The sequence below is a fragment of the Brachionichthys hirsutus genome, unplaced genomic scaffold (assembly GCF_040956055.1).
Source record: "Brachionichthys hirsutus isolate HB-005 unplaced genomic scaffold, CSIRO-AGI_Bhir_v1 contig_468, whole genome shotgun sequence".
Lineage (NCBI taxonomy): Eukaryota > Metazoa > Chordata > Actinopteri > Lophiiformes > Brachionichthyidae > Brachionichthys > Brachionichthys hirsutus.
The window spans coordinates 518,039-662,217 of record NW_027180322.1 but is presented as its reverse complement, the minus strand read 5'-3'; the positions used below and the strand labels follow the sequence as shown (position 1 = coordinate 662,217).

Below are 144,179 nucleotides of genomic sequence, written 5' to 3'. Positions count from 1 at the left end.
AGTGACTGATGTTGGAAACAGCAGTCGGAGTATTCCTTTGTTGTTGGTGTCTCGTGGCCCACCAAGGTTGCTTACAACTCTTATACATGCTAAATGTAGACAAGTGTTTGTTTGAGACTGTGATGCACACACAACAGACAACACCAAAAATAAAGAAGGAGATGAAACAGTGACAAGTATTTGCTTGAACTACAGGGAGAAACGTTTGAAGCAAAGCCAGCCTTTCATCAACACCCATGACCCACAAGGCAGATAAAACAGCCAAGAAAATGAATGAATGAATGAGGAAACATGGAAAGTAGAGTTATCTTTGTTTAGGGTAGATTAAACAGTTGATAACAATTGTGCATTATCTATATATATATATATTTATCTGATGACAGAGGTGATGCCACAAGGGGAGGACAATTAAGATTTGTGGGCAAATTAGTCATTAAATATTATGTCAGGTGACATTACTGGAGACTCAAACAGAATCCAATACAGCAGTCCCCTGATTTGGATTTCATCCAAAACTGGCATCCAGCAGCAATAGTCAAACAAAGAGGTGACTTCAACAGTGTCAGAAAAACAGCCAGATATGTCCATGCAATATGATGGACAGAGCAATCAGTTCAACACAAAACACCTGGAATAATTAGCTCTCTTTTACTGGTCCCATTTCCTGAACTCTCTCTTTAAGGCCAAGCAGACCAAACCTCACTGCGACCACGCCCCATAGAGCAGAGTCACAAGCTGATTGGTCACCATGTTGAGAATCTATTAAAACTTGACTTGTATCTTGTTTAACTTATAGTGTTGCAAACTAACACACCAAAACTAGCCACTGGCGTCTCTGGAACAAATTGATTGCCTGGCAATGGGCGGGTCATATTGGATTTTGAGAACCAACTAAATCTCAGATATAGCGCAATAAATTTGCCTTTCCCAAATCTTGTGGATGCAACACACGGTGCCATCTAGTCACTGTCAATCAGAGACTTAACTGAATTAAACTGAATACATTTGAAGAGCTGTCTCATGGATAACAGACACAATACTGAGAGGCTTTTTGGGGAACGTGTCAATTCAAATGCCACAAACTGGAAATTAGTTAGTAGGAGGATTCAGTTGAGGCCAAATGTTCGGGGGATATGTTTATTTTTGTTTCTGTCTGCATGGAAAAGTTGTTAAAAATGCTATCACTGCAATTAAAATCAGCTTTTTGAGTGTACACAGGATTTCTCAGTGTTCTTAGGTGAGACATAAGATCTCTGTGTAAATCCTACTCTGAGATTTCCCCATTAATGGCTCTTGACAGATCATTTATTTTTTTCATATTGCACAGTAGCTGCTCAGAACAGATCAATAATTAAATAACTCAGTGTCTGAAGTGATGAAGCGATGTGGTTGACTCTTGACACCCTTTTCTGTGCTTCATGACCAAAATTTTCTTTTTACAAAGCCTGTCGTGATGGCATATAAGACTGATGTCCCAAAACGGCAGCACCACAGATTCGGTCACTATGAAAGGTTTTGTTTCAATATCCTACTGGTCTTTGGGCACTCCTTTACTTTGTCCTAAAATAGAGCTGGTGATTAAACGTACTCACCTCTTAAAATAATTCAAAAATATGCACTGGAACAAGTGTTGGCAGGTTAGAAATAAATCTAGATGACACAAATAGGTGACAGATGCAGGTTCTCTTAATACTGATTTATGATGAATGAGACAGACTCAAATACTGAAGAGACATCCAAAGCTCCCCTGCCTCTATTTAAAGTGAAAACTCAAGTTCAATCAAATTCTTATTTCATTTTTGAGATTACATGCTGCATCCTTCAAAGGCATGCTCTTAAACTGATCTCAGTTTTCTTAAATGTGTGCGACTGAACAAGTGCAAATTTGAAATGATCATCAATAATTGTTTTTGACATGCAGATAAGCTGTTGTTCGAGGGATGCCTGAATGTGTTTGATATGGCAGATTGATGCACAGTATACGATGTCTCCTTTTTTACAACCGAGCACCTCCCATTTTAATGAAGTGAGACGCCTGGAGAAACCTAGAGGGCTCTCAGACGTCTGCCAAGCAAATTCACTGATTTTACTATGGCGAGGCCATGACCTGTCTGATTGGCCTTGAGCAATGATGACATTACTCATGCAGCTCCTCAGTAAAAGAACTTGATTATGTGAGAAATGTCATCATCACATCACGGGCATAGGATGGCAGGTCATGATGTTGCCATGGAAGGATTTGTTAAAAAGAAAGAAAGTCTTGGATCCATACCATTCTCAGGATAATCCTCAAAATCGAATAAATCCTTCCCCTGCTCACCGCCCAACGTTCTGAATCACCATACATGAAATCACACACAGACAAGCTAAACAAAGAGCACACATCACATAACTTTCTCCAACTCTTACTTGCAGTGGTAATCATAGTATCATGTGATCTAGTACAATTTCCTCAATTATTATTATTATTTTTATAATAAAGTCAATTAATTATTTTCCATGTCATTTGCAGCAGGAAATATGTTATAAGTTGAGGGCGGCAGTGGCTCCATCGAAAAGGGCAGAGGGTTGTGGCCGGCCCAAGACCAGATCAATACCAGCGTGGTCCAAAAAGTGTGGGTTGGTGGTTGGAGAGGTGCCGGTTTGCTTCCTGAGCACTGCATAGTTGCCCTTGAGCAAGGCAACAAATCCAACAAGTTCCTCCCTGGGGGGCTGCTACGTGGCTTGCCCTTGACTCCACCATGTTTCTCTCTTGTGATTGCATGTTTCCAGGTCCTTTGTTGTGTGGGTGTGTGCGTGTGCTCCAGGCTTGTATGTGTGTAAAAAGTCTGAGTCTGGACTCGAAGCCTGTCTTCTGGAGTCATGCAATCTACCCCAACACGCCCTTGCACATCTATGATGTGATAAATGTAGTGTTTCATTTTGTATCTGAACAAAACACATGCACGACTTCTGAATTTTATTCTACATTTACTTGCTGTTCTAAATAACAAGATGGAGCAGCGTATCAATTCACAATAAAGTATTTATTCCAACACATGTAGGTCACAGTAAGAAGCTGATTAAAAAGAAAAAACTTTTATAGAGCTTTTAACTATTCGGGGATTAGAACATCTTAAAGGGGAAGCAGCTCATCAGCTCACTGATGAGCGCCCTTGATAGCACGAGCACATGTCTACTGCACAAATTGAAAAACTGCCCCATGCACAGGCATTGGCTTTATCAAAGATCTGTTGATCATTTTGTGTAAGCATTTTTCAGCCATGAATGGCAATCTGCCAGCATTTCACCTTTTCCTGCTGACAAAACAACTTTAGCGTCACCACCTCTTTATAAATTGATTTAAATGTGTCTTTTTTTTTTGTTAACCAGGTTTTCTGCATGTATTTATTCAGAGGCCAACCCGTAGCAGCGAAAGCAGGGGCACAGCATCAGGTGCTTGTTCACCAGATGGAGCTGCACAGTCATGCTGAAGTTCAAGAAGGTAAATGATGAAGACATCAATCCAGATAAGACCATGCCATAAATGTTAGACCTTAAGTATACACAACCAACCAAAAGTTGAGACACCTTCTCATTTAATGGTTTTCTTTATTTTCATGACTATTTACACTGTAGATTCCTACTGAAGGCATCAAAACTACAAGTGAACACATATGGAATTATGTAGTAATAAAAAGAAAAGTGCAATAACTCAAAATGTGTTTTATATCTTAGATTCTTCAAAACAGCCACCCTTTGCTTTGGTTGCTGCTTTACACACTCTTGCCATATTCTCGATGAGCCTTATGAATTTGTCACCTGAAATGGTTTCTGATCAGTCTTCAAGGATTACCAGAGATTATGAGACTTTGTCCCTTTTTACCTTCACTGTGTTCCAGCTCATCCCAAACCATGTCTATTGGATTTAGGTCAGGTGGCTGGAGACCAAGTCATGTGACACAGCACTCCATCACTCTCCTTCTTGGTCAAACAGCCCTTACACAGCCTGGGAGTGTGTTTGGAGTCAACGTCCTGTTAAAATAAATGATAATCCAATTATATGTAAACCGGATGTGATGGCATGTTGCTACTAGATGCTGTAGTGGCCATGCTGGTTGAGTGTACATACAATATTTGGACGGTTGTTTCTCTTTACGCAGTCGATTGGTTCTTGCCATAGTGTCTTAAGAAGAAAAAGTAAATTGAAGTCAGTCAAACATTTATCTGACTAAATGTAGGCAGGAGGACCGAGGCCGAAGTCAGGGAGAAATATTAGATTTGTTCTGCGAGGGAGTATAAGGTGTTTCACAACGCAAGTTGTGATCTTTTTCAGTCATGACTTTAATCATCTGATCTGCACACAAATTGGAATTAAAATAAAAAACCCAAAAGCTTCCCAATCTCATACCATGAAATCTTATAGGAAACAGCGAAGCTGCACAATTAGCAATTAGCCGTCGTTCCAGGACTAGAATGTCATTTACCAAGGATTTTAAAGCAAGTTAACAGTTGATAATCAGAGGTGATGATCTAATTTCAGGCACTCACTGATGGATATCTATAAAGATAGAGAAAAGAAAACACGACTCTTCATCACTATGAAACTTTTGGCAGAAGTTGAAAGTCTGAGTAAAAACTGCGGGCTCTGCTTAATCACCGTGTGGTTTGCTTTGGGATGCCAGTGTTTACAGAGAGGAGTCTGATGAAAAACCTTTGATTGCAGAATGAACATTCACATACTCTGTTGATGTTTTGATGCTTCATACACTAACTCCATATCATCAGAATGATGGTCCAAAAATAAAGCCCACATCATGAGGGATTCGGTCCCAACTGTGATTAGCGGTTGACAAACCCAAGAGTTTAAACCAAACAGCATCTTCTGTGATAGAAAAATAAAGCTGAACTGAGTTGGCAACTTGTTTATCATGCATTTCCTGTTGCACCATGACACAAAAAAAAGAGAATAGATGTCTGTGTCAACCTCATGGGGTGGTTAAAGTGAGGGGGAAGAGAAGAAAACGAGGAAGAGGAGCCAACTGCATGGGAGGACAAGCCCCTACACGGCATGTACAAAAGTCAGATAGAGGAAGTGGCTGAAATGAAGAAGACCTACCGATGGCTGGAAAAACCCTGACTGACAGACAGCACAGATGCACTAATCAATGCAGCACAGGAACAGGTCCTGAGCACAAGGGCTACAGAGACTAGGGTCAACCAGACTACATCAGAACCAAGGTGCAGACTGAAGATGTCCCTGAGACTGTCCTGAACTTACATTAGCAGGGTGTTTGTTGAGAGGCACAAACTAGTGGCTGGAATAGTGTACAGGAACATCTGTACCCAGTGTGGACTAGAAGAACAGAAGTCCCAGTGGGACATACCACCGAAGGTGGTCAAGAACAGCAGGACCAAGCTGCTGTGGGATCTCAGCTTCCAGACTGACAGGGGTGGTGGATAAAGGGGGCAATGGTGATAGATGGATAACACCTGACAGCAACGGCAGGAAGAAGGAACACAAAAACATCGAGAAGTAGTATTGGTTTAAAGAATACCTGGAACAGATGTGTAAAGTCAAAACAGACCAGCTCTCATGTGAAGCCTCAGTGCAGAAGAGTGCAGTCACACACTGCATTTACAACCAAGATACTGATTCCTGTACTGTTTATTAGCAGTTCCATGCAAGGCCACATTAAAGACAAACAGTCAGTCAATATGCTTATGAGCAATTTGGAGTCATTAGTTTACATTACACAACACAATTGAAATTAGTCAATATAGATAATTATTTCAGCTAGTGTAATTAGATGTAATGTTGTTAAAACTGTTTTGCTTGACTACATACGAGCAACCACGCAGATGCAGTTTGCTTTTATTTATTATTCTCATCGTGTCACTGAGATGTTTTGTTCGGTAAATGAAGAAGCGAGTGGTTTTCAGCAGACAGGGAAACTTGAAATTTTGTTGTCAAGGGCCAGATAAGGCACAAATAAAATATCTAATTTAATGATCTGAGAAGAGAAGAATTAATGCAAAACTCTAGCGATATTATATATCGAGATTGGTTATCATGATGAACAAAAACTGTCAGTTAATTTTTATATATTAAATAAAAATAAACACAACATACAGTCTATACATTAACAAATGTGTTCCATATAACGCCACAATAATTGATTTACAGTATACTGTAAAGCCCGGTGGACCAATCTGCAGGGAGGAGCTTTGTGGTCAGTCAAGACTTTGACAGTACGTGTACCACTTTTCAAAATGTCTTTTGGGTAACTTTTGAAAAGAAAATGTGCACCTTTCATGCTTTTTTGAACCAAAAGGCATTTTAATTCCTGTTAGATATGCAAGACCCAAATCACGGGTCAATTGACGGCAGAACAGAGTGATTATTTTAATGCCACTGGATATGAGCCCAAGTATTTTGAATTAATTTCTCAAGGGAGATTATGAAATAAATTATCAAGGCCTTGACATAAGAGCTTTTTAAGAGGCCACACTATACGTTGAGCATTGCCCAATTTTCACTGCAACTGGATGTTAGACTGTTGGTCTATTATATCTTACACCTGCTGACATACAGACGTTTCTGGCAGCAGTTTTGGGTTTCAGTGTCACCTTTTACTGGGATTTAGCGGATTACCAAATCTGACAACTGTGAATTCCAATAAGTGTGATGTGCCATCGTTATTTGAATCCCATAAAATTTTGTATTTTTCCACAAGTGTTGCAATTTTAAAAATGTATCACTTTCAAGTACACTCATTTCTCCATCTGTTTGGGGCCGTTTAGTGGGACTGCCTAAGGGTTCTTGCATAATTATGGCCAGAACGTTCCCTTTCAGTCAGGAAAAGAGGGGTCAAATATGTTAATCATCGTCCCACTTTGCTGGATGAGGTGTGGAACTGGCCCCATTGCCCCCACACTCTCCTGTTTTTCAATATGCAGTCCGTCTGGCTCGGCAACCTTTCACCAGTAATGTGTCTTATAAGCATGTGAGAAAAAGGTAATCATTGTTCTGGTCTCTGCTTTGTCTCAGGTCCATGGAAATAATTTCCTCCCTGGAGAAAATGAAGGCCGCTAAAGATACGCCAATATACAGATATTCATTTTTGAATATTTGAACATAAATATCAACAATTGTGGGTTTATATTATTTTAGTGATTTTTCTCACGTACAGTGACAAATGAAGCTCACCATTTGTACGCCTAATAAATCACAAGAAATTCAAGACAATTCAAGCCTGAGTGAAGTCAAAATTTGAGGAATTCTGAAGCTGCACGAGCAGTCCTCCATTTGACGAGCAAATCACAGCTCGAGTTTGATATGAATTATAATCCCAACCACACTCCGTCCTTATTTCGAGGCAGATACACCAATATTCACACACTGATGGATCCTACATTGAACAAATGAGACAAGAACTGATGATTATGTTTTTCCCCATGACATGGAATTACATCTTTCATGCCTCCACTTCAGCTCTCAAAGACTCTCTCATTCAAGTTCCTCCTTGCCAAAGTCTTAGATCCATTGCTCTTCTCCTGTGTGATGGACAATGTTTACAATGGCTATGATAAACTATTTCCTCATAAACGTTTTTGTCACAGCCGTCTGCTGGCTGTCATGCGGGATACCGCCTGCAGACTAAAACAACTATAATTCACTGGGTGTATTTACCTCCTGAGAGGACAGAAGCCTGACAGATGATAAATGGCCACTGCTGACAATCATCAACACATACCGCTTTGTGTTTGCCTTGAGTGCAATGGCGCCAGGACTTGGAAATAAGTCTTTGACATATCACATACGGAGAGTGAGAAAGAAGCAAAAGACAAAAAGAAACTTAGAAGGGGAAGATCTGAGGAGTCACGGCATTATTAGTGCCTGCTTGAAATGTCTAATATGTTTATTGAACATGCCTGTTCTTCTGTTTCCATGTGTGTTGACTATGTACTATTTGTCCTACTGTGAATGCATTGATGCTGTGCATGCAGCCCCAGCAGGGGACACTGGCAGCTGTAAACTGTGGATATTTTTTTCCTGCCTTCTGCTTCTGTGTGGTAGAGTCTTACAGCATGAGTGCACGGGCTTAGAAGATAACACTGTCAGCGCGATGAATGTGTGTCACCCACAGCATATTTTAGTATAAAGACATTTTCCTCAAGGGCTAATGGACATGTAGAAAAGTCACCTGCTGCACAGCCTGTATGATATTTTGTGTTTTTCCTCTCGGTGTGTGTGCTGCGTGAGAATGTCCATAAAGTGTATGTATATCAGTGTGGACAGATGGTTCGAGAGACTCCCTTGTAACTCCCACAAAATCTTGACCCCGCTGAATTGCCAGTTTAATTTATTGAGGAAAAAGTAGTTGTAATCTTTATCAGTAAATTCAGTAAGTTCAGTAAATTTGTTTAGCTCAGAACAGCCTGTGTCTTGAATTTTGGCCATTGTGTGATCGAGTTTGACACCTCTGTATATTCTACACTACCAAGGCATGATAATAATGATAACTCATCAAGCCTTTCATCCAGGTAAAGTACACCCCTGAACACAATATTAATTAGCAGTAAGCCTTTGATCTTCTTCAAACAAAGAAGTCTACAATGAGTCCTAAAAAAAGTGTTAAAAACACCACTTTTTATGGATCGAGGTCTTTGCTATTTTTCTCAAGTATAACAATCTCACTGAAGCTGCTGTTTTCCTCAGCGTTTCTCGTTATGTCTGGACACGCTATGGTTGGTAAGCTGGTCCAAATAGAATTTTACTGCATTCTGAATACATCAGTGTGGCCTTGGATAGAATTTAGTAATGTATTACCGAAAAAAAGACAATTACAGGTTTTTTATACGCAGCACTAAAGCATGTGGAGTGTCTTTGTGTTGTCCTCCTTCCTCTATGTGCAAATGTTATTTGCCAGAGAATTAGGAGATTAGTCATGTCAGACCTTACTTCTTTTGTGGGCTATCTGTGAGTAAGTCTCTGTGAAGGACATTATCTGCCAGCCATCAGTGAGAGGATCCTTTGTGTTTGCTTATATTTCTCACACATACACTTCTCTTGCTAGTTGGACACACATGGGGAGACTAGAGCTGTTCCCTACGTTCAACCCTGCCAAATTTCATTACAATGGATCTGAAACCAAACACTTGGTTGCACTAGCCATAGGCAAGAAAATAGGCTTCATATTTATTTAAGTCTAATATCGAACCGTTAGCATGCTGTGATGTTAACTTTCAAACTTCAGAAGAAGATACAATTCACCTGCAGAATTGAACTTTTCCAGAAAATGAAATCTGTCCCTGAAGATACTTTTGACAGGGTCAAAGTCAACAGCATGACATGTGGAGGAACTTCTGCACAAAGTTAGTGATGCATCTCATATCCAAGTAGTTTTAAAAAGGGCTCAGAGGATTTAGATTGCCGTCTTAATATAGCACATTTGATTTGTTCAATTTCACCCCATTGATAATCCAAAGAACTTGCCGTTTTCAAAGTCATCATAATGCTTATATATCCTGCTTCAGGACTCTAAGGGCTCTTCAGAATCTAGTGAACATGGTGAAACAGATGATTCCTCGGTATATCCTGGGGATATTGTATTTCCCTGGCAATGCAAGTATTTGTGACATATAAGTTGATCTTATTCCAAGTTGTATGCAACGGTGGGTTTCTCAGCCTCAGCAAAAAAAGAAAAAAGTACAAATGTGCATTGTACAAAGAAGAATGTCCAAATGCTCTGCTGACCAGTCAGACTTTTGTGTCTCTAGAAGCACATACATAAACTCATGCACTCTCATCCCCCACAGGTGATAGGTCTGGCTAGGGATGAGCTTCACATTTGAAGCGAATTTTGCCATTAGATCCACAATTGCCAATTGTTATCCATATGCATGACGCACAATTTAAAAAGACTTGCTAATGAACTCAAATGCACTCCACTATCTCTGGTCACTTTACTAAAATTATATTCCGTAAGGCAAGATATTAAAGATATTCCTGATTTCATTAAGGTATTAGAATGATTTTAAATAATGGACAAAAATAGCCACCCTCCAGATAAATGACCCACACGATAACATTTCCAGACCGATCAGTGCCGTCAGAAGCTCACCATTCATTGAGCACATCTTTTCATAAGGCCTGCCTGCCCAGATTGATATATAGGAGACGGCAGGTCTCCAGGTGCAGCCATTCTTGACTCCTCTGTGCCATTTTCTATTCTTCAACCTGACTCGAGAAAAAACAGTTATTGGTTTTGTAAATTAAGTCATTTGCGTTAGAGCCTAATGCATTTACCAGAATCTGTTTACAGTGCCAAATTACACTGAATTCCCTGTAGGATACAACGTTACTTAAATCTGTTAAATGCTGAAAGGTTGCATACAGCTGTGACATCATCTATGCTGAGGCTGTTTGAAACATCATTCAAAATTAGTTCATGACCACGTCACTACTTGGCACTGTAGCAGAAACATGTCTCATTTAAATGACCAGGGATTAGAGCAAGTAGCCCTGGAAGGCCAGAAGGCAGAAACAAAGACTATCTGCAATTGTCAGATAAATGTGTCTCTTTTCCTGAATATTGGCAACCCATGGTTTACTAGAGGCACACTATTATGTTGTCAATAATAGCATCTGCCTGTGGCTTATTTATTTTCTTATCAGCTTTAATCAGTGTGTTGACAGTGACATCTGTGCTCAGCAATATCCAAATGCTACGAGTTAAGATCCATGTACATATTTGTGTTGTCTTGAGTCATATGAATGAGTCAAAAAATATATATATATATTTTGGAAGATTTGGAAGTCTGAGTTTGTCTGTCAGAGCCATTTGGTTTCTACCCTCTTTTATCTTTTATGCTTTGGTCGCAATTTTCAATCAGTCACATGATACAAAAACCGTCGGTCTATTCAAGTACAGTTATTTCCTGCAAACACTGAAGGATGAAAGGTTGTTCACTTCAGATTTTATGGTTGACGATTGACAGAGTTGAATAAGAAGCCCGGCCTTTTGCCCTTGATTCTCTGACTGAACAGATAGCTGCTGCTTTTGGACAGTTGCCTGACTGCATCTCCACTGAGGAGCACATTTTTCCACTTTTCTGCCCGGCTCAACTGCCGGTTATACTGAGGGGCATTTGCCTGTCTGGAGAAACAACGCTGGACCTGTGGGCAAATGCGTGCGTCTGCACACATGCGTCTGTGTAGTCGTATGGCTATCGTCCGTGTCTACTTCTCTCACTTGCTGAAACATATCCGTCCAAATTTGACAGCGCGGGGGCAGACAGCCATGTTTCTGAATTCTGATCATTTAAATGCTTCAGCCCCCTGAAAAGAAAGACGCATAGAAGAACAGCCCTCCACATGCCTCTGTATCACATAAGGGACGGCCTGCCACTTTCCTGTGGAAAATAATGCTCACTTGTCAATCTTCCGCTGAGGTAAATGCTTTGTTTCATCTGGGGCACGCCTCAAAGGACATCAGAAGTGTTGTATCTAGGAAATGCCTCCAAAATATAGGGTAAGAAAAATGGCATGTTTGATACAACTTAAGCTGATTCTTCAGAATGAAAAAAGAAACTATCAACTCATTTTCTGGAACAGAAAGACACACAAATATGACATCAACTACAGATGGAAGCCAAACCTTGAGCCCTGTGCATTTGCTGTTCTTGTGTAAAATTGCAGTTGAACTGCTATTCAATTGCACAAGTGCCTCTGAACCGTTTTCCAAGTTTAGATTTATCATTGCCCCAATTACTTAAATTATTGTCCAATGACGAATCAACTAGCACAATTATTTACACAAAAAGGTACGGCATTCCTCCAGAAAAGCAATTCTCTGTAGTCCATAGCACAAACTATAAAAGTGTCAAGTGATTGTCAAGTCTATGCAGCAATGCAAATAAAGAAAAGCACGCAAGAGCTTGAGGATGACGTCTGCATATCTGTCCGCACAAACATTTCTATGTCATGTTGAATTACGCTACCTACTACAGTTTCATGATGCATAGCATCTGAAGCAAGCTAAAAAAAAAAATACAAATAAAATCTTACTTGTGAAATGTAGCATAACGTTACCACCAGCAAGGTTTATTTCTTATAAATAATGATAATAATAATAATAATAACAAGCGCAGTCAACCGCGCCTTTAGCCTACAGCGACCATGCTGAAAGAGACTTCGTCCTAAACATCCCACGGGACGTCATAAATGAGGAGGTTTATATCAGTCCCTCGTACAGAGAGAGAGCGAGAGAGAGAGAGCTTGCAAGAGATTGACTGTTTTGCAAATTATTCACAGGGATTATAAATCACAGCGGTGCCACCGTTTCCAATAATGGGAGCGAATGCTTCCTCATTCCTTAATTCAAATGACATGAAAAACAACAGCTGCAGCAATAAAACACCAAGCCATAAAATAAAGGATAAATAAATGGAAAAAGCCAGGAAAACCCAGAGCTCATCATTAAACATGCTGGTGTGCATCTCAATGTCACCTCAATGACTTGATGCCAGTTTCATTGTTGGATTTTCTTGTTTTGTTCTTGTGTAGTCAATTATCTGATGCATTGATCTCATTCAATTTGTCTCTATGCTCTTCATATTGGATTTTAATTATTCTTCCTGTCTGCGATACTCTTCCCCAAATACTCAAGAGGTCATTTTACCTTCCCTTGTGGTGATCTACAACCAAAACTGACTGAAAAGATTTCATCTTAATATTGGTCAGTCAATAAGTGCATCGCATTCAGTGACAGCTTCATATTTCTCCATAATCCAGCTGTCATGAAGTGACACATTTTAATATTGATGGTATTTTCAGAAACAGTAAGAGTCAGGTAAGACGGTGGTTTGCTAGTTTACCATGAGCTGCTGCCAGAAGAAAGACCATTTTCAGAAAGGAGAAAGGAAAGAAATAGATGGTATAAGGTTGAAATAGGTCCGGCAACAAATGTGACCCACGAGGCGGATACAGCGGACATGAAATCGATTGATTGAATGAATACATCTTTATATTTGCGTACGCATAGGCCATTTATATTGTACATAGATGCATACTCACTCACAACTCCACAGCCAGCGAATTCCGCTCGCCCACACTTAATCTCAAGCGTTACATTTCCCAAAGCCCGTCGCAACTTTGAGTCATCGTTAAATGAGTACACTGTCAAGTGAGGACCAGCTGTACCACAAATTCAGTACTTTTGGCGTGGCAGAGGGACGTCGGTGAATTAGCCACACCTGGGTTCATCAGCAGGACTGGTATCACCTGAGCCTTGTGTTCCACTGCTCCTTTAAAAAAAAAACCACTTCAACTCAGTTTGAGTCTCCATCCTGGGACACCTGTCAATTTGGTGTTTGTGATTGAAGTAATTTTTACTAGACTAGATTAGATTAGATTAGGTTAGGTTGGATTTGCTTGCTCTGCTTTGTGTCGCTGCACCATAGAACATTACACAAATGCAGCAAAATGATATCATGCACTCACTTGCGAGACTGATTAACTAATAATGGCACATGGAATCAGTAAAGTATTTTTTTTAACTTGTATCAATTAATAAATAAATCATTTAGTCGACTTTATTGTGTGCATCTCCCTTTTTTTTCGTGACCGTGCGGTCTGGTTTGTGACACTGCCTTCATGAAAAGGACCTTTCAAAGACAGCGGTGTACATTCCACAGGAACAGCGACGCAGCTGTGGTGAAAGAAACAAAAAAACTTCAGTATATTTGGTCATTAAATGCAGCGTAACCATCAGGCCCCTGCGCCTATTGAATAAAAAGGAAGAGAAAATTGTTTTCCTGCTTGTGTCTTTTCAGGGTTTATTAAATTTCCATTCATCTTGATGTTGGACAAGGGCCAGCACCTAAACGCAAATATATTCAAAGTCATACCTGCTGTTAATTAATTTCGTTAGCCGCTTAATGTCTGGCGTATGCAGGAAGCTCACCGTCAGGCATGGAAATAATCAAACCCTGATGTTTTTCAAGCAACACCTTCGGATTTAGAATTATTTTTTATTTTGTAACTGGAGCGAGAACTCTGTCCTTAATCCTGGGACCTCAATCGGAACACAATAACACAAAGAACCAACGTTAGTGCAGATTTGAAATTGAAATAGACAATAAATTCCTGATGAAGGATGATAGGATGATACTCTTAAATACCCGCTTCCCGATAGGCGTCACCCTATTTCTCCATTTTATGGTCATTATGCTTTGTTGCCGTTGAGATGGTGACACTGAGTCCAAGTGAAAGCGCTGCTCATGGCTAATGAAGGTGAAACACAAAGGCACTTCATTTCAACATTAGCCTCCCCCTTCCCTGTGTGAGTTCTTTTTGACCTCCTTGCTCATCTGTGTCCTGTTACAGCTGCCACACGCACACACTCACACACATACACACTCAAAAATGTTCTCTATCCACCAATGTTCAGACCTTTTTTAGATGAAAATACTTCTGACAAGTCTTGTACCTTAATTGTCTTGACTTTTATAAACAGCACAACCTTTATTTGTGTGACACATCACCCAAACAACAATGTGTTTGTACATCTTTCATTCATTTCTGAGCGAGCCAGTGGCTCTCGGTTCAAAACAGGCTTGCAAATTGCCGCTTTAACCGCCTGTTCATTAATCTGAAGATTTCTTTTTAGTTTTAATTATGTATTCAAGGGTTCAGTGCACTCAAAGCTGCTAACCAATGAATGACTTGCATGCTGTGGGGCAGGTGATTCAAAATAATGAGTCAGAGCTCCACATGAATGGAACCAAAACAGAAAAGCAAATTATGAAAGGGGAAAATGTAAACATCTGGATGTTTTTATTAGATGTTTAGTCCAAACAAACAAAACCGGTAACATCCCTTCAACTCTTATCCCTGTTGCTGGTTTAAGACTCTGATTTAGACGGATTTGAGAAGTGCAAAGTGAAAAAGAACATTCTGGTTGGTCCCCACTTTCCAATTTTGAAAAAGTTTGTAAAATCAATTTCTTCCTGTTGGACACAGCCTCAAAATATATTTTTTTACACTGAACATGCTGCATATATTTGTTTATAAAATTTTCCACAGTGCCAGGTATTGACCATTCTCCAGTACCAGAAAACTGAGTTTCCAAAAATTTGAGTGCCAGGGCCAAAACATTGCTCCATTCTCTTGGAAGCTTTAATAATAATAATAATAATACATTTTATTTGTATAGCGCTTTTCTAGAAACTCAAAGTCGCTTTACATGTGTACATTAGATAAAAACAGAAAATCAATACTGACAAAAAAATAGGAACATGAAAACAAATTAGATAAAATATAAAAATCTAAAATTAAACATTAAAAGCATGTTCCTATTTCTGACGGTCACATGTAGAGCATTTTTTCAGTGCCCGACAGGACAAAAATATGTTTTTACTCAGTTTGATAATGACAGTGGGAGGAGCCTCCAATTTAATCAGTATTGTCAGGAATAAAATACATTTTATTTTGCTGCTCTTGTCCCCTTTGTCTACATAAAATTACATTTTGTTAGCCACAGAAAAGGGGATAGGAAAGACAAGAAGACAAGGTCATGCTCAGACTAATGTATTAAGAACATGTAGCCTAACTTTTCTTTTAATCCAATATGACCCTTTTAAATTTTAGGAATAAGCTGTGACAAGATTAATCTCCTAATTCCTGCTAATACGTTCGCATGCAAGTGTATTTAAGAGCACACTGCGTCGCTGCAGGAATATTAATTGACTGCTGTCAGCTTTTTTGAAGCGATGTAATGGATTGTCTAAATCGACTTGGCGCAGAGTCATGATACCATGTACATGATATTGTAAATGGTGGGGAATTAATCATGAAGCATATGACCCCAATTAGCATTTGACTCCATTACATAGAGCGCTTCAATCCTGTGAGATGGATTTCAAACGATCATTGTGAGTCAGTAGGAGACGTCAAAGAACTTTGAGAATGACACTGTCTCAGTTCGTCAACTTTATCTTTGGAGATTTGGCTTACTCAATGCAATATGCCATTTATGCATGCAGATATGAGGTCTCAGTATGAAAGGGTGATAAGTCAGCATTTTCTTTTACCTTACTGTCTTTTAATAACATGGGGTTGTCATGGAGGGTGTTAATTAGATGCAAAGGTGAAAATCTAAGATGCTTAAAAACTAACAAACCAATATATATTCATGAGGTTAATTACAGGATGTGATAAAATAATACTTTTTCATTATCATGCCAATTGTTAAATAGCAATTTGCACCGAAAGGTGTCAGTTTACAAATCAGCATCAATAATTTAATTTCAATTGAATGCTTCTTCTTCGGTTTACAGGAATGTGCTGTTGTGCAGCACACAAAAACTGTTGGCAACCTGCTGTCAGAGAGTGTTTCTAATTATTACCTGTTATCGCCACTGCAAAGCTTGCACTGGGTGTTAAAAGATTAAAAAAAAGAGGTGTGGGGGCAGCGGTCAGGTAAAGGGGAATAATTTATCTTCCTGACAGTCACATGTAGAGCATTCTTTCAGTGCCCGACATGACAAAAATATGTTTTTACTCAGTTTGATAATGACAGTGGGAGGAGCCTCCTATTTAATCAGTATTGTCAGGAATAAAATATTTTTTACAATGACTACTCCTATGATAGGCAATTAAAAGAATGTACTTAAAAATGTGTGTTATTTTAACGTAACAAACTACATGTCATGATTGCTGATCATGCTGTAATTGCAGATATTGCTCAATATGTATTTGTCTTGTCCTCATTACACATTGTCACAGCAAGATTTCAAGTCACTGTGAATTTAGAGCAACATTTTATTTATTTATCCATCCATCCATTCTGTTTAATTTTGTTGCATCACCGTGTGTAATGACAATAAAGTGCTATGCTATTCTATTCTATTCTATCAATCGCTTTTATCCGCAACTGGGTCGCGGGTCGTGCTGGAGCCTATCTCAGCAGTCTACAGGCAAGAGGCAGGGTACACCCTGGACAAGCCACCAGTTCATTACAGGACTTTATGTATTTCTTTATTTGAAAATTGGTTCAAATGAAAAGAAATCAGCTTAATTGAGTTTTTAACCCTAAATCTGATTTGTATGAGAAACAGCCTGTCAAACTTTCTGTCCAGGATTTTACTCTTTAAATTGCAGATGTACTAATTATATTCAGTGGATACCGCTAATTTCAACTACAACACATCTGTCATGTTTTCCTTAGTACCTTCATTTCTTAAGGTACTGCAAAGATAGGTGTAAATATTATAATTTTAGTAAGATATTATGTTTTATAGGCTAAGAAGGAATTGTGGAATGAGTTGTTTTGAATGCATTTTATTTAAGACATACCCCATAACAATCAGTTTATTGTTCTTTTTGCCTGTGAACCTTGTTCTATTTTTTTTCCACTTTTACTTCAGGGCCATGTTTTAGATTTATGGTATACACTTTGATCACTGATTCAAGACCTCTCTTATAGCCACCAGTGTGCCATGTTTCTTGCAGGTCTTCACTCAAGGTTATCAAATTGTTGCATTCTTGATAAAATGTGAAAAACCTTTAGTGGCATTGTGGCACCTGCAATCAGCCTTACACAGCAGCTCTATGCAGCACACAGGTCAGTCCCATACATCCTTTTCCAATTCCCATACCTTTTTTTTATGGCAGGTGTGATGAACAGGTTGAATGCCGAGGTTATGTCCTTGGTGTGAGAACGCATGTTTCTTGTAGGCCCTGAGGTGATTTTTCTGACTCGCGCCTCTGAGTGCAGACTTACTAGTAAGCAATGCTCTCAATAAATATTTACATTATGTGTGATATTATTTCATCTCCAGGCATGTTTGGAGTTGTGAAAGGGTGAAGCTGCACCTGCACAGAAATGATTTTCTTTTCGTGAGATAAAATCAATTACACATATAATCTCAATTGTGTTTGTGTGTGTGTGAACCCTATTAAATTACACGTTGAAAGAAGATCATTTAAGGAGATGTATCGACTGTCTGTCTACTGGTTTATTATTTTTAACCCAAAAAATACACAAAGTTTAACAAAGTTCTCTGTCTAAATCTTTACTCTCTCTCTCTCTCTCTCTCTATTTACAGTATTTTACCCATTGATTTACAGGCAATGGGAAATTATTTGACTCTTATAATAGGACAGGTTGTAAACAGGTAGGGCCCATTCTGACTTTTGGACCCTCTCCTCACTAAATTAAAACTTAACAGTGTTGTGCATGTCCTGCCACATTAACCATAGATTGATTGCAGGCCACACTGAAGCCGATACACATTCTGTCAAATTTGTATGTTTGATTTATCGTTATATCAAATTTAGCATCACTCAAAAAAAAAAAAAAAATTGTTAAAAAAACAACAGCAGCAATTTAAGACGTTACGGGCAATTTTTCAATGAAGTTAAAATTCAGCACACTTGGAATCAAATACTAACATTAAGGTCCTTTCTGTGCTATCTTTGAGCAATCTCTGGTTCCTCCAAAATGCCAAGTGAGCCACTAATCAAATCATGTTTTGGTGGATGGTGCAAAATGTAAAGTAAATACAACACACTGATTGCTCACTGATTTACTATTGTGTTTCACAATTATGGTGAATGGTGTTATATCATTTTCAATCGACAAGTGGCTTGTAAACCAGCTCATGCCAAGAATCATGAATAAGAGCAGCGTTTCAAAGCCTTACAATCACCTTGCTTAATATTCAGAGCTGTCTATCCACTACTGACGAATGCATCTGAGCAAATACATGCAGAGGGTCTAGTTAAACTGCAGTGGTGCTTTAATCAAGTGGACCTTTGTTTTTAATGGCTACCCAGTTTGTCCACCAGCCTTGCACTTTCACATGGTCCGTATCTATTCATAACAACACAGTGAAATATCTTGCAATGAAAATTTGGGGCTTTCTTCCTCCTCCCTCCCTCAGCTGTTACAACATCAGTCCGGCCTTAAAGCGTTGTCTTGCAGAGAGTTTTATCAAGCGGTGTTAACAGTGGGCACCACTGTCAGCTGCCCTGATCCCCCTGGACCTCAGCCGCTATCGGCCAAGAGACATGCAACAGTCCCTATGCAGCAAGAAAGAAACCTGACGTGACTGACATTGGGTAATAAATACTTTGAACAGACAACAGGAAGTTAATGCAAGGACTGCAGCCTTGGGCACAGGACATTTCAGACAATGTGATTAAATTGCCACTTCTGTCCAGACAACACATGTTGATCATTTGGATCTGGTAAAAGTTCAGATTGGGATTTTCTGCATTTGGTTGTCCTCCAATACTGCTGGCCACATTAAGACAAGTTCTGCAGATGCCCTGATAATGTAAAAAGGTTTGGCTTTTCCAGACCTGAACAAATCTTAACATGGTGTAAACAATCTTACTATGAAATTAGCCTTTTATGAATCATAGTTTGCAGTCAGCCAGTGAAGTCTCCACCCATCATTCTTTACATTTACACGACATCATCTTTCAGTGTGGGCAGTGACATCTGTTTTTTGGCCTTGGTGGCCCCAGGGATTCATTTGTCTAACCCTACATGCCTGCTGAGCTGAAAAGCTGACTGTTAGTCTTTGCTTTATGATTGATTTGCCACCATAAAATGACTGTTGATATGGATGCTTGATTTCACACTTAGCGCTTCCCATTGGACTATCAGTAATCGTAATGCGTCTCCTACACCTTCAAGCTCACAAACAGATGTGCTCTGGAAAAAAGAATAAAACATTCGACATCTGATTTAATGTTGAAAGGTTTCTGCAGGACGGAAACATTGTTAGGTCGCCACAAAACAGACAGCACAAAGACACTTTACCTTAAATGCTGCACTGCACTGTAGATTTCCACACTGAATTGCATAGCAGGCCAATAGCCCGTCATGAAATTGCTATCCTGGGAAGGGCATCCACAGTGGTGGGCTGACTGGTGTTGAACATAAAGGGCGAAACTAATCAATCAGGTGGCAATGCCACCGTAATCCATTACACTCAACGTTATTGAAATACGCTCAAATTAAAAGTCTATTTGCAGGTCGTCTGCTAGAACATGTAATAGGAACCATTCATAGCACTGTCAATATTGTAATTATCACAAATAACCTGAAAGCAATTTACCCCTCTGAGTTAACAGAGAAATGGCATGGAAGGCAGCGCATGGCAGACATTAGTCCATCTGATCATTTAAATCTATTTTTGATTGCCTGAGATATGAAACCCCAGCTCCGATATCATTAATTGCCTATCCTCCCTTTTCCAGTCAACATAATGCTTCCCTTTCAGTCTCTGCAATGCGATCCATTGAATCCGAGAGGTAATTTACATGATCGGCCAGACAAGTTATTGTCATTTGTAAGACATCAGATGTAAAAGGTTTAAAGAGGAAGCTATAAAGGTCATGCCAGTAATTTCATCAGCTAAGAAATTTGATGTAGAATGATTTCAGGACTTCCCTCTGGAATGAAACAATGGCACTGCACTGGCATACTGTCAAACCACTTCTTTGCAGTCATATTGTTTAGAAAATAATATTTTTTTTAAATATATCTGTAAATTAGATTAGAGGATATTTATAGCAATTAAATGATCACTTAAAGAGTCTCCAACTCCATTTTACGATTCAAAATCTGGATGCAAATCTATTTGTGTTTAGACCTTTACACATACACACGTTTTAACATGAAATAGACCAATCAGATGGTCTTATCCATTCCCTTTAAATGCCAGGTCATTGACGTTTAAACAGTCGGGCTTCTCATGCTGGTGGACACGTATGGCTCTGTGCCCTCTGCCAACCCTCTATCCCATCAACTACTACATTTACCTTCATATGAGCAGAAGCAGTAAGATGTAACTGAGCTGGAGAAGCTGCTGCACATTCCTTTTTGTAACAGACCTATCACAGATCGATCTGCTGCCTTTAAAAAGCAATGTACCAACAATTAACCAGACCACACCTTAACCTAACACCAACATCTCCATAATGATTTGAGTTCTAATTTATTTACTCCTTACATAATGAGGGTGTCGGGTGTGAAAATGACAGCTTTTTCCCCACCCACGGGAAATAATAATAAACAGAAACAACTGACCAAAGTCCCCTGAATGTGTCTGAGGTCAGCCTCACAATGAAGAGACATTCCTTGATGGATAATCCACAATCAGTTTGTATCTTTACCTGAGGTTCTTTTTAATTTATTCAGAATTGTTATTAAAATGAAATTTGCAGATCTCCAGTCAAATGTATATAAACTAATCAAAGCTTTGCTGTATGGAAGCCCATATTGCTGCGTACTGCACTGCTGGATGAAATAAACTCTTACAAATAAAAAAAGAAATGCAATTGATTGCTTTGAATGCCTTCACATTGTAATAAAATAAAATCAATTTAGATCTCACAACACTTCAGTCATTCTATATTGCAACTGACCTGCAGTTCAGTCGACATTAAATCATGCCCACTGTGTTTACTTGGCTTTGTTTTCCCAGAAGGATTCATCTACTCCTGTTTCATTACTTAAAGCAATGAACATGATTCCATATCAATTTGATTTCATAAATAAGATGAATGATTTCTAGTTTGAGTTGATTAACCTGTGGAAGGCTGTATAAAAAAAATAAACACACATATACTGTATACTTACATGCTAACTCTCTCTGCTTCTGTGTTCTGTTGACTGGTGAGAGAAATGGAGCAAAGTGTATTCTGGTGTCTTCATCAATTATATGACTAAGATAGCTACTTTCAATATGTGGCAGTTCAAAGCAATGAAAGTAATACAACAAAGATCACAGATAAAAAAAAATCCTTGAGATATCTGATGTGACGGTTGCTTGGACCCTGTGGGACCACTTGGCCAGAATTAGCATGAGACTCTGATGACTCCTAATGAGACACTACAATGCAATATAGATATTTATTATATTTTATATATCTTATCTTCATGGCCTAATGGGACCTTGAACACCTGCAAGGAAACCAACAATCAATATTCACTGGCAATGTACACATACTCAAGATTAAAGCAATGACCCTTTACATACCAATTATAAATGTGACACTGGTCCCAGCGGCTCATCTATGGATCCTACTGCGAATGATTGTACTTCTCAGATGAGGTGTTTTTATGACACATGACTGAAGGCACATCAAGAGGTTTGCAGGCCTTAAACATCTTAAGTAGAAGCTACAATGCAGATTTCTAAATACAGATGCAATGGATAGTTACACTGGAATGTAGTTACAAAGCTCTTGATGGGAATAAAAAAAATAATTTGTGTTTTGAATGTATTTTGTCTGTTCTAGAGCATGATGATTTACGTGTTATTTTTTTTTATTTTTGCCCTGTAGCGTGAAGGGACACTTGTATTTCCTCATCTTTTTCTTCCATCTCTGAGGATGGACCCCATTGTGAGGCAATGGTTGGAACAGACATTTATAATCTGGCTGCTTTGTTCACATAAAATTCTATTGATTGGCAGCAGTTAACATTATATTAAAAATATAATATCGGCATTCTCTACACATACGATCTGATATATATATTCACACTGCATATAATAGAGACTGCTGTTCCAATTTCAGAGTTAATGTGCTTCCTGATGTCTCTTAAACTGCATATTACAAGTAGAAGTAGTTACCCTTAAGAAGCAAATAGCCGAGGTGAATGGCCATTAAATTGTAACATGCTGAATGAGGAATATAGTTGTTGATTCTGCATGATACAGCAGCATAATGGTGTAATGCATGGGTCTCAGCATAAAATATGTCGTGCAAGTGGTAGTTATCTATTTTGGCCTTCATAAACTTGTGCAGGAAGAGATCATGCAGTCATTGCTTGAGGCATGCCTCTAGCAAATGCCAATAGGTTTATCGGACAAATGCTAACTGTATTGATGTGAGAGCCTATTATGCTGTAAAGGAACTGAACTTGAGAAATAAGGAATGCATTATCCTTGTTGACAGAGAAACAAGGTGAGAACTCTGTGACGTAACTGGATTGCACAACTATTTTTTTCAACCCTTCTGGGCCTTTTTAACGATTGTTAATTCCTTCCAAACATTAATCTGATATATGAATAACGTTAGGCCGAAGATGAGAATTAAATGATTAAAAAGAATGACTCATACAAGTCTATAAATATTTAGTATGTGTTTATATATAATTAGAATATATCCTCCTGAGACCCAGCCTGCTAGCATGTCCTCTGTAGTGGACATTTGTTCATTACAGAGGACGCATGACTGCGGCCTGGATCTCAGGAGGATATTCTAAAAATGCATATATCTTATATAGATAGATGCATCACCAAATATCTCCTAAATATTACCTTTCAGAAAGATGTAAATGAAAGATGTAAATTCTTACTGTTTTTTAGGTAAGTAGAACTTGTATTAATAGAGTAATAAATGATTATGGATCTATAACTTTTCAGGGAGCCTATGCCTCAAAACTCACTGAACAATTAAATTAGAGTTCCTACACAAATGGCAAGGCAAAACAGCTCTTTGAGGAATATTAAAATGTGAGGAGGAATGGCTGGTCTTGGTTGTTGTGAAGACCCCGCTGCTTGCATCACTGTGTCCATGTTGGTAAGACAGAAAGGGAGCCAGTCGGAGAGAGAGAACACTTTACTTTGTTTTTACAGCACATCTTTACTCATCCACTCCCGATGCTAACAACTTCTCAGACTGCTCCTATTCATTTGCATATTTGCTTTGACATATTTGTGTTATTTACTTCTATTTATTATTTAGTTTACTCGCATCTCATTTTTTAAATGGTATAAGGCCCAGCCTGTAACAATGTGCAAAAAGGCTGGTGAAACATTCCAAATGATGCTTAATCAGACAAAGCAAGTATTGCATCAATCTTCTTTATAACAGGCATGATACGAACCATTAATTCCTACTATGAGAGGCAGCCATTCTTGCCTGTCTGTAGGATATTAGGATATTTTTTAATTCTGATTAAAATATCGTTTGCAGGTCTCACCTTCAATCCCAGATATCAGAATAAGCAGCTCCTCTGTGAGGTAAATTTGAACACTGTATACTGTCAGAGAATGGTTTATTTCATTTTTTTCTGAGCCAAGTCCTCTCATACTCCTTTTTTTCATTTGAAATCCTGCATCTCAAAATTTTATAATTATGGGAGGGAATTATAACGGAGGCAGCTGGAGCTGCAGGTTAATTGGATTTTTCACCTCGACGGGACCGGATCTAAGTCGCCCATGGGCTGCAAATCTGCACATTTGAAGTTGGGGACAGGACAAAAGAGGCAAGGGAAAGAAAAGAGTGAGCGGTTAAAGGGTCCCCTTTGACTTCAAGAGTTTGGGAAGGTACTTTTCTGCTGCCAGATACTGTTTGTTGCTTGAGAGGTTTTCCTTTGCTTGTACACTATTGCTTTCATCACATTGATGGCATCTATAATTGGCACTGTGTTCCGCTTACAGTGGTTACTGCAGCCGTTGCTATTCCAGCCATTATTGATAACACTAAAATCCCCAAGGTTTTGAAATGGAACTTCATCAACTAAACTTTCAGCAACAAATTACTGATGCTTAATCGTTTATATTTGTGAATGACGTATTGAGCATTATGTTTAAGGGATATAAATACACAATACTAATCCATTGTTTGGTTGCCATTCAGATAATCATCTCCAATTTAAGATGATGCATGACACGGTTGATCTTGTACTGATGGCTTGTTCATTAAATGTTAATTAAATCAAATACAAAATGCTTTCAAGAAAGGTCTTGTTGTTTTCCCTGTGAGGACGGTGATACACGTGGAAGACATGCAGTCGACTCTGGGATTTGGAAAATTCTCTCTCTCTCTCACACACACACACACCAACCAACAGGACAATTCTCTTTCATGAAGTTGCATCATATCCTCCGGAAATGCTTGGATCCTGAAAAATACCTCTTGACTTGACAATCATAAATATCCATTTTCGGTCACACATTATTCTCATGCCTCAGTTTAGTCAATAACACATCCATCTTTAGGAGTTTCAGCCGGACTTTGCTGACAGTATTTTCTACCTTGGTGTCCAGGGGCTGACTCGCTCCTCTGTGGGCGCAATTGAGCTCTCAGCCCCTCAGCTCCTGGCCTACTTCTGAATCAATGTTTGACAAAGGCCAAAGCTCTCCCTGAGTTTAGACGATGAATTAGAGAGGCTCCTGCATGTTGAGAAGGCCACACGCACAGCCAGAGGGTTCCCAGTCTACTTTTTCTTATTCTTCTTACAACTAGCCAACACTAGATCATGTTTCTTTGCCCCTATAATGAAAATAGACTTACCGGCAGAGTTGATCAAAGTCGTGGGTCACTATGTATGGACAAACATGCATGCGGTTAGTAAGACGGAAACGGAAAGCAATTATTTTCTGTCAGTATTTGAAAAGAATGATAACGTTCCTGATTAATATTAATGTGAGCTGGATTGGTTCACAGTTCAGAGAGAAAAAAGTATTGCACTTAAAAGATGTATTTCTATTTCAGGTAAACAAACTGCTGGTGAAGTAAGACTTTTGCTCTCAAACTCTCTTACCAGAAAAGGTCTTCCTGTCACACGGAAATGTTGACGTTTAACATATAGAAATGTCAAAATCTGTTGTTACCTATGTAACTGTAGGGTGAGTCTTTTCAGGATTCATGATATGAATTTGTTTTTTACTGTTACTTCTAGTGCAATTTCTCACTGTCAAAGATAATATTTCTAACCTATTGTAGTTATAATTATCGAGAAGGAATTAAAACTACATGCACATTCAAACCTCGTCTTTAATGAACAGATAAGTTTGTGCTGCACGGTTTACATCGCAGGATGGAAATCAATAAAATCTCTATGCAGTTTTTATGCACATAATGTCCATGATTTCTAACAGTCAAAAATCCCCTCAACAACTGATTCCTCCGTAACATTTAAGGGATCTGAGCCAGAGATCACAAAAAAAGAAAATAATTCTTGCATGACAATTTGTAGCCTCAGATGATTGCACAAAATGTTACGTAATTGTCAAAACAACACACATCCCATACGTCATTATTTTTACCAGCTCTGACATGAAGTGGATTCTTGCTGAATCATTTCCTTCAATGTCAAATGGTAAACAGTGCAATTTCCACTGTCCCGCGAGAGCTGTCACTTTGCCTCAACTGATGTTGTATTAAAATGCTCTCTTAAATCAGCATTTCCTGAGGCATGATTGTAGAAGAAATAACCACAGGCTCCTGCAGCATCAGACATTAATTAGAGCAAATATGTGCCATACTCAGACATAGTATTTGTAGTGTATTTCTACAACTGCAACCAAGTATAACATTGACCTCTTGTTTGGTCCATGCACATGCTTCAACTCCCACACAGCATTACAGTCTTACAATATTCCTGGACTATCAAGCCTTTATTTTTATGTGTCAAAACTAGTTCCTACTCAATAATATACTAAGTGGCCAATGCTGTGAACCAGTGTCATTTTGAACCTTTATTCGAGTTACAACCACATAGAACATTTACAATGCAATTTTCCTACCTGAGTTTCTCATCTTTGAATCACATGGAACAATTTGGCTTCTCTAACACATAGGGTGAAATAAATTCTCTCCACTTTGCAGCGAGGAAGCTAAAGCAGAATAAAAAGTACCGTAAATAAAATCACCAATTTACCTTTCATGATACTCTGGTCTATCTTAAAACCTGAGTCAAAAGCTTATTTTGTTCATAACAAAATAATCAAACCTATTTTCTCAAATACCAAAAATACAGACCATTAAGAAAACAACTGTCATTTAACCAAAAAAAAAAGAAAAGAAAATATTACATTTATTTTATTTGTACAAGTGTTGAACTTTACATCAGTCTTAAGTGATTAACCCCTTGGTAACATGTTCACATAGAAAACACGAGCTACAGTGCAGCATGTATACCGGAGCTGGAAACTATTCACCCATTTCCCATTCATGTTTTGGAAAGATTTCAATAAATAAAATGTCCAAACCCAGGCAGAGAAACTACATTTATGATAAAACTTTATTGTCAAATGTTGCTTTTATTTGCACTTCTGCATCACTCTGGCATGACTGTTAAATAAATTGTTTACACTGGGTATATGCATTCCCTTCCTACTAAAGTAATGATACTTTGGCAAAATAAAAAGGACATATTTCAGTGGGAAATATCAATGGAACTCAATAAGCAAAAAAAACACTGTTGGAAAAAGTGATAATGCATTGATTTTTTCTTTTTTTCACAAGTCGTTACATTCGAACAAACTACCTTGAATTAAGTGTCGGAACCATAAACACACTGTATAACATATGTGCAACTTATACACAATAGTCTCTCAAATCTTGAATTTTGCAAGTAAAATCTTTCTTCTTATTTACGATTTTCCATGTTTTTTTAATTTTACACTAGCAATACAACAAAATATATATTTAAGCCATTTTTCTTGACAACAGTTCAATGTACAGTTGAGAAAATATAAGGCCAGGGGCTTGATTGCTAGTGGTTATACAATCCAAACTTCATGGTGACGGAGACTCTTGGAAACCACAACATTACGACATCATAGTCCTTTTCTACTAGTCTGATCAGGAACATTTTACAAACGGAGTCCAAGTCCTGGTCCAGGGATTGTGTTTTGTCTACAATAAAAAACAGGCTTCAACAAGGAGGTTGGGGAGTGTATGTACAACCTTTAAAGTGGGAAACGTCTGATTTCAAGGAACCAATCCATTTTTTTGGTCTTTTTTTTTTTTTGCATTTTCATATCTTAAATTTTTCTCAATAATTCAACAGCAGCAGCACATTTAAATACATAGTTGGCTTGTCTTTTTAATTTGAAATTCAACTCTGTATTTTATGTACAGTTTCACTGAAACCTTGCACTGCCATCGCTGTGCACCGAGTCCGTTGGTCGAAGGGGAAGGGGAAAAGAGAGGCATGTTTAGGGAGGTGGAGGTGCATCGAGAGAAGGGTTTGTAAATAGCTATAGCGTGAATGACCGGGGTTCTCGTCTCAATTAAAAAATAAAACAAACACTTCCCCTCACTAGTGGGTCCTCCAAAAAGTCAGGGCTGTAAAAGGGCATAGAGACGATTGGAGATGACTTAAATACATTTAAAGACTTGTCACTAACTGCATCTGTCCTTCTCGTACATCTCCTTCGGGGATGCAGCCCTCTGTGGCGATAGGAATAATGTAACCATCACTGCTCCCTCGGCCTATCTGGTAATAGGCTTGGAGCTGATGCCCAGACCCTAGATTGGGCATGCTTTTGTAGTAAACATCCTCATTCTCGCTCCTCTTCGAGGGGGACAAATCTTCCGCCACTTCAGGGCTGCTTTCAGGGAATGGCGAGTCTCTCAGATTAGGCATACTAGTGTACAAAGAGTCTCTGTTTGGGGACTGCGGACTATCGTCAGCGTTGGTGGGCGTCAGCTCACTGACAAAGGTCTCAACTCCCCCATCGGTCTTCACCTTCTTCTGGGGTGCATACAGAAGCGAGTGAGTCCGCTGGGGGATGAGCGGCGCCTCCAGCTCCTGCTGATGGTGCAGCTGAAGCCCCACTGTGCCACCCACGTGCACTAAAGACGATGCGTCAGCGACAATAGCGTCGTCTTCACTGCTGCTGCCGCCTACCACCGTCACCGTAGGCGGAGCCCGCTCCGCATGGTGGTGATGGTGGTACTGTGGGGGCTGCTGGTGGTGGGGTGGATGGTGTAAACTCGGGTGCTGCTGCTGCTGCTGTTGCTGTTGGTGGCTTTTGTTACAGGCACGCAGGTTGTTGTGTACTAGCTCGGAGATTATCATTTTCTCAAAGGCAGCATCATCCATACTGAGGCCGCAGTCTATTGCCTGCACACTGTCGCCAAAGTCCCCATTGCGAAGTGAATAGCTATTGTTAAAGTTACCATTTAGCGGTAGAGTATCCATTGCACTTGTATCCCTCATCGCATTGCTCAGTGAATGCCCTGGAAAGAGAGAAACACGTGAGGGGAATTTACATTAGTCAACACGTACGAACTATAGAGAATGAAAGTTTAATGCTGTTTAGGATGCAGTTTCACATAAAAGACGAGTCAAATTAAGCCATGCTAAATCGGTTTGTAATGCACAATCCTTGACATACGTTATATGAGCATGCACTACTTGCAATGAGAAATCATTTTACTTTCTCACGTATACATGTTGACCTTCCCATTTGAAAGTTGCCTTGCAATAAGCAGAGCACCGTGTAATTTAGTCTGCCACAGAAGTGACAAAGCAATGGAAGCGATCCCAAACAACATTAAAAATTTAATTCCAACAGTAATCACCATCACAACACACCGGGCAAGAGTGGATGTCCACAAATATGAAGCCACAAACTGGCAAGCTACGACACTTAACAGGTTTTCTAGCAACTAATAGTTTGAATGTGCCAGGGGGGAGTATAAGGACAGAGATGGGACAAGATGACAGAGACAGAAAGGGGAAGTAGTCATGTATTAATATGGGACAGCCATCTTTGTTCTCACTACAAGGGGAGCCCACAAGCAGCACTCCACCGTCACCACACATAGCAGGTGAAAAGACTCACTTTAGACAACTCGCATCATGTCTGTCTGCTCAGGCTATCTGGTCTAAGAGCAGCTGATGTACAAAAGAAAGTAAAATGATTTATTGTAACATGAAGAAGAATCACTCAACAGAGCAACAAAATGCAAAGGAAAAGTCGTCACTGCAAATTAGCAAGAGCAAGGGTTCAACAAATGCAATAAACAAGCAATAAATAGCTTTTAAGAATTAAAATGCCAACAGCTACTTTCATTTAAATAATTAGTTTTTTTGTTGGTACACTCTCTGCCTAGTCGTGGGTAGCTTGTGTACCCAACTCTGGCAAAGGTCAGAGCTTGCCCACGGCCTAGCGCTTGGCATCCGTCATCAATGACAGTTCCCAGTGAGACTCTGGCCACTAGCAGGACAGCTCAAGAAAACACAGCCATTGCAGAGGTCAGATGGAGTCATGTTAGGAATTTCTCAAAGCATGGAGGTCATGGAAAAGAGCAGCAAAATGGATTCATATTAATTTGTGTCTTGATTTAGCCAGGAGATAAAGGAAAGAAAATGTGCTCTGCTGTGACTAACAGATGTAAAAAAAAAAATGTGATGAAGACAAATGGGAAATTTCACAGCAAGGTTTGTCCAAAAAGGGGAGTTGTGATTGTTGGAGGCATGTTGAAAGTACCGTTTTTTTTTTTTTTTTTTAAAGTACATTAGAAATTAGATCAATGATGAAAGTCATGAAAGAGGTGAAATAGAAAATTAAAACAGCTACTGCCATGACATCCATGTATTTATGCTGGCATGGAAACAATTAAGTGTCCAAACAGGTGATGTTGGGAAAAGAATGAGGGGAATACTGCAGGTCAACAAGACTGCCGACCGCCACATATAATATAAATAAAGCAGCAATAAAAGTAACCTACTGAATAAATTCTGCCAGTTAGTGGGTGTAACCACAATTTAAGCAAGAGAGAGAAGCAGAGTAACGGGCATTCACATTTTAAAGCTGTCAGATCCTGATGTTTACTTCAAATTACTTGAGTAAAATTTGAGTGGACAGTTTTGTGAACCACTTGCTCACTGGGCGTGTTAATGGCCTGAAGTAAATCAGTGATTGTGCCAAGGTTTGGGTCGGTTTAAATAAGCATGCTGAAAAACATTTACATTTGATAGGCAAAGTTAAGTTTTACTCCCATACTTGTCTCTCTGTAGGTCACTAGAGGGAAGCACAAGGGAGAAGCACAAAACATGACAAAAGGTGCCATTTCAGTTTCAAAACAGGACAGCACACGTATTGCAGCACAGTCTTAACAGGGTGACTTTAATGTAATGTGGTGTATTATTATTCAAAACAAATACATCAGCACAAAGGAAATGTAATGCAAATGTTGCATTGACTAGACCTGAGGTAATTTTATTTTATGTATTTGAAAGAGAGGGCTTCTAACTGAATACACAAAAATACCAAATCACATTCAGGAGGAAAAAGAAAATTCTTCATCACACTGTCTCGTTTTCAGGTCCGCACCACTGTGCATTTTCTCAAGGCGGCTCTTGTGCGCTCTCTTCGCCTTAATCATTATGTCACGTTCAGACCACATGAAACATGACGACGCGGAGGAGGGTGGAATGAAAAGGGCTACAAAGGGTGTACTGCATGAAAGCATGTCCACATTCCACACACAGGCAGGCAAGTAATATATGCTGTGTGTGTGCGATACACACCCAGACACACACACACACACACACGCACACACAGTTAATGTATGTACTGTATGAAGTATTTGGGAGACAATGATTCAGATGGAAAGGCGATACTGCAGAACATCGTGCTTTTCACTTGGCCTGCTGTATACTGAACTGGAGAGACAAAGAGGGGCACAAAGACAGGAGAAAAGAAGAAAAGCTTGAATGTAGTTTGAAAGTATTAAGTAAGCACACCTGGCGAGTTAAACACTGGAGCTGCGGGGTTGTTACACACGACTGTCTCAGCCAGTAAGGTGTTATAAGGGTTGTTAGTGCCTTGTGGTCGAAGAAGAGGATTTGTTAGTAGATAATTCCCGGACATTCCTGGAGCCGCAACACAGAAGAGGATCAGATGAGCTTGGCACAGCCGACAGTGATTCAAAGTTTCATAAGGAAAAAAGAAAAAAAAAGTATTTATATTCAAAGTATACATATTTTTAAATGTGTCTCTGTCATTTTGATGTTGAGGATGCAGAAGAAACTTTGAAAGGCTCACGGAACGACACAATCAATCAGCTACGTCTGGATGTGTTGAAAATATGCAGCATAAGAAGGCCTTCCTCACATTTTTTAGATCATTAATAACCTGTTAGTTTATGAACCAATTTTCAACGAACTGAGCTCATTATTTCATACGGTCATCAGTGTTTATCATAAGTCATTGCCAATTTGTTTATTAATTACAGCCAATTCTTTTTTTTTTTTTTTACAACCAAACAGCACCCTGCCTTTCCCTGATTGGGAAATGTTTAATTGCAAGAATCAAGTGCATACATAATATCTCCCTGAGAAAAATACCAAAATCCTTCATTTTGGAAATTAAACTCTTTGTATACACTTAAATTTGGCCATTGCCTTCCAAACCTCATCTTTGATTTCAGGGATCCTTTTTTTCTCCCAGCTTGCAATGTGGTTTAAAGAACTGAGGTACTCCCACTGCCATTTATTAGCTGTGTTAAATGTCATCTGTCATGTTGGGAACTCTCCAGGGATGTTTTTAATGACAGGGAAGTGCTTCCAGGAGAAACAGCCCTGCTTTAGTGCACCGGCCCTACAGGGTAACTCGGCTACGACACCCCAGAGTGATCAATATTCAACCTTTACATTAACATCTCAGGAAATAGCACTGCAGGAAAAAAGTCCTGTTCTATGTTGGAACTGATTTATTAGCAGGTCAAAACGTGCTTCAAAGCCGTAGGTGCAATGTTGGTATTGACAGCAAAAGAGAATGTGAGGGCAAAGAGCGGCAGTGGCAGGAGACAGAGGAGGAGGAATCAGAGGCAGTGAAACTATCTTGTAAACTCACTTTTCTCTTGCTTTCTTGTAAAGCCATTTCACTCCAGGTCAACTAAAGTTGAACATCATCTCCTTATCATATGTGTGCACAAGTTAAATAATAAATGAGCTCTTCCCCCTCTCTTCCTCATAAATGCCCCTGTAAAGTAACAGAGGTCAGGGCCAGGGAACAAATGGTGTCCCTGTGTTGCAACCCTAAACTCCTATTTAAGTTTTGTCCATGATTCCTTCAAGCCCGAGTGTGAACTTTAGACAGCCAGCTCTTAAATAAAAATGTTCCCCAAGCTTTGACCCAATTTGAAAGTGACGTTACTGGCCAGAACAGCAGCGCACAGTATTTGAGGACGGATTGTTGTAATCCTTCGCTAGCAGAATAGAGTGACGAGACTATAGAGACCTAGATCTTTTTTCTCTCCCATTTCATACTGGACTGCTTTGTCTTTCATTACGATTACTGGAGTAGGATTGTCTGTGGCAGTGGAATTATTTGAACCTTAAGTAGTTATTTTTAGCTGGATGATGAAATGTGTGCATAGGTGTGCATTAGAGAGAAATGAGGTGCAAACTGACCTTGGTTAAGGGTGGAGGTGCTGTTGATGTCACCTGAGATAAAGGAGGACTCAGATTGCTTTCTTACGGTGTCATTCCACATTCTCCTGATACGACTCTGTCACGTGAACAAGGGACAATCATTGAAACGAACTCGCTCACCTTTCACTTTCATTCATTTTATGCACATTTCACTACCGGCTATATCACTCCTGCCACCCCAACCAATATTGCATGGGGCTGTTTCTCTGTAAGCCCAGTACATCTAAGGTATTGTTTAATAAGGTATACTATCCTTTAATAAGAAAGGGATCAAGCTAATGTTTTTAGTTATTTTGGTGCATATTCCAGTTTGCACATAGTAAATCACGCTTGCAATGCTCTTTGAACAGCGTCTTCCTATTTCTTGTGCATGTGATGTTAGTGAGAAAAAAGATAAAAGCGAGTTCTGGTGGGAGCAAAACAAAAGAAAGGTATTCATGCAGTACAGCAGAAGATGCTGGTAAAATGTGGCAAAATGTTTGTGTCGCTTCATCTGCCTCTGAAACTAAAATAATGTCTTCTGTTGCCATGCCAATAGGCTCATGATGAAAGTGGATTCTCATGAGCAATTGCTTACACTGTGGTGTAAATTAATGTAAATGAGCTGTAGATGAGCCCCTGTGTAGGAAGCAATGTGTCGCTCCGTATTTTACAGGTATTGTACGGCGCTGCTGGTCTACCTGTGTACCAGAGGAGTAACGAGCGCTGGTCCGTGTGGTGGAAGTCTTTGCAGAACCATGCGAGTTCTCTGTCGGCAGCCCGCCACAGCAGTACGTGTGCCGGAAACACTTGCTGTATTCTTTGCGTACCTGAATGAGTAAACAACCCAGCGTTTGCATATTTGTTGAATGGCCAGGATCTAGATGCAAGCAGTGTTTGCTCTTCATATCAGTGCATGGTGTGCTGTGAATTGTTCATGCTGCTACAGAGGTCCATTTATATTCAGGAGCATTTCACCTTGAATGAAAAATTGCTGTCTTTGAGCTCTGTGGTTGCCAACAAACTTACTTTTTTCTGGAGCAGGCAGTGAAAGATGAAGATAAACATCCCTTGGAAGGTGTTAAATATGGTGAAGAGGTACGCCATGACGATTGAGGCCTCATTGATGAAGAAGAGACCGAAGGACCAGGTGAGACCCAGCAGACAGAGCAAAGCGAAAGCGCCCATGACCCAGGATCTGAGTGACAGCAAAAATAAAAACAGAAGAAAAAGACAAATGCAGCATGAGAGGCATTCAGTGATCTGAGAGGATAACAAACGAGATCTAAAATCACCATAAAAAACAAAGAATAGCAAACAAAAACCTGTAAACCATGTCATCCTAACAAAGCTCCTATCCACGCGTATACACGAAACCCAAACATGAATGCCGTTCCTGGCATCAAACAATGAAGAGGGAAGCAAATCCTTGATTTAATATTAAATAACTTTTAATATTACGAAATACAGAAAACCACATTCACAGACCGCAGGATATCCAATAATAAGTTAATCCCAACGATATCATGTACGTTATATGTATCTATTGAGTGTGTTATCAGGACTGCTACATGTGGAAAGAGTACAAGGGAAAAAAGAGACTCCCCTGCCTCGTGTGTGAAGGTCCTGTGGAGCCTTCAGACACCAGCACTGGTCACAGTTCACCACTCAAACACACAACAATGCTGGATTTCAGGAGGGTCGACATGGTAGAAGTGAACAGTCACAAATATGGTGGGACGAGGAGAGTCAAATGAGACAAACAACCAAGAAAGTAAGACAGAAAAAGAACAAAACAAAGAAAGGAGGAGATAAAATAAACTACAGGCTGAAGAATGGGCTTCTGCGCAACATGTCCTTACTTGATAAACCGTTTATTATCTTCATAGCTAGTGAGCATGACAAGCAGGAAAAGAGAAACACAATTAGATCAGTGCGCATGAGAGGAGGAGTTAGTTGGCATTTGTGCTAGAAATCTTCATCTTTGATCAGAGGGAAATCACAAGCAGCAATGAAATGAAGCATCAAAACTGGGAGTTATTTTGCTGTAAATGTTTCCATTAAATAATTCTGCATAAATTTTTAAAAAAAAAACATATCTGCCATTGCAATGTGTGGGTAAAAATTGTCCGGTGTATGGTGAAAGCTTACCCAGGCAAATCTGTATTATAGTATCCATCGCAAACGTGATAATTACTGGTGTGGATCACAGAACAGTGAGAGAAGAAGAATGATAGGAGAGAAAGGAGAGGGTGTGTGTTAACTTTGCTTTTACATGCAATGACACAGGAGCTAAACTTAATTCCAGAACAAACTTTGGCACAACAAACACGTAAAAGGACTTCAAGGAATGAGTTACCGGCATACAATGTATTGCTGTAATGAGATAAATGTTAAGAGAAGCAATTTCCAAGTACCGGTACATATGCACAACACTCTCCTAATATGCCACCATACATGCATTCGGTTGTGGATGACACGCAGAACAAGTCTAAATTAGCCACTCCTTCCCGTTCCTGATTACAGTTTTACCACAGTATTCCCATGTTTCAAACATTCATTAAGAATAAATTAAAAATAACAAACTCTGAATGAAAATTGCAGCACTGCCTCTCCTCTGCAGACGTTGTTATGCAATGGAGCAAACTGACACGGGGCTACGTAAGCGACAAAACCAAATAACCGCGAATAGCAGCGGTCGAGAAATCCAGACTGCAGAAAACAGACATCAATATTGTTTTTGCAGGGGGGCAAAAAAACAAAACAATTAGTGCCTCAGAAAACATTGCTCTCGTTTGCCATGACGAACACGTCATAAATTCCGAGGCAACTCGAAAAGCCTGAAACGAATGAAGATGGCGGGGTGGGGTGGTGGTCGAGTGGTGGCGGTCGTGTCGAGAAGGAATTTTTTTCTTTTCTGGGATCTATAAAAATGGTTTGACTTATTCCAGCGGCAAACACACATGGTAGCTGTTACGGCACGCCCCGCCTTAGCCGAGCCAACGGTACGCAGTAAAGTCGCGGCCTTAGAGTGATCTGACTCATGCCAGAGTAACTCTGCGGCCAGTGGCTTGGAATGAAACAACCGTGGATGAAAAGATGATAAAGTCTGTCTCATCATCATGACAGGAAAGTCGTGCCAAGAGTTTCATTGAAAAAGTCACCATAATGAAGACGTCCTCTGTGATCTGAATAATTTCAAAAACTGGCAGGAAAAAGAAAATAAATCCTCATGTTAGAATTTCAGTTTCTTGTCCGGCACTGAAATCAGGCATGGAGGTGCAGGAGTTTAACATTTCCCATGAAAGATTAAGTTAAAAATAAAAACATGACCTCAAGATAAAACAGACATTTATTTTTCCTGGGGTAGTGGGAGAACCGCATCAGTGTTATATTGCTGATAAGCAGGAGAATGCAGCTTCAGCACATGCCCCTTTACTTACTTAATATTCTCCAGTCGGCTAGAGTCTGGTTTCAGGGTGGTGGAGTGCTTCACCATTTTGTACATTGTGATGACCAGGAAGATGAGATTGAGCTGTCAAAACAGAGTAATGGGAGTGTTAATACATGAAAATGAATGACTCAAGATACAGCAGACTGAAAAAAAAGAAAACAAAAACTGTTAATTTGTCTAGTATTAAAAGAGGAGCGCCTTCAGTTCCCTACATGTCCAAAGACTAATCCAATAAACATCTATCGTTCCACAGGCTCAGGCGGGGCCGACTGGCGCCAAATTTAGTGTCATTCTATATCAATAAGAGGATGGAAATACATTAATATCCATTACTGTGGAAAAAAAACATCCACACAGCAGCAGTCTGACAAAGTCAGAAGGGAATAAAAGGTAGAAAGAGAAATAAGAGACCTTCTTGACAAAACAACTGCATAGCATTTTATGCAGTTGTTGAAATATTATAAGGTACAACCAGCCTCAAATGCTTGAAGGAACGCAGTGTATTTCGTTTGATTTTTCTGTGCAGGCAGATGAAGGGAGGGATTGAGAGGGAGATGGTGTGTACTTGTATTACATTGAATGGGAGCCAGTGGTGTATATCACATTGAGACAAAACTGCTATGTGTCATGTTTCCAAGGTACCTTAAAAATCAATACATTGATTTAGAAACACAAAGGCTGGATGGGGCAGTGAGGCGATGCCCCAAATCATTTTGCTTCAAATACATTTATTCTGGGGCTAAAGCAGTCTTTGACACAGCATGAGCATGGACTCACATAACTGTGAACTGCGCTGCGAGTCAAGAAACATCAATGAAAAACAAACTGAAAAGTGGATGCATAGGATGTGTTACCGGCATATGAATAACAAAAAGACCTAAATATGCATCTACAGCAAACATTAAAACAAAGTGTTTCAGTATTTGCAGGTTGCCTTTAGAATGCCACAGCAAAGGACAAATAAAGTGATTTCCAGTACGAAGCGGATGAATGACCTTTTCGAGCTGGACTGTGGCCATTCAACTCTTGAATAGAAAATCTGTGTGTTCTATTGTACGCCGCTGTCAAAAGATTGCGTCTGATCAATAAATCACTCCTCCACATGCAATCAACCCACGGTGCCGCTCACAATAACCCACACAATAAAAGAGAAGGGTGACTGGAGGGGAAAAAAAATAACAACTGGATCGTGAACATTCTTTTATGTCAGTGATGGCACCGAAACTATATTTTGTTTCACAGCTACAAGCCATTATTTCTATTAGCTGCCTGCATGAGTCAGATGTAGGAGTTGGGGGTGGTGGGTGGCGGTGCAGGAGGTTTTTTATTTATTTATTATTCTTGAAAACCCCTTTCAGACAGCTTTCAGTGCGGACATGGATCCAATGAGACACAGAGGGAGACGGTCGCCCCTGCAACATGCTTTTGCAGTGCGTCCTGGGGGGATTCCCCCCCACCCCACCCCCCATCCTTTCCCGAGCTGAGCTGCCACATCTCTATACTTCATTCTGTCTCTCCGTCTCTGAATCATCACAGCAAGCCAAGCAGAAGCACCTTGCCGCACTGGGACCGAGGAGAAAGCTTTTTTTTTCTGAAGTGGGGTGTGTGTGTACACACTGAACTCTACATGAACTGCCGGGAATAAAATATTAAAGGTGCAGATGGAGCTGTCCAGATGATAAAAACTGCTTGCAATGTGTCATGATCCAAGAGGCCTCATGTTGAAGCTATCTCAAGCATACTAATGTTTCCCCACCACCACTCATTACTTCCATGTTCCCTTTTCATTGAGCTAATGCCCCCCTGTGCCCCGAGACATGGCAGCCTCTGCCTAAGAACAAGGATGCAAATGCCACTAGCTTTGTTTCCAGTGACAATTTAGGGCCTTAAAAAACTAATGCGAGAGGAGGTAAAGCAAACAACTGAGAGAGAGAAAAAAAAAGTATCACCCTGGGTCAAAACCAATGTTACTTGGCACAAGCATTGCTTGCACTGCGAGCGGAGATACATGAGCCAAAGGAGCACTGTTTTCTCTCGTTTTGTCTTGCTCGTGAGCCTTTTCTTCTCTTTTCTCTCTCATTCATTGACAAGGACAAAGCCAATTTGTAGAGAAACCAGGGTCACGGATGGTGTATACAAACCTTGCTCCAGCATGCTCCCCTGAGATGCCCCTTTCCACAGTACCCTGTCTTTCTGAGTCAATTGTTGCACAGAATCAGAGGAGCAGTTTTGCGGTGCCTGAACACAGCGTTGAGAAACTTCATTCCTGCCACATATAAGCTGTGCTACAATACATTAGCTCCTCACAGGGTCATGATTCTTCCTCTCCGGTCATCACCCATAGGGGATGATGATCTTCATTTTCACCACAGAACATTTTCCTTATGCAAATCATAGAAGAAGCTACGTACAATCGGAAACAATAAAGTCTCAGTTTAGGGAAAGGAAACCATCATCAGAGCCTGAGATACAGACATCCCTTTGTTTATTTGAATATAATGTAAACTTTAACTCAACTATAAGCTCACTCATCCTAAAAACAAGAGAAACAGATTTCACCTACTTCCGTTGTTTTGCATAAGAAAGACGATTACATCCAACACAGATGCTCATCAGGCCTCCCACACACTTCTGCTTCCATTTTTTAAAAGCTGCACTGCCCATTTGTCTTTAGGTCATTTGCTTGTTTGTTGGCAAAATAGTCTGAAATGTTTAACATATTTTGATGACATTTTATGTAAGTATGGATCTTGGAAGTTTTGCTAACATTTGTTTTCCATTCAGGATAACTTTTAATGATTTAAAAATATCTGAATCCATAAGTGTGGAAATTCTTGCCATAAATATCTCTTGGTAAAAGAGACCCCAGATGCTTGTCACGTTGAGGGAAATAGCAGGCATTTCTTAATTTTTGCATGACCTGATCTGAGTCCAGCAACATCAACGTGTGTGTGTTGCACTCAACAATTAGTAGTGACACTGGTGTGCGTGTGTGTGTGTGTGTGCGTGCGTGTGTGGGGCCCTCGCCAAGCATTGTCTAGTTTATTCCATTACGCAGACAAAGCTGTACAACATCTTCACTTTGAAAAGCTCCTCGCCGGCTGCCCATGGTGCGCAGAGACTCACTGGTATTTGACACGAGTGCCCCTTCTCTCCAATATGTTGTTTGTGTCGGTTGATGTTCAACAGAGGTCGCTGCATTTACAGATATAAAGCGCTGGATAATGAATCTATCGCTGAACAAATACCACTCGTCCTCCCTGTGCGGCAGTAAGAGAAGTTTGCATAGCTTCCCTATCCCTTGGTGTGCAGTAGGGCAAAGCAATATATGGTGTGGTGATCCGACAGGAAATATCTGAAGAATACCACCTGCTATTCTGTGTGTGTGTGTGTGTGTGTGTGTGTGTGCGTGCGTGCGTGGGGGAAGGGGCAAGACTCCCGGATGTCTCATTCGTCTGAGCCTCTCTGATGGAGCGGGAGATAATAATGTCATGACCAGTAAATAATTGCATGTCTCAAAGGGACATATGCCATCATCATATGCTATATGTCCTTCACCCTGACTAAACAGAGAGGTGCCTTTGCTTTTCTACTTCTCGCCTACATATGGTATTTACTTAAGGCACGCACTCACACACACACAAACAAGCGAAATGATGCTGATGCAGGAGAAGCAAAAAAGCAGGACACCTCAAGGCCATTTATTAATCCATGAGATTTCATGTTCGTTGTGTAAATGAGAGGTTACAGTAAACCATCAAATCCTAATCTCTGTCAGGTGGTGAGAGGCGGGGAGATTTGATGCCTGGAAAATCTGTCTTTGGCAAAAAATGTACCCGTCACCACCGGGGAAACTGAGGAGCAAAACTCTGTCTGATTTATTCTTCAGCTGAACCATCTGATTTCCTCTATCTCTGTCCTTCATCTCAACCCCTCGGTCCAATCCTTAATCTCTCATTCTGAGTATTCGAAGAAAAATAAGACCGCTTACCATAATGATAAAGGTGACAGGTCCTATAAAACTCCATATGAAATGATTGTCCACACTTAGCCAGCACCTAGGGAGAAGAAACACTGCTTTCAGCTCTGGGGGAGAACACGTTACAGATTATTTTACCAAAGCTTTTTTTAATGCTCCTGCAGCTAGATTTTTGTTGCTTGGTGAAATTTGCAATTAGTAATTACATTGAAAGATGTTAGCTTTATGCTTTATTCACAGGTTGAACATCATCATACTTGAGGAAAACTGAGCGACGACCCTGAGAAGCCCATCTTGATAGCTGAGACTAAGTTGAGATATGGCAATTAATCTATGTGAAAGGCTTTTTGTGCACAGTGCTATCCTCTTTAAGAGAGCATTTACAAACAAGAGGTCACAGGAGGGTCTTTAAGCAGAAAGGTTTTAATGCAGCTGCAGCCCCCAGAAAACACAGAGCCCGTCAGCCAATTTCAAATGACATAAACAATTGAACGGCTGACCATCGCTAGCAAAGGTAGTTCAGTGTTTTCAGTGGAATCTCAAAATAAACATATAAGGTGATAACAGACACGCTAATTGGTATTCAAAAGATGACACGTTCAGAGATGGTAGGTAATCCCACACAGTATAGAATCCAGTGCGCCTGCTCAGCATTTCGAACAACATTGAAAAAGCTGCACTTACGCCTTCTCAGTCCCGTAGCTCTTACAGTCGATAGCTGCAGAGACGCCGACAACGATGGCTGGGAAAAGGTAACCAGACACGTAATAATACTTCTTCCGTGAGTATTCGCTCTCAAACACTTCCACGAGCATAAGGTACAGCTGGACCCCTTCGAGACACATCCAGGAGAACGAAGCCAGGAAAAAGAAGTGGAGGATCCCAGCGATGATGGCACATCCGATCTATGAAATGGATGAATAAAGATTGTTGAATTAAAAACAAGAATAAACAATGCAATCATTCGTCCTTAAATTAGGGAGCTTTGAGGTTAACTAGAGGTACAACATTATTTTAAAATGGCAAGTGGTGCCAGTGCTGTGAAAAGGTATACCATTTACTGCTGTTGCTCACTTAATCACACTTAAATTAATATTCACTAATAAGGATCTAACTCTGAACTGGTTTGCATTTTGGTTAAATATGAAATACACAAATAGTGATCATAGTTTTTAAGACTAGAGATTTAAGATTTCTAGGGCTCTGCTGGTTTGCTTCACAATTGTGTGTGGATAAAATAGTTTTGTGCTTCAGGAGATTTGAAGGAAAATGTAGATGAAAAAATGTATGGGTATCCCATGACAACCACCTTAAGAGATGGAGGGGGAAAAAAATACCTGTCAAGAGGAAGGCATGGCCCCTTAGTGATCTATATTAATGGTGCTGTCCAACTCGTGTCATGTCAGTGAAAGAGAGAAGGTTAGAAAGAAAAAATGCTTAAAGTCTCGTCTGTTTCACTCTGAAAGGGTCGTTTTGTTCTGGGATCGAGGAGCAATAAAGTGGACTGGAACGAATCAAAACCAAAATCAATAGCTTACAATCGCTCCAACTTACAGAGGGTTCCGTCATATCGATTCCAATTAGGAATATTAACTCGGCAATGAAGAGGTTGATGCACAAATTTTTGTGGATGGTATTGCGATCGCTCTGCAGGCCCCGGAAGAAGCAGAATGTGAAGATGCTGATGGCGAGGCAGACAAGGGACACCACGATCCCAACTCGAGTAATGACGGTCAGAAGCAGCTCGTGCCCTATGTCATTACCCTGGGGGGAGTGAGACGAGAGAAATGTGTCTTTGAAAAGGCAGAAGATGACATGTCCTTTTCATATAAAATGGACATACTGAGATTTCACGGTGCGCCATGAGGATGGCAAAGTTGGTGAGATGGTTGCACGAGCAAGTTGTGTGTGTTTTATTGGATTCCAGTAGTTTGCAGCCTTGCGTGGACCAGTAGCCCATCATGCTCCTCTCCGAGTAATTCCAGAAGGAGCAATTGGAGTTGAAGTAGTGCTCCATCTACAGATAACAAGAGATATGGTTAAGTGTCAAAATAATTGACTGCCTGAAATTGAAGCACATGTAGAACACAGAGGGCATTTACCCCAGTCCCCCCACACTCATACAAAGTATTTTTCCACACTGACGTGGATGAGGATTTTTCACTTTACAGCACTTATGAAGCAATTCATATGTTGTATCTCATTTGGCACATGCTCGCCAAATCAACTGAAGCATAGTTGGGTATACGAGGCATTAATAACAGAGAGGCATAATTGTTTGACGGCATGTCTTTGGAACTGCACAATTTTCTCCGATAAAGAATGGAGTCACCGCGGCCCTCTGGGAACTCTAGTGACAACTTTAAAAGACTAAAGATAATTGGTGCTCCAGTAATTTCATCCTAGATTGTATGCCTAATCTAGAAGTTAATTTCCCCCACTATAAAAGAAAATGGGTATCATTTATATCCCGATGTTGATTAAAGAATTAGTTTTCATTAAGAATTCACTTAGGTTCTAAAGACTCCTTTAATTTGATGTTCAATGACTTAAATAAACTGCAGACTGACCTAGCTAGACATTTACAATTCAAATTGCAGATCTCCGTCTACTCTGGATGTTCCCTCCTGGTGTTTTTAATATGACTTCTCAACTCACTCCAGCAGGGAGACTCACATTAATGTGCTTCAGGGTGAAAATCACTGGGTCATTAATGAATACACGGCTGGACTCCTTGTTGATTGAGGCGGCAATGATGTCGGAGTTGACAGCCACAGACGAGTTGCGGCCGTAAGCCTCGTTGGCCATCTTGATGGTGGCATTTTCTGCGCTGAGGAACTGGCTCAGGTTTTTGTAGAGAACAAAAACCAGCTTGGCGACTCCTGCAGAGCAAAAGGTATGAACAGGCATCAGGAAATGTGAAGAATTAAGCCTCTAGATGAATTCGGACAATGTGTGAAAAGCAAACGAGGACTAAAACAATTACATAAGACCGATATTACCGGTATAATGTAATTATTTTAATATAGAATTAAAAGGAACTGCAATAATGAGTTCAATGTTTAACTTGTGATTCTTCAACCAAAATCACAAGTTTGGGGTTTCTGAGACAAACGCTTTTGTCCAGCTCTGACACGAATGCAGACCTTTTCACAGAAACAAGACTGGGAGCAAATGTCAAACACATACTCACAATCCCCAGCTTCACACATCAGAATCAGCATCCCTTTGCTGCTAGAGCAAGAAGAACCGTCTTGACCTAGTTTCTGCCTTTGCTCTGAGTGTGTTTAAAACAAGCTCACCATTTCTGCTGTTGAGCTTGACGGTGTTGGCTGACAGCTGGATTGAGATGCCACCCTCGCTGGATTGTGGAAATTTAAAATCCTGGACCTGGCCATCCGTGCTGAGCACATACACATCCAGGACTGCCGGGAACAGGGGAAGCAGGGGACAGGTTAGAAGAGAAAGATTAAAGGAGCAGGGAAGACTATTTGTCAGGTCAGTGGCAAACACTCATGCTTTGTTCCTGATATTACTACAAAAACTGAAATGTTGGCACAGACACAGCAACTGAAACACAAATTCTCTGTTACAGAATAAAAATGTTGGTGACAACATTATCATTACAGCTGAGTGAGGTTCTCACTAATAGCAATAAACCAGCACTGCAAACAAAGGAGAAGCCTTCCTTATAAGGCCTAAACGCCGAAGAAAGCGAGGAGGCGGCTGTGGATAAACAATGGGCTTGTTCTGACTCAACAGCAGGCTAATGTTCGCATTAATGTATAGAGTTACAAGGTCTAGACAAGTACATTTATAAACTAAGTGTACGCAATCAAAGAATCCAGTCTACTTAATTGTCTGATATTCATCATTTTGTCAGTAAGCGACTCGTTAAACCTAATATGCACTATTTTTTCCTCTTCCCTCGAGGTTTAAACGCTTATTATGAAAACAGAGTCTTTTATTTTTATGTGGTGGTTTTGTTTTCCTGTCACTAGAGTTACTCTCTCAATGAGCTGGAAGTAATCAAATTAACTGAGCGCACATCAATCCAGAGCACTTGTCATGTCCTTACCACAAAATCTAGTTTTGCTTACTTATATTGTCTGCAGGAACTTTGACAATGGCTGGTTCCATGAGGTTGTCTGCGAGCACAAAGGCCCCCTCCTCCAAGGTATCTAGTAACATGGTGGCTGCGTGTGTCTGTTCCGTGCTGTTCATGTCCTGCCAGGACTTCAAGGCCTCTGGTCGCAGAAGGTTATCTACCGTATCCACAATAGCCTGCATTCAATCAGACAAACAAACAAATATATACACAAAACACGTGAGCAAGTTAAAACAAAATGGCTTTTCTAGTAAGAAAATAGGCGTGACATGCAGACATGGAAATGTAAGGGATGAATTGGAGCAACACATCCGTGGGTATTAGAATGAATGTATGACAATTTGATTTCCTCAGTTGCATTAATCTCTGCAGAGGAACTGCAGTGGGAGTAAAGATGGAGCAGATTCAGTTTCTTTTTCAAGGACATTCCAACAGGGTCACAGTGTATTGAGTCTATCAGGTCTGTCCAGTAGGAGGATGCTAAGAGACGGCCTGATGAAAGTCAAAGAACCAAGCTGTGTCCTTAATTTGAATTGGCTAATCACAAATGTCAGTGTTTGGCACGTAGAATCGTTGCTTTTCTTTCACTTTTGACCCTTCACCTTCAAAAAGCGCTAAAAAGGACAATCCGTGCATGTGCAAGGCAAAACATGACAAATTATGTTAACTTTCTGCCACTTGTAGAAGTCGCTACAGACAGTACAGATGGTGCGGGTTTTCTTCAGCAAACAATTGAATCAATGCGTCTAATCGGGTAATCAATGCTGGTGACGGCTGGCGGGAAAGGTAAGGGCGTGGCTACGGTGACGCCGCATCAAGTATGGCAGATCTCCGATACTGCCAATACTGCAATCTTTATCCAAGATCCTCTGATGCTGTCATTAGTGAAATAAATGCTCCCATTTACGTTGACAAATGTCTAACCCTGTCACTTCTTCTGACTTCAGATCAAAACGTTACAAAAATATATAAATAAAATGATGTGTATTCTTTACCTTTGCTCTTTTCTTTTTCATGAGATCATGGCCCATTGACTAGCCAATAAGCTTGATCCATTTTAATACCCTCCTAAGGGAGCTATCTGCAATACAGGGGGTGACTTTGGTGGCAAGTGGAGGACACCGATCTCCCTAATGGTCAACGGATATAGTACATGTCCAAAATACTTCGCGGTGCAAATCCAACCTGATCACATTTGAGGAGAAGGGGGAGAGAACCGGTTTGATCTGGCTAACCATATTTGCCAGATACAGCTAAGTCACCTTTAATTTATGAAACAAATTACTTTTATGTCCTTGTGCAACAAATTTTTTACATATCTTGGTGAAAGGTCAGGGATTGATCCTTGCAAACTAAAAGGATTTGAATAAATCATAAGTGAACATTGTTCTTTACAATATTCAGGAGCAATCCATGTGATAAGTGTCTCTCACATTACCAGTAAAGTGGAAATTGTAATAAAGTCATAAATCCTTCAGCAAATAGATGAGATTAGTGTAAAGAGCTGGATTTTTGTTTGAGTCGTGGTGTTTAGAGACGTGCAATCTTGAGCTGACAATTAAAAAACACATTTAAAAACAAATGTAAAAAAAACAGTAACAATCCAAATAGAAAATTGTTGCTAATGCACAGAGGAGAAAAATAACACAGGCACATCCACATAAAGCAGTCCAGCAAACCCAGCGGCTGCAGATGAGTTTTTGTCTCCGATGGGTCCGATGGTCTCTGTGTGTGAGGAAGTTACTCATGAAGGCAGGGATCACAGGGAGGAGGGAGAAAACAACAGGACATAGGGTGCATGCTGCTGAACTTGGGCAGGGCAAATACAGTAACACGGGAACAGAGGAGGGGATGAGAGCAAGCAGAGAGAGCAAAAGCATCACCCCAGTACCTTCATGTATGCTCTGCATGTCCTTTCTCGTTTTTGAAGCTTTTTTTTTTTTATTAAAAAAGAAAAAGAGCAGACAAGAAAATAGACATAATTTGCATACGTTGAGACAATAGACAAATTCTATATGTTATACAGCCATTTCCTTCACCTGATGCACCGCAAGTGCAGCTAGACTGCTCAATCGAGAGTAAATGGTCTTTAACATTTGGTCATGCAATGTCCTCTAAAACCTCCGGACACATTATATTAGTGTCACATTATAGCCAGTATTACGTTAATCTATGTCAGTCTAAAATATCCAAACTGCTTTTTTTTAATTTTGGTTTTGTCTGTTTCAGTCAAACAACTGTAGTTAATCCTGAATGTTATTTTTGGGAACCCTGTATACTCCTCTGCATTTGTCATGCCACAAATTCTCCAAGGAGAGCAATGCACAGAGAATTGGAGAGAAATTATCTCTGTTTTCAAGAGATGAAAGGTAGGCAGTTTTCTGGCGGATCTGCTTACCTTGTTGAAGCTCCTTCCAGCAGAATCCTTCTCGCTGGGTCTGAGCTCCTGCAGCTGAGCATCCAGAATGTCCACCAGCTGCTCCATTAGGCGCACAGAGGAGCTGACGTCTCCTGCAAAGATGGGGCCTTTGGTGTGCTTGGCTAACTCGTTGGCCAAGTTAGCTGCATTTTCACCGCTGCGAATCTGTTTGAGGAGGTGTGAATAAAGTTCATTAAAATGCGTAAAAACAGACTTGAAGGTGTCTTTACGGCCATGTTTCTAATATCAAATCACATCTAAAAATCTGTCTTTGAAATGCCAGTTGTGAAAATGACTTTTAATGTTACCATAGTGGCAGTTTCTGTTCACTGATTAAGTAAAAATCAAAGAGCTTGCAGTAACTGTCGATGCATATATAATACCATTTCATTTAAAGTGCTTTAAATTGGAGCCAAATGCAACATTTATCCTCTATGGATTTGGTGATCATCAATATTCCTAATTTTTCTTTACATAGATGCCTTTATAGTTTCCACCTTTTTACTTTAATTAAACACACATCTCATTCCCAAAACTCTTTTATATGTAATAATAAAATTTAAAAAATGTTTATTTAAAATGAATCACAGGCAGCTCTGTTCCAATCTATATAAATATGATGAAATTGTAGTGAACAAATGTAAGTAAAGGTGTAGAGATCCTTTCGAAAATATGTGTTAACATCATTCTGTCTATCCCGTTTAGTAAGGCAGTGGTTGTACAAACCTTTTGGGCCACTTGGTTGACCCAGTGGGAGGTACAGTTGCTGAGATCTGGGCCCTTTGGGTGCCAGGTCCCATTGGAAAGGACACATAGGTAAGAAGCCGTGCCTGGCAGGGAAAACAAGAACAGAGAAGTCTGTTTCACACAATTCAAATCAGATTCAGTTTGTCCTGAAGGCCTTTAACAGGTAAATAAAAAAAAATAAAAAATAAAAAGATACACACAGGGGATAAGAGGAACAACACATTTACAAACATGCAAATCTATGCCTTTGATACAAACACAAATACAGAGAAGTCTTTGTTGTGCGTGCAGAGAAATACAATCCCTGGTGTTTTTGTGTGACCCTGCTGGTCTTGTTAGGTCCTTTAGAAAAATATCAATGGAGAAATTACACTGCTATAATTAAATCCAGTAATTTCCAAAATGGTTCAATTCTGTTTTCTATGCAATAATATCCTGTCAATATTTTTAATAGCTTGCTCCTGTTTTTGCCACACAGTGGCAACATCCCCTCCCCCCCCCAATTAGCCCTGTGTCTGACAAACTCCAAGCGCTAACATAATCTCACACAATCAAATGAGGGACGCATGTCTTTGTGCAAGCTGCAGGAGAAACAGCTGAGCCCACTCCTGCAAGACGGCCATGCTAAATTACGTTTAGTCCTGGAATGACAATGCTAAACGGCATTCTAATCCGTCTGTTTTTGATGATTCCCTGAACATATTAATTTAGTTTTGTGTTAAAAAGAACAGATTAAAAAAAAAGGTATCTGTAAGCGTCAGGTGAATTTAACAAATTTAGGGATGCTATCTTGGGATGCCTCGGGTCATACTGAACACAGCGAGCAAACGGCCCTGAGGTGAGAAGAAGCCCTGTTTACCTCGTGTTCCCTTCGGACAAGGCCGCTCAACAACCATGCCCCTGGGGGTCTGTGGCCACGTTATGTCTCTTTCCTCTGTGGCCTTGCAGAAGCGCTCAGGTAATGGGAAGGACTCAAGGGACGGAGGGGAAGTAGTCTGTGGAACCACAGGAGGCGGCTTGGGCGCGCCCCTACTGCCCTCCTTGGGTCCTATTGTAGTGGTTGTGTTTGCCACACCCTTGCGGCTGGTTGTTGTTGTGGTGGTGGTGGCTGTAGTTTTCTGAGACTGAGGGGACACCGTAACTTCAAACAGGGGTGGTGCTGTAAAGAGACAGAGGTATTTTGTTCAGCTGGAGCAGTATTATATAATGGGACATAAATTTATCAGGTACAATGAAAACATGATTCAGTGCTAATAAAAAAACAAAAACAGAAATCATTAGACCATCGTGTCTGTAATAAAGATTTGATTAGAGATATTGGGCAAATAAAGTGAATTTATTGCAACTTGACTATTTTAAATGCAGTTGCAGTGAAAAGTCAACTCAGTGTGAAATCTCTGGTACATGTTTATGAAGTATTTCACTCAATATATTCCAGCATTGACCTTCTGATAGGCAGGTGACCCTCTGAACCAATAAATACTAACGACTGCTCAACTGTAAGCAATATTCAAATGTTTTTTTCAATATGTTCAACACTGTACTGCTTATACATCCAAGTATCCTGTTGTGTAAATTGCTTCAAAGTGCTTTGTGCACTAGGCGTATTTGCCTTCCCGTTGACTATGGCTTATCCACGGCACTCAGTCTGCAGTGAACAAGACAATAATTACAGCAACATCCTCATGCCTGGCAATCATTCTTGCCTTGGAGATTTTGTGGCATGGCTGATTAAGTTTCACAAGAACAACACTGAATGTGTACATGTGGCCATGGCGCCTGAACATTTGTTTTACAGTTGTTACTTGCTCCAAGTCATACTCAGATGAAGCAGGTGTGCAGTTACTCATGCAATGCCCCAGGCAAAAAAATATATATACTGTATATATTTCAGACTGGGGAAAGGAAAAAATAGTGCACTCTTTACATTTAACATGACACAAAGGAAAATACATGAAGACATTTTGCTATGATAGAGTCGTGCTATGATTACATTCAGAGAGTTTCACGAATAAAATGTTGATGAACATGATTTCATATAAATCTGATCCACATCACCAAGTACAAAAAGAAAGCATAGCCCCCCCCATCGAAAATAGTATTTGTTTGGCAAATTTAAAAGAACAAGCTACATCAGTGAAAGCCGCTCTGATTGGAATGCAATGCACATACTGAATCTAAGCACATTTGAGTACTTTGATTTCGTCCATTAGGCTGCCTGTAGAGCATGCAGAAAATGTGAAGAGGTGCTGTTACGCTGCATGAGCTGAGCACGGTCGCTCTCGGTCGTACAACCGGTGAAAACACTGATGAGACAGAATCAAAGCGAGGAGGGAGTCAGAGGCAGGAGACAGGGAAAAAAGAGAAAGATAAGAGGTTGGGAGGGGTTGAAAATAGAGACACAAATAGAGGATGAAGACGGTAACATTCAGAGACAACGGGGCTGAGTTGGACAATGAGAAGACAGTTAGAGGAGAGGTAGTCAGGCTCCAGACAGTAACACCTTCATATCTATCACCTCCTAATGGGTCTGGCTGATAGCAGCAACCCCAAATGCCCCCCCCCCCCTTTCCACATTTCGACTATCACCACAGGCCCCACAGTGTGGATTAGAGGCTTCAGCACAGGTGAGCCGAAGGGAAATCGCATTTGTGGCTGGTTGCTACCTGTGGCGAATTAGACTTTATTGACCAGAGGAGATGTGTGCTCTCTGCCCTCCCTTCTAGTGATTGAAGTATAAAACTACACACGAAGACACCAACAGGCAGGTGACATGAAGGCGCACACAGCTGACTGGCTGAAGGCAGATTTGATTGCCTGGATTCATCTCAGCCTCCCCTTCTCTTGTCCCTCCACCTGTATCCTTTTACCTCAACACTCAAATTGTTTGTCACACTAGTTGTGACACATCCTGGACACTCTTAAAGCATCAATTAAATGACATATTTACTAAAAATGCTAAATCTTTCATTTTCCTTTATATAAAAAAAAAGTCAGCTTACATACTGTATGGCAATGTTGTGGGGAAAAAAATAATACAAATAAAAAAGCGAAGTTGGTTAGTGGTGTAGATTTTTAAAATCAGCATAGAATAAGATCGGAGATGTGGTGCATTAATAAATAATTATTTAATTAATAAAGAACAACCTCAGCAGGTTTTGCATCATAAATAAAGATGGTGAGTCTGCCATCGTTTTCGCTGTTCTGTCCTAGAATGTCTCAGGATGTGAATGAAATCAACATGGGCAAACTGTGTTTGTGTTATTACATGTGTCAGAGGAACCACATTGTGCCAGATTATACGGTAATGGAAATGGTGGCTTTTTCAGATCCCACTATGCAACCTATTTTCAGGCAACTACAAAGTCATTTTCTTGTGAAGGAATGACAAAGAGCAAAGGTTTTGCATGTTATGCATGAACTCCTGTGAACTGCCACTGCGTAGCTAACAGGACAATGGATAAATGCTGTCTCTATTCTGCACAAATATGCTTTTATTGCTAGCACTGTTTCAAGACTCAATGAGAACAAGGTGAAAGCAAGGGTCAGAAATAAATGCTTTGAACGGGTCTGGTAAAATTGAATAGCAACCTCGTGCAATGTTACAGACAAATATGTATTGACATAGTTTAATTTGGCAAATGTCCAGAAGATTCCCAGGAAACTGGGGCCCTACGGAGGTTTCTCATTTCTAAGGGATTAAAGATCACAATGATAAGATCCTGTCTCCATGGGTGGGGTATTTACATCCCAGACCAAAATAAAATAAAAATGAATTACTATTCAGCAACATGATTTAAGATAAAGGCCTTGCAACCTCTGCCAATAAATCAAAGAGGCATCTGCATTCAACTAACAACTGTATCCTGTTTACACCCGTCACTCAAGATGCCTTGTTGTTAGCCCGCTGGAACGTGGGGCTCCAACATGTACAGACAAATAATTCTGAAGTTTTTAATTGTTAGTTAATTAATACTAGACTTGGTTATTGCCAAATAATGGGTCGTTCTCACCGTGCATTTCCATTTCGAGAAAGAGTTGCACAAGAGTGCGCAATCGTAGGAGACAGCTGTACATCAAACAACTTCATTAACATGAGGCACAATGGAAAGTACACACATAATGTTGACATCAATGTAAGCTTTCCAGAGAGATTTGTGCATATATAATGGTACCTCTTTGACCATTGCTGTTGCCGTGTACATAGCGTGCCGGCCCTCAATCCCGCCAGCAGCACACTAATCTTATTACTGTTCTGCAGTTGCTTGATTTAATTTGATTCAATGAAAGCTGAGAGGAATTAACCCATAGGTATGAAGATGGACACTCCTCACAGGCAGTCACTTCTTCACAGAGAAATCAAAGTGCAGTCATTGCTGGGGATGGGTATTGATTTGTTGGTAGTGCTGCATGTTATGTGATTCATAACATCTGCGTTCCGCTGTGACGACACGCCAGGCACCATTAAATACATTCACTGAGTGATATTACTTTGATTATGACAATAGTAGAAATCCCATGTTTGGGCTATATTGAAAGAAAAAAAGAAACAGGACGGAATCCCTGATTATAATGTCTCAGGTGGACTCGACCCAAGAGGAAGCTTCAATTAGCCATCAAGAACGTATCCATAAAGTCTGAGTAATTAGACACCCACACATTGTCATACTCATACAGTACCTATCTCAGTGGCACAGTTATTACCACTGGGTTTATAGGTCTGAAATTGATGACAGACAATAGAACAGGAATCCAGGAGAGGAGTAAAGCTTGTCACATAAGTCACTGAGGAACACACACAACACCCACCTTCTGCCACACACAAACACACACACACCTATACAAATACACAAACAAGACGAGCCTTTGGGCAGGACTCGGTAGTCACGGCATGGTGACGACTGAAAACTGACAAAGTGCGTGTCTTTTATATTATGCTTAATGGCGTAGGCACCGCATGGTTGTTCATCAGGGTAAGGCTTCATACACATTAGCAGGTGCTGTTTATCTGGTGAGGGAGATGGGAAGTAAACACATTTTTAGCTTTTGCTTCAATTTGCAACATAAAAGGTTAAAAATAATTATTCGATCTCAATCATCCCTTCCTCCACACTCCATTGTGGAGGAATCATGCAAAGTAAGGCTGCTGAGGGGGATTTCCATTTTTTGTTCTTGTTTTACGGGAGACTTATTCAAGTAAAGGAATCATGTCTTTTGAGCACTGTGAAATGTGCCTCCTGGGTGGTAATGACTTCCTAATAGGAGAGGAACGGCAAAATGTAACAAGTCAGTGGAACCTCAAACAACTCACAGTCTGTTCCTGCCGTCAGAAGGGGTCCACGCTCGGTCTTTGTGAAGGGACCAACAGAATGCAGAGGTTGGAAAACACTGTGTACATTTTGATTTTATTTGTTTCTGCTAATGCCGCCGCTGAAATATCCGTCTCAGACATGCATTTCACTCAGATCTCTCTTGATGCATCCTCGCATGAAAGTTCATATGGAAATGGAGCCTTTCTTGAGTATGAAAGAGGGTGATGATTTATAATACGCCAGCGATGCATTTTGATATCTACCAATAACAACAATAATACACAAAGGAAATTGGATTACACGTCTTTCAATCCGCACCGAATTTGTGGCTGTGAAGGGGAACACGGTGTATCATTGCCCGTGCTATGTGAAAATTTGTATAATTTCCCATGAGTCATGTCCTTGTGAGAGTGTGTACAGTATGTGTCCATGCCAGAGAACAAAACCTAATAGCTGGATTATGTTATTTACTGCTTTTTCCAATAGTTTTATTTCTGACAGCACAAACATTGATTCATACTGGCAGGCTGAGCGCATATACCCCCACACACAGAACGACACCAAAGTTTCGAGAACAGACAGAGCAGCTGCTTAACTACAACCTGCATGTTTTCCTCCTTGCAGCTTTCTCAGTTCTGTACGTGCCTCAAATTTCAAGCGTTAACTCAGAGTGTGCCAAGCACACTGATATTTAACGCCGTGTGCATGGGAAAGTGTCTATTTCAGAGGCACAGACAGAGACGCACTTTCGGACAGATATGCACATACATGAGCACATGAGCACGTAAGCACGAAAAACATGATTAGAGAAACACAGACGCAGATAGAAACAGCAATCAGACCTGTGTGAAATAAATCTCCTCAAAGGCGTGTATCGGGAAGTGATGGGGGAGCCCAATGTGAAGTCTGAGTAATAATTCTTTTAATACGTCTTGCTCCACAGTCAGGCTGTAATCAAACAAGAGACTGCAGATCCCCTCGGCAATAGGGCTCAGTGTAACCACGATCACCCCCCTCTTTCTTCTATGTAAAACAACTCTTTGTGACACTTTAAATCATAACCCCAGGTTCGCCCTAATACTTGTACGCTGACAGCTAAAATCATTCAGTCACACTGTGCACAGCAGCAGTAGTGAGTAGAAGCTTGGGATTAAGAGGAAACATTATCTTGAAGTGTTTTTTTTTTCTTTTCGGGATGAGAGGTGAACTATCCTATCTCATTTGGAAACAACTGGCGCTCATGGGCTCAGCAATCAGAGCAGCACAGATCGAGATCAGATGTCAGAGGAAACAGGTGACCGCTTAGCCTCACATGGCAAGTAGCCTATATTGCCACCAGACACTGGGTGGTTAGATGTTAACCCACAATGTAATATCAGAGACACTGTGAACAAGACTGTAAATCCCTTTTGTGGGATTTTCTCGCTTTTATCACCCAGATTAAATTCACACCTAAATCGTAACCGAGAATGATACCACTTGGTCAAGCTGGAGACAAGTAACATGACAGGATATCATAAAACAGTGGTTACAAAAGCTATGTGGAATTAAGACTGGATGATATGAAAATCCTCTGGGCCTACAGAGAAAAGTAAGGCCCCAAAAATTAAATTACTGATTTATTTTTAAAGCTCTATCTTCTGTTACAAATAGATCAAAGCTTAATTACTATTTGCGTGAATTTCTGGTGCATCTTTACAAGTGATTGAAAAAATAAAGGATTCTAACATTGGTTTAGGTGTATTGTATTAGTTTGATATTATTCATTTTATGGCCACTTTATTATTTTTAGCATAGTCTGGGGGTTTGCTGTGGGTTGTTGTGTACAGTAAGGAGCTTGATTTGAGCCCGCTGGACATGTGTATTCAGTCAACATCAGTGTGACCCTTACAACAACCAACAGGCTTTTAGGTCAACAGGAAAGGGTATTACACCAAACCAGAGAGACGATGCTTGTATCAAAAGTGTACACCTAAAAAGGCCACTTGTATTAATTCTAAATATGACTTCAAATACATTTTGTATTAACTCCTTCAATGAGATAACTTAAAATCACAGTGGGTGAATATTTCTGAATGAAAAACAAAGCAAAAACTGGGTAGTATAGGTCAGTCGTTGTCGTGTTGTTACACAACAGAAGGCAAAGCTAAGGATTTACTTAAATCCTGTCATTTGGTGGCACTGCTCGCACTCATTGGGCATGATTTGAGCAGTCTGACCAAGGCTTTAGTCGACTTCTGTAGAGAAGCCAAACAGATGAATAGCTGTGTTGACATGCAGGAAGAGAAATGCAAGTATCCAGATGTTGAATGGAGGACGATAAAGAACAAATGCCCAGAGGCAGAAGAAGGGTTAATAAAAAAAAAGAGCAAAAGAGAAGGCCAGGCAAAAACAGGGCTGAAAGCAGTCGAGAGATGGAAAAGATTAAATAAAAGAAAGATAAACTAAAATGGAAGCAGACAGACAGAAACCAAGACAATATGACAGGACAGAAAAACAAAACCAAAAAGGGTAATTTTCCACATCGATATCCTTTCCCATCACAATGCTGTGTCCACTTGGGCAGCTGACAGTAGGTTGGGGAGGGGGTGGAGGCGATTGGGTGGTGAATTGTGAAAAAAAGCAAACAAACAAATTGGCCATTTTTATCACATCCCGATCCCTGATCCTGGACCGTCTCTGCCATTTTACCTGAACACCTCAGATGGCTGCCGTTGACATTTAAAGTATCCATACCTCTCTCTCTGTTTTCCCTACTGTCTCTCTAAATGTTGCGGTGCACAAGTTGACCTCTGCGCAAGCACTGCAGAAGACAGGAATGAATCAGAGCGGTGCTTATTAAGGAGCTGTATATTCATTAGACTATAAAAGGTATGCTCTCTGGAGTTATGGCTAATGCGTCAGACTCACACCAATCTGCAGAAACTGAGGATTTTTGCAAAGTAGAGCATTTTCATAAGACACAAACTTCAAGGCACTGTGTTGACCACATGCAGAGCTTTGTAAGCTAATTGGCAAGTTGTGTCAGGGAGCAATACCTTATCATTTGAATAAAAGTTGGGCCATTCTCTTTCTAATGATCCCCATTCGCAAATATATAATTTGAGGACACAGCAAAGATTGAAGCTGCGTGCAACTGTATTGACATTTGAACAATTAGAGAGGAGGTCTTGATTTGTGTGGGTGTTAACAGCAGTGCCGGGGGGTTTTAGAAGCAAGTTATTCAGAATCTAATTTTGCGACGAGGGATAAATAAAAGGTTTCCAAGGCTCACCTGTGTCTCATTGAGGCAGTGAATGCAGCATGTTTGTACACACTTGTGGTAAAAAATAGCTTTTGATATGCATACTCAGTGGTTTGAGGCCACATATCAGAGCTTGGCATTAAAAAAAAGGTCCATAAAAATGGTTGCATAATGAGCTTTCTCTGGGAATACCTCATTTAAATCAATTTAATCATCTCACTTACAAGATGTGACAAAGGAATATGTTTTTTTTTTATGAGCTCTGACATGTAAGAAGGAAAACAGGCATGACGCCATGGTTAAATGAGTGGATTATGGTGCCGTTGGTCAAAGCCAAGAGAGGGACTTACTGACCCATTTAATGCCCACTTTCAGTGGAGCTGCTTGCTGGATGTGACCCCATCCACTCCCCCCCCCCCTCCACCATAATCCTTACAAGAGATGATCTTTTCTCAACACGAGAAATGCTACTGGACCTGTCAAGGCCCCACATGTCTGCCACAGGGTTTCAGCATCACTCTGAATCTATTTCAATGATGGAGTAAGTCACATGACTGAGCTGTTTATGCACTTCAGATTCAAGAAACAGGGAACGGGACATGGAGTCAATCTCAGGCTGCAAAGGCATATTGCTGATGTAAATGCTCCTGAAGGAAAATCTGTGGTTAAATTAGGACTTGTAGATCCTTCCCTTTCCTCTGAAGTCGGACTTAAAAAGAATTAGAATCTACATTAATAATTGCTATCTGTTGTATAATACAGTCTGTGTGTGTCTCTGTGCCAAGCGTTCAAACCCAGGCAAAGCTGAAAAGTTCTTTTTGATTTTTAGTTTTCCTTTTTTTGAAGCCGAGTGCTTTCCAAAATGCCCACCTTCAACTTTTAACACCACAAAAGCACCCTGATAGCTCGTTTCAGCGCCAAGCGAAGCAGAAACTAAAACGAGCATGAAGATATCACAGGGAGGGTATCCTGTGACAGCCGGGAAAAAATTGCCGCCATTTATGTGTCAACATCAGCCATGTGGGAGGACAAGTTTATTGACATCTTGATGATGATGCTGGACCATTCTCCCATGCACTCATTGATTGCCACTCAACATACATTAATCAGCAGCGAGGTCAGGCTCGTGTCTCACTTGTCATGAGGAGGGGACTGAGGCCTCATTGACATTAAAAAAAAAAAAGATATGAGAATACAGAAGCCTCGAGGAGCAAATCCGGCTAGCCAGGTAATTTTTGTTTCTAAACATGATGCACGGGAAGGGAAGCGGGTTACTTTGGGTACTCGATAGGACTGAATAGTACCTTATTTCAAATACACACATAACATCACATTCCATTTGTATGAGTCCCACTCATACAAATAACCATTAGGTAGTCTTATTTCGGGATCCTTTTAAAGTCTCTGATATATCTATTAGTAATCAGCGTCCATTCAGAGAGTGAATAAATCAATTGCGCATGCAGCCTTTTGATACACCGCTTACTTCAGGAATCTATAACGGCTAATCTGAACATAAAGGCTGTTGTGGAAGCTCTCGCTTGACTGCTTAGTAATCAGTTTACTGCACGTGAACATATAATGGCACGTAATGACATGCTTCAATATGTTCTTACTAGAAAACCGGAAAATGCAGCATTATGGCAGCTTGTACAGCAGCTGTCTCGAAATGCAAATCAGTGTCTAAAAGCATTTGAATTATCCACGTGTCATTTCATGTTTGGACACGACTAAAATAAAACCCGTACATTTCCAGTTGCTGTAAATTTACTTGTAGTGCCCAATATTGTCTTAAAATATCCATCACTGTGAACCTGAATGGCTGGGAAGAAATGTCAAAGATGACTTTCAGCAGTGATGGCTCATCCATTGCACATTATTCTTGCTTTTTGACCTGCACTACATTCTTTGTCGTTATAAAGCTTGCCTTGTCCTGGCTGAATTGATGCTGTTTTTGCTGGCTGAACACAATTTAGTACCCTTAACCCACGTTCTATCAATACAAAAGTGGATGAAAAAAAAAACCACATTAATAAATATTAAGCTGTGGGATAATACGTGGAAACGTTGCTTGACCTCTGTGGCTCATCACTGACGGCGCTGAGTATTACGCCGCTTTAGGACTCTGGCTATGGAGAGGATTAGGATAATTGCTGTTATTATATTCGCTTTGTGAGGGCTATTGGAGGTCTGGACTAGCCTTCCCTTAGCTCTTCACAGCTAATAAATGGCCCTGATGTGTAGATGACTGAACTCTTTCCCTTGTACTTTTAATCTCTTTCTCTTTTACATAGAACCTTGAATCTTTGCAGCCTACCTCCAGGTATGGACATTTTCAAAAGTGAAAATACATAACACTGTCTCTTTTTTGCTTTCTTTAAAAAAGGAGATATGCTAGCAGGGGTCCCTTGAGCCTTCGCACCAGGGATTCAGGAAACACCCAGATGGTAAACCTCCACAAATCCCTTGGATACGGATCCCTTATGATACGGTAGCTGGCTTTGAGGTGTTGTTTACCATAGATCCGCACTCACCTCCCCACCCAAGTTACTTTCCTACACTCTGAAGCTTCCATAACATATCAAGCACATATTCGATTTTAAATTAAAAATCACTCAGCCGTGACCTTCAATACAGGAAAAGGGAAATACCAAAGGAATATCAAAATGTGCATGACAGCAACTAAAATCACAATTCCAGCAATGAAAATTAATACTAACGTCTGCAAAAGGAAACGATGAGAGATGCTTACCATGGTCTGGATCAGGAGGTCCGAAGTCCAGATTGTATCTCAGGATGTAAACATTATTCCATACATAGAGCTGGTTGTCTCGCGGATTATAATCCACAGCTGCAATGTACTGGTACTGGTTGGGAAAGTGGATATCGACATATTCCCCACGGTTCTGTTTGGTATTATAAATGTAATCAATCACACTCTTGCTGACCTCACTTTCATTGTCCTCATAGGTGGAGCGCACCACATAGAGTACTCCGCAAACCATGAAGGCATTGGAGGCTGAACGCTTATCATAAGCCGTGTCCCAGGTAGCCTCAAAACGTAGTGTGTAGGGGTTCAGCTGGCTGATTACAATCATGCCATTGTTTTGCTCTGTGGCGTAGATCACCCACAGCCCGTTCTCATCTACTGCTAAGTCAATATCTGTTTTACCACCCCACTTGTAGGGCGACGTGTCGTGGTAGTTGGCATTGTTGATGATTGCCTCGCCACTCTTTATTCGAGTCCGCAGATCAAACTTCACAATGTTGCGTGTGCGCTCTTTGTTGAAAAACACGGCCCCATCATAGACGACAAATCCAGTTCCATCCACCCGGTGGGGTAGCTTGTAGGTGACGGTTTGCCGGGCATTTTGGAAGTCATCAAGGGATGAATATTCAATGAGAGTGTCTGTCCTATAAGGAGTCCAAGGCATGAAGTAGATTTTATCACCGGCTTGTAATGGGTCTTTGCACCAGGAACCAGCTTGCTGCTCTGCTTCAAATAGAAAGGAGGGATCGCCGACAGCTTTCAGAGTCCCGGGACAAAGAAAAACTAGTAATGGGAGAAGAGTAGAATAAAAGGGCACAGGTTAAAATATATGAAACAAGACTTGGAAAAATACACAACATCCATGGAATGTCTAATGTCTTCCATTTGTTTTACAGTTGTCCATGAGGAGTGGGAATAGACACACATTAAAGAGTGGCCAAAACACAACTAGCATGTCCATAGAGCCAAAATTCACAAGAGTGTAAGGAATTGGATTTTGTGCATAGACAGAAAAAAAGAATAGGACAGTTATTGAGCATAATGTTTGATGATATAAAGTCATCTGAAACAAAAAAGAAGGTTGGCCTCATAGACATTTACTGCTGGGAGTAGAACACAAATGAGGGGAAAATAGAGACAACAGAAACAAAACAAAACAAGTTGTCCTGTGAATAAAAAAAATAAAAAAGCAGCTAACGAAAGTAATTTGGCAACAGACGAGAGAGGTTGTGAGAGAGCAGGAGTCAGCGGAGTCTGCAGAATGTAGTGTACTATGAGTGTCTCAGTGACGCCACCGTTTATATACTACGTACGTGAGAGGCTGGTTATTATGAAATTGTGCAAATGTCGAAACCAATATAATAATAATAATAACAATAATAATAATTTTTTATTAATGGGTCTCTTGAGGGGTGTTTGATTGCTGATGCCTCAGGCATTGGAAAGATAAGAATCAACAGAGGAAATAACGTGGTCAGGTGAGAATGGTGGGGACACAGGTGAGAGAGAGGAGGGCTCTAAGTAAAAAGGGAGAGTAAAAATCAAGAGCTCAAAAAACACTTACCATGGCATGCTATGGAAAAGGATTTGGAAGCCAGGCAATATGAGATTTTGCTGAGTAGCAAAAGCACCCAGAAGGAATGAGGGGAGGTAGCCCCTATGGACAACAGCCAATACACTCCATTTACATATTTTGGCTGCTTGTGTGCTTTACTACGGCCAGCCTAACTTCTCTTATCGTACTGCACTCCCTGTTAGCATTATAGTATGGGTCGTTCTGAACGTTCTGTGAGGTGTTTGTCGGGGGCCACCACAGGAAAGGTAGTTTACAGCCAGATGCCACAAAACAAGGAGCTAGGGTTTAGATCGTGTCTGTTATTTACCTTTTTGCTCCACTTCTATTTTAAGCGTTGGAAGAGAGAATGAAAGGGGTGCAAGGGAAAAAAAGAGATTAATATGAATTAACTGGCATCACTATGATTACATATGCAGAAACATGTTATGAGCGGTAAGACACATAGACGGTAGACCTATTCAGAAAAAGCAGGGAGATTGAGTGAGAGGGGACACACAGATGTCAATGCTCTGTCTCAGAAAAAGTTGCATTAGAACACTGAAATAGTCACATTGGAGCTCCTGGTATAAGTGGTGGATGGATTTTATGTTTGACAGACTATCGAATGACTGCTGTCACTAATCACATTCTTTTGACATTCTATGGTGAAAGATCTTTTAGTTTTAATTTAAGTCAGAATGATAGCTATAGTTTTAGTTATAAGGAAATTATTTGATGTTAATAAGTCCAACATTTAATGAATAATCGTACTATATTCATTACAATTTCACTTACAAAAGATAAATGTAGCTGTTTTCCAACTGTGTTAATCCACCCATCATCTGAAACCGTGCCAAATCCCATAGAAAAAGTGTTACCTCCTTTCTGAAAAGATTTTGTGAAACACAAAGCTGCAGAATTTGTTTTACCATACTCAAAACATATGTTGCACACAATCATAATACATGATTTGATTACTTTTGACCATTCATCACTTGTCAAAGGGTGCTCCAACCAGGATCACCTTTTTGCTTGCTTGCTCTCTTGGTTCAACCAGTGAAGTGTAAAACAATAATATACAAATATTAGGTTTTAACAGTGGCCAGGCAGTGCAACCACGTTCATCAACATTCAAACCTCCATCTCTTCAGTCACCTCCTCCAGCTCTCTTGCCGCTATAGTAACAGCATGGGGAGACATGCTGTGTTGTGCTCAGTGCCTGTTTCAGTTTGCCATTTGCGAAGGACAAATTGATCTGTTTGAGTCATGCAGAACGACTTGGCATTTCAGCAGCAATGTTAGGTGTGAGTTGGAGCACCCTTAGTCTGAAACATTACCAACAAAGCTCCCACCTTAATGTTTAACAAAAATTACAAATATGAGTCCATATGCAGACAGGAAAAAAAGCCCAGCTTCATTGTCGCTTTATCAAATAACCAAGTAGTCAGTGTGAAACACTGAAGAAAACGGCATTAATACTACTCATATGAATATACTGTGTAGTAAATCTACAGTACATGAAGTAAAGTGATAATGCACACAATTTTCTGAATTACATGTTTTGTTTCAAATATAAATCAAATATACATTTGCAAACACTGGCACTTTTAAATTAGGTCTGCTGAACAAAGCTGTGGTACAAAATTGTGTCTACTCCTTTCAACTTTCTATTCCCATGACTTAGTTACAACATAAAATGTTAAAAAATAACTAAACTAGATTCCACTTGAATCCTGGTAACCACCAGCTTGAATTAATGAAGGTTCACATGAACGATTGAGTCTGACCTCGGCCTCAGTGGCAGAAAACAGCAGTAGGAATGAAAGATTCAGAACAATCTGGAAATGAATTAATGTCAGTCTGGAGATTCAATTTAGATGTGTTGCAGCTAACTAAGAGAACAGATGTGGACTGGAAACAATCAAATTATAAACAACAGTTAAGCTGCTGCTTCAGCCGCAGGAAGTAAAGGAGGCAAGAACAGGACAGGGAAAGATGCTGCAAAGAACACCTGTAAAGAAAAGGAGAACATGTGAAGGCAAACCTGATGTTAGTAGAAATGTAAAAAAAGAGCAATCAGTGTGATCGGTCAATGGATGAAGACACGGATTCAGATATCCGAAATGGTTTCCTGCAGATTGCACAAGGGAAGGGAAGAAGGTCAGTAAGTGTTAAGATAAAGACATTAAAACAAACAAACATGAGACACATTCCAACCCACGCTAACCCGAAGGACCCTCAAATATCCTCGATATCCTTGACAGACATAGTAGGAATTTCTTGTTAAGGGCTGGACAATATTACAAAAAAATAGGATAATATTTTTCATATTGATTGATAATAAATGATCCCGACAGAACCAGATGGTTCGCTAAATTTTTAATACAGTTTCACATAACATGTAGAATAGTATAATGTAAAGATATTGTTACATTAACAATGCAAACGCGGTATACACAAAGCAAGTATGCAGAATGTAATTCAGTAATTAGAAAAATCAAGCTTCCCCCATGACGTATAGCTGACCCAAATCTTTGTACTTAAGACTCAAATATCGATGTTCACGGTGACCCAAGTTATTTTAGATAATAACTATGGATTTATTTATTGAATGTTTAGCATATGTGCATTATTTCTTGTAAGTAAGTAACTTTGGAATTGGAACCAATCTGTCACTAGTTCTCTGTCTCGGAACCAATCGCTTGAGAACAGGCTGGCTCACTCTGATGTCAATGTGTGTTCTGCAGTGTGATAGGCTTTTTGAGCAATCATCAATACCAACATATATTTTGATACTACAAAAAACAACTTTTTTTGCTTCCTTAAAGTTCTGCCCTATTGCCGACAATTTTAACAAATTCACGTAACTTTTTGCAAGCACTCTTAATAATCAATTGGTCTAAATTATACCAGAAGGATGTTAACTAAAATCTCTGGAAGTGGCCTGAGTGTTTTATCTCAATGAAAGGCTGATTTACACTGCATGACATAAAGAAGGTGGTAAAACTAAACAGTTGCAAAAACAAAAACAGCAACGGGTACCCAAATATAAATAATGTAAGTATGCGGGTTTATGCCCACTGGTAAAACGTTGCAGTAGTTGAACAGGAATGCTAATGTTTTGTCTTTTTTTTCCCTTCACTATTTAAAAATAACTTGCATAGAGCAGTTTTATTCTGGCTTTAGTATTCCCTGATTATAGCAATTACAACAATTCAGAGGGCAGTTCAGGGCCAGGTGAAGACAACATATACATTTATTGCCAGCAGGTGAAAACAATGTTTCTAATGAGGGCAGTTCATGACAACGGCCAGATTATGAAGCCACAGGAGGAAAGGGTGGAGATGTAGTCAACTTGTTCCAAAAGGTACTTGCATCAGATTTTAGACAATACTGACAATAAATTGACAGCATTTTGTTAGTTAGAACCTGGAATGTTTGTAAATGCTGGATATATAGGGCATACTGACTTTAAGGGGCAACATTTATAAGTCAAAACGAGGACACTGTCTGCAGCCCTGCTGCTGATCAGCTTAATGGGGATTTCATTTTCTCGTAAAATAACTTGTCAAGTCTTGTATCCCAGAAAATCCAGGGAATCGTAATCTCCTGAACTTTGCTTTTAATCTGAAATCCTGGTTTTTGGCATATTATCTATTCCATAAAAAAAACTACAGTAAATTATTTGATATCTTATCTGAAAACTGCGGTGATAACTTTAAATTGTGGCCTGTTATTGCATCTCTGATTCTACAAAATGAGGGTACATGAATTTGATTTTTGGGAACAGGAGGCAAAGGACTGGTTAAGGGAAAGTAAAATAATACAGAACTTCCGTATCACAATCCCTTAGAGTTTACAAAAGGAGTTGAGTGGGAAAGGCTGAACTGGGCTCTGTGTTGATTGGATCAGACTGGGAGAACACTGTACACTTACCAGGACAGTTGTGATAGGATACATTCTGTGCTCTTGATCCTATTCTGGTTGGGCATGGACCTTGAGAAGCAAAAAGATGGGGCTACAGACATGTACATTCAAAACTGCTTGTGAGTAAATGGGAGATCTGTTTGGATTTTTATGTTCAACAGACTTTGCCAAGACTGAGGCTCCTTGGGCAGATCTGTATTTTTTTCCACCGCACAACAGTGGTCTGTTTCCTCGGTGCAAGAAGAAACAAAATAGACAGTCATACCAGTGGGCGGACGCGTGTGCACCTTCTGGCTAATCCTGCTATTAAGGTTTGAGGTAACACAGCAAGGCATACGATCAATATTTCACTTCACTATGAGGCTAGTAGAAAAAAAAAGCAAAGAAATAAAAATAAATAAACAACCGAAATTAAAATTAAAAGAGCCTTTAGCTGTTTATGTGAAAAGGAAAGGATTTGGTTTTGCTCAGTAAAGTTGACTCAAATTGTTATTATTGGATTTCCATTGCTAATCACGGGCCCTTTAAGTCTTGGAAATGTGTAATCAGTTTCATTAACAAACAACATCCCTTAATGTACTCTTATTGATTACCAAGGTGGAAAACATTGGGCAGCTATATAGAACATCTTCATTGTCCCAACCGCTTAATCCGCTATCGGGTCGCGGGCCAAGCTGGAGCCAATCCCAGCAGTCAATGGGCGAGAGGCAGGGGACACCCTGGACAAGCCGCCAGTTCATCGCAGGGCAACACAGAGACATACAACCAGCCACACACACACTCACACCTACGGACAATTTAGTGTAACCAATCCACCTGAGCTGCATGTTTTTGGTGGTGGGAGGAAGCCGGAGAACCCGGAGAGAACCCACGCAGACACGGGGAGAACATGCAAACTCCTCACAGAATGGCCACAAGTCGGAGACGAACCTGCGACCATCTCGCTGTGCTTACCACTGCGCCACCGAGAACATATTTATAGAATTATGTGTACTGTAAAACAAAAATATTTAACTTATATTTTGGCTAAATTTGGCAGAATGAAATAAAAAACAACAACAACAACATTTGTTAAAGATATTGGTGGGCAAAATACTCAAAGAACTGCCAAATACTCTAATCTTCTCATTACTCCGGCTCTAATGATTTCAGTTCCACCTGATTAGTAATTCTGGCAAGTCATCTAAATCTTTGTCATTAATCAGTTTGTAAAGGTTACAAGGGGAATTTCCTTCACAAATTGCAAATTAACATGGCAGCTTAAAGGACAAAGGGCAATCTAAAGATTGTTTGGGTGCTGAATGGCAATGAATATATAACATCTAAGAGGCAGACAAAATGTTAACACTATCTCTTTAGATGAAGTATTACAGTGTTGACTTTTGAGCTGCGTTTCTTTTATATAATGAAACATCTGTTAACAGATTCACAACACCGGTATGGATGTATATTAAGCCATCAAGGTGAGCTATGTTTTTGCACCTGACTCACTGAACAAGAAACACTTGATTGCCATAGTGGAGAGTCAGTGTGAGTTCCCTCCTCTACCTTCCCACTATTCTGATACCTCATAACCAGGACTGTTGATCTTCTGAAAACACGGCTATCACATCAATAATGAAGGCAGTACAGAAAATGACCGAAGGGTTTTACAGGTCATATTTCATTAAAGAGAGCAGACTATATGGACAGATTGGGGAAGAGATATGATAAGATGTAGTTTGATATAGAAAAGAAAGGCAGGACAGAGAAGAACAGAGACTGTGTATGGGAACGCAGTAGGGAGACAGACATTGAAGAGTTTGCAACTCGTGTCCTACAATTCATACTTACTGTAGGGTACACACTCATACTGGACCTCCAGGTACTTGTAGGTCCCCGGGCAAGGGTCCGGGAAGACATCTGATCCTGTGATCACAATGCACTGCGTACGATTGTTACATCTGAAAATGGAAAGAACAAAGACACAGAAAAATATAAAAACGTAGCAAATATCACCCATGTTCGCAAACGCAGCCCTGCTCAACATTTCAATAAAAAAAGTAAAGTGAGAACAATGTTAAAACAATGGTACATAATGATAAAAAATAAAAACTTTAATAACTTCAAATAGTCAACAAAAGACCAGCCCATTGTGTCACCACGAAGCAACACTCAAAAATGTTGCCTATTAGGTCCATTCTGCTACGTCTCTCAAATTGACCTTAAATATTTGTGAATAATACTAATCAAGGTGGTGAAATACTTTTTTTTCCCACTAAACTACAATTGTAGGAGCTGTAATTTGGTTTCAGGTGCCCGTTTCCATTCAATAGCCATGGTGGACACATTGGAGAAGTATTTGCTGACGAGTTCTGGGAACAGCTTAGATACAGCAAAACTGTGACCTCCAAGGCCTCTGGTAGAGGATCCAATTTGGAGGAAGACATATACCACCTCTTTGCGGGGGAAAGCCAAATCAGTAGCCATTGTAGTGTCAAAAGTTAATTTCAGTCACTGCCTTTAACATGTGAAGGACAGACATTCAAATTGGGCCTGTGGTGTGTACTGAGGTCCAGGGAATTGCAAGTGACCACCCTCTTGCTCTGCTGAAATCATGATAATGACATCAATACCCTGCGCAAGCCATCTTTGCTACCAAGGGGACATCAAATTGAATTGGCAATGTGAGAAGACTGATCAATATCTCTCTTCTGCTGATTTAGCAGGGACCAAAGATAATATGTGTTTCTTCTTATCACAGAGTGTGTCTATTTACAGCAGGTCATTGTAAAATATATTACTGGTTGCACTGTGTTGTGCTTGGGGTTTTGCCTTTGTCTTGGGATACAGGAGTAATCACTGCTCTGTGTTCAAATGTTATTAACGTAATATTAGCACATTGGAACAGGGGAGTATTGCTTACTGTTAAGGTGAAAATCATTTTACAGGCAGATCTGATGGTAACCAGGGCTGTCTAATTATCAGATTGAAATTAACTAAATTTTAGCTCCGAATCATGATTCATGTGATGATTAGAAGGGTATTATGGTTTACAAAATAGAAAAGAATTCAGCAAATCAAATAAATGGATCCTGTCTTCAAATAAAAGAATGACTAAATCACAACAAAGGCTGAGAATTGAATGAACCATAACGCTTTCTTTCCAACACAGTGGCAATCAGTCTCTGTCTCTCTTGTGTTTTATTTCTCCCAATCTGCATGCATACAAGTGAGATATTTTTATTCTATTTTTTTTTCAAATATCTTTGATGGAAAAATAGGTTTCATAAAAATACAGAAAAAATTGTTTTTACTTTTTTCAATTTGAAAAAAAATATATCACAGATACAAAATTACACATATTTCTGTCTACATCTGTGTTGTGCATCTGTATTTAGTGAGAGTCTCAAGGGGAATTTCCTTTTAATGGCATTCACGTGTGGTAACAGATGAGAATATCAGCATTGCATTTTGCTTTTATGCAAATTGATTACTGTTTTTGAATTAAAACATGTACCTCATGCTGGGCTCATAATATGCTACTTGTTTTTTCCGGTACTATCTCATGAGTCTGCAGCACTTTCCATATATTATATGGTCACTTTGACAATTGGGCCCCCTTTGCTCATGCATAAGCATATCATGCAGACGCAATCTAAATCACTGGGCTTTATGTAAAAAAATAAAAATCCAATGTGACCAGATAATGAACGCTTGGTTTATATTAGGTACATGTAACAGAATGATATAAAAATAAAATTCCACCATTGTTTCTAGGGCAAATGCATTTAACAACATGACATAAGGGCTGGAAAAATATAACTCATGTTACATATAACATATAACTATGTTGACATAAGTGCTGTTAGCTCTCTATGATATATTGCCTTAATTTCAGATCTTTGTAGCAGGGGTGTCCAGATCTATGGGATTGTGTGACTGTGATTCAGTCTCATCACTGAAACATTGGGCTTATCCAGAGACAGAGTGAAAAGGCCCCAGTGACTTCTTCTATGCATAATCCTAGCCCTCAATTTGAGAGAGATCATACAATTGAAATACCTCCTGTAAAAAGTTCAACATTTTGCACCTGCTAGAGCACAGGTCTCAATATGCACACAAATTAAATACATGTACAATATGATATCTCTCTGAATATCTTTGATAGTCTGAGGCGATACAATAATTAATCATGTCTATAATGAAGTGTTTTTCGACTTGCTCTGTGTACATAGACTGCTCAACACGATTTTACTGAAGTTTATTTCATTCTATAATGATGAGAGAGAAAATTAGCCAACTGGATTTTTTTTATGTAAATAAGTATTGATGCAAAATGTTCTAACTACATTGTTGGAGTGAAATGTAAGCTGTTTTGTTCTGTTTCCATTTTTATATTGGCCTATTATATAAACTAAAGAGTTTCACTGCGTCTAAAACAACTTAAAATCTTCTTTAAAAAAACAGACCTGAATATAACTGATTATAACTCTTCTATTGGCCAAAATCCCATCTATCCATTAATATATGTTCTGAAAGTGTCAAGAGTTGTACGAATATGTATCTCTGTTTTTTTTTGTTGAAATAAAATTAATATAAGGCAAGATGAGCTACTTTGTGCTTTGATTGCCTCCATTTCCCCCACCAGCCCATTAATCACTCTGCAGTATACCAAATGTAATCCCATCACATCTCTGACCTTTTGGGAGAGGCAGACATCAGTACAATTAGAGTGTCACATAAATGATGCTTGAAATTGATGAAAATTCCCTTTAAAAAAAAGAGCACCCCCGCCGACAGGGGGAAGGGGTGCGATAAGACGCCAACAAGGTAGTAACTGATAGCTCTCCTGATACCATGTATCCACATGCAATTTAACCTTTTTTCACTGCCATCATAAAATATGCCAGGGGAATAATTGGATATGAAGATAATGTGCTAGATGAATAATACATTGTTTTCAATGTTAAAAACTCTTTGTGGCATTACTTTGATTTCAGGTAAAGCCGACATAAATCACTGCAGGCTAGAATTCAAATCTGTTCTTTACCATGTTATCTTTAAAATATATCATTTTAATCAATTGGGCTCTGTCCAGTTGGGCAACATAATCTGACAATTTCTGGATGATGCTAGTTCATATGAAATATATTGAATTCTACAGATACATTAGCCATCTAGTAAAATGTTAGAGAAATGCCTAAAGTATATTTCAGGTAAATATAAAGTAAAGAAATCTAGAGAAAGAAACTGAATTCAATCACAAATCATTGTGTATATGTAGTCTGGAAGTCTGACTGTGTCCTGATTTGCACTTTAGGTGCTATGATGAAAACGCTTGTAAGATGAAACTCATTTGTCCATCTGCAAAAAAAGGTTTTTTCAGTTTATAAAATATCTATTGCATATACATTTCAGTTTATAGTTGTAAACCATCAATATTGATCGTGGCTATAAAACCCAGAATTTGACTGGTTATATGTTAATATAGAATATAATATCAATCCAACTGGCATGTCTTAACCAAGCCAATAAAGAGATAAGAAAATACAAGTTGCAAATGATTCAGATAAAATTATCTACTTACTAATCACCATTATTTCACATCTTTTGACTGCTTCTAAATTGAACCAGTCTGGACAAACATGGAGGTCTCTCCTAATCATTTAAATGATGCCATACCTGCAGCGCCAGAATGTGTGCTGCTCATGTGACACCGCCAGCTGTGGCGAAGGGACAAAATGATAGTTAATTGCTTCATCCTAGATTGTTTGGTCTCCACTGCACGATTCTCTATCCCTCAACACTCCACAATGTTCCAAAAGCCTAAGCAGCCTCTTGGAATTCTCAGTATGAAAAATAGTATCAGCAGCAAAAGACAATTGCTGTGTAACTGGAGAAGGAAAAAAAAGGCATGAGTGAAGGGAGCACATTACAGAAAAAAGGCACAATCTACTTCCTGGTACTCCCAGTTTGAATTTCAATCAAATTAGCATCTCTTAAACTCAAAGTGACCCGTCTAGCTCCATTTCATCTGAAATGCTGATGAGGTTCATGGCACAATTATCAAGGCAGACATCTCTCTCAAGAGGCAAGCCCGTTGATAGCAGACAGGGCATTGAAAAATTAAATCATTTCCAGGGCCACAAAATGGTAGTGAAAGAAACAATCTGTTGCAAACACAAGACACACACACACACATATCAGTATAGTTAGACCAGTTTGGGAGCGGGTGGCCCTGTAATGTTTCAGGAAATAGGTCATTACAAATTAACCATTAACATCCTGCTTTGAACTTGAAGTCTGACCCAATATCCGGGAAAAACTAGTGATTACTGTCATATGCTTGTGTTTATGCTACATTTACTTGAGCTGCCAATGGTGCCCAATGGGGGGATGCCGAGCTCTTACAGACAGTCCAGAGGAAGACCGTCTGGTTCATATCCATGCATCCATTCAGAGCACCTCAAAAATCTACCATTCACCGGTGAAAAACAACACTGTAAGTAAATGAACAGCAAAACAGCTCGCCTTTGGAAGGGCGAAAGGACAGCATTTGAATGGCCAATTTTTTTTTTACTTTTGTTATTTTCATATTTACATATTATTTGTAGGCATGATCAGTCTGTGTAATGAGATTCCCCAGTGACTGTTTACACTTTTTGGCAAACCACTACAGTACAAAACAGCTTCATGGCACATGAACTTGTGTACCCTTCCGAAACGCCTGAGCTCACGCTGGATCTTTATGAAATCTTAATCTGCACTGCTTTAAGTAAACACTAACACTGCATGCGCAGAGAGAAGGAAAAAGGCAGTGTGCTGTTTGGCGGTAACACTTGTGCTCCTCGGAGGGCCATGCAAGCAGTCCTGTTACTGATATAAACAGTGTAAATGGTATCATTTAGTCTCCAGACCCGTTTCAATTCTGTTGATAAGAACTTGAAAAATAGAACTGACTGCATGTTAATAATATTACAGGGTCGGTTGATATGAACTCAATTAGCTTAATCATTTGATTTTTTTAAACATGTAACTTTCAAACTTTCTATTTGGACAGTTATTGTCAGTAATAGGGCAAATGCATGATCCAGATGCACAAGCCATGTTATTTTACAGCGATTAATGTCTGTGTTATTGAATACCTGCAGGGAGGCTCATTAATCAAAGAGAAATCAATGGATGTAAGCAACTTATTTGGACTACATATCGTCATATTTTGTTTTTGTGACGATGATTAGTAAAACTGTGTCACTGTCATCTTTACTATTCCTCAAGCTGCTGTCAAACGGACCGGTGGCCAGATTTCAATCAATATTGGCTGAGCACAAGACGGTTAATGCACATGCATTAGCAATTCATACTGAAGCACGTTTGGATAACACTTTTAATTTACCAGATTTCTATTACAGTTTCTGTGCGGTAAAAATGTGTTATGGCTACAATCATTATCATTATCATCAGTGCAAATGAAGAAATAAAGTAATTAGAAACTAAAATCTTGAAAAGAAGCACATGAAACGCCACCTCACTGAATATTATTATCAATGCATTAATTATTTCAAACTGTACTGCGTTGCAGTTTCACATCTGCTGGGGAGGTGTCCACATGAAAAAATCCTATAGAGATTATCACCCACTTGAGTCTCTTAATTGCTTGCAGCTGAATTTTATAATTGAGCCACAACAGTCCTAAGGCTATTTTCATAAAATCATTGTGCTCATGAATATAATATGCTAGCCAGATTTAAAAAACAACTTGGAGTGCCAACAGGATCTGTCAAACTAAGCGATGCCTCAATCCAATTCTCCACACTTCAGGATCACATCACTTTAGGATGTTTAAAAGTGCTAATGCAATTTTTAACCCCACATAGTCAAATTAGAAGGCCAGGGTAATTATGGAAACAATATATATATATATATGTTTGTTGTTCAGTCTTTCGCTGCTGACACTGTAGAGTAAGAAATAATATTTCCTTTTATACACAGTGGTGTTCAGTGGGCTGTCCCATACATGGAAAATGTCAGCTGAGTTAGCCGCAGCAGGAGCCAGACCAAAGTTTTGGCATGTGGAGAGTTGAAGGGTTCGTCTCAAACAAACATCGACTTAAAATAAGCAGAGTATTCACCACATTCTTTGTTTGAGGATAAATATCTTTGGCTAAATAATTGTTTCAGTACACGTGGTTCCTATTTCAGCCAGTAAATGAGTAACAACGCAAGATACAATCTAAGTAGTCCAATATGCAATGTTGGTCCTTCGTCAACCAGTCCGTGAAACTTGATATTTTTGTACACTGTCTTTAGGTTTCTGCTTTAAATGCATAAACATTGCTTTTTTGGTATACAGTAATCCTAGACATAATTGTTTCATGGTGCCTCTCACAATGTATGGCTCATTGTTGTTGTTTTTTACAAAAATAAGACAATTCTGCGCTGACTTTGTCCATGAGAATATAGTTCATGAGAACAAACAAATCGTATGGCACTTAATGCAAATGTAAATGTAAGACGGTCAACATTCTTGTTTCCTCCGCCGAGACGGAGGATACGTAATCGCAGGCGTTTGTCTGTACGTCAACAAGATAACTCAAAAGGTTCTGGACGTATCTTGATGACATTTCCAGGGAATGTTGGGAATGCTACCAGGAATGGATGACTAAATGTCGGTGATGATCCGGAATAGATCCTGGATTCTGGATCAGTTTGAAATCTTAGGTAGCATTGCAGTCAATGGAGTGTCAAAATTTGTTCCTCAATATCTCGGTTGATTATTCACCAATGTTCATAGAATTTGATACTGTCATGTAGGGTGGAGACCTCTGTCTCACCACCATTTTATCTGGATCTGATCCAGAATGGAGTCAGGAATTATTTTTTTTAATTTTAACATTGAAAACCCCATTTACTGATTCAAAAATCAGTTACAAATATACATCAACTTCACTTTTACTTTTCACGGTTGGTGTATAAAGATACCAATAACAATTTAGAACCTTTTGGTGATGATCCAGATCCCCATGTGGACGGTGTAAATCTAATCATGAGGGGAATGAGCTACTCGGCAGAGCTATGCGCTCTGAGTGCTTTTCTAGTCTTCTTTGTTTTTAAAAGCCACACCTGACAAGACATTTCTTGCATCAAATGAATTTTTCGCACATATTACACTCTTCGCAACAGAAGCTTGGCAATGATACTAAAATACCAAAAACAAATTCAATATAACACTTACACTAGGACCTCTGGTGCTCGCAGGATATGCATATGGAGAACGAGCCTTGGTCCTCGACAGACGTGGCGGAGAGGACATTTGACAATGGTGCGTGATTCGTTGTCAGGAGGCTCCTGGTCGCTCAGTGTTTGTGCTTCAATGCACCGTTATCAGATGAACACGGCTGAGGGCAGCATAATACACAGAACCGCCAGCAAGGAGCTAGCAGGCTGCAGCCTTTCAAGTCAGACAATGCGAGTCAGCTATCTAACTTCATCAAATAGGGCTTGACAATAAACCCCCTGAATACAAGGACTCAACTGTTTTATTTTATTATTATTATTTATTTATTTCCCGAGACAGCTTGCCAAAGTTGCTGGCAGTTTTATAACCATCCAATATCTCTCTCAAATGCCATTCCATCCTTTGCATTTCGGCTCAGTTGGCATCCCTGTGTGAGAACTGGTCTCATGTATGAGGTCTCATGCAAACAATGTTACCAGAAGAATCCTACTGAGCTGTGAGTGTGTGTGTGTGTGTGTGTGTGTGTGTGTGTGTGTGCGCACACAGACTCCTGTGTACCTCTGCGGGTTTGTTTTCCATTGTAAATCATCATTCTTTGCACATGAGTGATAGCCTGGCTTTAGAACTGTAGGACGCATCTCCCGTGTTCAGTAATCAATCTGTGAGTCAGTCCCACAAAGAGCCAGTGCTTAATTTAAACGGCAGCATTTACCAAAGGGTCCATGGTGAAATGTTGAGCAAACAGCAGTAATGGAATAAGTATTTAGACCACTAATTATTTAAATAGCAGACTAATAATATATATAAAATACTTCATTAGAAGTAAAGGTCTGCAGTCGCCACATACTAGATTATAATTCATGCATCAATTAATAAACAGTTATTAAGTACTGCAGTTGATATATTTCACATATTTGCTCTGCAATATAAAGTGATGGAAAGTTACTTATTTTATTGAAAGTTATTTTGAACCACAGAAAAATATTCGGAAGCACATTTTATACTCAATTATTAAATACACAGTTGGCAAATAATCACACTCCATCAGGAATCTGAATATTTGACCTTTTCTATCTTAATCTTGAGTTTACATTTTGCTCATGTGTGTCCTTTTCTATTCCACTGGGAGTTACTAATTTCCGTCAGCTTCAGCTAGGTTACTGATATATGTTTTTACACAGCACTTGAATTTGTTTTGCTATTTTAGATTTCTAGCGTTTATTTACAGATGCAACAAAAAGTGGAGACAGCATTTTTCAAAACAAAAAAATATATGACAAAGTGGCAAGGCAGGCAAAATGAAACAGCTCTGCATATTCAAGGTGATGAGGCAACCATCTGTGTTACATTTTAATTTGAAATATATATTTTGGGGAGAAATGCTCAGATATACTTTTACCTTTGTGACATGATCTTGTACGCATCGGGAAGATAACAGTTGATATTCTCCATCTGGAAGGGGTCGGCATCGCAGATCTTGTCATCTGTCCGGCCGTAGTTGGCACTTTCAATCATTATGACATCACTTCCAGGACACCGTAGATCAATGGGGTAACCCTCACAAGACAGCTCTCTCCGTACTAAACCAAATGGCAGGGCAGCTCGACTAAACCCTGAAGGAGGAGAGAGAGAGCATTGTATCAAGGCAGAACCAAGTGTGATGTGTGGTGTAGAGAGAACAAATATAAGGCTGAGGTAACATGATGTCAGAGGTGGACCTGCTAGAAGCATAAGAAAACAGCATTTTAGCACATTGAAGTCAAAATATGGTAAATGTTCAGCAAGATGAATCATGCTGATACACGTATAGTGATATGATGGTTAGAATGACATAAATCAGTGTATTGAGTGAGCATTTCAGGTCTGAACCGCACCAGTGAGCTAATGGTGCTAGTATGTCATCCCAGTGCCTGACTGGTGCTGGGGGAAAAAAATCAATAATTGTCATTAAAGTGTAGTTTGTCGGCTAAACTCTCTGCAGCACTGTAACCCTTCATGGCCATGTGTGCAGTAAGCACACTAATACACCACTAATGAGCAAAGCCAACAGCTGATGTGATGGAAATAATCATTCCATTCACAATTCACTTTGTAATGTGCGTGTGTGTTTGTTGTGTGAGCCGCCTGCCACGTAGTGTTTTTATTTGTCATGCTCCTGCCCTGTGTTTCATTTCAATATGGGAAAAACAAAACTGCCATCACAGAGTCACGAGAGACCTGCGGTTTTCTTGCAAAGCTCATTTTTCTATTCAAAATGAAAAAGAAATGCAACACGCATCTGTATAACATGAGTGTAATTTAATCTACTTACAGAAAATCAAAGGGCAGCTATTGGAAGCCGCGAGGAAAGAAAAAAGAAAAACCTTTGTGTATCCGCTGGGTGGGTGTGTCTGAGAGAATGTAGGAAAAATAGAAAATAGATCAATAATGTGGCTTTGTCCTCTGCAAATGTGAGCAATGCCTACAACAATACTTTAGCTAAAAGTGAGTCACATACAGTACACACACACACATACATACTTTAGACCAAACCAAGCATGACACCTTTTTATGTGTGACATGTCACGTATTAGAGATGTGTGGCATAGAGCATGCAGAGGTTTGTAGCTACCACTCCTGTGCACAAGCAGCAATGAATAATAACCATTGAATGCAGCGGTGACTTTGTCACTTCCTGGAATAATGGTGTTGTAATCTGTGACCTGGTGAATTTGTTGCTACTGTTTCTAGATCATCAGTTACCTTGAATTTTGATTCATGGCCTCGAAAATAAATAAATAAGTGCATTCATTTTTTTTATTTTATACCAGCACAAATTGCAGAGATTTGAGATTTTCATGAGTCATCTTGTGAAATGGTATTCATGTTTTGGAAGAAGTTAATTTGAAGAAACTCACTTCCACTCTGTGAAATAGGCCTAGAAAGGCGAATCTAATTGTACACTATTAGAAGCTTCACCAATTAGCTACCAATACAATTATCTTTGTCTCATCAAACTGCTATGTTACAGTGGTAGGGCATTAGCATTTGGGTATTGTGTCTCTGTCCAGGAAACAGTATTTTGCAAAGAAAGAAAAAAGAAAGCTTCCGGACATGAAAATGTATATCCAATCCATTTATACTGTGCAAAGGTACGTACTCATTCATAGCTCTGCTGCCATTCCACTCGTCATAGCAGCGATTTATTGTCGCTATACACTTTTACATTTATGAAAACCGACCGTAAGGCCGAGTTGTCGTTACATGAGAACGTCGTTAAGTGAGGACCATCTGTACACCTTAGGTGGCCAGTGAAGAACAGAGAGTAAACAAAGGATATGTCTGCATGGAGGAGGGCAGTTGGCCCATAACCTCAATTTTTTTTTTTATACGGGAAGTATCGATTTCTTCTTCTTGCTCTGTTTGACAGTAAACTTTCTTGTGTGACCAAAAGGCATAAAAAATGCATTCACATATGCTGGACTTCAGCTAGATCTTATTTTTTGGAAAACCATTTCTCTCTTTTCTCTCCAGTATAAAACATAAATAAATCTTAACGTGATAAACAATTTAACACAGATAGTGAGAAAAAAGAAGATCTGGTGTGCTCAGTACATGATTTGACAGCCAATCTTGAGTTTATGTCAATGCAATCCTGCTCCATCAAGTCAGGAGTGCAACGTGTAGTAACTCTAAGAACCAATGTAAAACATCAGTCAGTGACACTTTACAGCTTTTGTGCTCAAACAATGACTTAAAAATTGCAGATATATAATGTAGAATTAGCCCTATCAAAGGACAGCTTTCAACAAGTCTGTATAGTGTAACTGCGATATTCAAAGGCCTGAAATGTAGAGGTATTGAGATGCTATGTAATCTATACTGCCACATGAGCAGATGAAAACTACATATACAATCAATAGGTCTGTGCATCTCATACTCAAATATAAGAATACTTCTTCATGCCGACTACCTGACACAAACAGCTTATTTTTTTATATATATATAAATTGGCCAAATCCTAGCTTGTCTTACATTAGAGGTCACACAGACGTCACACAGATCGATTGTCCAGCAGTTGCATATGGCTGAGGGGGATACATTACCTTGCACTGGTCTACTTTGTGGCTGAGCTTGACTAGTGTTGGTCATATTCAAGAACACTTTGAGTGATGTCAAAATCCAGACCTAAACCCACTGATGCTCTGCATCTCAGCAACACTGTTATAACGTTTAAGTCACTGTGCTGAGCCTTTACAATCCTGGCCTCTGGTTTTATGACAGAGCACTGATGCAGTCACCCTCCTTGAGTAGGAAAGCAGAAACTGGAAAAACTAGGAGGTAAATGTTGGAGGTGTGTTTATAGATACAATAAGTTTCCTACCGAAATGCATTTTCAACTCTGTTCTGTTCAAATATATTGGAATAAAAAGAAATTGCCCATTTCTAAGTGTTTACTAAATTACCAGCTGGATTTATGCACCATGAGCCACAAAGCATGGCTGTAAACAACCTAAAAAAAGCTCCAGTCATTGATAAGGCCTGAAGCTGAACTACTTTCTCACTGTTGTCCATGGTATGTTTGGTACATGGGCAGATGAGTGACATAATAATCAATAAAGAGACAACCAATACTCCTGCAGAGTTTTCAATACAATGGTGTTGAGTAATTACCACAATGAATTAAACAATGTTCTGATGTTTTAGTCATGCTTTGTTTTATTTGTTTTATATAGACTACTGTATTTTTGAATTTTGTTTAAAGATGTATCTCTTCTAGAATGACAGATTTCACGTTATACTGGTGCAATGCAGCTAAACAAGCAAGATATGCAGAAAAACGCTGTGGTGATAACAAGCTAAAGAAAAAGTAATTTGTACTGCTGTGGTGATTTCTTCAAACATAGTCCTTGCATGACTTATTTGAGCTTTTTTGATATTGTATAACAGAGGGTTTGCTTGAGTACTTCAAATAAATCCAATTTCTCTGTTTTCATACAGATAAAATTAATTCAACAAAATGGAATCAGTCATACTCTGGTACGGCAATGCATAGCAATTACAATGAAATAGTATAAGAATACCATAAACAATATGTAACGATCGCTGTCTCTCTGAACTAAACAATTTTATTACTGAGCCACAAAGTCGTCTATATTTTGAATGTGGGCTCATAATTATTCGTATGACGGTGGATAGCAAATTATGCACTTCATATGGTGAGAATAGGATGTTAAATATTTTCCATGTGTGGTTCTTCATTCTTTTTCTGTTAAACTCTTCCCTGATAAATCTTCTAAAATCACATCCAGAACAATCTCAGCAGCTTATTGGCACAGCTGAAAGCACCTGTGGTTATATTGAGTTTCAGGGGCCCTTTTTAACTCTGAGCTCTGTATGATTGAGAAACAGAAAAAAAATGGAGCCACACACAGCGCACACCACTGGAGCCCTGGTGCAAAAACACAGCAGCACGACTGCAAGTGAGAGGAATTTCCAGTTGTTTTCATTTTTGATCATCACACACACACACACTGTTAACAAAAGGAAAAACAGGGCCTTCGTTTTTACAGGTGCCACACACTTCAGACGCTTCCTCAAGAGACGTTAATTTATGAGGTTTGATTTACTTTTAATGTGTGATAATGCCCGGAAATCTATATAAGAGCTGAAAAGAGGAGCAGCTCAATAACTTTCATCATCTAATTAAACACATGGAAGCAAAGAATTCAAGGACGGTAGCATAATATGGACAGATAAATACTGTGGCCATGGCGACACGGTGCACATCGCCGGTCAGATTCCTATCAGCATAATCCTCTGCAAAGAAGTGAAATGGATTCATGTTTTTGGATTTTAGCACCGATTTAAATTATATTGTGAGCTTTCAATAATGTATATTTTTCCACTCAACAAATTCCCAACAAATGTACAAAATATTTCTCTTTTCAATTCCATGATCAACCAACCTTTTGACATGTGCTTGTTGCACACGCCGTTATCACATGGCAGTAATTGATTTTTATTGGTGGACAGGGCCACTATTTCCATGGGTTATAGCTCTTTATTGCACCAATGAGGAACCCCTACTTAGAGCTTTGCAGGCTGGTGTTTACTACTGAGTGTAACCTTTGCGATAAAATTAGGCCTGTGTAAAATCTGGAACTGAAGCACTGTGAGAAACTCCCATATGTAAGGGGACCCATTATGCACCATCTCGCCAGTGCTGTAATATTTTTTTTCATTTTTTTTATTCACAGATGAGCCTAATCAATTGGAAAGTGACCATCTGGTAGGATACCCGTGTCACTGAAGCAGAGGTAATGAACAAAATGCCTTCCTATTTCACAGGAATGAGGAGCCATTAGGATCTTCATCAGCTATTTGGGGACATTATATCATGTAGTACCATGAAAGTACACACTGCCATCATCAAACTAACATGAATAGAATAAATCCAACAGATAAATACGTACAGATATAATGCATCTGCTGAAAATATGCACATTTAATGAAGGCCATAAGGTTGAACCTCTCGATTAAATAGAATTGTTCTACTATCTCCCAGTACTCATTATGCGGTATTAATGACAGAATAACTGTTCTGCTTCTCATCAGCACCGTCTTGCTTCAAGTAAATGGTTTTCATATTAAAATGACCCTTTGTAACTCGAGTTACACATGCTTTCAGTGTGAATCCCGGGGCAGAGCAGATCAAAAGGCCTATTCAGCCACTCATGCTGCCATTATTGTGGTCAAAACACAAAAAGAGGTCTCCAGATTATTTTTGATGTGAAACCAGATAATTTTTCTGTCGAGAGCCAAAGAGAAGTGTGACGGGGACGCTCCCGATGCTTGTCGATTACCGTTAACGCAGCCCTTTGATTTTCCACACCGTTCTGATGAGAGCTTAACAGCTGCTTGTAAATGAGCTAGCATCTCAGCTTGGCCTGGCCATTATTCTGCTCTCCTGAGCTGACAAGGTCGCTTGCTGGGGGGGATTTTGGGTGAAAGAAAATCAGCACACATAGCATTAGCGTGGAGCCACAGGAAACTCAGCTTGAGTCCTGCAGGTTCCGCCATTCCACCTCTTACCCCTCCTCGACTATGATACAAGCAAAGGAAGTCTGTGAAGAAACCGCAAAGTCAAGGCTCTTCCCACAGTGCTGATTCTTTAATCCAGAGATATCCTTTACAGCAGCATGTATTCTTAAAAAGTCAAGTACCTACAGAGAGAAGAAATATGTCCAGCAAACAGCAGGATATGAGGTAAACTGCTGACTTCTTGTAGCCATTCTACAAAAGAATTGCACTACTGTCTTGACAGATATACATTTTATTTTGAATGTTAAATGTTACATTTAATTCAAGGTAGTGTTTTTGTTTCTTTTTATTTTATTATTTATATGAGTGTTGAAAGGTGAAGTCACTTTTTGTGCAAGACTTATAGTAAATGTTGCTTTTATAAAGATTCGGTGAAACTACAGATTATTAACGTCTCCATGCAAAGATGTCAGGCTGCAGCTCAGCCACCCTCAGCAGAGCAACTTCTAAGGAAAAGTACTTCAAATTACTTTTATTTTGAAAACAAATATTGTTAATAGTGTTGATTTGATTGTTTTTAGACGGACGGAACAAATTAAATTGTTTTCCATTATTTTATATGGAAAACATTGAAATGACATACGAGCTATTTGAGCTACGAGCTCGGTCTAGGAACAAATTATACTCGTATGTCAAGGTATTACTGTACTACTAGTACTAGTCTGTACCCAAACACTGCATGTGTGTCCTCTGTAATTCTTTAACAGACGCCGCCTATTGGACTGCCTGACAACGCATACTGAAACTATGAATTACAGGGCACAGAACACACTGACAGGACATCTTAGCTCTTATTTATATCTGTGATGATCAGTGTCATTTCAAAGCTGTTCTGCAGGGGCAAAGACATTGATTTTTCTGTTCTGACTTCATCCCTCCATCCATCAGCATGACACTCAGTATCAAACTGAGATGAAGGGATTTTACACTACGCTGTAGTGAAAAACCAAAGTAAATCTTGGGCTATTTAAAAAAAACATCAACTCTTATATCATGTAATGCTGTATTTGCGGGGGGATACTGGGAGACGAGAAGGGAAAAAAAGCAGCAGGGGTGGTCACATTTCGACCTCATTTGTATTCTCCACCATTTCAATTCACTTCAGTTCATTTACATCTCCGCTACTTCCATAGCAACAGCAGGGGGGGTATCAGGAGAGTCTTTGATATAGGTACGTGACTCTGAAAAATAGCTTGCCATTTCTCTCTGAATAAAAAAAAAAAAGCTCTCTGACTGCGACACACCCCCTGTCCACCCCCACTCTGCTACTCTCTTTGGTGTTAAGGTGGGTTCCTTTAAGCAGAAATGTAACCTGTCTGAAACATTATTTTTTTATACAATTCTTCATCCCCAACTGGCACTTACAGACACTTAAATGCCAATTTTTCACAGAAATGTGATCCTCTAGCTGGGCTGTTGATGATTTTACTGTATTTTACAAAACATGGTTACTAGCAACATATGAAAGCCAATAAAGTTTTTTTGTTTTTGTTTTAAATCAAGGGGAATTTGAACAGATACATGGCATCGTGTTGCTGACAGACAAAAGGAAAATGCACAAAACAGCAGAAAAGTGCAGCCTCATCAAATTCCATGTTCACTTGTATGTAAATCAACTTTAAGGCCTAATTAAGCTCTATGGGGCTCATCAAGGTCATGAATCCGCTGTTTTCATAATGCATTATTGACTTCACATCATCTGCACATGTCGCCTGACTGCACTCGCACAAGCACACAGTGTCATCTCACTGTCTAATATTGGATAGCCCTGGGGCCAGGCTGTATGTGTGGGAGATTGAGAGTGAGTACTTTTTAGGTCAGTAAAAGAGCAAGGTCATCCTTCTGGTAATGAATTGGCTGCATTGGCAATGAAACAATACATTTTGTCCCATGGTCCTTACCAAATGCTCACTTATAGGTCTGATCCTTAAATTACAGTCTCAGATGATCAATGATAATAAACCCATTTAATTATTATGTCAATGAGGTGAATTATCTTGAATAAAAAAGGGAACATCCATCCAGCCACCACTAAATTAAGACATCCTAAGATTCATAAGTATTATGTGATGTAGAGTGCTAAGTGTGTTTATATATGTATTGTTTGATTAATAATGGACCAATTCACTGAGTCATTTCCAAAGAGAACTACTCCTCTTTTGTGAGGGCAGTGCCTGCTGAGAGTTATGGTACCTTTTAGCAGCAGCAATCCCTTTGAACCCCATTGCTAAGCCTTATCAGTGACAACACGTAAATCCCCACAATATAAAACAGTGCACAGATTTTAAACGTGATAAAGACAAGCTAATTTTTTATTTTTTTGCAAAAGACCTTTCGGGCTGAGAGTGTTTGTCAACACTTTCTCTGGCCTGTATCATTTTTGCAGTTTCCATTACGACTGATGAACAAAAAATGGACTCAGACACACTGAATAGACCAGCATTGCTTCTCTGCTCCATTGAAGCATTTGATGCTCCCCAATTCAATAAGGATGCACTTCCCAATGGGCCACCAGTGGCAGTACACACAAATAAGAGTGCATCTGCTTGGTTTGCATTCGCAATGCGCGCTTTCTCAAGCAGGCCAAAGCAATGGTTCCTTTGCCCAAGACTCAGCTCTCATGCGTATGCATTTGTGCCACATTATTCAGCGAGTGCTTCAACTGTCCCCACCTGGCATTTAAATTCACTGACCAACTGAGTAGTCGTGCCCTGATGACACGATTGCTGCTGTAGCTGAATTCTTTATGCAGCTCTTATTCAGACTAGACTGTTGACTTGCCAGCATCTAGGTTAGGCTGATTCCTAAGTGACACAATGCTAATGTACTGCATATATGCATGGCTTCCAACTGCTCAATAGTCACTCAAGGTCATGTGTATGTCCTACACACCTACAGAGTACAGTGTCTCTAAAACTTATCAGCCATATAATAGTTAGTTGTTGTCTATAATTTGGGGAATTGTGCAGTGTGTGATGAACATTAGAGTTCAAGAGTAGCAATGGTCTTGCTGAGGTGGACAGGAATTATAAATTGACTCATTAGTTTACAGATTTGTTACATTTAATCATGGGACAATATGTATTTGAAGACTATTTTCTTCCACACAATTACTTGAGAGGTGGGCTTAAGAACAGAGGCTAAACCCCCTGATATACAGACACACTTAGGTCAACAAATGAGTCCAACAGAGTCAAGTTGCTGTGATGATGTAATGTGTCAGTGATGTGGTCAGTACCAAGAATGCTTCATGCACAACTTGATTAATGTTCTTTAGTCAGTCAGCTTTACTATAAAGAAAAGGCTATTTAAACACAATGGAGAATTACTGAATGTACAAGTGACACTTAATTTAACAAGCTTCAAAAATGGCCACTCAGAGTTCCTCCAAAAAGCCCTGGTCCTAAATCCTCGTTATTTATGGGCGTAGATTCACCGCCCCTCGTTTACAGGATCCTCTTCAGGATTTATAGCTGCGCTAAATCAGGACTGAAAGCAAGAGGACAAAGAGGATTCCACTTGTGGTGAGAGCATGCCTATCTTACATCTGACTCTTGAGCGTGAACTGAAGAAACTCTGAATTCATATGCTGTTGGATTATGCACTCGTAACAGAATCTGTCATTACATGTTCGGCAATCATCTTGCATTGCATGACATCCAAAGCATAACCACGCACTGCTGTGCTTCAGTGAATGTGTCTTTCAACAGCATCAACACAATGAAAATGATTAGCTACCCCTTGAACACCTGCAGATTGTTGCTGTACATTTGGTGTTACATCTTATGGAATGGGGAAACTCATAGCTGTGAGTCAATAGTTGCATGAATAGCAGTTCACATAAGACCAATTTAATGCATTCATTCATCAGTTGCTCTAATCAGAAGGTGCAGTGGGACTAAATGTGCATATTCATAAACATACAATTTCAACCTGCACAGCATGCATAGGAACAGTCCATTAATTACAGTCAGCAATAGTGTCTTATTTGCAGTAAAAAGTTCAGGTCTATATGGATAACAAATGAATATTGCAATGCTGCACTCCATGTGACCTGCATGTTGCAGTCTAATCACCTTAAAATACCACAGTATTATGGTAGCAACAGGAAACCAAGCTAAACTTTCCCTTTGAACAGCCGAGCTGGTTCATTTGTCTGGTGCAGAGTTTTCAAGCCAGTTCCTGTTTGAAAAACCAACTATGCTGGATAATCAAAACCATTCTCTAGCCTTCATCAGTTGCTGTACTCGTGTGAGGTCTGCCTGCAGTTCTTCATGTCCACCGTGCAATATGCAGCAACTAAAATGAATACAGCACTAAAGACTATCATGCTTTTTCTGTTATTCAGCACGTATATCTGTGTAAATACACACACATTTCGTGCTCTCTGTACCAGAACATCTGCAGCAAGTCAAAGATCAAGCCATGTTTCCATTCACCCACAAAAAGCAACAAATATGGAACACAAAAATACAACTAAAAATGGACGCATATTGCAAAACAAAAAAATCTGCTTAAATAAAAATGCCCTCATAGTGCTCGACACACCTGCCATGGACAAATCAGAGACGGCCAACGAAGGCACAAAACAATAAATGTTCCATGAAAAATAGGTCTTTGGTTACAGACCACTGCACAGGAGTCTGATAAGTCATATTTTTTGGTCCGTCTTAGGAATTCAGAGGGGAGACTTATCAGCACATGCTTTGGGATTTCTTTTGGATATACTTGTTTGGGCCCACATGTTTCTACCTAGGCAAACACAAAGTGAGACAAAGCATGACGGTAAAATCCGAGTCAAGATAGGAACATGTGGGTGGATGACTAATCTAGCGTGCCTAAGATCCCACCCAGCGTGGGCCTTGTAGCACCCGTGTGAATGGTCATTATCCACAAAGATCAGCCCAGAGAATGACAGGAGAAGGTAGGTTTCACACTCAGTCTGAGGCTCTGTCACACTGAACCACTCTACCCGACAAGCTGAAACCCAATTAAGAACTGATTAAGAGGTTGAGTACCATATCAAGAAACACTGCCCTGTTGTTTTGTGAGCTATGTCAATATAAATCAATATAAAGTCAAGATAAAGAGCCCCCGGTACGACTAACAGAGGGAGGAGACTGATGGGAGTTTAAAAATGTGGCTGTCGATAAATTAACATGACGATACTAGGGCTAGGGAGTGGTGCAACTATGGTGGGATGAATGGGAGGCGTTGCCTTGGACTTCGGAATGTTTCGGGTAAAAATAAAGCATTCTAATGCTATTCGAGTGGGAAAACTGTTTCTTCTTGCTGAAAGGTGAGACGGCAACCATGAAAAGTCAACAAGTCTGTCAAATAATTTACAGCTGATATTGTTGAGAAAAGGAGTGTCTATGGATTCTCTGATTTCATCCCCTTTTTAAATAAAGATAGATTTTTTTCTTGAACAGTCATATCGTCTATTAGCAATGTGTTTTATATTTACAAAGAAATGTTGTATTTTAATTGCATTTTGCATAACAGCATAATATGTGGCATTTATGGCTAAATTGCCCTTTTGGTAAGAAGACAAACACTCAAAGGTGAGAGGCTGCAGTGCTCTTTATGCAGTTTTATGCAGTTGTGTGTGTGTGTGTGTGTGTGTGGGGGGGGGGGGGGGGGGGGACCCCTGAAAGGCATTGCGTCTCCATTCTAATCTGCAGTTTTTGTGTCATGGTTGAGTTATGGGTAGCAACAGCACACAATAAACTAATGATGCTTCCCAAAGTTATCCATGCAATCACAACCATTAAGAGGAATGCTGATGCATCAGGCGAAACCTACAGACACCATAGGCCACTTAAATAATGCAAAAATGCATTGCAAGGGCAGTCAGGAAACAAGTGTGACTTCCTGAGATTTTGGGTTGGCAAAACATGCTTAAACAGCTTCAGCAGCAAATGAAGGGAGGGTCAGTGTTTGGGTGGAAGGGAGGAGGGTGGCAAGTTGTCAAGAGCTCCGCCATGCTCTTGCATGACAAACACCAACCTGGAGTCAGCAGTGACAAAGCCCTAATCCAGAAAATCCCTCCTTCCTTTGCTGAAAATCCTAATGAGGATTTGAAGTGCTCGGCAGGGAGGAGACCCAGGGGCTGTGGTTACACCTTGCCACTGCTTGCTCTCCCACTCATTGTCTCCTTATCTCCTTATTGGCCAAGCCTGGCTGGTGATGAAAGAGATGTGACAGCATGGTGGGCCTTCGTACACAGGCCCCACGCCTGCCCGGCTCCGTGGGAAGCCAGATTCCACAGTCTGCCGCAAACAACAACGATAACATCAAGTAAGAGGTGGAAAGACAAAACTAGTAGAAGCTGTTTACGAAAGAAACACAAGATTAATGGAAACGCACCCCTTTTGGTCCTAATTGTTTTATTGCTGTTTCTATTATGAGCTACATTAAATGCCGTGAAAATGTAACAAGCATTTCATGAAATAATTGCCTAATAAGTGTTTTGTTTCTCTTAACAATTAACTACGGATCAGCCTTTTAAAAGTATCTCAGAATGCTAAATTACCAGTTCAGGGAACAGACAGCATAGGGTACGACACTCGTCCATGAAAATAGCTCCGGCACAAATTTGCATCTTAAAAGAAACAGCCTCGTGGTTCCATGAATTCCTACTTGAAAGACGGTGTTTGTCTTTTTTTATGCTAAAACCAGAGAAGCAAAAGTGTTGAAACAATGGAAAAGTAGATTATTTGTAAAATGTGTTTGCCTGTTAAAATAGGCTTATGATATCTGGATGTATACTTTACCTAACCAGATTCATCCGTTAGATTATATGCTTCTTACTATGATATCAGCTTTACCGAGTATAGCTGTTGGCTGGTGAAACAAGAATACAGGCCTCAGAGGAAATTAAACAATAAATAACTTCATTAAGATAAAGACACTTCAAATTATTGTGTTTAATTTCTTATTTTTCAGTCCTGATGGATATATTTATTCTATCAACTGTCATTTATGCACATTAAACAATAACATTTACCTCTACTGCTCTTATGTCCCTCTTCTTCCTTTCCCATCACTTAACACACACACACACACGCACACTCTTAAATGGCAATGATAAATCAGTAAATGTATCTGATCTATTTTCCTTTGCATCAGTAGAAAGTTACAAATAAATGGTGCCTCATAGTATGGGCTTTCACCAAAAGGCTAACCAGGGCAAATTGGTGGTGGGTAGCAACTGGGAGCTACTGGGGCCTCCCCCCCCCCACCCCCCCCCCCACAATGAGGCTTACAAAAGCCTTTAAAAAGCCTGATGCTTTTACTTCTAGTAATTGCATTTCAGAACACCTTAATTGTCTAATTCGCTCTTTTCACTTTGAGACGAAGGTTTTAAGTCTTCTCAATTCTTTTTACATGACACAAAGCGAGGACACCTTAAGGATGCCCTTTCCTGTTGCCCTTGAGGAATCAAAAGTACTTCAAATATTTTGACCTTTGAGGAGAAACAAAAGCGTGGTTTCAGGGTGAGTGTGGGGAAAAGAAATGCATTATGTCAGACTTGTTCACACATGTTTTGCCACAGACATGCTTTTATATGATGGAAGCCCCTTTCCACGTCCTTGAACCTACAATTCGTAACGGGTCCTGCAGTGATGGAATGGTAACACGCAATCTAGAGAAATAAACTGCATTTAAATCACTAACATAAAATACTCCTGACCTGCTTAACACTGCTTTTCTTTTATTGTACTCTTACTTGAACTCAACTTTGGAAATACGGGGAGGGGGGGAATCACCACAACCACATCATACGGTTCTAAACAGAGTTGATCTCAGTACAAGGAGAAGCAAAATCATACAGATGTATTTTCCACTGACATATTCTTGTTCCTCTGTTACAAATGTTACCACTCCATGTTTTTAGAAATAATCCTCACTTTGCTTTGTGTGCAGCTGAGCTACTTGTGAAATTTTACTCTATTGCTGATAGAGAGTGCTTCGAACCCTGCTGGAGTTAACTGAATTATTTTGGAAAACATTTGAGTTGAATCATATGTTGAAAGGGAAAATCACAAATTTCAACAAAAAAACAATTACTTTATAATTTATACCTCCTTTCCAGTGGGTTGCAAAGGACATATATTAGAGAGCACCAGTCGGAAAAAAAAGTACCGTTTCCGTGGAGAATTATGTTGAAGAAAATCACTATCAATATTTTTGCTTTTGGAAATTAACGACAGATGCTTCTGTAAAGTATTTCAACAGGCTTTGCTTAATTAAAATACAAATTGCAGCAATTTACTATTTCACTTTAATATATTGAGGAAAACATAAATTAAAAAAATAACATCCAAATGAATACAACAGCAGCCAAGAGATCCTGCATAATTCAGATCATTTCTTTATTTGATCATTTCTATACTTTATTGAAAAGAAAATGTATTTTTCTTTCTAGATTACATCCCCGCAATACGGCAGTCATGTGAGTAATACTGCAGTGCTGAGCTCATTACTGTCATCACTGTATTGTGTGTGTGTGTGTTTCTTATTTTTATGCTGGTGCTGGTGGAAGAGCAATCAACCGCTAAGATTACTTATTCTGGTAAGAAAATAAAATGCTGCAACAACCGTCGTAGTAAAATTAGCACCTCTTAATTAAACATCACATGCTATAAATATTAAAAAGTGGGACAATTATAACCAAAAATCCCAGATGACATTTAGTTTCATGTATCACATCCATACTGATAATAATGAGAGTATCTTTGTTTCAATATGCCACCGCCTCGGTTTTCACAGGATTAGGGACTGATTCTAAATAATCACCATTATAAAACAACCTGCACCATAAGGCAAGTAAAGACTGCAACCAACACATCAGATAAAGACGATACATGGGCATATTCGTATACGAGGACATGGGAGGAGCATCCTCCCCACTGGTACAGTTTCAGTCTCTTCCTACAAATGGTAAAAAGAAGAGCAAACAAACTTTAAACTATCTACAACATTCCACTAACCCATTTAATTCAATTATAAAAATGCATTAAAAAGATATTAGGAGTAGACGCAGTTTAATGAAGCATGTTTACTTGGGGATATTGTTTGTAATGAACTGTTTCGGCTCTGATCTTTGCAGCTGAGGTGGGAAATGGGGGAGGTGAGAGTGAACGGGAACCAACAAGAGGAAAATGTGAATGACAAATGTCCTTAACAAATGGCTTTATTCCTTTGTTTTGTTCTCATTTCCTCGCATACTAAAGCCACTCTTTACTCTGCTGCTGTGTTTGCCCGGGGAGTGTTTAGACTGTTTCGTGTCGCCTTTGAGCCACATGCAATCCTGTCTGCAAGGAGTCTCAATGCATGTGCAATGGTTCAATCAATCACATCCCCTGACAAACTATTAGGAGTTAGCAGTGTTGTGTCAAGACCCTTCACTGGCTTTTTTACCTTTCAAACGTTAACAACTGAGTTTGATGGAGCACCCTGAGAAAGCCGAAGCACTAAAACCAGGAAAAGGAATTCTCTTGGAACTAACTATCTTTAGTTCCTTCTAATTGGGGTCATGTGTATACACACACAGACTTATCTTTGCATGAGGTGTCTACTAAAACCCGGCTCATATGGAATTCATATAATCTCGTACTGACATTTGTAAGTAATTTCCATGAACCTCTGGGTTTCTTTAATCCACTGAGGCCTGTAGAATTGCACTCCCCTCAAATGTCCCCCTTCTTAAATCAAATCTAAACCATACGATGCACGAGACACATGTAATAACATATATCGTGGTAGTGTGCCTTATTACAGAGCAAATTAACCACCTTCCAAACTTAAATCAATAATCCTATATTATTGAATAGTTTTAAAAATCATGAAGGGAGTATAGCGAACAGACTGGAGCTTCAACAGTTGGCTCAGACACACCGAATGTTTAGTGGGTCTTTGGATATACACTGCTGGAAGAAAAATGTCCCATATTTGGGATAATATTTTAAGAAAACCGTTCATGAGATATGTTTTGAATGCTGACATAAATCTTCTCATTACATTACAGAAGAGAACAATTTCATCAATGCTAAAATCGCTATAATTAAAACACAGTCAGGCTTTTTTTTTTTTTTTGAGGTGTGAAAATCTGTGTGTGTCTGCCATACAAGACAGAACATTTTAGCAAGGAATTTACAAATGGATCCAGCTTTGATGCCACTGGGAACAACTGATGCTTTCAAGCAGAAAATCTCAGACAAATCACAATTTACTTACTAATGAACACCACTCAAGATTATCCCCCATCTGCCTGTGCCCGCTGTCCTCAGAGCTGCATTACTTACAGAAGTACTGCCTGCACTCGGAGGAGCAGCATTGGCACGAGTCACAATTTGAATGATCACGTTATATTTATAATAGAAAACAATAGCAAAAAAAGAAAAAAAAACCACTGCTGGCTGTTAATAAGTATGAGATTATACTCATTCATAGTGCTGAATTAAGAATCTGTAAAAATAAAAAAATAAAAGACGCATGAGAATGCTTCGACAGGATGCAGAAACAACTGAACTGGCTGTACTTACCTTCTGTGGAGTGCACTTGGGCTAGTGTGATGAGAAACCAGCAGAGGGTGTGTAGTTTCCATAGAGAGCATGCCATGGCGTCTGGTGCTGATGGTTTGTGCCAGATGTATGTTGCGACTGCAAGATGCTGATTAATAAAGTCCAAGCCAACTGGACTCAGAGATGCTCATCATCGATCCTCTCACCTGTGGAGCAGACAGAGAGTGATTTCAGTACAGGGATGAAATTTCATCATCCAATATATATATATATATATATATATATTCCACTGAAAATGAAATGACAAATATTAAGCTATGAAAATAAATGCTACAACCCCATATAAGCCTCAGAAATAAACCCAGAAGGTCAATAATCCTCAGAAGGTAAATCTCTTAATGGTAGCTGAATGCTCACCATTTCTCTGGCAGGAAGGTGGAGTGGTGTGGAACTCACAAACAGATAAGAACCACCCTGTCAATCTCCACAAGACCTATAAATTATATATAAATTTATCAAAGCACTGTCAATATGCATGCTAAGAACATATTTAAACATTGAAGAGCATTTTGAAATCTTTAATGGGTGCAAGGATTTAATTTAGTATGCAGTAAAACACATCTGTATCTAATACACAATTCAAACCAGCATTTTAAACAGTATAACATAGTTGAATAAATACCCACTCAACTTTTCAGAAAATTTGCACGAAGAACTGACCAACTGCACATTGACTCATCATCAAAAGTCCTGACCCACATGCCGGAAATGGTAAATTAATCGACAGTAACATTACATGCTAAAATTATCCATGTTAATAGCTTGGTGAGCATGAGCCAAAAAGCTTTTTATCCTGCTACAGTAATGCTGGTTCGCATTAGCTTGGTTGATGTCTGAGTAAGCAATGGAAAACTCATTTCTTAATGATGGATAAATACTTGTTATATTGATGTTCAGGTCTTCACGGCCAACTGAAAATCCAGCATCGTGTTGTAAGATCTTCAAAACCATGTTTGAAAATCTTCCTTGAGAACCTAAATTTGCAACATTGTGTTGCATTTTAGTTCTACTTCTAAAGTTCTGTTTGACTGGTATTTCGTGACTCTGTACCCCCACGCCCTCACCAAACAAACAAATAAATACTAAGCAAATGGCCACTTCTCTCTGTTGAGTCCGACCACAAAGCACCTTATCTCTCCTGCCCCTTCCCTCCCCCCACTTGGTCCCTTTCCTTTACATCTTTCCACACCAGAATTCCTCTCTTGCCACCTCATCCATACCTGTCCCTCTAGTACTGGTATGTTTGACTGTTTGTTTTTGCTCAGTTTCACTACAAAACCATAGACACAGGGCTGGAGCCATGTAGGATTAAACCTAGTGCCCTACCTGCAAGCCCAGGCATGAATTCACACAACTAATGGCTCCCTTTTGTCTTTTGCGTTTGCACTGCTGGGCAAAGCTCCGTAGTCTCAATCCCATGAACCATTAGCACATTCATCATGGGATATGGTATTGCTCTGGCAACAAGGCACATAGGAAACCATTAGAAACTTTATTTTTTTTTTTTCGGGGGGGGGGGGGGGGGGGGTCATATTTTTAACACATTCAAAAACAACATTCCATTTTTTTTTCCTGTGCCTACAATTGTTTACTAAGAATCAAGGAATTATATTTATCCATCACACCAGCACCTAACATTGAAAATACAGTGAGGAATATTGTTCATCATCTGCAGTCAGAGCTGCACAAATCAGCTTCAGCTGGCTGCACACTGGAGAATATCCACAGTCTGAAGATACTTTGATCTATTTTGTCTGAGATCGCAGACAGAGTAATAATTCTTCAGCGAGAAAACATGCAGAGTGCACACATTAGCCAACTAAGTTATAATTAAGCTTGGCATAATCAGCTCATCTAGTATGACATTACGCCTCACCTGAGACCTCTAATTTAAGAGCCATTTAGAAGAGGTTAACAGGAGCAGAGAACATGCAGCCACAATGCATTCAGTTTCAGTGGGATAATGTGCATTTGTGGGCCTAGACACTGAGAAAAAACATATTGAACTCCAAAAGAAAACTAACCATTTGTCCTTCAATAGATGTGGCACAAATTAAGTTTATTAGGCAAGTGGCTACAAATAATCAGCCAGCACTTAAGGTCTATACGGGACAACAAGGACTTAAGCAGATTGTCTCCACAGTAAAGCTGCATATAAGCTTAGGATTCCATCCATACCCACAAAGTCTTGCTGTTTTGTCCACTTAATTAGGCAGACAATACTTGGATCCCACACACTTGTCCACATGTTGAGATCTGAGCGATTATAATCATCTTTAATCATTAAATTGTCATGAAAAAGATTTCACCTTAAAAAACAACAACAAAGGTTTGGACCATGTTTAGCAGGGTCACAACAGCTTATTTTCCATCATATTTATACTGTATGTGTTGTTTGGTATGAAAATGTATATGCAGCCTAACAATAAGATGCAACAAAATAGGGAGAAATATTTTTGGTAATGATTGTTTTTAACATAACATTTTACAGAGAAGATTTACCGGAGTGCTATCACTTTGGGATATTGGTTGTAGCATGAAATTTGTTTCAGTGTCACTCAAAAAAAATTCATTTCATTTTCCCACCATCCCTAGCCTTGTCACCATTTTATCAAATATAGTCCCTCTTTGCATCTGGTGCGCTCAGTGACCTCTGCAGTGCGTGCTGAGAATGAAAACACAGTCACAATGGGATACGTCAAGTGCAATTTCAAAGACTGATATACTCGGCCCACTCAGCTTATGACCTTGATGCGAGTACGATAACTCAGTTAAAGTCTTTACATGATAGTTGCAATAATTGGTAAACTGCCTTCCTCTCGACATAATGAAATTAATGGAATGCACATAAACACACTAATTTTTATGTTATTATTTATTTAAATGTTTTTGACATGCTTTATGGGCTATGGATTATGCATTAAATATATAGATATATATTTTAATTTAACTCAATATTTTACAGGTGCAGACAATTTGCTTCTACCCTTGTAACGTTTAAAACAACTGAGTATTATTTGTGAAGACACCTCCCGTACACTGAAGTGACAGAGCTTCTATTTTAGGCCAGTCCTCAATAGGGGTGTCAAATTACCGCATTAATTGACAGTCATATTTAGCATGTTGTGTTTTTTTAAACGGCGTTAATACAATATTGTATCTCTAACTTTATTGCTTCTGTATTGCCTTTTTATAAAAATCTGTTTTTAAGTATTGAGCTTTTTGTGCTTGAGATGTTGGGGGTGGAATAGTCAGCCCTTCACCAAAATAAACTCGAGGATAACTGATGGTCAGAGTAGCTGCTATGTCCTAGTTAACCTACTAGAAGTGATTGCTTGATGTCATTTCAGCACTTTATTTTGTGATGATGAACAATGTTATTTTTGATGCGCTAACTTAGAACACTGTGACTAATGAGTCTGTATTATATTTATTATCTGAAGCAGAGGAAAAGCAACAAGTTTGTTGTTCAATACTTGATACTCGATACAGAAGAGTGTTCTTACTGTTTTTTGATGTGATAACTTACAGCACTTTATATGGACCTGATGTTATATTTTATTTTATATTTATTTGGAGATTGACAAGAGAACACAGCAATATTCCCCCTGGTGGTCGAGGGCAGCATTTAAGACTTGTCACAAATACAGCAGAATGTTCTAAATCAATATTTCGCTCTGCCACAATAATGTAATTAAATTCAAATGAAAATACCTCAAGTTGAGGGCTTTTCTCAGCAATTTTTCAGTGAGATTAAAAAAGAGATTAATTAGATGAATTAATTACAGAGCATAATTAATTAATCACTCAAATGTTTTAATCTCTTGACGGTACTAGTCCTCAACTCTGCTGCTATAAGCTTAGACTGCTCTGCTTGCGCTATTCATTTTCATTACTCTCTCTCTCTCACACACACACTTTGGAATTTCTGCTGATAAGAGGTAATTTTCTTTCTCACCATGTGCTTGCTCATGTGTTTGGTCTGTGTAGAAAAAATATTATGGTCTGGATCTGCTCATCTTTGAAGATGTCATCAGATAACGTCTGTTGTGTTTTGGTGCTAAATTGACTTGACTTGTTAACTACTGTCTCTACATATGTATGAAAACCATTATATTCAGGGTTGCACATAACTGGTAAGCAGGTACATGTGTGCAGCAGAAATTTGGAGCTCGCAATGCCGGTTGTACCTCTACGCGCATTTGCGTACCTGACAGTTTGCTTGGCAACACCACAGTTACACCTGCAAACCTACTGTTGTGCAAGATGTCAAGCAAACAACAGACATTGAGCAACCAGTGTCTGGCCCGGAGCCAAAGTGGCTACAGGATGTACCATGGCTTGAAGCTAACAGGGCCCTGAAATGTGGTCCAAGATTTGCCGCTCGCACCCTCATCTAGCAGACAAAACAAGTGTATCTGCAGCATCATCATCATCATCTGCCATGGAGGAAGGTGCAACAAAGGACAGTGGGGGAGACACCGAGGACAGTGAAGAAGACTGTACTTATTAAGACCTTGCTGTATATGGGGTGAGCACCACACACCGTCTCCTGTTACGCACTTGAGTAATTATCTGAAAATGTTATGTGCACCCCTGATTATACTAATCAAATCCAAAGACAACGGTGCTAAAGCAATATGAAAATGTGTGTGTGTTTGTCGTATATTAACTATGAAAAAAACAAAAAACAGACAGAATACTCAACAGGCCTCAGATATCAGAACGCAAAGACAAAGACAACATGATCTTAAGCTGTTTTGCCTCCAAGGCTATGTGGTCTCCCACCATGAAAGAAATACACCTATCCCCAGCACAGGCTGGTCTATGAAGTGATGTTAACAGTCCAATGCTTTAATACATTTTGTATCATGCTGTGAGTGTTTAACATGCAGAAACACCAAAGGTGTCGGCTGGAGGGACTGACTGCAGTCCTCATTAAACATGCTCAGGTCTCCTCTCTCAGCTGGAGGTTTCTTTTTCTTCCTCTTCCTTAAAAAAGAAACAGCAATCACACCGTGGCTGTTTCATTCTTTTAAATAGTCTTTGACTTGAGTGTGATCCCTGAACAGGTTGTATTGTCTGTACATTTATGTTGTGTTGGGTTTTTTTTTTAGTTTATACATGGCGTAGACAGATGATGAAGCGTATCCTTGCCGGCATGGATGCTTCCAATGCATCGACAAATTATCGAGACAATCTTCTGTGACTGTTAAGCACAGATTGCTAAAATGTCAACAGGCATCACACTGTTTGGATAAATTTGAAGTTATTGCAGACAGATGTTGAAGTACTCTAAGAAATGGAGAAGCCACAGGGGCGCTGGCCCAGAAGCTTTCAGCATATGTGTACTTGTATAGTTGCTGTAGTTGCATTACAACAGAATGTTCTATAAATGACAACTGAGTGACAAAATTGTGAATGCAGGAGCTCAGTAGGCCTTCTTACAAAATAAAAGGCTTAGTTACTGAGAGGAAGGGTGCTATAAGAAGTTCGGGGAGGAGGGTTGATTGAAAAGGACAGTTTGAAATTTGAACACAGTGGGGGTTTGAAAACAAGAGGCAGATGTGAAAGAATGCAGGGCTCCTTAGACAAAAGTCATGGTTGTCCCTCTCGAGCTTTAAGAGCACCACAGGAGAATAGAAGAATACTTGGGCCATTCTATAAATGAGGCTGGGTCGAATGGGGGGGGCTCTGGTTGCAATAAAAGATTGACAGCTTGCAAGACTTGTTTGACCCTTGAATTAGCCCCCGAGCTTTCAACAGACCTCAAGAAAGAGTTGGGATGTTAATTGTCATGGAACATCAGAGGGATGCAAAGAAAGAGAAATACTGGGATTCACTGAAATGTAAATCGGAGCCAACCACCACATGTTGAATGAGGGGAACACATTTGGTTGGAATTGGGTTTTTCCAACAGCCTCCTCATACATGGATTTATACATACTATAGTATGCCTCGTATCTCTCTTACACACTTTGAGGGAAAACTAAAATACCAGGGGACAGATGGCTCATTTGCAGAACATTCAGTATCAGCTGTGGAGGAAATATATTCCCAAAAGAGATTGTGTTCCTGCTTTGACACTGCTGAAGATGTACAATTTGCAAGCATAAATCAGAAAATTTTAACTCCATAGGGAACAGATTGGGCTGGGGATGGGATGAGTCTGGAGCCCCACTGAGTTAGGTAAGGGGGAGGGAGAAATAAGAGGCTGACCCCTCCAGAGAGAGAATGATTGAGAGCAGCAAAGGGCCAGAGGAGCTGAATGTCACCCAACAAAACTGTATGTGAATTCTCATGCCCCAAATGCAGACCCTGACCCTGACAGGAGGCTCAGCCAGTGAAATACCAGGTCAAACACACATGCTGCATAAAAGGACTTGGCTGCTTTAAGGAGTGTGTGTGTGTGTGTGTGTGTGTGTGGGGGGGGGGGGGGGGGGTTGAGAGTTAGCCGATGCATCAGAAGAAAGAGGGAGAAGAGAAGCCACACGAGGTAAAAGAAAAACAAAAGAAAAGCATGAGGCTCCTTCTAATCAATGAGATTATATCTGTTGTAAGATATTTTATCAGAACTTTAGCGGCAAAACAATACCGCTGATAGTTCAAACGTATTGCTATTTTATTGCAGTTATACCAAAACTCATATTCAGGTATTACCCAACCTATTTCATCATATGAGAGGACATAAAATATATATGGAATCTGGGGATCAGCGCATTTTGATTAAATTAGTCATTCTCTCTTAAGCAGGCAGCACTTGCACAGAAAATAACAGCTGTATGAGAGAAGGAGCCAGAATGTGTGACACAAGTATGGGGGCTTGTCACTTACTGGTCTTTGTGTTTGCACCATTTATCACTTTTATGAGGCACTCAATTAATCGATTAGAAGCTAAACCCTGGATCACTCCAACTCAGTTATGCAAATAAAATTGGAAGCCTTGTATCAAATTTATAAGACGTTAAATGGAAAGCCCCTAACCCAGGTAAACGCAACAAGTTCTTGTCTCTTAGAAAAATCCCCCAATCTAAAATGTCACTTTATATGGCAGTCAATGCAACAAAAATCCTCTATTAGTGCTGAAAGATACCTCCACCTGTCTGTCCACATGGGTTACAGTATACTGTTAGAATAACGGTGTTAGAGAAAATACTCTGACATATACACAGATTTATTTTGCTATAGTAATAAAGATTGTAACACGGATTTCATGCGTGTTACTTGTAATTTTGATGTTTTACTGGGAATAGAAGTGGATTATCTTAAATGGAATTTCAAAATGTCATTTCCACTTGCTGATAGCTGAAAACTATTCCTTTCAGGTCAGCTGAGATAAGAATAATTCAGCCAGAGCTGTTAAGCAGTGTATTTACCAAATGTTCCTCGCTTAGGAATTAATAGGCTGGCATTAATACAGCAAGATAAATAGGAAGGTCAGGAATGGAAGCCCTGTTATTATATGGGCATCTCGTGGTGATGGTACCTGCCAATCCAGCTCCACTAAATCCTCCACATGTTCCACCTTGGAATACACACGGCAAATATATGTAATACCTGTCCAGAAAACCAATCCAATTAACATGTGAACATGAATACCTTAAATTCGAGAGCATTGGGACAACACAAAATACGCATTTGTTGTGTGATCCAGTTTGCCATGGCTGAATTAGTCCAGAGTAGACAAATCAGGTATTATACAAATTGAGTTCGGCATTTCGCCAAGACTCTCTCCAAAACTCATCTGAGAAATTGCAGAGCGGATTCATGCAAGGTCAAGCAATGTAGGAAAAAACAAAACAAAAACAACTGCACACATCACATCAAGACAAATGCATTGTGAGTCATTTATAATGTTTTCATGCTTAAAACTGCACAATGGTGAACAAGTGGACATTTGAGGTCAGTGATTTGTTCATTAAGGTCACAATCAATAAAATAAAATTAGAATTGAGTTTGACAGCTTGCGTAACATATTATATTTTATATTTATTTATTGTTTCTGTTTGTTTAAAATGCATAAAGCTCTTCTGGGCCAGGAGGCCTGTTTGTGTCGATGATATTCATGTGCTGTATTTATGCGGATATGCACGACTAAGCAGCTTTTGTGACTCTCTTCCACCCCCCCCCCCCCCCCCCCCTTAAAAATGAGCAGATGAATGGTTAAAATCCTGCTCCCTCTTTATATTAAGGACCTCATCATCATCAATAATGCACTGTGATCGTGAGGCGTTATTAAACAGAATGATTAATTTTTTAGGTAGTGGGCAGCAACACAAAACATGAAGATGGTAATGGAGAAGATGACTTGTCAGAGAAGAGGAGCATGTGGGAAGATAAGTATTTTATCCATCTATTTACTTAAGCAAAAAAAAAAGAAGGAAGTAAGCGACCAATTATCTTTGGGACAAAAATTAATGGTTGTAATATTTTAGTTGTACTTGAATTTAAGATATGTTATTAAGTGAAGCTTTTCTGAATGTGCAGACCTCTCAATTGTATATAAGCTCCAGAATCCTCCTGTTCTTCTGCTCTTCTTTGCCTTTTGAGTTACATATCCTCCTTTGTGGCTGGTATATATCAGAAATGTATGTTTTAGTTTTGCCTGGTCACCATCAATATAATTAAGCACATGTCATATTTTATCTCAGTACACATTTGTTCAGGAAAGCATCAAGTAAGATGCCCAGTCGTTAAAAAAATATATTACTACTCTTACAATATTACTCAAATTTAAAAATGCACAGGCTTGGAAAGTATTGATGATGCTTTCAGAGTGAAATCATAATAATTATTTTTTTTAAAAGGTCCTTATTCTGTCATATTAGAGGCATTGTGAATAATCTGACCCAACTTGGCTCAGTGTCTAATTGAGGCTTTTAACCTTTCAGAGGCTTGAAGAAAAACAGAACAAAAAAGAACTCACCAAAATAAGAGAATAAGGAACATAATTGCAGTCAAAACAAAAATAGAAGGTTGGTTAATAGAGCACATACTGTGTATCAGCAAGGAATTTAATAAAATATATAGATCCACAGGATAGGTCTATTTGACAAAAAAAGTCCTCAATAAACTATTTTGCAATGGTCATCAAAAATGAAGACCAATACCTGAATTCACCCCTTTTAATCCAAATCCACCATATTTAATGGGCTTTCCATGCTAAATGTAAAATATTGTTACTGACAGTTGTCAAAATCTGTTAGGTAGTTTAGATATAATCAGTAGAAGTGAAAGGGCAAATCAAATCCAATGCACCCACCAACGTTGTGTCATCTTTGTGTGATTCTGCAACAGACAGCTATACAACAATATCCTTGCTGCAAGCAAACTATTTAGTCATGGAGTGGATCTACTGTAGCGTAACGTTATCCTTGGACATTTCACCCCATTGCTGCTGCAGCCATTTTCAAAGTAAAAGAACACGGATGCCTTTCTCATACAAGGGGAAGCAGCATACGTCAACCTGAAACATGGTAAAGCATTGTCTTGTCAGGAGGCTTAGACAAAAGAAGTGGGTGTAATCTTTCCTGAAAACAATCACTTGTCAGCACTAAATCTTCACTCAGTATGGCTCTGACAGTTAATGGTGCTTGTTAAACCTGATGAAGGTATATTGGCTTTTTTCCCCCCCCCCACAGTCAGAAAATGTCTAAAAGGCATTTAGCCACTGCTCAGAAATGAATACTTTGCATGCTCGGCTGCACAATTACATGAAACATCCTAAAAAAATGGATTAGCAAGAGGGGCAAGTATCTAATATTACCTTTATACATAGCAATGTGACAAAATAGTCATTTAAAGTGCTCTGAATTTTCAGGCTGCATCATTAGATTTCCACATGCAGTTTCAGTGTCACTTCTACTTGCCCTTTCCGCAAAAAGTGAAAGTGAGAGGACAGTTTCGAGGTTGAGCCTTCTCCAGAGTGCTCATTAGCATAACATCAACACTGTGTGGGGGGATTGTGATGCAAAAAAGCCCAGACTGCCTCATTCTGTCCCCTCTGTCCTATAACTAAGGTGCTAGGGGTTCTCGATTCTGCCTTCTCACTGGACGGAGGTTCAGCATCTGGGACTGACAGGGAAAGACATCGTAGATTTTTGATTAAAATATAAGAAAATACAAATAACGTTTTTCTTCTATTTGGATGTGAGAGGCGTCATCAAAGACAAGGGATCAAGCAATCCCTTGTCTTTGCGAGACAGAACCTTAACACATAGCATAATAGCAGCAATGATTTTAAAATATTTAGCAGCTATTGTCAAATATATATATATATGTATTTTTTCAGGAATATCCTAACTTCCAAATTACTGTGATCCATTTTTTAATTCATGTTCAAAAATGGATCGCTGTAATTTGGAAGTTAGGATATGTGGTTTATGTTATCATCCCCTGCCACTCACAGTAGGTCAGCATGAAGACGCCTGCAATCGCCGCTTCTGCACCTTGTGTATGCTTAATACATGTTTGTTCTTTTGTGATAACGAAAAAAGGAGTGGGGTGGGCAACAGTGTTTTCTTTCTTTCATTCCTTCATTATATATTTTTATTTCCCCCTGAATAACTAGACCACAGTCAGAGAAGCCAAAGACACAAGGGGAGAGAAAGCAGCAGCAGATGCAGGAGACTGTCAAGCGGACTGCGATAAAACATTTATTGGGAAATGATCTACCTGTCATGAGGCCCCCCTGTTTTGAATACCAAAGGAATTCAAATTCCCAAACAAGCCGTGAAAGACTGACCAATTTCAGGCTCTGCCAAACGATAGCGAAGTGCAGCCTCGTCCGTACATTTGAACCGTCGCGCTGGAGGTGGAATTACGCAGAGATTTTAATCTCAGTATCTCCACATAGGTAAAATCCACTGAAGAGTAATTGCTGGAGCTCTAAATTATACAGAATAATGACAGGAGAAAGAGACACACTATGAGTATGATGCGAGCGTGATAGAGTCGGTTGATACTTTGAAAAGCACTCTCGCTTGGAAGGAAAATTCTTCCATGAACAGCAAGCGTCTCTGTGAGGTGGCCCCACAGCAGCCTGCAAAACGACATAGCACACTGAGCCACTGAGCCAGCAAATGACAGTGGATGATTTGTCTGAATAAACTGCATGGTGATTTTATTGAATCATACAATCATTTTTATCTTTTCTTTTTTCCTCTTGGCATAAAGCTCAGTAATTCTGCTCGTGTATAACCACTGGTGATGAGTATGAAAGAGACTTCCGAGCACGAGATACGCTAACTGTTGTTCATTTTTAAGGAGATTTTATACAATTAAAACAGTGCTTAAATGAGTGTGTTTTTTTTCTCGATCTGTGCCCTTTGCAGCATTCAGAACATTTTTATCGGAAAGCAATCATTGCCAAACATGGTAAAGCACCTCCTAGCTTAATTTGACACGATTGTGGGTCTGTTTAATTATAAGCACATTTTTATACTTTCTTGTCAAGCAGGCCAGGCATAACCGAACAGTCAACGAATGATAATAAAGGAGAACTACAATAATAATAAAATAAAAACCTAATCAACACACATTTGAATGATTTGTAGATAAAAAAAAAAGATGTGGTTCAGAAGAAATTCATTAAGAATTAATAAACTGTGACTTCACAAAACAAATGGTGTCTGAAAAACAGCGGCGAAAAGGAGGATTTCTATGTTGCACATAAATATTCAGCCCTGTCCTTTGAATGTTTGCCGTCGCTGCCATCCCTCTGTTTTACACCAAAATATCCACAGCGTCGGTTAGCACTTTTGTTTGGGGGCTATCACTGTATGCTCCAGTTGTAAGAATCGTGTTATGAAAGCCTCATTACACATTTCTGCTTTGGTGCAAAAATGATTAACTTCTGTTAAAGTTCAAATACCAAGTGTGCAGCCGAGTCTTGTGGCAGAATATGTTTTCACAGTCTCAGAATAAAGTCTGCACGATCCCCCTTCTTGCTACGCTGCTCCCATTACACACAGGAGCACGATAAGCCTTCACAGGTGAGAGAATTAAAGATCCTGCTTTTGGACAGCGCAGAGAGGTAAGGAGGCTTTGCATTGTCCGTAACACTTCCTCAACTTCATCAGCAGCAGACACACTGAAGCCATGTTAAATATCTGCATCACCTCTAAAACTAGATTGATTTTATCAGACAAAACATGGCAAACTTTTCCAGCTGCAGCTCCTCGCCTACGCCCAAGTCTGCCGGACTCACTAGTAATAAGCTCAGGCTGATGAATAACGGAAATGCCACTGGCAGCAACAAAAAAAAGCTAGTCCCCATTTGACTGTCCTCTTTAAAGTGTGCTTTACTATTTCCAACAACGCCTAAAGAATAGGCACACACTATAGGTTCCGCTGCTGAGGCAAAAAAAGGAAGACGGGCTCTGAAACAACACTTGATAATTTGTGCATGTTGTTATTTAGTTTCTTTGTTTCTGTTTTATGACAGCATGAAAAAAAAATATGCAGTTTTGGCTTTCCTGTAGTAAGTAAATTATGCTGACTAATAATTGTCATTTATGTTCACATGAGGAGAGTTCCTTAAATCACAACGTCAGGTTTTATAGACTGGGTTTATGTAGTCGCAGGCAGCTTTGTAAAACAGTCTGTAAAACCAGAAACTAAAACCTTACTATTTAAATTAAATTACAACTTCACTTTTACAGCCCAGGTAAGAACTTTTTTCTTTTTTTTTTACTGCTCAACAGACGGGTCACAGCGTAGCTGGTGCTGATTATATATCTTAAATTATTGTAAAAAAAAAAAAAAAAGAGCTTGAATGTTAGGACATATGCGGACAATGAAGACATAAAAAAGTTTACATGAAGAAGAAGCTCTTACTTATTCAACCAAATAATAATTGATAAATACATTATAAATGATATTAAATGGTTTTTAGATGACATTCATTTTGTTGATTCATTCAAACCCAAAAACACCAAATATTTTTATACCTATCCAAAAATATTATGCTATCCATAGTCGCCTTGGCCTGACATGTCGGAGTCAACTAAATAATTAATCTGGATTGTTTATATTTTTTTTCAATTGTTCTTGTAGTTTTTCGTGTCCATGCATGTGTGTCTCATGTCCATAGACATCAAACTAGGCTGTGAAGGAGACGCTCAGCTTTAATTACTAAAATCTATTCAGGACTGAGTACCGGGAGCTGAATTAGACAAAAGTGTCGATCCAACAGATAAAGCAGTAAGGCTATGTGTGATTTATGGCAGCATTCACACCTGCAGAGCCTCCTCACACCTCCCGTAGAAACATGCATGATGAATTATGATGGAAACCTGTATATCTTTTCCCAAGCCAATGTCAAAAAGATCAATTCAAGAGAAAAGGAGGTGTCAATACTGAGAATTCCAGTTTTAATTTCAAATGCATTAATAATCTGATGTATCCATCATGCAATGCAAACATGCATTTAGAAACATATCTGTGGTGTTTAAGATGTTAAATCCCCCCCCCCCCCTCCCCCCCTGCGGAGGAGGTGTTGGATCCAACAGGCAGCAGTGGATGCCAGGTCTGGCACAGCTGTACAAGCAAAGCTGTAAAGAGACGCCGCCGACCGCCGCCGCTCAATCTTTCCCTGTGTTAATCCCACACTATCTGTATTCACGTCAGCCCCATTTCTTGTGCCCTGGCAATTTTTTTATTAATTTTTTTCCCACTTCTTCGTTAAATTTGGCAGGAAAGTGGACTCGTTGCATCACTTCTTCTGCTGGCTGAAAAATCCTCTTGGCATTGTTCTCCTCCGATATTCTTTTTTGAGACAACATGGTGATCCAACAGTGATATTTTGCAGTATATTTCTTTCTTCTTGTTTACTGTTTCAGGTATTCACAGAACAAGATAATGCCTGTGTAAAAATGTTCATGTTATTCCAAGAATAGATGCTAGCCCTGTGACTCTTAACAGAGGCACATGCAGCAAATAGAAGCACGTGTGAGATTTAAAAGCCTTTAATGCTTCTGAATCTCTTCTTAGCTGATCACATCATCTTCTGCATGACCTCAATAGAGGAGCAGGGATCTTTGTGTATACAGAAGAGCAAACTCTAGTTTTCTGTCTTCATCATTTACAATATTACGGAGAGACCACTTTCTGTCCCATATTGTGTCACAGGTCTCTCAGAGTATGGGACTAATGCACTGACAAAATAAACGTTTAAATTTGAGTTTTACTAACCAGTGCTGTTAAAACTGAATATGTTTTAGCAACAGAACATTTTATACCCAAGCCTCACCTGAAACAAATACTACCGGCCCTCTGGCGGAAATTTTAGTCAACTTCTTTTTTTTTTTATGGAGCCTGACATTTTGTCCTGTGTTTTCAAATGATTCTTTTTTTTCAATCACCATCTCTCTAGTTGACCCGAGCAAAGACCATTGCTTCTGGTTTGTCATGGAAAGAAGAGTGATGCAGCTCCATGGGCAGCAGAGAGGGAGCTTCCGTACTGAAACAGCAGCAGGTGCAGCTGTGACAGTTGCCGTGTTGCAGCGAGCCTCACACTGTAGTCAAGATGAGGTTCACAGATGTAGGCACTCCGTACGGTGGTTTATTGGCTGCTTGAAACAATGTATCTTTGTCAAGAACAACTCCTCCTAAGGCCATTGCAGGACAAAAGTGCTCTATATGAAACAATTTGTGGAAATAAAAAAAACATTCTGACACTGTCATTTCTGCTACACAACAGAGCCCTTGCATGCTCCGCCAGACCAAAAAAGATACTACAAAACAATGAATTAAACTTATAGCACAATAACAAAATTCTGCATGAATTTAAAATAATTATTAGAACGTTCTAATTTGGTAATTGTATATAATTTGCACACATATTCACTAACTATTACTGCAAGCTCATTTATCATATATATATATATATATATTACTTTTATTAACAAGCCTCTCTAACACACATGGTCCTACGTCAACCAACTACCACCCAAGGCTGTACTTTACTTGCAGGTTGATCGTGCAAGACATGCATTACTCTTTGTAAAAAGTGGCTACAGAAAATTAATGGCATCCATTTTGCCATGCCTGTTTTTTGGGAAAGAAAGCAAACCTGATTCCTTTCTTCGATTCAGACGCTTCAAAGTGATCCGCCAAAACCAACCCAACCAACCAACCGAATCTCAGAGTAGTAGTGGAGATCCGAGATAAAACGACCATTGTTTTCCTGTAAGGCACCCAGTCTCTGCTTGTTCAATTACTGGAAGGAGTCTCAACGAGAGCGCTTAAATCATTTGCAGAGACATTATCTACGCAGGGAAAGACAGAAAGAGAGGGGCGGGGGGGGGGAGGGACAGAGAGAGATAGAGAACGATAGAGTAAGATAGAGAAAGAAGCCAAACTTTAGCCTGTAGAGAAAACATAAAAATTTTGTGGAGGGCAGTGTGAGTGTAAAAGCAGCAGGATCTGTGATTAACTGCAGGAAATTAACAGAATAGACGTATCTGTGTTTCAATGCCAAATGCCACATAATAAGATAAAACTGTTTTCATTACAGCTGATGATTGATATCTGTGCAGATTGCGTAAAGGTGTGAGAGCGGCCACAAACTTACTTTTCTGCAACCAACCACGCTAACTTCTGTCAGCATGAGCAGACATTTAGAGATAATTTGATTGCTTCTTTTTCAACCTCGCCTAGGTTTGACGTCTCTGGCATGGCAGCCATTGAACAGACAATTATTATGTTGATTAGCTCATCTTTAGCATGCCTGTGATATTTCTCAGCAACTCCCAGACCAGACGCTCAACTCCATCTGACTTGGCAAACTGGAAGAACGAAGCTTCCACACTTCCCAATTAAATACTGTACAATAATTTATCACGCTTCAAACTTTGCAGTGAACCAGACGACCAAATAAGCATGTCGAACAAAAAGGCTTGAGCGACTGGTGCACAATCGTAAGTTATACGTATCATCATATACGACAAGATGATAATTTAAGTAGGTGAGCGTCTACTGTGGTTTCTTTGAAATTTACGAAGCAAAGTTTTCAAAAACACGGGAAATGAATGGCAATAGGTGAAAGAAAAACAAATAAACAATAAGAAATGTTGTTTAAACATTTGAACAACAATGCAAGTCTAACGATAACATTGCTTACCACCACAAGGTCGGTCTAAAAATCCAGAAAAACGGGAGAACGGCCACAGCCAAACATAAAATTATTTTGGTGGGAAAAGAAGAAGAATAAAAAGAAACAAAGGCACTGGGAGTAAAACATATCCCACCTTTAATGAGTCACAATTGTCAAGGACATCAGCAGTTTATATGGAGGAACTATATTGCATGTTGCTGCGCTGTGTTTTCCTACACCATCCCTAAATATCACCCCAGTCTTGTTGGAAAAGGGGCTTTTAAGTGTGGATGTACGTCTCCCTCCTATAATCCAGCTGAGACATTACTTCTTCCCCTGGCAGACGTCCGCAGATCCCCCTCTCTCTCGCAGGCCTTGCTCTCGGCTGCTATGGCAGAGCCACAATAACTGCTGTTTGCTCAGAGCCTTGCCTCCCAAGTTTTCTTCTGTTACGCAGAAATAGAATATATTCCCAAATAGTGATGCAGCTGTACCCAGATAAGGGCAGGTCCTATTCACATGACACAGTATAAAACAGGTTCAGTGTGTGTGTATGTGTGTGTGTGTGTGTGTGTGTGCGTGTGTGTGTGTGTATGTGTGTGTGTTCTCTATGAACATATTTTAAACTTCTTGGAATTCTTCTCAAAAGAAAAATATCTGAAATGTAATTATGAAAATGATTACGGCATTTTCAGATAATTTCAGATGTGTTTGTAATTTTCTTACAATTTAATAATCATCCATATCACACATATTACAGCTCTAATTTTAAACTCAATTTTTTTTTAATCGCTATGGTAATAAAATCCCACATTACTGTTCTGCCTTTCCCTTCTCGTGTGCTGGCTGACACACTGCTAACAGCACGCTGTATATAATGTTACCCAAACAGAGGAATGTCTTTTTTTTCATGATGTAAAACACACACATTACGAGCGTAGACCAGTTCAACATTTGATCACAGTGATTTTATGAGGACTATTTTTGCTCCCCAGTCCGCCACTTTGCGCTTCATATTTTTCGACGTACCATAGAGAATTATAAAATGAGTGACGCAATGAAAAGAGATGCCAGATAAGCTCAGAGCGGCTGCCACTTAACCTGTGAGCAGAGCCCGATGTGAGAGCCTCTGGTTAAAATCCATTTTGCTTCTTGTCACCAGAGTTTGAATTGACCCCAACGTCCACCCCCTATGTCCTTGCTGTGTAATGTTCTGCTTGGAAATTATTTGGGCAAGCAGAAAGTTTCACCTGCCATTTCAGGGGCACCAAATCCCCCGCTGCACTACAGGCCGTTGGGAAGTGGATTTTTTTTTTTTTTTTGCACAAAATGGCAGGGATGAGGAGTACGCTGCAAAACATTTTGCTTACTGCCAATCGTAAAATAAAATCAGCCATGAACAGGGAGGTTTCTCGGCCCACCGAAGTCCCTCACATTGCATCAAATTTGCCATAACTTTCTTTTACAGCCTTGTTTCTTCCCTTTAATGACGAGCAGTTATTCACACAGTATGGCTCCTTGTAGGTGGTTTAGCAACAGATACGATTGCATCTGACAACACAACTCCACAATGCACACGCCAAACAAACAGAGGGAGGTAAATCTAAGAGTCTCGACGCCCTGCCTTCTACTTTTGATGCATCCACAGCACTTTTTGTTTGCTTGATTTTGCTATGTAGCCGCTACAATGCCATTTCTAAGAAGAGCATCATGAAATCGGTCCCTGTTTCCATACGCGCTTGTTCATGTACTGGCAGCAGAGACTGTGATGCTCAAGCCTGAATTTGATAGCGATTACCGTAAATTAAATCATGACACTTGCATAAACAATCCATTCGGTGCAACCTTCAAATCAATCACATACATGGACTTGCCAATCTCCTCTCAAAGACAAGAGCATGGAAAAAAAAGCAAGAAAAGGTTGCCACTGATCACACCGTGCAGGCTTATAATAAAATATATCAATAAAATCTACCTCGGTAAATCCAGAGCGCAAGAGCATGGCTTGTTGCTGTAGCTAGAAAATCTGGAGAGGCTGTGACATTCTGTTTTATGCATCAGTCAAATATCAGTTTGAACCTCATGTTCTTCATATATAGCCAGCTGAAGAATATGAAGCATCAGTCCGTACTGTCACAAATTCTGATACGTTCACACCCACAAAGCCATGTACACTTTGTAAGGGTCTCATGTGCTGCGAGAGTGCAATAGAAAGAGTGATTTGAGTGCACTTTGTTGCTCCCAAACCCAGATAGAAGCGTGCAAAGGTGGTATTGATCTGCGAGAAGACACGAACGCACGAGTAAAGAGGGGCAATCTGGTGTGCTGGCGAATCTAGAGCAACTGCAGTTCTGTGAAACCAGATGCACTGCCAATGAAATGAGGCGGTAGACCTAAAAAAGATGCTCTCTCATTACAGCACGTCCAAGCTAAAGGTATGAAGCACCGAGACAACCAATAGAACGGGTTCTTTCTTTCATCCACACACAAGACGTGTGTATTGTTTCCAATAATAGCAGACGCACCTCGTTCTTTATTACTTAAAGAAATTTTGATTATGACCATTAGAAATCACAAAAAAGCAACACTTTGGAATACATTTTGTTTTTTCCCCCACCAAAATTTTACTACCTTGTGAGTCGCTGTACAATTTCCCCATTGTCTGAAGGCAGATTACGTTGCACTCAAGATGTCATATGGACCGGGATACAAGAAAAAAGGGAGGACGATACACCAGTCTTGAGGTTAACCTGCTCACACACTCATTCTCAAGCCTTTGAGGCTCAGCCAAAAACCAGTGGAAGAAAACATATTCAACTCCTTCCATTGTGTAAGCCGGGCCGGACCGCTTTGATATGCTAATATATTCCTGCCAAACAGCTGGAATTTGCACCTGCATTAATTCAAAAAACAAAATTTTACACACACACTTGAAAATCGAGTCCCCCAAATAAGAGAGGCTGGAGTAAGAATTGCATCTTAGAGCATGATAAAAGTTTATTTGTTTCTTTTTTGCACATTCCTGAAAATTAACTACTTATATTGGCACTGGGCTACTTTTGAACGAGTCTCACTTTGTTATGTATTAGGAAGGGCAATAAAACCTCTTCAAACACTTATTTCCTGTATTGTATCATTTCAAGATTATAGCCTCGGAAAAGCAGGAGCCTATTCAACCAGGATATTTTTTCATTTGAATGCACATTGACGAAATACTCAAGAAATGCCTCATCTCACAGTGACTGTATATTTTTCTGCTGGACAGATGGGTTGAATGTGCTCAACAGAGATATAATAGAAGCCAATTTCAGAAGTGACACCCTGGAATTTGTAGGTCCAGCTCTCTTCAGAACAGACGCGCAACCTAAACCAAAACGTGCAATTATTCCCATTCCAGTGATCGATCACTGAAGACTACAGGTCTGCTGCAGGCTGTCGTGCACCGCCGGCTGGCCGCTGTGTGTTTTCGGCCAAGAGAGCACCGCGCCGCATGTGCGCGTCTGCTGCCGACTCGTAACACATGGATGACAAGTCGCGTTCGGGAATCGGTCGGCCTACATAATAAATGCTCAGTAAGAGGATCTAATTTTACTGCTCTCTGCGCCGATCGGATTTTAGATCCAGCCGCAAACCTTGTCCAATTCAGTGCATTTTTTTTTTTTTTGTTCTTTTTTCTTTCCTCCTTTGATTGATTTGTAGGATGACATTACGGACCAAACTGTTGCAAAGCCTGAGGTTTCTTCTTATTTCTTTCTCTTCACTCTTTCAGAACAATAGAACCGGTTCCAATTAGAATGGATTACCCCGGCTAAGGAATTATACACCGACATCGCTTCCCAGGTCACAGCTCGCAGCATAAATCCCCACAGCACCGTCAGTGGAATTAAAAGAGCCTCGGTGACCAGCGCCATCAACGAACTGCATTTCAACTCTCCAGGCATAAATTCCCAACTCACTGTGCTCCATGCGTTCTGGTTCACGGAGCCTAAACGTGCTGCGTCCGCGCCTAAAGAGCCGATCAAATCAATCCACATCTGGTTATGTTCTCATTTTTCAGTCTGCCTTGCGATCATTTAAATCGCTTTCAAAGGAGGGAGGGAGGGGGGGGGGGGGGGGGGAGATCTTGCTTAATTGCCTGTCAAGCCAAAATGTATTACTTTTAAAAGTAGCGTAAAATGCACCGTGACTTCTGCGACGTCCCGTTCCAAACGAGGCAAAAGTTATTACGCTCGTCGTCATCAACTTGGAAGAATATTCATTAGTCTGGTTAATAAAATAAAGAAAAACTTACTTTTCTTGGAATACAGTGACGTCAAACAGGCTGAGGCGAAGTCTGAAGGGTTGTAGACACACGGCGAAATAAAAATAAGAAAAGAAAAAAAATGTTTGTGTAAAGACAGTCTGATGAGAACTCTCCCGCAGCGAAGAGTCTGCAGCTCTGAGGCATGCGCCCCTTATCTGGGACGCAGGCTGGCTCTCAGGCGGCGGGTCCCCCTCTCCGCGCGTACATCCCCCCGCACCGGGCACACTCTTCCATGGCAAAGCAACGCTTCTCACGCACCCTTCTTTGACCAGCTCATCGGTTTTCTCGGCTCTCCTGTGCGCCCTCCGCTTCCAGAAGCAGAACAAACAAGGGGAGACGCGGAGCGCCGGGACCCAGAAAAAGACGCACAGGAGTGGGGGGAGTCTTGTCAAGAGGGAGAGCCTCTCCGCTACTTGTGTCTCTCTTTCTCGCTCCTCCTGACTGGAACAAGTTTCAGGGGCTCGCTTCTGAGAAGGCTCCGTCTCACAGTGTTCAGCCACTTGGTGGAAGCAGCGGCGAGCGGGCTTCCAGTAAACAGCGCCAGTGCAGTGGAAAGCAGGCTGCCGTTCGCAGGAGCGCGTCTGAGCGGAGGACTCCACTAAAAATCCGACATGGAATCCAGATCCGCGCTGACTCGGAGTCCAGCTCCTTTGCGGGAGGGTAATCACATCAACTTATTATCATGCCTGCAGGAATCAGCTCGGCTTTCTTTATGTTTCAACCTAAGAAGAGGATTCAGCCACGTCATGTAGGGAGGTTATCAATATAACCCCACTCTCAGCTTTGGCCCCCTTTTTCCACTTAGATATGCAACGCTGCCTTTCTTTTCAGCATGAGAGGCCCACACTCTGTCACAGTAGGCAGTCCAGCCTATTCAGCCAATGACAGAGGACTTATTCAACTGTAATACTACCGAGCATCAAAAGGAACATGGAAGCATAGATAGACTTTTTTCCTCATTCTGCAACTGGCCCCACAGGATGCCATGCTGGCCTGTGCACCGGTGGTCAAACTGCTGTTGGCTGTGTGTGTGTGTGCGTGTGTGTGTGTGTGTGTGTGTGTGTGTGTGTGCACACAAATCCATGCAGTTTCTCAAACCAAGAAACTCTCTCCCAGAGTGACTGATTTTTTTTTTCCCTTTGCATTTATTTATTTTTTAGATGATTCATAACACCATTTCCCCCCCCCCCCCCCCCCCCATCAGGCTGTCGCTTCTTTGGTCCTCCTCACACTTCTTACTGTAAGCTTTTATGTAGGTGATCCGTGGCATTCACTGTCATCTATACTGGTGGTTTATCCTTTTCAAGATTTCTCGGGTACATTCCTTTTTAAATGAGATTGTCATAATCTATGATTTTTATTTTTTCATAAAACCTAATAAATGTCAATTTTTCCAAGTGTTCAACACAGTCGTTCTTTCTCATCTCGATATTTAATTAAATCAATGCAAAAAATACATGCAACATGCCAGGTCACAACTGTTTTGTGTTTATTTCATAGATTGGTGAAGAATTGGAGCTTGTTATGATCTGGTTGCAGAATTAAGTCTTGAAACACTGTCCATGCAGGACGTGGGTGCACGCCTGGCTTCAATAAAAACTGTCTGTCACCCACTATGGGGAAATGCGAAGTTAAGTCATGCTTACCAACCGAAGGTGAATGTAGGAGTGGGGCGGACATATGTTTTCATGAGCATGATTTTGCATAATAATACAACCTTTATAGTGAGGGACACACAAAAAAAGAATCCAGATGTAATAAAGGTCACCAAGCGGCAGGCACCCGTATCCGGAGAAATGTTTATTTATAAGCAGATAGTAAAAACACATGTATCTATGGCTGCAGCATTGAGCAGCCTCATCTGTCTATTCTTTCAAAAAATAAATTTGGATCTGCTTCCTCAGATTGTCAACAGAGGGCATTAAACCTTTGGTGCCATTATTCTGAATGCATATTAATTCAACAGAAAAATTCACAACCAATTGAAATATATACTGGTGAAGACCGATATCAGTTCAAGCCACACAGTGATTGCATTTTCTTCTGGGAATTAAAGACTACCGGTATCTTGCTTGTGACCCCCCCCCCCCCCCCCCCCCCAGCTTGTGCAGTCGCTTCGCTTCTTTGGCGAGTCACAGCAGTCTCACATTAATTGTTTATGATAAACTGTGGCATAATCATATTTTACAAAGACACTGCGATATTGCACTTAATCACTCACCAAATGGTGTGTGATAAATAAGAAAAAAAAGGAATCAGAAGGTGGAAGTCTTGGATGGAAATTATGACAGCATTTTAAAATGTATGGAGCAACAATAAGGGAGGGGGCTAATGAAGATGGAAGATCAGTATTTTCCGAATATCTATTCAACGTAATGACAGATGCTTTGGACATACCTCAGGCATCCATGGGGGCAGCAAACATGCCCCCCGCTTCTCCTGTTGCTCCGAGCCTGCCTCTTAACCTTCGATTGTTCAGCTAACAATGCAGGCCGGGTCCTTCCCAAAATATTTGCACATGATTGACATCTCAGGCACACATGACCAGTCACAAGACTGTCGCTGACCCCAGCCAATCAGCATCCTTTCGATGACGATGGATTTGGTCAGGTTACACGCTTCTGATCACAATGAACAAGGTGACTTTCTAACCTCAATCGCTTTTTCATTAAGCACCTTTGACTCTCTTTTTTAACAAATAGGGCTTGATCTTGAACTAAAAACAGGAGATTGCTTGAACCAGCTCTTTCTCTCATTGGTGTTGAAATGCCTGCAATTGAGACATTATCTAAATGAACAATTTATGCATGCGAGCAAACAAACTAGATTCAGGACAATGAAAGGGGTTGTGGTTCCTCTTTTTTGTCACATTTCTTCTATCACTGGAGAAGCTCCAAATCCATGAACTGCAAATTAGCAATGTTTCTATGGGTATGCTTCGTTGGCATGAAATCCAGATAAAGTCACACTTCTCATCACAACTCCTGAAACAACGTATTTTCTCGTCAGTTTTGTCAAGCCGGTTTATTATATGTTCTCTGTGGGCAAGAAACTCTCAGAGTAGGCCGATAATCAAAGAAGGGCTCTCCACACAGAGATCGAGTTAATATTTATGTAGACGCGGACAACCATGCATCTCCGATTTCTGAGCTCATGTTGCGATGTGAGCTGGCTCAGAGCAAGGATTGTAAAGGACGACTTCTGAAAAGGGCTATAATTGCATTAACATTGGGAAACACTTTGCTTTTTTTTCTATGACATTGTTGAGTTTCCACCTGCAGCTGATGCTGCAATAAATAAAATATTAGCCTTTTTTTTAACAATAAAGTAATATACATTTTTTATGAACACCCACATCTACCGGTAATCTAGTCTATCACATCGATTCTGCATTTAGGAGCTTTCTACCAGTCCAGCCCATAAATGTATTCCAGATATCACTTTGAAGTTTTATTCTAAGATCGCATATTTGATATGCTATTACCTGAAGGAATATGTATCATCATCAATGACCATTTGTTTTAGAACTATCTGAAAGTTGTAACCGATTGCAGACTGACACACACTATTTAGCCTATTCTATCCTGAAATGATTCTACTTTTTTCATTAAATAAGGTTTTTGATTAATGTATTTAATTTCTCTGCTGACAACTGGTCAATCATTTGAGTGTTTTTTTCCCCATACCTCATATTTTGTGTTCAACACAGCACCAGTGGAGTGTTGAGTGCATTTGATCCAAAATCAATGATGGATTTAGAAGTAAGTCTGTCCTTGTCTCCGTTTTTGTTTTTCATTAAAAAGACCTGAGAAAGGAATCCCAAGCAATCAACTCCAGTCTGAAAGTAAATGTGTTCACTGTGAGCTGGCACACCAAGTAAAATATTATCAAATCAAGGTCCAGAGAGTGATCTCATCATTCTGCTCAAATTTCAGTTATTCAATCACTCAGTTTGTTGAAAAATGCTGCCATAGTTTGTCCCCCCGTAGAAAGGGCCCAGGACTTATAATTGACCCAGCAGACAGGAAGCAATTAAAAAGAAGTCAAACACATGAGGGGCTTTGGATTCAAATTAGAAAAAGTCGGGTCCAGTGTGGCGGGCGCATTCGGTCCTGTCAAATAAGTTGAGTGTTAAAAGACCACAGTGTGTAAACAAATCATTGAAAGCAAACTGCGTCGGAGTGTAAACACTGACGACTCGTAACACTCTTCAAACTGTGGTCTGTAATCAAATCTTTTCAGAAATACACTTTCTATACAAAAGCACAAACGCTCGCTCTGAGGTTTGATGTGCATGACACAGGTTGGTTCAAATAAGCACAAAGGGAGCAACAAATAGGGGGAAGAATCTCTATTCAAATGTTTTGTGTGGAAACTTATTCAAGTGGAAACAGATGTGCTTCACTTGTGACCTATAAAAAAATGATTTATGGTCACCAGTAATATGGTTCAGCAGAGGCCAACAGTTCCAATTTGCTTCACTTGTGCTCTGTGTTGTCTAAATGTAGATGGATTTTTTTTACACAAAATATATAGCATTTTCACTATAAACACAGTGAATGATGCACATTTCGTTTGTATTTTAATAGAAAAACTGTAAATGACACCGCAACAACATATATTTTTAAATGCTCACTGAAAAAACTCCGCAGACTTCAAAGGGCTGATGAAGAGGAGTAGGTCACCCGAGAGGAAGACAGTCCCGTCAACATCTGCCTTTACCTGGATAGACAATAATAGAAATCAGCTTTATTAGTGAAGTGTGCAGAGGATAATCTGTCTGTGTTAATGCTCTCTAGTATGGGAGTAAAACACTTTCATTTGTTCTCTCTAATGAAGATGAATACTATACTGCAAAGACAGGAAAATAAGTGACCTACTCAGTCCCTTTAGAGGTCAATAATCTTTTAGAATAATTGCCTCAAATTATAATTGAAGCAAACTCTTACTTAAGCATTCATCACTGTCGACAGGCATTCCTTCCTTCCATTTTGCATTCCGATTAATTCCACTAATTTAAAAGTAACTGCTTTGTGCCGGTATAAAGGAACACAATTATAAGTTTTAAATACATATAGCTTATTTCCATAACACATTACTGTTCTAAATACTGAGGGTGCTCAACAAGGCATACAAATATCCAATTTTATGCTGGCCATTGCATAAGATGCTTAAACATCTTAACAAGTCAATAACAATCTTTGAAGTGGTTTCAAATTGTCAAAAATTCCACGTATGACTAAACAACTTATTCTTGAGAGCTGATTATTCTTTAAAAAATTGCGCTTCACTTCGCTGGATACACAGGAAAACGTGCAAGGTTAGGTTAGTGTGTAAAACAAAAGGACATGATTTTACACGCATCCACTGACGGGTCTAGAATTGCGCTCATCCGAATCATTTGACACAACTGTTTATTAAGTCCTAATTAGTCCGAATGAAATCTTTCCAAGCCAATCAAACAGTTTGCTTGATTAGTGGTGTGTTCTTCCTGGCACACTGAAGAACAGACAAATCCAATAGAAAAGAAAAGAAAAGAAAAGAAAAAGAAGGGCAACTCCAATTTCTGAGGACAATGAACTAAATTGTTCTGTCCCAATTTCTCAAGAGATACTTTGCAATCATGGCTAATTATTGTTGCATGGTAAAGTGGGGGAAAGGAACAATAGTCGTTGTTCCACACTTTTCCAAAACTGCAAAATAAATAGATATTTTAAAGAGTTGCATAAAGTTCCACTATGCATTCCTGATACAGTTCAAGTTTAACACCATATAAGTTTATGTTCATTTGGATAGATGTATCCACTTGTAATGTCCACATAGTTTCGCTCAGGAGTTTGACAGGCTCTCTTTAACTGGTGCAGACCACATACCAGCGATTGTGTTTTATAATTCTTTAGATAGAAATATGTACAAATTCTGATCGTTCAAGCAAAATATTCAAGTATTAATTGCAAAAATGTATTTATGGAGTCAAAGACAAAAAGTTGTATAACCCCCATAAAAGATTTTGAATATATTATTATCATTCATGTAATTAAATATAATTTAGTATTTTAGTTGAAGGTTTTGGATGTTATCAAAATTGTCATTCCCTGTGTATACAATATAAAATACAAATTAATAGTGCTATATTTAACAGTGCTTTAAAACGTATGGCAGATTGTGGGCCTATTAAGCCAAAAGAGGCATAAATAGTTAAAACGTAAAATCATCTGGCTTTTGTGAACGAAACTCTCACTCACTCATCTTGCAGGATATACATAACCTCTGCCATTAACACAAATAAAGCTCTGGCCTTGACATGAAGAAAGGTATTAAAGGCAATTAAAAACACTACAGATGTGGGCATGTTGAGAGCTGTGGTAATATGAGAGGCGAGGTACTTCAGTTCCCCACACTCAGTCGAGTGAGCTAGTGACTATGCTCTATCATAAAATTGTTAAATGAGCAACATCATGATTGTATCATCTTTATTGAGTGTAGTCTTTGCCATTCATTCTTCCATGAATGGGGTTGGGGGGGCTGAAGCCTATCCCGACTGACATTGGACAATTTAGAGTCACCAAGTCACCGATATTCCAGTTTTTGTTGGTGGGAGTAAACAGCAAAACCCAGAGAGAGTCCACACTGCAATCAGCTCAACACAGAAAAGTCCCAGGTGGACAATGGTGAAGCTTCCAAGAAAAAAAAAATCCAAAGGAAATGTCTGAGGAACTGCAGGCCTCTGTCATGTCCAAATGTTTGAGATTCCACTATTCCACACTGGGCCGGGCAAAAACAGCATCCATGTTGAGTGGCGGGGCAACTGCCAACTGCTAACCAGAAGAACATTAAAACTGAATCTGAACGTTGCGCATCTTCATTAAGGCTCAGAAGTTTTGGTTGTGGACTGATGAGTCTAAACCTGAAGCATTTCAAAGACATGTATCCAATTACATATCATGTAAACCAACCGCAGCATTCAACAACAAGAGTATTATAGCTACATACAAGTGGGATGCTTTGGTGCGTCAGAGGCAGGATGCCTTGCCATAATTGCCATAAGAACTCTAAACTATGCCAGAAAATCTTATTTGTATTTTCCCATACTTTACTTGAGCATGTTTTATGGGCCTAAAAATAGTTTGGGTTTTAGGCCCATCAAACAAATTGGACCCTCTGTTGCTATGTGTTTTAGTAATTCTTCTAAGAGTTAAAGGTAAATGTCTTTGTGCTTGTACAGTTTCTAACCTATTATGATTTGACCTCCTTGATGCATCGTGTTGTCTCTGGAGAGGCTGTGTTCTAAGTCTGTGTGGGTGTTTTCTCTTTCTTCTGAGAACTAAAGATCAAATAGCCCTTACATAAATACCACGCAGCTTTGACTGCATTTAACTATTTTATTTTTTTTCCTCAAAGCTACCTACCTAAAATGTATCTGTATTCGTCTCCATCAAATGGGGGAAATTAGTCCGAGAATGAGCACTCAATAAATACCTCAATGAATGAAGCAGAATAAATAGGAGTCAGAAAAATAAATGCAATAAATGTTTCACAAGCCAAAGGAAAGGGAAAAATGTCCAATAAGTCCAATCCTTTTTGCAGATGATCTTTCCATGTTTAACCTAACGCTGGGATGTTTGATTAAATGTGTTAATCATTTCCCATCTGCACTGGGCCCCTGCCTCTGCCTTTTGATTAAATTCTGACTAGACTTGCATTGTTCATTATGTGTACTTGTCAAATAATTGACTGCTAGAAGGCAAAAAAAATGAATGTACGCCTTTCAATCTTGTTGAGGAAGTGCTTTAATATTGTGTCATTCTCTTTGCATGGCATGTCCAGGAGATGAGTGTGAGAGATAAGGAAAGATTCCTCTTCCGCACCATCTCAAGGGAAAGTGACCAGTAACTCAGTCTGCCTGGCTTTCAACAATCGATATCACCCTAAAGTTCATGTTCAGGGTCAAACACGACCTTCTGTCTTAATAATTTATTTGCTTCAAGCAGGTTGAAATTCTGTTCACAGCATGATCTCTGTTGTCATCGAAAATGGTCGAGGTTAATTTCAATCTTTAATATCGCTATCATGAATATCTTTTAAGCACGCTGTGAGGTGGGTGCAACAGAAGAGATTTGAGGTTTGCTGTTCGTATAATTGATTTTCATTAATCCAAAATCCGTTATTGCATGCATCTCTTAACGTCTGTGCACACACTCTGGATATGCTGTTAACATGCTGCATTCAATCCCTTGTAGATCATTTCAAAATGCTGGAATAAACGGACAAATGTGGGAAAGGCATACATTTTGTCTACTTTACTTTAATGGCTTTACAACAGAAATTAATCTAAAACTCAGAATGCTGTCTGCCCTCAATGATTATGAAACTTAAACTTGCCTCAATAATGACATCTGACTGAAATGAGAGTGCCATGCTGTGTTATTCATGGAGATATGGCTGTGCAACTCCAATGTCTTTGACACTATCTTTGTTTCTGGTTCATACAATAACACAGACCTGTTTTCGCAGTTCTTTATAAAGGAGCACAACACCTTGTATGCATGTGCTGCAGAGTGGCAGGCAATCTTTCCCTCATCAAGGTTAAACACTCAACACTGTTAGAATTTGTACCACAAGCTCAGTGAAAGTGAATGTGGAATAAAAGGCAGTATGGAAGGTTAGGGCTGTGGAAGACTTTTCTTGAAGGTCTCAACTCAACTTATATTTCTTCAGCATCTTCATATAAAGAGTGTTAAATAGTGAAACCAAAAAACAACAGACAGTCCTAAACAGGACAAATTGCAAAAAAAAAACCCTGAGGAATATATATTAAAAAAAGTCTTATAAACACCACTTTAAAAAAGTGTGAAAAGAGATAAGAACTTGCAAGTTAAAGCGCTACAACTAATCCAAATAAAATATCAGATTTAAAACATAGCTCTTTGATTTCTCCTTTGAAAAAATGGAGAGAGCTTGCCTTTCTAACATCAAGTGATGGTGAGTTACACAGTTTAGGTCCAACACAGTTATTTCCCAAATCACCACATCTGTGTGAATAATACATTTGCAAAACGCCTCCTTCCAGCTGTCTCGGTCAAATCGTCTCAGCATGGAAGTAAGAAGAATTTGCTTGCATGGATCCAGAGAAAACTGTCAAATGATGGACTTTTCATAGTATGGGTGCCTATTGTCACCGCAGCATTCATTGTTAAATCAACAAAAGAGGCTGAATTTAATTAAACCACTACTTGTGAATTTCATCTCAATTGCTATGGCAACATCCTAACATCCCTTGCCAGGCTGCAGGTTTGTACTACTTTACATCTCTGTTCTTCACAAACTGCAATTAAGATTACAGAGGAGGCAGTTTAATTTGGAAACTAGTGCATTTTTGATGGTGTTATGTTATTGGGAAAAAAATTATGATTGCACAGATGCTATTTATTTCTGCATTGAAGGATAATGGTACATATTTCATTTCAGACTCTTACTTCTCAAGAATGAGTGAAGAAACATGCACACACGTGTGTGTGCGTGTGTGTGTGTGCGTGCGTGCACATGGGAGGATTTCCCCAAATTACCAGTGAACCTACAGGTCACTTTGTTTTTCATGGTAAACATAAGCCGTTGTAATTGAGTTCAGGAGTTTTCCCACCATCGCTCCAAGGTGGCAAAGGCTCAGCCTCCGCTGCATTCTTGTGTGTATTACCATTAAGAGAATACCCTGGTGACAATGGTCATGTGGTCAATGAGAAGACTGTGATGGAAGCGACGCAGACTTGGGCAAAGAGTGAGTATTTCGGAACGGGCTCATTAAGTCACAGCTGTTGTGTTCGGAACAATGAGGCTGGAACTCTTCTCAGACCTCTCTAGCACCCAAACATGAAAACCCAAACAGAGGATGTGCTGCAGAGTGGGGAGAGTGAGCGGAGGTGTAACAGCAAGCAATTGAATCTTAATTTTGTCTCTTAGTATTGTTTCATAAGGACTCCAGTTTGGAGTTTATTACATAGACAGTAAATTAAAACGGTTTTAATCCAATCAGTCATTTTTGGGTGACAATTGTGGATTGATGAAAATAGTATTGGCTGATGATTAAAATATAGTTTATTTACGTCAAGAGTAAACAGAAATGTAAGTAACTAACTCTCTGCCAGTCCATTCCGACTGTACAAAGCTGCACTATGACTTACTGCTGCTGCTCCTAGAACATATTTATTTACACTGTGGAAGATTGTTCTCTTTTATGCTTACATCTTACATTCCATTTATATTTACTGGTATATTAAAAACAATATGCACTTTCGATACTCTGTCCTACGTCATTGTGTGTGGAGCTGCTGCAACGGTGAATTTTCTCTATCTCTAAGGGATCCATAATGTTGATCTCATCTTTTCTTAAAGAATTTAAACTGCACTGAGTTAAATTACTTCAGCTCTGCTAGCTCTTTACTCACTCATGGCTTATTTGAGTCAGAGACAGATGGATTCAGCTGTTTTTATTTGTCTTTCTTTGTACTCTGCATTTCTTTTGTCTATATGTGCACTTATTTTTTTTCTGAAAGCTTAAAGATGTGGAGAAGACAGACGCAACTGAGTTGTACCTCTGGGGACTGTACCCAGGACAAGCATGACAAGAGTAACAGTAGAATAGAGAATTTATATTGTGTATTTCCTCTTAAACCAATTGGAAACATTGCCTAACCTTACCTTTGAACTCACAAGCCGACCACCCCCATGCCGACACAGCAAGAGGAAGTGAAACAAAAATGAAGCTGGTGACCTCTGCATGGTTTGGGTTTTAAATTTTAAATACCCTTCCTCTCATCACAAAGCAGTCACCTGCTGCTGCAGCCTCTGTGCTGCAATGCCAACACCACAGTACTAGATTGGATTAGAGAGACAACTCCCTTTGAGATGGAGCCCAAGCTCACCACCAGTCCCATTTCTCATGTAAATGTCAGAACAGTTCATGGTGCCTGACATAATAGGACTGATTCCACACAGCAAGTTCTCTTTGTCCACGAAAAAATAATAAAAATAAAGATCAGTCGGTGAGCATCTTTTTTTTATTCACTTTTGTAAAACTGAGAGGTTCTTTGGAAATCACCAGAGGAGTGAGTCTCTTACTCGTGTCATAGCATGTTACTCTTCTAGAGGTTTTCTTGGAGCACTGAACTTGAGATTTGCCCTCCGTTTCCCTTTCCATTTCCATCCTGGAGTCAGCGGTGTTTGCTTTGGAGCTGACACTTGACGTTTTTGGGATAAAGGAAACTGGCCCACCGGCAGGCATGAAATCTTAGCCCTTGGTGACAAAGTTCTTATGAATCAACATTATACAATCGCACACACATGCTAAAAACATTGGCAAGTGGAAGTATCAAATGTAATCCTCTTGTGGGAAGCATTTTCAGCAGTATGTCTCCAGTACATGACTGTGAACAACATCATGGAGGGATAAATGTTGCTAAATAAGTATGAACAGTAAACAGACAATGGCCACAGGAAGACACAAATAGGCTCACGAGGAAAATGATCGGATAATCCAAACCTCGTAACTTCAGAAGACACAAGACAAAAAACAGTCTCAAGTTGACTTGAATGAATGAAACTCATAATATCAAAAAAAAACCAAACACTGGTGTAACACTGGACCTCATCCTCGGTTTTGACACGCATATCAAAAACATCACCAAAACGGCCTTTTACCACCTGAAGAACACCTCCAGACTGCGGCCCTCTATTTCACACCCGGTTGCAGAGACTCTGATTCATCCAGACTGGTCTACTGTCATGCCCTTCTCTTTGGAGTGTCCACCTCTGGCTTAAAAAGGTTACAGTATGTCCAAAATTCTGCTGCAAGAGTTCCCTGCCACACACGGTCCCGGGAGCAACTGCGCTGGCTCCCAGTAAAATAGTACAACAACATCAAAGTTATTCTGCTTGTCTTTAAGTGTCTGCATGGCTTGGCCCCATCATACTTATCTAATCTTCTCAACCCCTACACACCGACTCTCTGCGTTCGTCTGGTGGCCATCGACTCTCCACTCCCCCCTCCAGGCCTGGGTGACAGGGCCTTCAGTGCGGCTGGCACTAACCGCTGGGATGTTCTCCCTCAGAGTCTACGCCAATGCTCATCTGTCGCTTAATTTAAAAAGCATTTGAAAACACATATTTATAGTTTAGCCTTACACTGTACTTTGTAATATGTTTACAATTTATTATTTTTATAAGAAATAGTTTTTGGGATTTGTGCGCCTCCTGTTATTTTTTCTCCAGTTGAAGGCTGTGTTAGATCATGAGTGGACATCTTCACGTGACCTTCCTTGAATTTTCCAAAATAAGGTCCACCTGGCTCAAATCACAAGTCTCCAGAGCAGTTTGTCCTGGGAAAATGTAATTCAGTCAGAAGTTTTCAAGTGACTATCACAACAAAGACTGGGCTCCATATGCCCCGAGTACTTTGTTGAAAAAGCAAACCAATGTTTGTGTTTATCTTTTCAAATTAGCAGGAAGTCATACTTTAAAAGAAATGCAGATCTCATGAGCATTTTAATCATTGCAAATACTCTCCAACACATATATGAATGCTTCATCGCATGTCTGGAATGAAGCACATCTAAATCTTCAGAAACTTGTAGTATGTTTAAATTGAGGAGCAACAAGATAAATCTCCTGAGAGGTGGTACTCAGCTGCTTGGTGGTGACTATCACTTCAGTGTAGTAGTGTGTTCGGGTGAAGCTGGTATTGGACCGTCTCAATTTTGGTCCTTGGTGTCGAATAAGCATACGCCATCCGCTTGACCCCTCAAAACACACACACACACACAGCTGTCGCTCTCCTCTGGGATACTGTGAAGGCCAACTCTGCAGCCACTGAAATGAGCTGCTAATCCGTGTACAGGCTCCTAAGTATATACTGCAATGCAGAGAGCCATCACTCCATCAGTCACTGTGTGCGTGCCATTGGTTATGTGTATGTATAAGAAATATGCCATTCCATTTGAGTGCCAGCTGCATAAAACAGCATCTGTACATGAGTAGATGAAAATGATTTCTAGGAACATGACAAATTGCCAAGATTCCACTTCTACAAAGTGAGTGTCTCGGTGTCCTCCTCCCTCCCTTTCATTGCAGGGATGTCATTACTGGTCTTTATGAAAGTGAAATGAATAAGAGCATAAGAGGGTAGATGGCAGGTCATGGCCACAGGGCTTCCGCGGAGTGAGGACACATACACTCATCACCTGGTAATGATGGAGGACCTCAGCAGGACATCTTTATACATCTGCATTCACAAGTTTTTGCTTTAATCACGCAGGTGAACTGGGAGGTGGGAGGCAAGAGTAATGTTCTACCCAAGTGATGTTCATAAATAGCCATTAATTATACATTTGTCCGAATCAAAACAAATGCAAGCCAGATCAGCATGCCATCACTTTCATATATATCCTTATCTGTTTGAATGGGTTAATGTTGGCATGAAGACATGCCTGATCAAATCGATGTATTGGACAGGCAAACCTGCTCCCCATCAAGACATCCTTTTGTTGTAAATACATGTTCATTCAGCATGATGCAGAATTCCTTTTCCTTCATGCCTGCAAACCCCTTGCAAGCCCAAAATGTGCATGCAGGCCTGCCAAAGCTCTTGTTTTACAGAGGATTTGGGAACAAAATCAAGATATGAAACAATAATTTTGACTAGACTGGCTAGATTGAAAGCCAGACTTTATCTTTATCTGATGATTAAAATATAAAAACTGTAAGCTGTAATTGACCATGTGCAAACACAAATATAAACAACTTAATATATACCGTTTTCCCTCCACTAAGGTGGAAAGATTATAAAAAAAACCTGCAAGGACTGTCACCATTTTGAATTCTACAGATGCAGGCATAACAAGGGCAATTTTTCACAGCTATGTGTCTGTGACACATTGTCCACTTATCCGTCAGCAAGACTCAAAACGAAAGCATTTGCTATGAGTTTTCATCTTGTGCCTCGTGACGTCTAGCCCGTCATATCTTGCACGACTCTTCAGACTGCAATAGATTGTGAGTATTACAGGGAAACCAATTTTGTCCATAAAAGGACAAGAAATAAAATAATAATAATAATTCTTCATTTTTGAGGACACAATTTGACATCAAAATAAGAAATCAGCATTCATCAAAATTTTCTTTCCAACCAAATCCAAGACAACCTAATTGTAGATTGATACTGGTCCAGTACACTTGGGTAAGACAATTGTGTATGTAATCAGCAATTGCCCTAATGGCTGTGCTGACATACACTGTGGTGTAAGGTTCGAGTGTGTGTGTTGAGGGGCTGCCGTGACGAGTGAGGGGAAGGTCTGGGGAGGACAGGGCTCTGCTGAAAGCTCCATTGGAGTGTCTGAGTGATGGCTTGTCAACGAAAAACTCCTGTTTCAGACGAAGTCAAGCCTCAGGTTGCTCCAGTGGGCCCTTCTCTCTCCACATGGTGTTTCTCAGTTCCCACCCGTCCGGAATTTTGACATTTTTTTTCCACAGTCCCCTACATCTGCAGCACAGAGCTTGCTCATTTGATCCATATTTACCATATTTTTTTAATGTATATAAATAAAAGGGCTTCCTAGCCACCGACAAATTAATCAGTTGTAACATGTGTCCCATTGATTTGTTCATATGAAGGCTGGTAATAAAGAAAGTATCTTTATTATAAATGATCTATCTCTCTATCTCCCCCTCCCTCTCTCTCTCCCTCCCTCCCTCCCTCACCGGTCCAGAGACTCCAGACAGTGGCCGTCCACCATGAGCCTTAGGTTCTGTCCAAGGTTTCTGCCTGTTAAAGGGAAGTTTTTTCTTGCCTCCGTTGCCAAAGTGCTTGCTCAAATTGGGTTCTGTCTTTCCCTGCAGGTTTTTCCCTGCTAATCCTGTAAAGTGCCTTGAGATGACTTTCTGTTGTGATCTGGCGATAAATAAAATTTAATTGAAAGTTTGGGAGGCCAGAAGCTTCAAATTATTTCCAAAAAGACATTGCCTGAGAATTGAGAATATCAAACAACAAAAAGAAAATCCTACTGTAGGTAGGTAGAAAAGTAAGGATATAAGTGAGGCTATTTCCATTGCTTTATGCTGATTGTATCTTCATATTGAATTTAGCTTGCCGAGCAGAAGCCCATCCAAATGTGCAGTGTGCTGTTGCAACAGCTGGGAAGAGTGGATAGTGAACCGAGCTAATGTGCTTTTCTAGTGGCTAACTCAGGCACTGTGGAAGTGTTTTGCTTGATAACATTATTATTCTTTCAATGTTACACGAAATAAGTCTACACAGTTTAGGGAAGCCATTCCACGAGGACCCTTCCATAGAGCTGGTTTCAGCCAGGCGGAAGCTGACTGAGTTGTTGAAGACAAAATGATGCAATTTCCCACCTCTTCAACAAAGATTACATCTGTTGCTGATTCGATTGCACATGCGTGTGGGTGGGTGAGTTTATTATTCGCCTGAACCAGCTGAATGTGTGCTGACACGACTTCGAAGATACAGAATCTAACTCGGGAAATCACCAGCGACACTAGCAGGAGGAGCATTAGCTTAGTGAACCACCGACCCCTGATAGCCTACAGCAAGAGAGGCGTGATATAGTGGTTCATATGATCATTTGTTATATCACACACATTAAGACAGCAACAACACAGCATGTTTCACCACAGACACAGGAGAGGATGTATCACAGAGTAAACTAGTAAGAAGTGGAAACAGGTACAGGAGAATGAAAACAATACAAATCAAATACAAATTTGGGAAAGAAAAAGATTGTATATGAGAAGTGAAGGCTGAGACAATTAAAGGGAAAAAAACTGGAGGAGCTCGCCAAAGCAAAACATTCCAGCATGAAAGACCCTAACCACCATATCTCCTCCCTGATAAAGCTCCAGAAGCTTATCAGCCAATGGGTAATTTCAATTAAAAGGGGTTTTGCAAGACAAGTGGTTAAATACCTCGGAGGGAACCTGTCACCACGGGAGAGGTGGCAGGCTGCCTCCAGGAGACAGGAGGGAGAGCGGAGAGGGAAAAGAACAGTGCTGCAGGAACGGCTGGGCCTAGACCCCGGTAGCAAGCACATGATGAGCGTTATTGCATTAGGTCCTCGCCAATCACGCAATAAAGTCTCTGTCAGATGAGACAAAAGTCTGGCCACACCACTGCAGCACGGCAAAAAGCTGGAAGAATGGAAACGGTTGGATTAACAATGAGGGAGCCTTGAAGGGAGACAGTGAGAGGCCTTTTGCCAAAGAGAGATAGGACGATTCAGGGGCTTAGTGTTGTCAAATGTTTTATTCAGCCATGACCGCAAGTGCTGCCAAACAGATTACCCTGTTTACCACAGGTTCTCATTTAAGAGATAAATCTTTAAATGTTGGATTTGGCAGGGGGGAGGTGGAGAGAGGGTAGCATATATGTCACACTAAGTAGGAGGGTGGTTGGTGGGGAGGGCACTTAATACAACTAACTAACAAAGGAACTGGGAGGGAGAAATACAACTTCTCATTAATCTCAAAGTTGTCTGAATTAATGACAGCTGTAAGCAGACTATGATCAATATGCCTCACTGCATCTCTGTCCCAGCGTGAACCGAGGATCTTGCAATCCTCTAGAAGCAGGTTGAATGGCTGCAGTCGACTTCGTGAGAGAGAGGGGGGGTGGAAAGGTTGGTGGTGGGGTTGAAGATTGGACTGTGTTTTTTCCTCTCATTCACATTTTCCACGCCGACGCCGCCACATTTTGGCTGTGATAGCGTCAACTTGTTGGGAAAAGGCTATGCCAAGCGTTTCAAACCATTTCCAATTAATGCTGCTACACTTGGAGGCAAAGTAAGTAAATGTCTACCAAGAGAGCTTTTTTTTATTTCCCAAGATGAAATGTATACAAGTCTTGCTTCTCGGTCAGAATTTTGAAAACTACTAAATCCTATATGACCCACTTTTTTTCCTAATGAGAGGTCATCACACAGTGGGTGTTAATGTCATGAGAAAATGCTGCCATTTCTGTTTGGCAATTTTTTTTTACTGCTTTATTGACCGTAAGGGACAAACCAGGTATTCCTGACAAGTGGCAGGTGTATGAGTTAAGGACCAAAAAGGACAAACTACTGTAGGGCAACTTTTAATAGAACCAATGGGACCTGTGTGTGTGTGTGTATGCATCTGGAAATGCGATATCCCAGCCTGCGCGCACACACACTGTACATTATAATAGAGAAGCCGATTGTCTGATGATAACGATGCGATGGTCAATGATTGACAGATGTATTGTAATGTTGACCAGCCCTTGGTCTAACTGGGCATTACATTTCAGAATATTTAAGTTTCAACTGTCATTTCTCCAGTTACACATGGAATTGGGAGCATAATCTATATATGTGCAAAATAACAACATACTCTGGAAATCCCATCGCCCCACCTGGTCGTCTTGTGCAAACAATACCTTCTCAAGGTATCCCAGCTGGATTCCGAGGGTCAAAATGAAAGCCATATGTCCAGCAAAGCAGAGAAGCGAGCTCAGAAGAACATGATGATGTTAGCTGAGTCTTGGGCAACACAATGTTTTCTTTTCAGGGAGGCTACACTTGTCAGACTGGGACTTAGTATTCAAAACCGGAGGTGTATATCTAAGGAGTTTCAAGTGGCTCACATGTGCAATTCTCAGAATTAACATAGGTCCTGACATGGACAAGAGGGAAGTTGTCATAGAGGATCATGCATATTCAAGCTGTGACCTAGTTTGAGCCGCCAACGCCGGACAGTGGGGTGCACGCGAAAATCTCTCTCACTTCAAATGTATTGCAGCAGTGGGGTAGTATGAATCAGTTAGGGAGGGGTTTAATTTTAATTACTCAATCAACTGTTGAGCGACCGTCTGGTTAGCAAAAAATAGGTTTTCCATTTCCTGGAAACATATTAGTCAGACAACGTTGAACAGCGGAGCAACAAGCTGAAAATGAACCGTGCAATTGCACAAGACGTGGTGTCTCTCCACCTGGTCCACCATGAGATATAAGTCTCACAGACAAAGTGTGAACACCCTTCCTCTGAATCATGGAGCAACATACTGAAGTACACAAATGAAAAGTGTTTCATTCTTCCCAGACCATAAGTTAATAAAAAATCCACTCTGTTGGCACCAGACTGTCTGACACAAACTCAAATTGATTCATAATTGAGTTTGTATAGATTTTTATCCAGCTTCTGCTGGTTACATTAGGGCTTGACTAGTCTCATTTTGCAGTGGAGCATACAGCAAACGCAGGGAATGCTCCGGCCTCACAGTGTGTTGCAGTAGCTTGCTGAGAAAAAAGAACAGGCTTTGAAGGACAATTTTGCTTCCTCATACTAATCAATGTGCAGAGAGTGAAGGATAAATCTACAGTCCCCTTTATCCACCAATGAAAGCCTCATTATGCTTGAATTTTATTATTGCATTGCAATGTTAAATGTAGTACAAAGACTGATTTTCACATCAAGTACCAAACATCCTTTATTGGAAATGAATAATAGAAAGATATTGTGCATCATATTTTAGAAATTCAAATTTACTGTTTTAATTACAAGCAAATTTAAACATTAACATAGTCACCAGACTGCTGCATAAATCACGAGACTGCTGTTAATCTATATACATTTTACGTGTAAATAAATCATTAAAATATCCATCCTCCATCCATTTTCTTCTTGATGAGACGACCTCAATCATCTCATCTACAATCGCTTTTTCCACCTTGCGGTTCACGAGCCTCTCCCAGAAGATGACAGGCGAGAGGCGGGTGAGAGGTGGGCGTCGCCAGTGCATCGTGGGCCACGCATAGACAGACACACGCACACTCACACCTATGGACAATTTGAAGTGATCAATTCAACTAAATTTCATGGTTTTGGAGGTGGGAGGAAACCAGAGAACCCCGAGAAAGCCCATGCAGACACTGCAATAAAATACCTTCTTGCTGTGTGGCAACAATGCTATTTAAATATTAAGTCAAACAAAATTATTTCAATCAATAGTCATCAACATACCTTTCTATTCGGGAATTAAATATACCGGTATAAATTGCTATTAAATTGAAAGGGATTAAAACATCAATGTGTTCATTGGTACTTGAATTCAGCTCACCAGTGGATTAATACTGATTTGACATCTCATTAATATTTGATTTTCTATTATTTTTAAAGTTCTTTCTTAGGAAACAGTTGTGCCACCAAAGGTATGTTGGGAACTTTGGACTTGCCTTTGATGACCCCTCACTTGGCGCGAGTGCCATGTCATTAAGAAGCAAGACACATCCTTTATCGGACACTGCTGTCCATTCAGTCCTCAGTTGGGCCTGTCATGTAGGTCTCTATCCAGCCCTGAGCCGTGGTCAATCATGAACCAGACAGCAACATCCCTTTGAGATAAAGAAGAAAAAAACCACACACACAAAGTTTGGGATTTATGGCCGTTCTGCAACAGACCTCAACATCTCTGCAGGGACCATATAAAACACTGTGGAAAACAGTGTGTGAGCAGTAACACACATTTGTCTTTTATGGCTCAATGCGCCGATAACGATGTTTGATTTCCCATTTACTTTCAATGAAAGGTGAGACAAAGCAAGGCTGGACTTCCATGTGTTGACCTACTGCAATAAATGTCTGTGTCTGTAATAAATAACATGTTTCTATTAATTCCAAAAGGATTACACAACCTGAAAAAGTAGTTAAGTCATACCGCAGCCCCAAGGTGCTCATTAAGTCCATCCAGCAGACAATATCGTTACATAAAAACAGATGTGGCAAATTGTGTCTGCAATGCCGTTGTTTTTCTTCTGCGGAAGGACCCCAGGCAGTTCCAAGCAGCTCTTGGGTTGTAAAAGGAAAGTCAGGTACCATCACTTACCCGTCTTTTGTGCAATATGTCTTTGAATGACCGCTTGCATATTGAAATAAGGGCATATGTGGTGTACATTGACACTGCTTCATTAAAATACTGAAATATTCCTATTCCATTTGGTGGAATCCCCAGTGCCATATTTATTGGTTTTCTGTGGCGATGTGGTGGAACATTAATAAAGCACACCAATATCATTCAGCTTGTCGGATAATTAGGCAGCCCATCCTTGAGAAGACGCTATATGGCACATAAATTCTATTAATAAGCTTTCTATTGGCTTAAAATCTCCAGGCCCAGAGTCTAAAACTTGTCATGAGACAAGCAGAACATTATAGCACCTTAGTTCTTTGGGGATAAGAATGAATGGATTTTTTCCCCTCAATTAAAGTCAAAATTTCACATTTCATAACTCAAATATATTTTAATTATGACGAAACACAGATTCTTTGCTCAATATTATTTTATATTTAAAATGATAAGCTTGGTTTTATTCAGTTCTCCATATAATCTAATACAGACTATTCAGTGGCATATACATATGCCAATCTTTTTAAGGCATACTACATTTTAATTTGTTTATTTTTTCCCAACATTTGAAGAATATCCAAGGATAAATCTTATCACTATTTTATTTATTTTTACATGACCTTACATTACGTTATTTATAATATTTAAGCTTGAAACTATGATGGCATATACATATGCCACTGAGCATATTACAACAACACTAATTTCAATTTTTTTTACATTCATTGCTATTATTGTATTGTTTACATTCATAAAATATGTGTTATACATATTAGTTTGAATTAGACTCTTAAAGTGTGCAAGGATTCATTCTGAGTGACCAATTTGCCTGCATTGTTGCAGAACACATTCTTCAAACATGCAGATGCTGATACAAAAATCACAGTGTTGAATGGATCTTATTAAACACAGCAGCGCAAAGTTTATGGTAAATAATGCATGTCTACCATCACTTTTCAAGGGAAAAGCCCAATCATAATTTGTGACAATAATAAATGTAAATATGGTCTCACTGGAACTGGTGTAACATTATCCCACCAACATATCTCAAATGAATGAAAGTCTTTTGATTTACTACATACTACATTTTAATTTGTTTATTTTTTCCCAACATTTGAAGAATATCCAAGGATAAATCTTATCACTATTTTATTTATTTTTTACATGACCTTACATTACGTTATTTATAATATTTAAGCTTGAAACTATGATGAATATTTATTTATACGAAAATTAACTTGATAAGTAGCCCTTTAGCTCAGATGCAAGATGATTTTACAAAGCTCTGCCTGCCATCCCTAAAGAGAGACACTGTCTAGATGATGTGGCTCACAATTCAGAGGACAGATCAAAGGTTAACCCTTAAGCACACCTCACTGCTGTGGTTATAATTACCTCTCTGATAGAGAAGTAGAAAATAGTAGGATGTGGGATGGCACTGGGCCTGCAGTCGACTGGAAGAGCAGCAACAGAATAATGGCTGAGTCTAGCCAGGAGAGATAACGATTGATGACATGTCTCAAAAGGTTACCAGTAAATGTTTAATGGTTTGTATTTTTGTGATGGATTGATTATATTTGTGATTGTTTTCCACTAAGCTTTCCAAACTGGATTAACTGGAATCCACCTGAATCGAATAAGAGTAGAAATAATACTGGATCTGGAAAGTTGAAGATGCCACCTTGAAACTGTTAAATTCATATTTTATAGACTAAAATTGTAATCAATTATTGGAGAAACCATTAAATAAAAACACTTTGAATCACAATCAGTGACAATTACATGATTGCATTCTAACATTCCTTCCCATTCACTTGAATAGGAACCTGTGTTCAGAAATCTCCAGGTCCTGAAGGTAGAAATACTGAGAACCCAGAAAGGAAAATCATCATTCAGCATAACATTGTTTGTTGAAATACTTTTGTGTGATTGGCTGATGACAGCTTCAAGCAAGAGCGAGATTGTCCTCTCACCATGTCCATCAACTAACACATTGAAGCCTTCCGTTCTCCTGGTGTGAGAGTTTCTGGCTGATCAAACCTTCTGATCTGTCTGCTGGATTCAATGGCTCTGGGTGAGAAAGATGTACCTTACATCAAAAACATGTAAAAAGAGATTCTCTGAGAAACCATGTGAGTAAAATGCTAAACAGAGTGCTCTCCAAGCATCCCTAGAATGCAAAGAAGTTTACAGTGAAAGGGTTGCCTCCACCTGAGCACCTTTTCCAGACAGCCTAGTCATGTCTGACTGCCAAATAGTTTACTATCAGCAATGGAGAAGTGGCAGAGGAGCCACTTAAACACCGACTGAGCCAAGGAACTGATTTCCTGTGAGAAGAATGTCTGGCCATCTTCCCGTGTCATGCAGTGGTGCTGACAGACTGATAAAGGTTTTGCCAGCTGGATTCTTCCCTTCCTGTGACACTTGTGATTGGCCTGAGTCAGAGCTCCAGGAGACAAGCTTCCTTTTTTTTACCCCCAAGTGTGGAGGTAAAAGGACCTGGAGGATAATTGTATCAAGCTGCTGACCTTCAATGCCCAGGTCAGATTTCACCAGCAAAGGGACCACTTCCTGTTCACAAACAAACCATCCAATGAGGCTTAAAATCCTTTACCTCTCTGTATTATCAGATGGCCTGTTCCCCTGGGGCTTATTTGCTTATCAGTTTCCCCAGAAAGATAAATGTCGGACATAAGCTGTGATGACTGCAACTGACAAGTCAGTGATTTAACGGTGCGCATCCTGTAGATTTGTTTGCTTGTATACCTGTTGTTGAGATGTTTGTCTATCGAGGCAGTTACTGCAGGCTGATTAACTGTTATTGGCTCAATTTTGCATGCACTACAGAGCATAAATTGCAAACATCTTTAAAATTGAATGAGAAAGTTAACTACTGTTTTGTGGTTTTATGGTAATTTCGAGTTCAAATGGATCCCCCCAAAAAGATCTGAAAATGATGTGGTAAATGTGGGAACATTTATTGCGAAAAGACTCAGTATATTAGCAAAATGAAACAAATGTGTGGAGGTTTATGAGTAATATATAAGCATTTGGCAATAACAAATGGCTTTCCTTTACACCACAGTTAAGAATGATGATGGTAACCAATTGATTTAACAGCAGAGATCTTTCTGACTCTAAAAATGCTAATGCATTTCTGCAAAAAGCCCAACTTCTGCAGATGATTTCCTGAGCTGTGTTTTGTTTCGGACTTTAATGCATCTGCGATATTTCAACAGCTTGTTCGACTTGTCAGCAGTGTTGTATATTTAACCTTTTTTTTTCCCATTTTTGATTGATGATGCTACGAGGTGTGATATACTAAGTTTTATTTTTTGTGGTCTCAATGTCAAACGAAGACAATACATACACTACTGCACATCTGGAAAGAAGTAATGATATAAGTATATTTTATGTAAACAACAGCAAGCAGTTATGGTGGAACAAACAGATATAATTCATGTGCATACAAATGTGACTGTATCCTCTCTTCAGCATTTTTGTTTAACTCCATCTTAATCATCATGTGTTTTGGCTAATCTGAACTATCCATTCAAAAGCAACTTTCGCACACTGATTTGTTCATTCCCACAGTTTCTAAAATGATTTATGGGCAAAATGCTTTTACTGTGACATCACAGTGAGGGCCTGACCTGCCAGTCAGCACAGACGAGGTGAAAACAATTTTATATATTTCCCATAATTCAACTTCAAACTGCATTTCTGCTCTGTTTTTATTGTTTGGTGAGTTCACGGGGCCTTGGTGAAAATCTGGGCACAGATAAGTGTGAAGTTCAATGATTAACACATTGTATCTAAATGAATGTGCCTTTTCACATTTAATCCATTTCTAATCAGTAAAATGTAAGGATTTCTAGGATTAATCTACGTTTGTATAAATTTTAAATAGTCAGATTGAAAAGTAAAAAAGCAGGAAATCACGCAACTCACAAAAGTATTGCGAAACATGAGCTGCACAATCTTGTAGGATTGTCATAGTCAAGGTGTCTACTTCGTCAAAGCAGCAGTAAATGATGAATTTTAAAAAACACTTCCAACAATGTTGGCGTAGTGTTTAGCGCTGTTGCCTCACAGCAAGAAGGTACCAGGTTTGAATCCTATCTGTGCGCCGTTTCCATGTTATCCCCGTGTCCACTGAGTTTTCACCAGTTTCCTTACACCCTCAAAAACATGCAATTTAGGTGAATTGATTAGTACTCCAAATTGTCCGTAGTGTCTGTGTGAGTGGTTGTCCGCCTCTCTGTGGGGATGCCTTGGCGACGCGTCCGAGGTGTACCCTGCCTCTCGCCCATAGCAAGTTGGGATAGGCTCCAGCAACTCCTGTGGCCAGAAAAGCAGATGTAGATGAGACGTTCCATTTAATGATGTAATGGATGAATGAGACGTTCCATTTAATGATGTAATGGATGAATGAGACGTTCTCATTCACAAGAAAATGGATGGATGGACTTCTAACAATGTTTTTACACCATAGGATCAAAATGGTTTTCTCACTGCATTCACAACAGCATGTCCACATCTTTACTTAAAGTGTTGCTGGAGGGGAATAATACAGTGGAAGAAGGCAGAGCATGGCTAAGTGTTGATCTGAAACTGTGGGAAAAATCACCATATATCAGGCAAAAGTGCAAAGCAGCCTATTTACAGTGAGTTTCCTTGACTTTGCTGCTTATTACACCGGGGACAAATTCTAATAAGATCGTGGTTTGTTTGTGGAGAATGTTTTCTAAAGTGCCAGTCAGTGCAAATATTGTAGATGCCTTTGCTCTTATGCAAATATTTGAGGCAGAACATACGGGTCTGAATCCAAAGGTCATGTTGTTATATGAAATGGACTTATGATGCAGGCAGCGGCAGCTCTTTAGAGCTTATGAGTCATTTTATCCGGGGTGGAAGCTAAATGTTAGCCTTGCTTGTAATCCACAGAGCTCGGCTTCCTTCAGGAGGCACAACACACAATTCTTTGTTGAAGCACATAGGCACTTTCTGCTGCCACTAGAATGTTAACAGTACTCTTTAGAGACAGCTAATCCATATTATTGGACCTGACTAGTAGAGGAAATCTGTGCTGAAAGTTCACTTTTCAATGAGACAGTGATAAATTACAATATTTCAGGCAATATTTAAAAAGCGGGTAGATTGAAGCAAGTGCTTATTTGGAACCTTCACCTTTTCTTACAACATCCAAAACGTCTTTTTTTTTAGTTCTCCTAAAGACTATGTCAGTAGACATCAATTTTTACAGCAATAAACATTTTTAAGAAATCACCCTATATAGATATATATGTGCATGTACTGTAAATATCAAGGGAATCTGAAAGATTTCATCGCACAACACGTCATGTCTGACACTTTAAAATGATTGACTGAGCAATAATTGTTCAGTCAAACAACTTTTTAGAGAGTGCATTAATGCATCCTAGAATTTGCATCTCAACTGAATAAGAATGGAGCATCTTTGCCCGAAGGAGCCATTTCTATTAAAGAATTGCATTAGTCTGGATTGACGTAAGGGGAATATGGTGGCTTTGTGACACGATGTCACTTTACAGAATAATAATAATAATAAAAACCTCCACATGCTTCTATTCCTCAACTTTTATACATTCCTGCTTACCATATTTTACTCCTTTGGTTCCTCTAGTGGTCGGATACATACAGCTCAGATTGCTTAGGTGTTAAGTTGAACAGCTGTGTTTGTCAGGAGACTGTCATGTGTTTCTGTCCAAAACAGTATGGAGAATGTGGGTCCGAAATGACATAGTGCTGACATGAATCAGTACAGCAAAAACACAACAACAATAAATTGTGTTCAAGTTTATTTTTATTCCCCCCCCCCCCCCCCCGAGAAAAAAATGTGTTCTGTATATGAACGTATACAGTAATAGATATATATAATTTCAAAAACATTATTATTATTATTAATATTATGAGAAGAAGTAACATCAATGAACGAAAGTCCAGATGAACGAAGGTTTTCAAAATACATTTAAAGTGGAGGCCTTAGATAGCAAAAGCTCCATCACCACTGTTGACAAGTCAAGAAGATGAAACCATTAGCAGGGCCCTTCTAATCTCAAACAGCAGTCAGGCTCACAGGGAGTTAACAGATGGAAGATATACAGAGGTGTAGAACACTCATTGCTTTAAAATCAAGCAGAATAATCTAAAAATCAATTCTGAAACTCAGAGGCAGCCAGCAAGGGGCATGTGGTCACTTCTGCGTGTTTAAAACCTGGCAGCGTTTGGAATCTGTTGTGTTCTCTTGAAGTTTTGCCTGATCATACCTGAATCAAGTGCATTGAAATAATGTGTTCTGAAAGAAATGAAAGCATGGATGACCTTTTCTAAATCTGCAGAGGAATGACCTGATTTGTTTCTGTCTCAGTTGAGAAAAGCATGGCTGCCCTTGTTTAATCACTTGGGCCAAAGGCAATGCAGAGTCAAAAATAACTCCTTGGTTTTTGGAACTCTTCACAAGCATCATTGGATAAGGCACCCAGACTAGTGGAGATTAATAATGCTGCTAGTCCCCGGGCCATGGGGGTTAGTTATAATTACTCCTGATGTGGAGTCATTTAGTCTGAGGTCATTTTTGGACATCCACTTTGTAATTGGATGCAGAATAACTTTTGGCACCAGCCTTTATGGACTGTATGACTGCATGTGCAAGGAAAATCAAAGACATGAAGTATAATCTATATGACTATACAGTAGAAACGGACCTGATTGGGAGATAAAACTCTTTCAGATAAACTTTAGGATCAATATTGGACTGCTGAACCATTAGCAGGTCTTTCAAAAAGGGAGAAATACGGCTCATCTGCATTCCCTTGATGATGCAGGACTCCTGGAGGACCTGACTGCACCATAGGAGACACAAAATGTTCTAGAGCCACAGGTCCTTCCTGCATTAAAGGACACAATCAGAATATAAAATTAAGTGTTTAGAGCCCCATGAATCTACAAGAATGTGGAGGTTGTAGGCTGAAGGAACAGAGAATTTGGAACTCAGCTGCATGAAGGCCATTGAGGTTTATGTGTAGAGTATATAAAGTTACTTTTACTCCTTCAAAATTCAGCTTTGAAAAAAGTTTTTAATCCATCAAACATGACGAGGGTCTTTGTAATTTCTCTATTCACTATTATTAAAATTCATAGAGCTATCATTTCTTAAGATATTGACAAAATATGCTCCTTTCCACCTACCCCCCCCCCCCCCCTTCCTCTAACCCGACAAAGCTAAATTGGAGAATCATTGAACAAACCTTTCCATGTAATCATATACATATTTTATTCATGTAATGATATGCAATCTTTTTGTGTCAGCAGTTCCTTCCTGTACAGCCCAAACACAGCATTCTGGGACTGAATAACTAAACAGTGCTAGCAAATACAGGACAGAATTAATCTATCAATGTCAGCGACTTTAAAATGCGTGTATCTCTTTAATTAAGCCCATGGTGGATGCATTTTGTCAAAATACTCATTGGTTTCTACAGTACTGGACAGAGCAGGCAGCTCTAATAAATTAAGGCTCCCCTCTTTGACAGACAACTTATCGAACTTCGAAGAGAGTAACTCCAAAAGAGCTAATCCACTCTAAGCAAGTGAAGACTGTCAAGTTTGACTTGTGTGTGGTGATATACGAGCCTGAAACCGAATTGCAAAGCAGAAAAAAAAAGACTTCACATTCACTCTATCAGATTCTAATGAACCACATTCTCCACCAGTGGGAGATTCTGACTGTCCATTTGTCTTGTTTAGGCCACCACTGATAGGGAGAATCTCCCTCCCAGTGTGTGTGTGTGTGTGCACCATGCAAAGTTAAAAGCAATGCTGGTGACTGCTGCAGGTCATTTGTCTCTGGTAACATTGGTTCATAGGAAGCTCTCCAGGATGATACATTATTGCTATCAGTTGGCCTTGCTTAATTACATCCATGTATGGGGTCTGGTACCATATCCTGCAAATCTTATCCATCATGCGAGACTTTAACTAAAGCCTAGGCTATTGTGTCACATAATCCTGCATATTACAGAGTATATGTAGGAGAATATTTCAGCAATAAATTAAGAACCAGCATGTCACCTTGACAGCTTATCCATCCAATGGATTTAATAGCCACACAATATGAAATTAATTATTTCACATTTTCTTGGAAATGAATGATGAACAACACATCGAAGTATTTTCTTTAAGAACAGAAGCATTTTTGCATTTTGGAACTGATTGCAATTTCAGCTTAGCATCATTTATCATTATGTGTCACTTCATTTACGGTATGCCTTTATGCTTAAAGAGAAAAAAAGAATTCAATGGAATTTCAACTCTGCAAAGCATATGAAAAAAAAGAAAAAGAAAGAATGTACTGATGCAACAGTATACAAGATGCTCAAGGCAAAAGAAAATCAGTACTGACTTCTCTCTCCATCATAATTGATACATTTCCCCAATTTGCGCTTGAGAGAGTGAGATGCATAGACATTTTGAGTTTATCACCAACCCAGCTAACGACTCAATCGTTCCTGAAATGACTAATGTGTTGCTGGGATAGAAACTTTGCAATGCATAGTGAGCGCTCCCAGGGCCTTTGTGGCTCACATGCTGGACATCACCATTGAGACTCTAAATAATAGGTGGTCACTAGGTTTGGACACAATGAAACAGAACTCAGGGACTTGAACAATTGCTCAAGCTGTCAGAGAGTGACAGAAACTGTAATTAATGGTATTTTCTTTTTTCACAAAAGAGAATGAGCATCTGACAGTAGCATTATTAATGAGCGCAGCCTTGTTTGAGGGAATAATGGCAGTTTATTAGGAGCAAGACTGATTTTAACAGATGTCTTTCAAACAAAGGTTTTAGACACATTGAAAAATGGAGAAGATCTGCTCTAAACTGAAGATCCAATGGGAGAAAATCTTCAATACACCAAAAATGTTGGTATTGTGATATTGTTCTTTTTTCCTCCTCCAAACCATCTGCTAGGAATGTTGTCAAAGGAATGTTTTTTTTTATTATTATTCAGAATCCTACTGCTTGAAAAGAGATGTTCATAGTAAATTCTAATCAAGATGACTATTTATTTTTCTATCTCTGTGATTATCACATATTATTGATCACATTAACCATGAAAAGGGAGAGCTATTAAAACATACTTGATGACATTTTTTTTTTCATTTAACCTTCATGAAACCCTTCATGAGCTGCACAGCTGAAAGCAAAGCTTTTGCTTTAGGAGCATTCCACTGTTTCTATTGGTGACCTCACATCAAAGTGGCCTCCTATATTTCTCAGCCTTCACAAAAACATAAATGTTAAATAAAGTTTCTTTCCATGAAGGTTCTTTTTTTAAATATTTTATTGCAGCAAGGATAATAGTTTGAGGCTATACAGCCAACCAATCATAGTGAGAGACTACACATACTACATGCTATAATTACCCTAAAATTGCCCGCTATTCCTTCCAATATCTTATGGCTTTAGGCAGACCTATTTTTGATGTAATGCAGATAATGGTAATATTATCACCGGGTGGGAAAAAAAAAAGTGAAATATATTCTCTTTATTTAATTTCACCCGCCTGCAATATAGCTCTGCTGTGACACTAAGGACACACGCGACTGCAGAGATGTATCAGATCATTTACAGAAACTGAATGTTCCACCCTCCCAGCCCTATTTTCAGTTCATGCAATTGATTCTCATCCAGCAACTTTGACTGTATTATGTTTGTTTGAAAAGTTAAAAGAATTCGGCTAATTTCTACCCAACCAGGCAATACTTAACCAGATTAGAGTGGCCACTTCAAGCTTTGTTGATGCATCCAAGTGAGGCAGGGCAGCCCAGCTGCAAATGCTGATCAAAAGAGAGAGGGGGGGGATGTGATATTAGCATCAAGTACTTCAGTGAGCGACAGACAAAAACATTGAAAAAAACATCCTTATTAGACACTTCCTTTACCCATGTTTGGAAGTGAATATATCTGTCAAGCAGCTGCATGCTTCCATACACGGCATTGATTCTTGCTTTAACTCGCATTATAAGGCAATTCCTCTTTTCCTTTTCGTATCCCGTTATTGGTCGTATGCTAATGACATCCGCTGCTATTAGTGATTTTCTTCTAATCTCTATTCCATGGTGGCCTGAGCAATCGCAGAGATAGAGTTTCAAATCTTAGAGCAGCAAGCATCTTCTGACTGCTCTTTCAATATTCCCTGACATTATTTTTATTTGATTAATACCCAAAGATTTAGATTCAAAGGCAACTTTGCTGCACGCTGCAGTTGCAGATTCAGGAAACTCACTCACATTCACATCAATAAAGAAATGCCTTTATTTCTCTCATAGCCTAACCTGTTTGGAGTAAATGTGTTTATTGAAGGAATATCCTTGTTCATCAATTTGTAAATGTACATTGATTTTTATTGATTTCATTTTTTTTAAAGCAGGCATTTACTAGTTTTTGTATTTAGTCTTAAAGTGTAGACTCAGTTTCCATGCTTTAAAACTGGAGTCCACACAGCAGGATAATTCAATTATTATTTACAACAGTCTGTATTAAGATAAAAGAAGTTAAACAAACTGTAACATTGGTATGTCAATGAAAATCCCACTAAGAACGTGTTGTGAAATATGTTGAAAGAACATTTGCCATTTATTGTGGTGATTCATATGATTCAGCTGAAGTCATCCTGTAATGAAAGGTCTTTGGACGGAGACACTACGGGGTGCAGTTACTGGCTTGAGTTTGCATTCAAATGCACTTGGAAGGCCATTCCTAATTGGCAGCCACATCATTTGGCCTCGATACTGCACCTCATCATCATCTGCATGAGCAGAAAATACTATTGTCTAGGGAGGAAGTACAGGTGAGTAACAGGCTAATCGCCAAATACAATGGAGGTGGTGCATTGGGAGAAAGCAGGAAGTTGCAAATGAAGCCATAAAAAAAACTCCAAAATAGTGTCAATTACAGCACGTATTCATAATATACTGTACACCCCTGCAATGCTTTACCACACCTTGTGAGGAGTTTAGACGGCAAGATCCGAGGAGCTTCTAATTAAGAGTGCCATCCCAGGGACAGCATGGGGAGTGATATAATGGCGAGTGGCCATGCATGCTTTTACCTGCAGTGTGCTTTATCTACCAGTTTCTCACAGCGGGACCTTAGATCTACCTGTCTGCTGCTACACTGCTGAGATATGAACTGAAACGCGCAGGTTCAGAGAGCTAGTCAAGCATCATTACAAGTTGAGTGAAACAAATGGGCAAAGTGTTTATCCTAGGTTGTACAAACAACATTGGTGGTGCGTGCTATGACAGGAGGATATTGGCTTTGGAACTAGGGAAGCTATTCCTAGGTGTGGCTGCAGCATTTACACCACCTCTAGGAGAGAAAAAAAACCCTTAAAAGCAGGCGATCACATTGGTGCAGGCTTTATCACCTCTTTAGCAGTCAGCTGTAGCCAATTTCAGAGATACATGGTGTTAATTACAACTTGAACTTAAGCACAGACAGGAAAAAAAAGAAAACAATAATGACAAACGAGATTGACGTCTCAGATGAGGGCCTTTGCTCACCTTCTGAATGGTTTTGTCACCGAGAAGGAATTCTTTGAATTGGTTCTCAATCCATACCACTTTCTTCATAACTGCACATCTTGTTTCTGTAAATCCATACACTTCAGTGAAGACCTGTGGCTGTAAGCAGTGATTAATTAGGTGAGTTTGCTGCAGTCAGCATCCAGGCGATGCAATGCATGAAAAGAAAAGTCTGAGAAAAGGATCCATACAGATGGGAAATGGCCTATTGACTTACCTCATGATGTAAGTAAATGAAAATTTGCAGAAATAAATGTTCAGCGTGGGCAATTTAAATCTTTATACAACATGTTTTCATTCTATCAAAGAATAAATGGGCAAATATGGGTAATAAAAGTACAATTTACCAAATTGTGCCAAGATCTAATTTAAAATAGTGAATATTTCCTTCAATGAAAACTGCTTTGTTGTATGTTTTGGACAGGTTTAACTTAGGGAGATTTGTACAATATTGAAGCGGTGTATCATAACTCTTCTGAGGGTTGAAAAATGGATTTAGTTAAGTGCAGGAAGTATTATATTTAGCTCAGGGCAAAGTGTTCAGTTGAGTTATGGCAGCCGATTACCCACATGGGGTATTTGTTTACACCAAAGGAAATGAAACTATTTCCATATAACTGTCCTGCTTATTGGCCTCCTTTGCTTC

General features: G+C 39.7%; 1 protein-coding gene across 1 annotated transcript; it reads right to left on the bottom strand.

Annotated features, from left to right (window-relative positions):
* Nucleotides 1-28,133: 28,133 nt before the first annotated feature.
* LOC137912708 (adhesion G protein-coupled receptor L2-like) lies at nt 28,134-91,617 on the bottom strand. The gene is made up of 26 exons (XM_068756841.1): nt 91,542-91,617; nt 75,308-75,521; nt 66,522-66,631; nt 64,698-64,757; nt 61,090-61,104; nt 59,189-59,989; nt 48,740-49,039; nt 47,860-47,963; nt 47,113-47,298; nt 46,606-46,644; nt 44,707-44,890; nt 43,909-44,031; nt 43,283-43,488; nt 42,450-42,623; nt 42,161-42,370; nt 41,291-41,511; nt 40,619-40,685; nt 36,617-36,708; nt 35,325-35,369; nt 35,036-35,062; nt 34,203-34,371; nt 33,848-34,003; nt 33,174-33,270; nt 31,503-31,631; nt 30,760-30,777; nt 28,134-28,987 (listed from the first exon to the last, which is right to left on the bottom strand). The coding sequence occupies exons 1-26, from the start codon at nt 91,615-91,617 to the stop codon at nt 28,134-28,136; spliced, it is 4,677 nt and encodes a 1,558-aa protein (XP_068612942.1).
* Between the last annotated feature and the right edge of the window lie 52,562 nt (nt 91,618-144,179).

Coding starts and splice junctions, on each gene's coding strand:
- LOC137912708 (XM_068756841.1), bottom strand. CDS start 91,617: ATGGCATGCTCTCTATGGAAACTACACACCCTCTGCTGGTTTCTCATC. Junction 66,632..75,307: donor TACAAGATCATGTCACAAAG/GTAAAAGTATAT, acceptor TTCCATTTTCAG/ATGTAACAATCGTACGCAGT. Junction 31,632..33,173: donor CACCTCCACCCTTAACCAAG/GTCAGTTTGCAC, acceptor TTGCGGCTCCAG/GAATGTCCGGGAATTATCTA.